The sequence below is a fragment of the Globicephala melas genome, chromosome 20 (genome assembly GCF_963455315.2).
Source record: "Globicephala melas chromosome 20, mGloMel1.2, whole genome shotgun sequence".
Classification (NCBI taxonomy): Eukaryota; Metazoa; Chordata; class Mammalia; order Artiodactyla; family Delphinidae; genus Globicephala; species Globicephala melas.
The window spans coordinates 36819632-36963810 of record NC_083333.1 but is presented as its reverse complement, the minus strand read 5'-3'; the positions used below and the strand labels follow the sequence as shown (position 1 = coordinate 36963810).

General features: G+C 38.1%; 2 protein-coding genes and 1 pseudogene across 9 annotated transcripts in view; 1 reads left to right on the top strand and 2 right to left on the bottom strand.

The window, feature by feature from the left end:
* KANSL1 (KAT8 regulatory NSL complex subunit 1) overlaps window positions 1–65231 on the bottom strand; it is a 171356-nt gene extending 106125 nt beyond the window's left edge. For 2 of the 4 annotated variants that reach the window (XM_030850034.3, XM_030850039.3), the window contains exons 1-3: window positions 64311–64466; window positions 63359–63497; window positions 18324–19698 (exon numbers count right to left, since the gene is read on the bottom strand). In XM_030850034.3, the coding sequence (XP_030705894.1) occupies window positions 18324–19615 (1292 nt within the window). In that variant the 5' untranslated portion in view covers window positions 19616–19698; window positions 63359–63497; window positions 64311–64466. Of the gene's footprint in view, window positions 1–18323; window positions 19699–36706; window positions 37291–63358; window positions 63498–64310; window positions 64467–65099 lie in introns of those variants that run through there. The other 2 variants (XM_060290584.2, XM_030850037.3) reach the window with 2 other exon arrangements.
* Window positions 65232–77761: 12530 nt separating this feature from the next.
* LOC115849103 (protein farnesyltransferase/geranylgeranyltransferase type-1 subunit alpha pseudogene) lies at window positions 77762–78919 on the top strand (annotated as a pseudogene).
* Window positions 78920–85177: 6258 nt separating this feature from the next.
* CDC27 (cell division cycle 27) lies at window positions 85178–143904 on the bottom strand. 5 transcript variants are annotated; one of them, XM_030850087.2, is made up of 19 exons: window positions 143749–143904; window positions 132273–132348; window positions 123691–123838; window positions 122015–122140; window positions 116975–117072; window positions 116058–116212; window positions 115741–115952; window positions 114446–114560; window positions 111995–112110; window positions 103892–103991; window positions 102464–102671; window positions 102079–102248; window positions 99093–99245; window positions 97976–98184; window positions 96013–96130; window positions 93582–93710; window positions 90417–90491; window positions 89442–89534; window positions 85178–88231 (listed from the first exon to the last, which is right to left on the bottom strand). In XM_030850087.2, the coding sequence occupies exons 1-19, from the start codon at window positions 143773–143775 to the stop codon at window positions 88199–88201; spliced, it is 2361 nt and encodes a 786-aa protein (XP_030705947.1). In that variant the 5' UTR covers window positions 143776–143904; the 3' UTR covers window positions 85178–88198. The 5 variants fall into 5 exon arrangements, 4 of the variants coding, with proteins under 4 accessions (XP_030705947.1, XP_030705942.1, XP_030705946.1 ...); XM_030850082.2 differs by having other exon boundaries at window positions 85179–88231; window positions 89442–89598; window positions 102079–102251; XM_030850086.3 differs by having other exon boundaries at window positions 85179–88231; window positions 102079–102251.
* Window positions 143905–144179: the final 275 nt, after the last annotated feature.

Sequence of the window (144179 nt, the reverse complement as noted above, 5' to 3'; positions counted from 1 at the left end):
CAGATAAAGTATCATTGAGAACCTACTACATTCATTTTTCTAAATAAGAATAATAACATTCAAGCTTGAAGTTAAACTGGAACGCTCATTTAACAATGACAGCAGAATAAAGTGATACAATTCTTTTAGAAAGCAATCTGGGGGGGGTAAATAGCCTTCTAAATTATATCCTTTGACCACAGAACCCAATTTAAAAGAAAGAACGCAATGTACAAAAGCACTCACTGCATAGAAAAACTGACAGTAGTGTCCAACAATGGATATACACTCAACATCTAAATATCAGTACTATTATCTATGTGCCAGGTACTGAAATAGGACATAGGATAGAGGAAATAATGTATGTAAAAAGCCTAACAAAAACGCCATTAGATAAGTGTTAATAAGTTCCATGCTACAGAAAAAACTAAGGTGCAAAGATCAGAGCACTAGTAAGTCAGACAGCCTAAAGCTCTCTAAACCTTCACACACTGTGCAAGGCTGAATGCAATGAATAATTGAGGTAAAAACTTGATGAAGTATTATGAATCTAGTAAAAATAATCATGACTACTTATTTATATACAGAATTTTATATCTAAATTGAAAACATATACTTTTCAAATACCCATAAAAGGTTTAACAACTGACCATGTAATTGGTCACAAAGACATAGCTCGAATTCCAAAAATCAGAAAGCACACAGGCCACGTTCTTTAACACAATGCAACAAAACTAAAAATCAAAAAAATTTTAAAGCATAGGAAAAAATAGAAAAAAAAAGACTGGAAAACTGAACACATCTTTCTAAATAATTGTGCTGAAGAGAAACTAAACTTGCTCTCCTCTTTTAGAAAAGAATAATAAAGATATGACACACCAAACTCTTAGAATTTGACCAAAGAACTAACTCAGAGAAAATGTTAGATACTTAAATGCTTATTTAAGAAAATAAGGCAGATTGAAAATAAATGACCTAAAACTTAAAGAAACTTTTTAAAAACTCCAAAGTAAGAAGTGAATACAAAAACAAACAAAAGCAATGAAATAAAAATTGTAAACAAAAGACAAATTCAATCAATATAACCAAGTTGTTTTTAAAAAGAGCTAATTGATAAAGCAGAAAACTTTGTATCCAAGAAAGAAAAAAAGTACATTCAACAACAGAGTAAAGCAATACAAATAATAAATCTATGGGGAAATTTTTAAGAGCAATTTGCAGGGAAAATGTATAACTAAAATTTGGTCTTGAAGGAAGAGATTAAAAACCTTAAACCAGGGCTTCCCTGGTGGCGCAGTGGTTGAGAGTCTGCCTGCCGATGCAAGGGACACGGATTCGTGCCCCAGTCCAGGAAGATCCCACATGCCGCGGAGCGGCTAGGCCCGTGAGCCATGGCCACTGAGCCTGTGCGTCCGGAGCCTGTGCTCCGCAACGGGAGAGGCCACAACAGTGAGAGGCCCGCGTACCACAAAAAAAAAAAAAAAAACCCTTAAACCAACAACCACAGAATGAGTTTAAAATATAAGCAAAGACCTATGCCTAAAAGTATAGCGGCAACTAGTTCAAGATAAAATTTAGCAGTCAAGTTCTATCAAAAAGATCCGTGAGGGGACTTCGCTGGTGGCGCAGTGGTTAAGAATCCGCCTGCCAATGCAGAGGACACAGGTTTGATCCCTGGTCCGGGAAGGTCCCACATGCCGTGAAGCAACTAATCCCGTGTACCACAACTACTGAAGCCTGCACGCCACAACTACTGAAGCCCACACACCTAGAGCCCGTGTTCCACAACAAGAGAAGCCACTGCAATAAGAAGCCCACGCGCCGCAAGGAAGAGTAGCCCCCACTCGCCGCAACTAGAGAAAGCCCGCATGCAGCAACAAAGACCCAACGCAGCCAAAAAACAAAAAAACAAACCATCAGTGAGTGAACAGATAATCCTTGTGAAAGGATTTGACAGCCAGTCAAAAAGTAAACTACTGGCCATTCCAAGTTACAAACATGGAGGACGGAAAGCAGCCCCCCTCTTCAAAAAACAAACCACAACACTTAACAACTCCCATTTGATATATGCTAAAAGAATAATCCAGGTCATCCAGATAGTCAATAACTGATAATAGTTAGTCTAAAAACTCCCCACTGGAATGTACACTCCAGAGACAGCAGAGATTTTTGTCTATTTTGCTCACTGCTCTATCTCCAGTGCTTTGAAGAGCCCCTGGCAAATAACAGGCACACAATAAACATTTGCTGAATTAATTTAAGGGTCAATCAACATCAGGAAATCATTTAAAGGCTCTAAAAGAGAAAAATATATATATATGTATACATATATGTAAATATAGATATATAAAATTACCGCCACAGATACTGAAAAGGCATTGACAGTATTTAATACTCAGTTGTAACAAAAATCCTTACTGTGTTAGAAATTAAAAGAACTGTGTCTGACCTAACAAAAGACAATCATCACAAACCCATAGCACAAATCACACTCAATGGCTAAACATAACTTCTCAGGACCCAGACAAAAAAGTCCCCATACCTCTGGTACTATTCAACCATGTACTGGAGGGTTCCAGTTTATGCAACTGGACAAGAAAAAGAAACCCAAAGTCTAACAATTGAAAAGGAGAAAACAAAAATGTCACCATCTATCTACTAAGTGACTATCTACCTGGTAAAATCAAATCGAAATAATTGAAAGAACTGCTAAGAACAGTAAAATTCGGTAAGGCAGTCAAACAAAAATATTAACATATAAAAAGTTTTCCCACATACCAGCAAGAAATAAGCTCATGTTTAATAGCATTAAAATCTGTAAAATACATAGAAATAAACACAACAGAAAATATGCAAGGCTTATAGAAAGAAAAGTATAAGTTTTACTCTAGACATAAAGGACCTCAATAGAAAAAAATATCACAATTTTGGAAGACATAATGTTGTCAAGATGTCATATCTCCAAATTAATGTACAGTCACAAAGCAATCCCAATCCAAATCCCAACATGATTTAAAGCAAGCTGACAAACTGAGGTAAAATCCATATGGAAGAAGATAATGAGCACGAATAGTGCCCTCACAAACATATATCTATTTGTGCAGTTACTCCATCTGATATTTAAAGCTATGGCAAACAGCATATATTATAGATAGTAGGCAGAACAACATTGTTATCAGGTAAAGCTTTAATAATTCAAACAGTGTGATACTGATGTAGGAATTGACACTGGATCAGTGAAACAGAAGACAACACGTTAACAGATATTTATATGAATTTAGTTTACAATCAAAGCAGCACTTCTAAAAGAATGGTCTACTGAATATACTGGTTAGGGAAGACTGTTTATCCATGGATGGAGGTGGGGGGGTGGGGATAAAGTTCAAGTCTTACCTCAAACCATACACAAAAAAGAGCTGCAGAGACAACAGATTGGTGCTTGCCAGAGGTGGGTGGTAGGGGTTAGATAAAATGGATGAAGAGAGTCAAAAGGTACAAACTTCTACTTATAAAATAAGTAAGTTATGGTGGTGTAATGTACAGCACTGCCAACTACAGTTATTAATACTGTATTACATATTTGAAAGTTGCTAAGATAGCAAATCTTAAAAGTTCTCATCACAAGAAAAAAAAATTCTGTAACCATTAATGGTGATAGATGTTAACCAGACTTACTGTGGTGATCATTTCACAATACCTACAAATATTGAATCATTATGTTGTGCACCTGAAACTAATATAATGTATGTCAATCATACCTCAACTAAAAATTTTTTAATAAAAGAACTTTAAGAGATAAACATAAAAGCTAGACAAAGTCACTCCTCTTAGGGAAGCTCCTCTCCAACAAAAGGGCTTTCACTCCAAACAATTTCACTTCATTTCTTTCCCTCCCCAAACACTGACAATCTCTTCTTGCCTCTGCTAGCTACATCAATATTCTGCCAATTTTCAAGGATCAAAATCCAGTCACATCATCAAGTTTCCTAAAGTGTGTAATCAGTGAAATATGTTAGATTTGGAGTCAAGAGCTCTAGCAGAACCTTGACTCTTATCCTAATAACCTTTAGCACAGTCACTTGACCTCTCTGTCCCTAGGTTTCTCGTTTGTATATGACAAATTTGTACTTAGCTCCAAAGTGAGTTCTAAAATTCTCTATTTCATCAATGTTGCACCTGGACCTTTCTTATTCCACATACATCACCCCAGTTCAAAAGACTTATTTGCAGCTAGGCTACTTTCTTTTAAGTCTTGCCCTGCTCCAAACCATCCTACACCTCCGATCCATCCAGTCCACATCCACTCTCAAAGACTCCTTATGAGAGCACTTTAATTATGCCATTCCCACGTTAGTGATTCTCCACTATTCTTAGGATAAAATCAAAATGCACTATCCTGGCATTCAAAAACAATATGACCCCAACTTACTCTTCCAACCTCATCTTACGCCTTCTTGAACCTTTTATCTGTGGCATATAGCTCCCTTCCCTGTTACCCAACACAACATCCTCCATCTCAGGCTCCTCATCCTTGCACCTGACACATCCTATTTCTCTTGGAAACCTAAGTGCCATCCTTGATCCAAACTAAAGTTCCATCTCTTCTCAGGTCTTCAGATCACCTTACTTATTATTAGCCCAGAGCAATCACGCTTTCCTCCTAAATTTCAGCATTTAATGCCAGTACCATGTATCTAGTACTCAGCAAACATTGCCTAATTCTAATGCTTCTTTTTCTACTTGGGGGGGGGGGGGCGGGGGGGCGGGCCATATGCGTAATCAGTCACATAAATTATTCCTTGAAAGCAGGAACCACGTTCTCGATTCTACTTAATTGTTTTCATCATTCCTTATTTTACTATCAGAGAAGTGTTTCCTTGCCCTTTGGGGGCAACGTTTATCTTGATGATACACAATCCTGAAAGGTTAGTCTCCAAATAATTAAGAGTTACCTTGAAATTTTTTATATTTATTCTTTGCTCAGAGAATTCTGGATCTCCTTTTCTGGAATTGCCATAGGGACACTTTTCACTACCCTCAATGATGACACATCTTAGTTTCTACTCCGATGATCAACTCTGGTTAACTCCTCTGATCACTGCTGAAGGACTCTATTAAAGGAATATAAACTGTAGCTCTTTGAAGGCTGGCCTACTAGGAAACACCCGAAGACAATGCTGTTCTTTACCTTTCCGTAAGTCTGCCAGGCAATCTTACTGTTCATGGATGAAATTAAGGAAATTTATCTCATCTGGGAATACCATCACACTATTTAGAGGACACCATGGAATTATAAATAATCTAATATTGCTTTAGACATTAGTGGAAATAATAACCTCCTGCATCTAATAAAACGTGAAACCAAGTATATACATATCATGTCAACATCTTGAAAGCACACTTGGAAATATCAAAGTCACCTCACACTTTTCAACTCTTGGGTCTGAGCCCTACTTATTATCAAGTTATCACTAAGAGCAAATTAACAGAGTTCTCATTTGGGAGGACAATCAGTGCACCAAACTTCCTGCAAATACAAAGTTAGCCTTTCCACTTAAACTTCCAAGTCAGATTATTTCTGTGAATGCTTGAATGTATTTGCATAAAAGATCAATTTTGAATAAAGCTGGGCAGAAGCAAAATGAGTCTTAAGCAAGCCTCACTGTTTTCATCTTACAAAGAGAAGACTGACCTGTCTTCCAGCCTTGTGAATAAATATCTTGCAAAATTCACTAGGCATAGGGTGTGCTCAAAGAATACTTGCTGGAAAAATATGCTGGGGAACTGCCAGTTTAAAAAGAAAAACATTTTCACCCAGTTGGAATTCTAGAGAAACAGGGGTTACAGCGACTCAGATGAAAACCCTCAAGATATGAAGAAAAAATTTTTTAGAAAAATCCCAGATCTTTTCATTTTCTGAGTAAAAGTCTATGAAAGGCAACTAAATGAATCAATGAAGGATTCAACTATTTTAACTTTACGCATCTAAAGACCAATAACTGAAATTCTGCCTTTGATATGTGGCAGTGTGAAAAGGCAACAAGTCTCTTTACTTGTTCTATATAAACTGATTTTACAATCTGTAATAGTTTTTGATCAATTGTTTCTGGGAAAGAAACAGGAACAAGAGAACTCTGTATTGTTTTGTTTATTTTAGGGGCAGGGGAGAGACAGATGTTTTTCATTAGGGATATTTATTTTCAAAGTGTAACACTTCAAAAACAGCTTTATTAAGCGAAAAGGATACCTTTCTGGTAAAGGCCTTTGTCTTTACTCTCACTATACCCCATCCTCAGGGTCCACACTTTGTAAACTTAACCTTCAGATTTCTTCATTGCCACAAGTAGAACACAATAAAAAAAATAAAAAGTTACACACAGGCACACACACCAGGTTACCCCATGACAGAAACAAGTGCGCAGACTGCTGCGGCTCCACCATTAACTCCCTGATGGGACCCAGTCTGGGGACTCCCTGAGGTAATGCAGGCAGTGTGAGCTACACAGAGGGTTGCCTGGACGGTCAACATAATCAGCAAAACAGGGTAGTATGGCTCACAGTGACAAAGGCCTTTCCCATCCCAGCCTGGGTCTCATCATTACAAAACAACAAGAAATATTTTTCAAAAAGGTATAATCGAGATTTTATAAGTGAGGAACTTAAGCCTAGGAAGATTAAAAGACTAAACTAAAATGAACAATTCTCAATAGTAGTCCAAAATTCTTTCTACTATATTGTTCCCTCTTTAGTACTAATCCTACACATGCTAAGAAAAATGATAACTTCTAGTTCATCCTTCAGGTTTTCTGGTGATTATCAAATAAGAAATCAAACGTTAATAATAAACCTTATACTCAGACACTGAAGTGACAAAAATTTGTATAATTGGGTTGAAAACCAATCAGGATATTCTTCAATTGCTATTTCATGCCTTTCAAGTTCTTATAGTAATCAGATTTACCAGAGTTTTTTTTTTAATTAATTTTTATCGGAGTATAGTTGCTTTACAACCAGAGATTCCTTGAGGAAAATAATAAACGCTAAGTACATGCTAACAGTTCAAGCATCAGCTATAAGCACAGGGAAGACTAAAGGAGAAAGAACATAAAATACTTTCATATCTTAAAAAATTTCTTTTTTCCAGCAACTGGGGAAATAAAGAGGATTTTTCCATGCAAGTTGAAATATAAATCATCCTTTTAGAATACCAAAAATGTTTATTTGCTGGGAAAAAAATTATGAAATAAGCACCTCCTTAGATTTATTATAGTAGAGGGAAACTATTTAACCTTCCCATCATCCCTCACGGTCAATGCCATGCCCATCAGTGTACTGGGCCGACAGAGAGGCATCTGAAGAGCTATGCACCTTCAGGTTTGCTCCATTTCTCCAAACAGAATCTTCTTTCTGCTCCTGCCAAATCAGTTCCAGGAGAAAAACAGTAGAGAGAGCAGTAAGGAAGACCTAGCTTTCATCTTCTCCATGATCTCAAGCAAATTATTTAACATATCTATAGTCTTGGGTCTCAACTATAAAATGAAGATATCACCTTCATCATATGAATGTTTTAAAGATTTACCAAATGCAAACCACCTAACATACAGAAGGTGTGATCAATACTTATTAATTCCCCTGTCTCCTTCTTTTTATTTTTATTTTTTTGGCAGCACCATGAGGCTTTCAGGATCTTAGTTCCCCGACCAGGGAATGAACCCGGGCCACTGCGGTGAAAGCACTGAGTCCTAACCACTGGACCGAGTCTCAACTACTGGTCCACCAGGGAATTCCCTCTTTCTTTTTTAAAATAAACACCCCCAGCACTTCCTAGATGTTAACATCTACCTTAACAAAATGCCCCACCCAATCCATCCAACTCCTGTTCCACAAAAGAAATGAGTAACAGTATTGTAAGTTAAGAATATATTTGGGGGCTTCCCTGGGGGCGCAGTGGTTAAGAATCCGCCTGCCAATGCAGGGAACACGGGTTCGAGCCCTGGTCCACATGCCGCAGAGCAACTAAGCCCATGCGCCACAACTATTGAGCCTGCACTCTAGAGCCCGTGAGCCACAACTACTGAGCCCGCGCGCCTAGAGCCCATGCTCTGCAACAAGAGAATCCACCACAATAAGAAGCCTGCACACTGCAACAAAGAGTAGCTCCCACTCACCGCAACCAGAGAAAGCCCGCGCGCAACAAATAATAAATAATTTTTTAAAAAAAAATATACTTGGTATACCTTTCCTCAAAAGATACTATCAGGGTTTCCCTGGTGGCGCAGTGGTTGAGAGTCTGCCTGCCGATGCAGGGGACATGGGTTCATGCCCCGGTCCGGGAGGATCCCACGTGCCGCTGAGCAGCTGGGCCCGTGGGCCGTGGCCGCTGGGCCTGCGCGTCCGGAGCCTGTGCTCCGCAGCAGGAGAGGCCACAACAGTGAGAGGCCCGCGTACCGCAAAAAAAAAAAAAGATACTATCAAATTCCTTAATACTACTTACATTTCTTAACCATAAAGTGCCATATTTTTACATGATGTTCGGTAAATCTCTTCTCATCAACCAAATCCAAAGGACAGTTTGATTCTATTTCCACTAAAATAGGTAGTGTTTATGCCCAAGCTGTGGGTAAACAGCCTAGATTAATACAGTCGGCCCTCTTTTTTTTCAGTTTATTTATTTTTATAATAATAATTTTATTATTATTTTTTCCCCTTCACTGGCAGGTGGATTCTTAACCACTGCGCCACCAGGCAAGTCCCTGGCCCTCTTTAACTGTAGGTTTCCCATCTGAAGTTGGCTGAATCTGCAGATATGGAGGGCTAACTGTACTCACTGTACTAGGCCATTTTATATAAGGGACCTGAGCCTCCTCGGGATTTTTGTATCTGCAGGGCTCCTGGAATCAATCCCCTGAGAGTATTGAGGGACGACTGTATCCTGATTTCTTATTAGCTATGTGACATTAAACAAGTAACTTAAACTTTTCAATCCTCAGTCTGAGTCTGTAAAACTAAGATAATATCTACCTCGTTGTATTGTGAGGACTAAATAAATTAATGCATGTAAAGCACTTTTAACACATTACCTACCTCCAAATATTCCACAAATGTAGGTTATTACTTTTTTTCCTCTATCAGTATGTCTCAAACTATGTTATCTGATTAGGCAAAGTTGATTTAAAATGTTTCCTAGCTCAACCAAATCAATTCAGTGAAAACCTTCTTGGGGCCCACGTTTCAGACTAATTTAATCCCAACAGCCCTTAGCTCTGTCTCCTTCAGTTTCTATCTTACCAGGATGCATCTCTCAAGTACCACAAGAACAAACAGGAAACAGGGATTAAGGATGAACAAGAAAATGGTCACACACATAAATGGTATCATTCAGTTCCCTGGCTCATGCCCTTTATTCTATTAGGCAGAAGAAGTAAAACATCTTTTAAGAAAATTATTTTTTTTATGTGGACCATTTTTAAAGTCTTTATTGAATCTGTTAGAATACTGCTTCTGTTTTATGCTTTCGTTTTTTGTCTGCAAGGCATGTGGGATCTTAGCTCCCCGACCAGGGATCAAACCCACACCCCTGCATTGGAAGGCGAAGTCTTAACCTCTGGACTGCCAGGGAAGTCCCAGAAAATGATTTAAAATGGAATTTAACCCCTCTTCCTGGTTGCCATTCCTCAATGTCCACTCCCCACTGCCCCCCCCACACAATATTCTCCACATATCCTCTTACTGAGTTCTGAATATAATCTATATGGTTGCTACAATGTTACTAAATAGGTTGCCAGAGCAACGAACAACATTTACAATTTAACAACAATTTTTCAGTATATTCTGTTTGAGGAAGACTCTTCAGATACTTTTATTACTAGATTAAAACTAATTTCAAAGCAATCTGGCTTACCACTTTGGTGCAAAACCTTTCTTCATAATTATACAATTATGAAGTCAAACAGATGGGGGGACTTCCCTGGCGGTCCAGTGGTTAAGGTTCCGCGTTCTCAATGCAGGGGGGTGCGGGTTCGATCCTTGGTTGGGGAACTAAGATCCCACATGTCGCACGACGCAGCCAAGAAAAATAAAACTAAATTCAAATAGGTTAAAGTTGCCACAAAGCCTTAATTAATGAGAATCAAAATTAGTAAGATTTACTCTTTATATTTATTATATACTGAGCCCCTTGGTTCAAACAGATAGCATAATTTTCCCAGATACACAATGGAAAACAGGAAAAAAACAACGAACTTGTAGTTATGAAAGGAGATGCCTTAGGCACGAATTTCTCCCTACCTTGCAAAATACAGATGTCCCTGGGTATTCGAGGGGGACTGGTTCCAGACTCCCCTCCCCCCAATACCAAAATGCAGATGCTCAAGTCTGCAGATATAAAATAGGGTATTTGCATATAACCTATGCACATCATTCTGTATACTTTAAATCATCTCTAGATTACTTAAAATACTTTACAATGTGAATGCTAAATACATAGTTGCCAGTGAACTGAAATTCAAGTTCTGAATTCAAGTTTTGCTTTTTGGAAGTTTCTGGAATTCTCCCCCCCCCAAAATATTTCTGATCTGCAGTTGGTTGAATCCACCAATGTGGAACCTGCAGATCCAGAGGGCTGACTATAATCTAATCCATGTTGGTCTTTGCTCAGGGAGAGAGCAGAGAAACTAAAGTACTATTCATTTGAAATACAATGTGACTCCAAGCTTTTCCTAGTAAAACAGTTTATTTTATCTTGCTGATGGAATTTAATAGGGTGCTCTGCAAATGACACTGAAACTTCTGGGTATGCCCAACAGCCAAAAATGTTTAAATGAAAATTAGTAAATATGGACCACATTCAGTAACATCCCCCATTGGCTCCTTCTTCATCCCAACAGATCCATCCAATCTAGTTACTCCTGTCAAAAATCTGAGAATTACCCATAATTCCTCTTCCCTCTCTCTCAACATCCCACTCATCGCATCCGATCAATCACAAGTCCTAGTCACCCTACCTCCAAAATACCCAGTTCCCTCACTCTTCCCTCCAAAGGCCAAGTCCCCACTCTCTGTACATAGCTTACCACAGCAGCCTAAATGGTTTCCCAAAGTCTAAATCCACTCTACGCTTCATACAATAAGAGGGGTCTTTAAAAAATCCAATGATATATAAACTCTGTCAATGGTTTCACGATACAATTTTAAACTGGAGATGACCTACAAGCCCACCTACGTGACATAGCCTCTAGCAACCTCTCTGGCCTCATTTCTCACTACTCTCCTTACACTTTGCACTGTTCTTGAAAGCATCCAGCACCTCCCATTCCCAAGGCCTTAGCACATGCCGTTTCCTCTGTAACACACCTCCTCTCTTTTTCACCAACTCCTTCTCATCATTCAGGTCTCAACTTACATGTGACTTCTTCAAGATACTTGCTAGGACATCCCCACCCATCTTAATTAGATGTTCCTAATATGCACCCCCTTAGCACTCCGAACTTCGTTTCTGTGGCACCCACACCACTATAAATATATCATTAACTATATGATTACTTGCTCAAATAATCTCTCTTTCTCACCTATACTGCCCATGAGGGCAGGGCAGGGACTGTGTCTCTCTTATTCACCACTATCTACCCTTAGCACCTCAGCACAGAGTAGGCATTCAATACATCTAATAAGCGAATTAATTAATTCCAAAGTCTCCAATGTAAGGTTCTGAGGCCTCTCTGTAGAGGTCAACTCCTTCTCTGTTTACACAGGATTACTTGGAAGTCCATTTCCTGATTTTTAACAGTTGCTGGAACTTACAAGTAATACAGAAACCTTCATTTTTGAGACACTGGTAAAGAACTTGAACCCTCATATAAGGGTTATTTTGCAAGGTGTGTTCTTATAGTCACCCAAGCTTGAAACTTCAACCATCTATGATGATCCCTCCCTATTTTTCCCATACCGCCTTTGTTATTAATCCCATTAAATCTATTTCTGCACCACCTCTGGAATTTCCTCTTTTCCTTTTTACACTACATTTATTACACTTACCTATATTACTAGATCTCTAAAGTATTTCCACTCTAGCCACTAAAGCCCCATGCCTTTTAGTCTCTGTCCTCTGTCTTTGCTGTGCCTTTTTCCTGTACTGACCTACCTCATCAGGCCACAACCAAGACAACCTTCTACCAAAATCCTAGCCATCCTTCAAGACTCATTTCTAATATCCTTTCTTTCCAATTCCATCAACCAGCTGTGATCTCTTCCTATTTCATTTGCATCACCCAACATTTACCATATATTACTATATGCCAGGCACTGTTCTAAGTAGTCATCTTTACCTACCATGTCTCCAATACACATCAAAACTATAAATTTTTTGTGGATAGAAACTCAGTTTATTTACCTATGGCATCTCTCACGTCTTACACACTCACTCATAGGTACTTATATATGACCACTTTAAAAGTGTACAACTGACCCTTGAACAACATGGGTTTAAACTGTGCACATCCATTTAGACACAGATTTCTTTCAACATTTAATACGATCTGTGGTTGGTTGAATTCATGGATACAGAGGGCCGTGGATGTTCAACTGCAGAGACGGTGGGCACCCCTAACCCCATTGTTGTTCAAGGGTCAACTGTACTTCACTCAAATTTTTTTTTTTTTTTTGCGGTACACGGGCCTCTCACTGCTGTGGCCTCTCCCGCCGCAGAGCACAGGCTCCAGACGCGCAGGCCCAGCGGCCACAGCTCACAGGCCCAGCCGCTCTGCGGCACGTGGGATCCTCCCGGACCGGGGCAAGTACCCGTGTCCCCTGCATCAGCAGGCGGACTCCCAACCACTGCGGCACCAGGGAAGCCCCTTCACTCAATTTTAAAGAATGAAAACACCAATCCCAAGGCAACAGAAAATATTTGGAGCAACTAGATCTGCAGCAAACGGGTAACCCCCAAATTCCTGCTGCCTAACTTCCTTCCTTCAGAATCATACAAGAAGCACCAAGAATAATTCTCACTACCTACATAACTTCTCAGAAAAAAGGCGGGGGGTGGGGAGTGGGGGGGAGAAGACGGAGAAAATACAGAAGCTCCTATTTCTGCCACTGGATGTCAATATGCAGGCTAGCAGAAAAAGAAAAAAAAAACATAATCAAAGATGATTAGATTAAATTAGAACAAGATGTCTGACAAGTGAAAGTCTACTCAGCTCTGAAGTAACTTCTCTAAGAACATGATGGAATTATTCCCACATATGTATCACACCCAGTGAGATCCACAATAATCATTTTAATGGATTATGGGGCGGAAAGGGGACCTAAGGTAGTAAAAGAATCAAAGCTCTAAGTCACAAGTCAAGAAAGCCATTTTGTTTCGAGGTACACCAGTGACTTACAGGGAACTTTGCCTCAGACTCCCCAAATGCAAAAAAATGGTGCTGAGAATAGCTCCATCAATGTTAAAGACAGAGCTGTCACAATTCAAAGTAGTTTAAGCCCTAGAGATCAATTTCCTCATTTATATTAGAAAAAGTGGTAACATGATTAGCCCTATAGCTAGTCTGTAGCAAAGAAGGGTTAGATGTTAGGTTTCCAGCTAATAGACCTCTCACTCCATCATTCTGTGAAAGGACAAGGAATAGGAAAATAAGGACAAATCAAGTAGACTGCCACCTTTGGCAACATCATCTGTGAATACTTAATAAATTCAAGTATGAGCTATAACACAAAACATTCCACAGTAACTAAAAAGCAAAATCAACAAACACACTAGTCATTCATTATACCCTTAAGTCTTCATGAACAACTCCAAAAGGGTGAAATTCCCCAGAAACATATAAAAGTCACCGCAATCAAGACAATCAAAATTCAAATAACTTCTTTAGTGTCACTAAACTGAGCATCTAGTTTATTTTTACTCAACCCTGATCTGGAACAGACTTCAGGAGGCTATCAGACGAATAAAACATAGGTTAGAATAAATCTAAAAAAATAAAAACATGAAAATAAAACAAGAACAGGGAGAACAAAACGAAGCCAAGAATGAGGCTTAAAAAACAAGTACAACAGTAAGTCCTACAAATTTGGCTCTAAACTTCCAAAAAGCCAACAGGAAAATGGAGACCTAGTGAACAACACAAATTATAACAGCCAGGTAATAAAAACAGACTTAAAAGCTTAGGAAAAAATACAATTATTCTTGGTTGCATATCTTTGCCCTGAAGTCCTTATAAAGAAGGCATTGTGTAACATAAAGATGTATTTTACATATAAAACAACATATATTTCTGTAGTCACTAACAAAATGTTTTATGGAATTATTTTTATTCTAACCTTCAAGATAAGCCTATGGTAACAGTTTACAGAGTTTTTTGGTTTTTGGTTTTTGGTTTTTAAGGGAAAAGAGGTCTACAAACTATCCAGGTACTCAGAACACTGATGATCTAAGAATACATTTAAGAGAATAGCTGGAAAAGAATTTTTTCTTTACAGGTACTTACTATAAAAGTTTACAAGCACAAGAGTAAGAAAATGAAAACTAAATTCGGCAAAACTAGGTATAGGTCCAGGAATTCCTAACAAAATAGCAGAACGAAACTCTTAGAAATGAGAAGGAGGAATACAAAGAAAAACTAAAGTGAAGAAGAGAGTGTGGGCGCACAAGCACACACTCAACAGTTCTTGTTATAAACACGAGATAACTATCAATAAATGCTTCTATTCATACTTCTACAATTAAGAATTAAACACTGAGGTATTTATTGAAACATACAGCTTCCTTTCTAGTCCCTCGATCAAGAAGATGACGTTTTTAAAAAGAATGGTATAGCACAGGGAACTCTACTCAATGCTCTCTGGTGACCTAAATGAGAAGGAAATCCAAAAGAGGGGATACATCTATACGTAAAGCTGATTCACTTTGCTATACAGTATAAACTAACACAATATTGTAAAGTAACTACACTCCAATCAAAAAAAAAAGCCAAAAAAAAAAAGAGAATGAAATGTCATTTGCAGCAACACGGATGGACCTAGAGATTATCATACTAAGTTAAGTAAATCAGAAAAAGACAAATACCATATGATACCACTTACATGTGGAATCTAAAACATGACCCAAATGAACTTATTTATGAAACAGAAACAGACTCACAGGCATAGAAAACAAACTTATGATTACCAAAGGGAAAAGGGGGTGGGGGAGGGATAAATTAGGAGTTTGCAATTAGCAGATACAAACTACTATATATAAAATAGATAAACAAGATCCTACTGTATAGCACAGCGAACTATATTCAATACCCTGTAATACACCATACGGAAAAATATATGAAAAAGAATATACGTAGATATATGTATAACTGAATCACTTTGGTGTTAACCAGAAATTAACAAAACATTGTAAATCAAAGTATTTATACTTCAAATAAAAAAAAAAATTTTTAAGATGATGTTTAAATTCCTGCTCATTCCACAGTGATGTTACTAAACAACGATATAGGTCAAACTCAATGTAGTGCAGATTTTCCAAAGTAGTAGTTACATGTACCAAGACAGGAAGACATACAAATATAACATTTTTGGATAATTTTCCAAAAAGAACTTAAAATAAAAAGGTATAACAGTTTTAAATTAAACATAAAATCAGTTAACCAAAAAAAAAAAAAAAAAAGGAAAAGGAAAGAACTTCTCTAAACATGTCTCATCCAGCAATATTAGAATTTACTAACTGTAAAATGATAAACACAAAATTCTCAACAACATATAAAACCAATCATTCTGCTACTGCTAGCATGTGCCTAGGATTTACAATGAATCATTGATTTTCCTCTTGGAACATAGGAAATAAGGAAAAACACACATGAATTCTTGGTGAAAGCTTGTAATTTTCAGAGAACCATCCACTTGTAATTTAAGCAACATCATTTAAAAACAATTCATTTCAACAGTCTTCTCTACTAAATATTTTCATTATGGCTGCTCAGACTAAATCTACTGACTTTATCTCTGACAGTACTTCAGCAAAGGAGTGAAATACTAGACAGGCTACTGTAAGAGGTAAAAAGTTGAAATTCACCAGCTGGGTCAAGCTCCTGAAGAGTTAACTAACTTCTTATTCCAGGACTCAAGAATTATAAATCTGGTTATAAGATTTGGGAGGGACTATTAAATCACAAAGAAAAGGCTTCTCAGCATCCAGAGAACCTCCCGGTTTTTTTTCTTTTTTAATCAAAGCAATGCGTCCACTCTCACTGGCCAATTGCTGAAAATCTTTAAAATACTCAGAAGGTCAACAAACACCTGGCTAAATACTAGCCTTAGGAGTCAATTGGGTAACCTTGCTTAACAAGAACTTAAAAGTATTTACACTTTACTGGTGGTTTTGTCAATAAGTTCATATATATCATAATATGCAAAAAGTACATTTATTTGACAGTACTTTTAGTGTCCAAATTGTCCTTACTTTAATATGATCTGAAGATGGAAACTCAACTTTTTAAAGCATTATTTAGTTGATTTCATTGTAAGAGGATTAAACTGATCCCAAAAAGTTTCCTAAAATGATCCCTCAGTTGTCCTTATAATTCACACCCTATCAATCAACAAACCATTATGTGAGAAGAAGTGAAACGAAATGAAATGGACTAAGAGGTCTTTTCAAATCACTAGACTTACCCCATGAAATAAAAAAAGTTCTCTCTTAGGTATTTTGATTTCACCGGGTTGGAACAGTTACCCACAACATTACCAAAACTCAGAAATGTTTCCAATACAATGTATCCTGAAAAGATTACGCTTATAGAGTCTAGGTGTTTTTCTTCATCAAATACACAAAATAAGTACAGGAAACTTAAAATGTTTCAACTACAGTATGTTACACAAAATTACTTTTAAACACAAAATATTCAACTGTTAACCAAGATTTCTTAAAACAGTGGTTTACGCAGCAAAGTCAGTGGGGATAATGCCACAAATACTGGCAAGCTGATTTAAGCTACTAATCCATTTAAGGAACGGTAACTATGTTACAGCAGTAGCAAGGCTCTGAAATTTATTTGCTTTAGACCTGAATATAGAAATGGACTCTTGAGCACAGTAAACTAACAAATGGTAATGGAACTTGGTCTCTGAGGAAAAAATACAGCAAAATTATCCAGATTTTTTCACTCAAAATAGAAACAAAAAACAAAATTTCATACTCGGATACAGTGTTATCCATGTGAATTAACATAAACAAAACTGAAAAAAAAAAGGAAATTTACTTATGCTTAAAAGCATAGCTGTCTCAACGAATTCTCCAGTGAAAACCTTAGTCACCTTTTTATTTCAGGCAAGGGAAAGCCAATTATTCCAACATATCCACCTATTTCAGCCTTCTCTAGTAATCCAACCTTTACAACATCCCTACCCAAAAAGGAAATGAAAGAGGATCTACTAGTCAACTCCCCTGCCCTTGTTTTCCAACTACTCTGTTTACTCTCTCATAAGTCTCGATAAATGTACACTGATCTATCTTTAAGGAGATATATTTTACTTCCTTATCTGTCAGGAGCAGAATGCAGGGTCAGGAGGGAAGAACAAGAGTAAAGCACCTCTGGCTCAACCAGGTCCATCTAAAGTGCCACACAAAGCTTATGAATAATTTTCCTCAAACCAACAGATTTTGAAAATCCAGTACAAATTTATCCCAAATATGTCAATACATTTTACTTAACTGAGAGAAAATAAAATCCAAATCTGATAAAGATGGTTTCTTTTAGGGAGAGAATGAGGTTGTGAAAGCAGACTGTGCTTGGAGGCAACCTATAAAATATTCTGAAGCATTTTCTGATTATTAGTCCTTAAAACATACGGAAATCTCAAGTGTTAAAATTAAAGACTGGGTACATTCTCTGCTGAAAGCTCAATTAGAAGCAACTATAAATTCCAGCAAACTTAACTAGGTCAACTAAACTTTTGGCCCCACTTACTAGAAACAACAAAATGTGAAGTCAAGCCTCATAAACTTACAAAAATATCCTACATATAGTTTCAAAAGAAACCTAATTATTCACTCTGAAAGGATGGGTACACTTTTACAAATTGGAAGTCTTCCAGTTTTTTCTTAGTAAGATTTCAATGGGAAATTAACAGCTTTTACCCTACAGCAACACAAACGCTGTACCAAATATACCTTCCATTTCTTCACTAGCAGGTATACATGCATCCACCTACCTAAAATTAGGAAAAAGACAAACGAAAGAAATCTAGGCACCTATATACAAAGAAGCCCATTCTTCCCATGATGGGAATTCACCAACTCTTTCTCTCTTGTCCAAACATTTCCCAAGAATGACATTATGCATGATTCTACTCACAGGGGTAAGTGGCGCTGCTCAGGATCAGCTCTGGTCAGTTCTTCTTCTTCAATATCAGACTCTCCCCCTGAACTACTGTCAGTGACGTCTGAATCAAATGCTCGTTCACTGCACCTCAAGTTAGCTATACCACTGGCTGTAAATCTGTCCAATTCTTCTGAAATCGAATCACTTTTCAGGAAGTTGCTAAGTCCCTCTGAAGTGGCGGTCTCACTGGCAGCTTTTCTCAATGCAGCTTCAGCCTTTCGAGTTAGCATCAACTGGCTCCGGGGCTTCAAGGATTCCAAGTTTGGCAGTTTGCTCAAGGTTTTCTCTAAAAATCCACCCAGCTGATGCTGTATATGCCTCTCCACCTGCTTGGCTTGCACAACCTGTAAGCGCTTCTGTAACCTGCGGGCACGGCTCTCAATATCAGCCTGCCGCCGTAGTAAAGCTGTTATCCTTGTGTCGGAATCTAAAGCACTGAAAAGAATGGAAGACAGGGGAGACTTTTTACCCTCTAATTTGACACCCCCCAAGTTAGAACTGGAGTCTGTGTCAGGTGATAACCTACTGCTTCCTTGAAGTGCCGGCGGCTGTTCCATGGAATTTACAGAAGATTTGTTTGCAGTGCTATTATTGCTAAATATCGTTGTGTGTTCTACATCAAGGCTTCTATGTGGAAGAGTGCAATTGGTCATACCCCCTTTCAAGTCCCCAGATTCAGATGCCACCACTTCACCCCCCTGAAGAGAAGATGACGTGAGAGCTCGTTTTCCCCCATTAAGGGGACTGGAATTGTCGTGATCAGAATGTGTTGAACTTTTAGTCAATTTCTTCGCCAACCCATTTACAGGTGCTTGTGGCAGAGCTGTCTGACCACTTGTATTCATGGTTCTAAGATTTTCCAAGGAAAACTCCAAAACTGGCTGTCTCCCCAACAGCTCAGCTCGGAGTTCATAGGACTGAGATAAGAGAGGATGAGATTTAAGTACTGTCTGCTTGCTGAAGACACCTTGCAATTTCAACGATTCCTTTGAGGGAACAGATGTTACATCGGAGCAAAGATAAGATGCCACCAGTGGTTGCAGCTTTCCCAAGTCTTCCTTGTTAGGATTATTTCGGAAGTCTAGACTGGGGTCCTCTGCAGCAATGGCTTTTCTTTTGGTTCCGTTGGCAGCAATAAGGATGTTGGCGTTGCCGTTATTTTCGGCACTGCCAGGGGACAAAGTGGAGGATGGGGGAGCCAGTTTGAACCGGATATGGTGTGCTTCAGCTGCTGCATCAGTGAGAGCGGGCGCCATCGCAGCCATTCAGCACAGAGAGACAGGAAGTCCAGCCTCTCCCGGTGCCGAGGCCAGCTCCACAGCCCCTTACCGCCTCCCCAGAGAACAGACTAGAAGAGAAAGAAGAAAAGGAAGTTAGAAATACAAGCACGTTAGAAAACAACACACATGTTTTTAATACAAACATTACTTGAGGCTGTTAACCAAACTCTGCCTCCAGAAGAAAAACACTCAAACCAAAAGGGGAGATGTGTTGGGGCAGGGCCACAATCCCTGCACAAGAGAAAGAATTCCATCCTTTTTTGTCACTTGTTACCATAAATTGAAAGTAGCCACAGACTGTTAAAGTTAAATCATCTGCATCTAAAAAATATCTTTAAAACTTCTTGAAATTAGTGAATTTAAAGCAAATGTATCAAACTAAGCACCCAGTAATTAAACAGAAAAGAATTAGTAAGGAACTCCTCATCCCTACCAAAGTTTCTATGCCAATTGTCACAGGTCTGTACATTTTTCTGGCCAAAGGATCCAATGTTCGTCAGCTTCCCACTTCTCTGCAAGACAGATTATACTAAAAGCTTAATTGTATCACACCTGTGTTACCAGTTCACTTCATCAATTTTCTTTTCTTTTGCTGTCCTCAGTATGGCCCACCTCTCAAATTAACTGCCCAACTGATGTGTCTCTTTCCTTTACCCGAAAGCTTCTTGAAATAATAGTTATAGGGCTTCCCTGGTGGCGCAGTGGTTGAGAGTCCGCCTGCCGATGCAGGGGACATGGGTTCGTGCCCCGGTCCAGGAGGATCCCACATGCCGCGGGGCAGCTGGGCCGGTGAGCCATGGCCGCTGAGCCTGCGCGTCCGGAGCCTGTGCTCCGGCAACGGGAGAGGCCACAACAGTGAGAGGCCCGCGTACCACAAAAAAAAAAAAAAGTTATAAATAGCTGCCTCTGCACTTCTCACTCTTCTATAATCTGGCTTCTACCCCTACTGCTCTGGCAAAGGTCACCAGTAATCTCATCATCAAATCCAATGCTCAAGCCTCAGTCCGCATTCTATCTGACTTCTCTGAAGCCTTAGGTAGTGCTGACCACCCCACTCTTCTTGAAATTCTCCTTTCCAGACGTCCTTGACAACAAGGTCCATTCTTCTGCCCTCTTCTCTCTCAACTCACTTCCTTGGCAACAACCACTATAGCAACATGGTAAGGCCTCCTAGCACTCAGAAAAACATGCTCAGCTGCACTAATCAACATCCCCACCTCTTATGTTCCTCAAGCCCCCTGAAACTCAAAACTGACTTTCTTTTTACTCCTTACCCATTTCTATTATCTCAGGTAATGGTATTGCTTTCATTTAGTAACCCAAGCTAAAAACCTCAGCCATTTGCCACTTCTTTATCCCCTTTGATTTATCTGGTCTGAGAGTAAAAGGAAACCTATGCAAAGAACTAAGCCAGCTGTTCCTAAAGTGTGGCCTATGGACTTCTTGAGAACTCGAAGACCATTTCAGAGGTCCACAAGATCAAAGCATTTTCGTAATAATATTAAACGTTATTTGCCTTTTTTCATAGTGCTGACATTCGCAGTAAGGGTGCAAAAACAAGTCTGAGCAAAACTACTGGTACCTTTGCACAATTCAGGGCAAAGGCACCAAACTACTAATAACCACTGGTCACTGTATTCTCTATGCATTTAAAAATAAATCAATAAATAGGTTAGTACCACTGACCTTTGATGTCCTTGGTGAAAATATGAAAATAATGAACTTTATAAAATCTCCACTCGAGTCTTCAGTGTGTGTGTGTATATATATAGGTATACAAATATTCTGTGCAATGAAAGGGAAAGTAGACATAAAGCACTTCTGCTGCTTTAAGAAATCTGAGAAAAAGCACTAGTACAACTGAGTTACAAGCTGAACTAGAAGCTTCCCTTCACAGAACACTATTTTTACTTGGCAGAACAACTGACAAACTATGATTATTCAGACTTGAATAGTTAGCAGACATTTTGTTGAAAATGAACAAAGTGAACCTGTCACTTCAAGGAAATCCAATGATGATGTTTGTTGCCAATGAGAAAATCTGAGTTTTCAAGCAAAAATAAGTATTTTGAAAACATGTATCCACCACCATGAGCTTGAATATTTCCCCAATACTGAAGTCTTGATTAAGTAGACTACTGCTGATATTAGTGAATGAGAATTTGATACCACATAATGAAATGTGTCAACCTTTGGAAGATCTGCATAACTCAGTGAATGACCAAATGACCAAGATCGTTAGAAACGAGTGCATGGGTAAAGTAAGTGCAAGACAAGCCAATGGATTAATGTGACAGAGTATGAAAAACTCACTGAAACAGCTTTAGATTCCATAGTGCAGCTAACCTTTATGAAACTACTACTTGCCAAGTTTGAGTACAGTATCAAAAGGATAGCCACACTTTAAAAGGCTATTTAAATACTCCTCTCTTTTCCAAACTACACATCTGTACAAGGTCAGATTTTCTTTATATAATTCCAAAACAACATATCACAATAGAATGAATGCAGAAGCAGATAGGAGAACCCAGCTGTTTTCTATTAAGCCAGACATAAGGAAGATTTGCAAAACTGGAAAATAATGCTATTCACACTTAATATTTTTTTTGTTCTGGTAAAAAGTTATTTTCATAATATGTAATAGGTTTGTTATTTTTAAATGAATTCGTAAATTTTTTTTTTTTTTAATTTGGCCACACTGCGTGGTTTGTGGGATCTTAGTTCCCCAACCAGGGACTGAACCTGCGCTCTCGGCAGTAAAAGCGCGGAGTCCTACCCACTGGACCACCAGGGAGTTCCCCGTAAATAATTATTCTTTGAATTTCTCGAAGTTTCTAATCAACTACTGATAATAACCCATAAAAGTTCTCTGTGGTTTTCAACATTTTTTAAAAGTGAAAAGAGGCCTTGGGACCAAAAAGTTTATGAATCACTGAACTAAACGCAACCTCCTCCTCCCTCAAAAAAAAAAAAAATGACAGCAACTTCCAATTTGGTCAAACATTTTATCTTTAGATAACAATCAACATAGGACGGTAAGCCCTGTAGTACTACACTAAGATTCTTCATAGTATGGCAATTCAAATCGTTAGTATCGAAATATTTAAGTAAATGACTGAGAAAACATCCGTACAAATACCAATACACTTATAGGTCAAATTTGACTAGTGCTCTATGTAATTGCCAAAATTTTCTCACTCTAAGCTTATAATAACTTTAACAAACATCCTATATTCATTAAACTAGATCTTCTGGGGATTACAGAGTTTTATCCTCATGGACTTTCTAGCATATGGCATTCTGTGTGACTGTTCTACATCCACTTTTCCTATTTCTGATTTTAAATTTAAAAACAATTCCTAATGTAATAAAAAATAGTTATGTTACACTGGCTGAATTGACAGATGAACCAATGTAAGTTCTTTATTCAAAATACCTCAAGTCAATTTTATAAAAGGTATTTTCTCCCATAAACAAAAATCACTATCTGATCTTTCCCATCAACTCAATATCCTCTTTCGCACTGATATCAATATACAGTTGATACTGGCAATGCAAGGAGGCACATTATCAGTGCCAGATGATTAATACAGCATATGAGAGTAGATGTAGCCTACTACCCCAAAGCACTACAGTTAAGTCTCAGAAATAGCAGGAAACAGCCTCCCTCTGGGGACTCAAGCAAGGGCACAGATGTTACACAGCTTCCACAAAACTTACTGACGAAAACTCATGTTCACACAGTTCAGGTAAAAAGAGGGGTGTAATTAACTTCACACCACAGAGGTACTTAAGCAGTAAACATACCAAAGTTATTTCAGAATTATTCAGTTCTTAAAAATTCACAACTTAAAGAAAAACCTGCTGACTCAAATCCCATCTGTTTCAAGATTTCTCTGACCCTCCGCAAGCAGTCCGAGAACTTGACATTAATCACATACACCTCAAAAGCGAATTTATTTTGCTTACACTCCGTCCTTGGTCTCAATATCCCCATAGGATGCATTGCAAAGAGTAGTTACTAAAACAATTGTCTCAATAAATAGGGAAGGGGAAAAGTGAAGTCTTCAGAAGAAATTCCATTCCTAACTCCTAAATCTTTATCTTTCTACACCAAAACTGCTGTTAAAAATATACATATTAAAAACTACACCCCTCTCCCTTCATTGACTTGAAACGCTGTGCTGAGATGCAATATTACTCCCAAAGACATTCACAGATAAGGGGAGCCAGTCCAGGTTCACATCCTGGCTCCACCTGTATTTAAATTATTTAACTATTCTGTTCCCTCAATTTCCTCGTCTGCAAGAAACAGAGCTGACCTCAGAAGGCTGCTGTGATGATTAAACAAAATACTTTCAATTACTTAACCTAGTGCCTGGCACAAGCACCCATTATTTGCATTGTTATTATAACCTATAGACAAAAAGCAAATATTACTGAAACGAAAAAATGTGAGATGAAAAAAAAAGGTGTTAAAAAATAAAACACATACTATGACCTCATTTCTCTTTTAAAATGTAGGTGATAAGATTCTTTTGTCTTTTATTTTCTGGCTTATGTAATGTTTCCACCATAAACATGTATTGCTTATATAATAAAAGGGAAGCAAGCAAAAATAATGCAAATTCTTAAAGATCCAAAAAATGTGAATAAGGCAAAATATCTTTCTTAAATTTAACATAATGAGCAAAATGTTGATTGAAACGATTCCCATCCCACTTGAATCCCAAAAAACATCACTACTCAACAATTCAGAGCAGAGAAAAACTGTCAGACTTAAGCAGTTTTACAAAAACAGTTTATGATAAATCATCTTTCTCCAAAGAATACAAAGCATTAAAAGCTATAATTACTTACTAATCCTCATAACAACCTGGGTGGTAGGTTTCGGGCTGGGATTATAATTTCCAATTCACTGGTGGGGACAGATAGTAAAGTTATATGGTACATTCTGAATAAAGGAACCTAAAATATTCCAACTTTTTAGTTCATCTAATAAACCACAATCTGACCAAAAAAAAAAAAAAGATGGAGCTAATGTACCTGCTGTCACTGACATAAATTAAGATTCAGCAGTAAGTTTGAAGAGACAAAAACAAGGGCTATCTTATCAAAGTCCTTTAAAAGGCTATAAAAGTTTGGGCTAGGTAATAACAGTTTCCTTCCGAGTTCCAAGGAAGCATTTTGGAGACTGGAAGATGTCAAATGGGTTCAGCAGGCAAACACATTTAGGAGAAACTTCCTTGATGAAGATTCACAACACACTTCATTATACTGAATACTCAAATATTTGCAGCTTTAACAAATAAACATCTTTTTTCCATTACACCTATCAATATCTTGCAGAACACTGTTCTGAGGGATACAAGTTAGAATAAAGTCCAAATATGCGACCTCTAGGGTCCCTTCCTGTGCTTATGATTCTATTATTATAAACTGCAATACAGATTCAAGAACAAACTTCCACCTAACACAAGCAGCACTGGGAAGCCGAAGTACACCCCTAGGACAGAGCTCCTCAACATCAGCACTACTGACTTGTGCCAAATTATTTTTCGTTGTGGAGGAAGGGGATCTCTCCTGTGCACTGCAGGCGGTTTAGCAACATCCCTGGCCTCTACACGCACTAGATGCCAGCAGCACTCTCCTCTCCTATAAATTATGACAACCAAAAATGCCTCCAGAAATGCCAAATGTCTCCCAGGGGGCAAAATCACAACCCCCAATTGAGAACCACTGTCTAGAGATAGATTATCTCTATAGCTACAGATGTCTGTACATGTATATATATATTTCTGTATATACAGATTTCCAGAAAGCACACATATCTGGCTGCTTCAAATAGTGCAAGTCAAAACTAACTCCACACCTGCAAGTGAGAACCACGCCTTATTCCTTGTAAATTCCCAAGACAGGACTCCAGTTACACAAGAATAAACTGGCAGCATCCACCTTGCAAAAATGTTGATAAGCTGCCGGGACCCAAAGGGAAGTGTTTGGCCATTTGGGTGGCCAACAACCGCACTTTCACTGAAAACAGAAGCAAAAATCAAATGGGGGACAAGAAGCTTGCCCATAATGTGGCTTCTACTAACCTCTTCCCACCATCACCTCATTACTCTGCACAAAACAAAGAAAGAAATAGGCAGAGGAAGGATGGTTAGGGAAGTGTCTGTGAAGTTATCAAAATTTCAGCTGAAACCTGAAAATTAGCTAAAATTTCATTATGTAGAAGGCTGGGGTAAAAGAAGGGTAATGTGGCATTCTAGTGAGAGGAAAAGGCACGGGAAAAGGCAAAACTGTGGGAAAACATAGGATATCCTGGAGGGTGAAAGAAATAATCAATTTGCTTGAAATATAAAGCATATTGTAACAGAGAAAACACTATAGAAATAGGTGAAAAGGAAGTTTGAAGCCAGATCATTAATGGACAACCTTCAATAGCCAGCCTTTACTCAGACTTAAAGGCAGCAGAAAGTCATTAAAGGTTTTTCAAATGGGGAGTGACACATGAGAACTGTGCTTCAGAGAGACCAGTTGGGTAAGACAGATTAAAAGAAAGTAAAAAGTCAAAGACCAATGAAGAAGCTACTGCAATAATCCAGATAGGATGCAACAAGAATCTCAACCAAGGTGTTCACCACAGTGGAATGGTCGAAGTCTCCTCCAGGCTTTGGAAGGGCCCAAAGTCTGCAGAAGGGCCAAATAAGTGACATAAACCGAAAAGGTAAAGGCTCTTAAGAGAGAAGGCTGTCTTTTCCTTCATAATCTCAGCTCCTTTATGATAAAAATCTCTCATTTATTTCTCATAAAGCTGTACAGGTGGCAGGGGGGGCTGTTCAGTTTTGGGGTATCCTCTCCTTTCCTAACAGTGCCAACCCAAACCCAGCCCGCGTCTGCATGAGCTCACATCTAAATTATCGTAACAGCTTCCTGACTGATGCCTCAGTCCTCTAATCCATTCCGTAATCCATTCTTTTTATCGCCTCTCTTCTCTACTCTAGAATAACTCCTAGTACCTTTCTCATGAGTCCAAATTCTCTGAGATGAAACTTAAAACAATATCAAAGCAAGTACATCAGTTGGCTTAGACCTAGAACTCCCTACCCCCAGATTCAACTCCATAATCTTTGCCTATGTTGCTGCCTCTACCTGGAAGGTTCAAAGCAAGTGCATCAGGTGGCTTAGACCTAGAACTCCCTACCCCCAGATTCAACTCCATAATCTTTGCCTATGCTGCTGCCTCTACCTGGAAGGTCCTTCTACCCTTTAAGCCCAAAACTTAATCCTTCAATACACAGCATCTCCACAACAACTTTTCCAGACTATTCAGATTCACATCACTTTCTTCCTGCTTAAATTGTACAACGCACTTAAAGCCATCACTCAATTAAAATCATCTGAATGTTCCCTAGTTGTCAATTTATTAATATTAATTTATTCTATTTCCGAGACAGGGGAAGTTCCTTAACATCCCTCTTTGCATGCTCACTAACTTTATCTAGTTAGGGCTTGGTACATAGTAAGCATTGTGAGTACTTACTGACAGGGCTAGAGTAGTCAAAACAGACCTAGAGGTAGGCTTTCACGTATAAGATTGTGCTAAGCAGAGAAAGATGAGGAAATTCTAATCAAGAAACTGACACGGGCTTCCCTGGTGGCGCAGTGATTGAGAGTCCGCCTGCCGATGCAGGGGACACGGGTTTGTGCCCCGGTCCGGGAAGATCCCACATGCCGCGGAGCAGCTGGGTCCGTGAGCCATGGCCGCTGGGCCTGCGCGTCCGGAGCCTGTGCTTTGCAACGGGAGAGGCCGCGACAGTGAGAGGCCCGCGTACCGCCAAAAAAAAAAAAAATTAAACAAAATAATAGGGAAGGATTTGGGAGACGATCCACAGAACTTGGATGAACCAAGTGGTACATGTGCAGCTTCTCAAGAAAGAGAGGGAAAAAGCAGCTATGCAGTGCTTTGTGATGAAGTATCAAAAGCTACATTATGGAACACACTGGAAAGTTTTTTTTTTTGTATTTCTTTTACAAATGTGGATTTGTTATGGAATACAACAGGGAGTGGGCAGCAAAATTTTTATTATAAAGCAAAGAAACAATGTGGACCTCACCACCCCAGTCCCTAACACTTTCTATGCCAACAGGGCAGGGCTTCTTAGGTTTTATAATTACTAAGGGAATCATAGCTCTGGCTGGAGAATAGGTTATTATTATGATTGCTCTAACGTTCACTAACATTTACTAAATGCTCTAATGTTCACTAACATTAATTGACCTTTTACTGCGTCAGTCACTGTGCTAAATGTTTTACATACACATCCTCATTTAGTCATCACAATAACATTATAAGACGAGTATGTACTCTTATTCTCATTTTATAGATAAGGAAACTGGTGCTCAGAAGTTAAGTAACATGCCCAAGCTCACACAACTACCAAGCTGCAGAGACAGGATTCCGATTCAAATCTCTAACTGTAAGGCCCATGCTTTCTTTTTTTTTTTTTAATTGAAGTATAGTTGAATTACAATGTTGTGTTACCACTATATACAATGCTAGGTCTAAACTGGAAGGAGCTTAACTGCTAGACATGAGGTTTTTGAATTTTAGTCTTTATGGGAAAGTCAATGAGAAATACCAACTGATTATCTCCAACAGACATTTTATTAAAATGCCTACAGCATTCAAAGCCCCACGTAAAGACAGACACTCACTGTGATCAGGGAATCCTGGGGGGACCCTCACACAGGCTGAGAGTGGGTGGGGTCACAAAAGGCTTCCCGGGGCAAAAACATCTAAGTTGAAACCTAAAGAATAAGGAGGGTCCAGTATCGCCCATACAGCTACTTCCAACATCCCTATCCCCAACACCAAATCCAAAACCAGTTCCTGCCCCTCAACATGCCCCATGTGAATGAATCCCGATCCCAATCACTGATTTACCATCTGATAGACATCTTACTTAAACATATACTAATACTTAAACATATACTAATACCAGATAGGAATAATAGGAAGGCTATAGGAGTTCATGGTCTAATGCTGGAGACACCAAGAATTATAGCAGTGTCATCAATGCCAAAGATAAAAAGATAGAAATTAGGCGTGAAGGTAAACCCAGATGATAAAGCACTGTTTTTCCTGAAGGGATCAAGCAAGGCTTCAGAAAGAGATGACATTCTGACTGACTACTGAAGGCTAAATAGGGAGGATTCAATATAGAATGACAGGCACATTCATTGCATCCTTAATACCATTGCCTTAGTTCAGAACCTCTTACGTATTACAGTAATCCAGACAGTTGTAATCTCCCAACTGTTCTTTCTTCCTGTCTCAGCAAGCCTTCAACCTACTACCCACTACCAAAATGATTACTAGAAAGCAGGAGGAAAAAAGGGAAGAAGAGAGGGAACATAACTCCAACCATGTTGTGCTCCTGCTTAAAATCCTTCAGTGACTCTAGGGTAAGGATGAACTCAAACTTCCACACAACATTTATCTGCCCCCCTTTTACACTCAGCCTCATCTCCAACCTGTCCCCACCTTAGCCACCTGAATCTTATAGTTCCAGATTCTTCCATACCCTTGGCACCTTTGCTTTTCAAGTTTTAGCTCAAGATCACATGCTCTTTAAACTATTCCCCATTCATTCCAGGTGCAGTTAGAGGTCCCTTCCACTCTAGGGTCTAATATGCACTCCCATGACACCCTGGGCAACAGCTCATAATGGAACATAAACACCTAGTTTTGTCGCCCTCCCGCCCCAATCCCGACTGTGTATTTCTTAAAAGGAAGGTTATGGCTTGTTTTATCTCTATCCTTACATGTAGCACTGCATCTGGCAGAGAGTGGACCAATACATGTTAGCTAACCTGAGTAGTCTATGCTGAATGCATCAGATGGAGATTCATTATAAAGTTAATGGGGGTGTCTGATCATAAGGTAAAAACAATCTAACAGTAAGCAGGAACGGGGCTTCCCTGGTGGCTCAGTGGTTGAGAATCCGCCTGCCAATGCAGGGGACACGGGTTCGGTCCCTGGCCCGGAAAGATCCCACATGCCGCGGAGCAACTAAGGCCATGTGCCACAACTACTGAGCCTGTGCTCTAGAGCCCGCGTGCCACAACTACTGAAGCCCACGCACCTAGAGCCTGTGCTCCGCAACAAGAGAAGCCAATGCAATGAGAAGCCCGCGCACCGCAAGGAAGAGTAGCCCCCACTGGCTGCAACTAGAGAAAGTCCACACTCAGCAACGAAGACCCAACACAGCCAAAAATAAATATAAATAAAATAAATAATTTTTTTAAAAAAGAAGCAGGAACCAACAGAATCTAGGACAGGCTTCAACTACCTCAAGTTCCAGTCATTTACATTGCCAAGCACATGCACTCAGACTGACAAACTTTTTAAGTTACTTTTTTTTTTAAGTTACTTTCAAACTACTAAATTTGGCTACATAAGCCTTTTGAAGGCAATACCTATCAAAATTTTCAATGCAACTACTCAGACTTCTACCTAGTAACTGCACTTTTATGAACCTATCCAAGAGAAATATTCTCACAGATACATAAGAATATATGCACAATTCTGCTGAAGACAGTTCTTTTACTAAAGAATTGTAATACAAAAAAAAAACTAAACTTAAAAGATACAATAGAATATTATGCAGCTATTTAAAAAAAAAACTGTTTAGGGCTTCCCTGGTGACGCAGTGGATGAGAGTCCGCCTGCCGATGCAGGGGACATGGGTTCGTGCCCCGGTCTGGGAAGATCCCACATGCCGCAGAGCAGCTGGGCCCGTGAGACATGGCCGCTGATCCTGCGCGTCCGGAGCCTGTGCTCCGCAACGGGAGAGGCCACAACAGTGAGAGGCCCGCGTACCGGGGGGGGAAAAAAAAACTGTTTATATGTTGATGTGAAAAATCTCTATGATATATAACTAAGTGAAAAAAAAGACCAAGCTACGGGGCTTCCCAGATGGCGCAGTGGTTGAGAGTCCGCCTGCCGCTGCAGGGGACACGGGTTCGTGACCCGGTCTGGGAGGATCCCACATGCCGCGGAGCGGCAGGGCCCGTGAGCCATGGCCGCTGAGCCTGCGCGTCCGGAGCCTGTGCTCCGCAACGGGAGAGGCCACAACAGTGAGAGGCCTGCGTACCGCAAAAAAAAAAAAAAAGACCAAGCTACGAAACAGGTAAGATCATGTTTGCATTTAAAAAAAAAAATAAAATTGTTTTGAAGGATAACTACATATCAAAATATTTATTCATGTTTATCCTATTTCTATTCTATCACTGCATTCAAGTTTCCTTCCAGTTTACCTCACAAAAAACAAAGAAGGAAAAATGTATTTTTATCTCATCTCTTCCTAGCAAACTCTAATAATACAAGTATTTCTGAACAATACTAAAATCGAAGATTTCTTGAAGGGTTCAAGCAATTCAAAAGCAAACAAGTTCTTCTTAGGTTGGGGGGGGTAGGGGATGAGGAGGGGGTACCTGACCAAAGTCGAGGGATCTCACTGAATCAACCTATCCCTTTAGAATACTGAATTAAAGATTAACTACAAAAAACAGCAATCCATTATCTTCTGAAATATGCTTAAAGTCTTCAAACATCCTCAGTTCTCCATGGCAATATATGAGCAGTTTAACGAAACTTTCCTGACAGTTCAACTTATCAGACCAGTTTTCTGCAAAGCCTCTAATGCTAGCAAACATCAGAAGCTAAACTAATTAGCTTTTCGCCTCTATCCCTTCATCATACCCTCCAGTGGAGGTGCTAGTAAGCAGTCACAAAGGCCAAATAGCAAGGGAAAGCCTAGATATCAGTTTTTAGCAATTTTTAGTTTACTGCCCTAACAACAAAATTGTAATTCATCTTTTTTATTCCCAAACACTTCCCCTCCAACTGAATTTAAGCAGGTCTGACCCTAAGCTGCTCCCTTTTTAAAAAGAAATTAAGGGACTTCCCTGGTGGCACAGTGCTCAAGAATCCGCCTGCCAATACAGGGAACACGGGTTCGATCCCTGGTCCTGGAAGATCCCACATACCGTGGAGTAACTAAGCCCGGATGCCACAACTACTGAGCCTGCACTCTAGAGCCGGTGAGCCACAACTACTGAAGCCCGCGTGCCTAGAGCCCATACTCCACAACCAGAGAAGCCACCGCAATGAGAAGCCAGCGCACCACAACAAAGAGTAGCCCCTGCTTCTCCGCAACTAGAGGAAACCCACGCGCAGCAACGAAGACCCAACACAGCCAAAAATAAATAAATAAATGTATTGAAAAAATATATACATACATAAAGAAATTAAAAGCTGAGGGACTCTATTAAGTTTGACGCCACTCAAGCAACTTTTTTCCAAACAAGGGCAGAATCTGCTGTACTTAAAATTCAGAGTGAGATCTCATTTGGGATTCCTGGTTCAAGTAACAAGAACCAGAGTTTTTGATAACATTTAGATAAAACTGCACTGAATTTACCTCCACCTTACATTTCCTCACTCTCAAAAGCTTGGGGAGAAACTGTATTTTTAAAAAGTTAGAACTGGAGGAAAAAAAGGAAAGTTTACAGTCAACAACAATAAAATATATAGCTGAATAATTCCCTAGTGGGCTAGGGCATTCAAATGTTACAATTTTATAGAGCTAGTTTAAAATCTTAGAAAAGCAAGGCTTGCAGAAGGTAACATTTATTAAGCAGCTATCCATTGCCAGAGACCACTACCCAACAGATAAACAAAAATTTAAAAGGTATCTACCTTGAAGAGCCTCTCTTTGACATAATGGTTTAAAATCTTCTTATACAATCCTTAAGTTTTTCTTTCAGACTACCCAAGTTTGTTTTTCATTCATAAATATGAACTGTGCTCTCTACTTTGAAGTCAGTTTCCTCACACCCTACATTTTTGCTTTTACTTTTGTTTGATTAAAGACAAGAAAAGCTTAACACACAAAGAAAAAAAACATCTACTTCAGTTCTTTTTGGAGGCCAAGCTTTTTGGTAAATCATACCTATCAGTTTATTTTCTCCTATACATTTTACCCTACATCCTAAAAGGCAGGCACAGGGCATAATGCAGGAACAAATGATAACCGAACTAATAAATAATAGTGACCCTCCCAATCATATATACTGGTCTTTTCCTATGAGCCACAATTCTCTCCACAATCTGCAAGTGACACCCAAGGACACCACTTTCTTTCTTATCTCTTCTTGTGACCTTCAAATATTGGTGACCTCTATCACAGTGTAATATTTGTCTTTTTAAATTCATATTGTCTTTTCTAAGCATTACTGCGGTTCACTGAGTTTTGATCTCACATTTCAGGGAATGGGAAGTACTGATGAAAGTGTCTTGTTTTGTGTCATGAATTATCACACTCCGGCAGGAATATTTTTGCACAGCTTTTAGTATGCCCAGAGGCTAATATGCAATTTATTATGATAGAAACTATAATTTAAACATACATCTTCAGAAGCAACATGAAGACTCAAAATCCAGACTTAATATAGATTTCCAAGAAATAGCTAAAGTCCTTTTTAGGGAAAGGATGTGGTCCAAGTACTCTGCACTGTCACAGTAAAAAGGCCAGGTGTTTGGGGCCATTTTATTTGAGTCACCTGCACCTGTACTTTTTTATAAAGTGATCAAGTAAAAAGGCACTAATGTAAAATATGCTTCCTGAGACCCAGAACAATCTAACCAATCAAGGCAGAAACTTACTTAAAATAGAGAAAGAGGGCAAAGAAAAGGTGCTTTGAAACTCTAAATAAACCACTCAATAATGAGATTTGCTCTGGGGCAATCAACCGAAGACCACATACTTAGTCTGCACTAGTTCCTCCTTTCCAAACTCAAGGGGATGGAAAGATGTTTGGGGTTAAAAAAAAAAAAAACCAAAAAAACCCCAATTAATTAAAAAAAAAAAAAGTCTCTCTCTCTCCAGGAAGGAAATCACTTAATTTCTGTGTCTAATGACCTCGCCAAGAAGAAAAAAATAACCCCTACCAAACCCCCCGCCCAAGGAAGATGACTCAATATAAGAGGAATAAGCAATATTCTTTAAACACAGTACTTTCAATGACTATTATTTAGAAAATCCAACATGGATTAGTAACGTTTTTCACATTTTAAAATTGCTTTTCTAGTACTGTAACAAGGTAACTAAGCTTTACTCAAAAAAGTTCCTAATTAGAACCACTCAATACTAAAATACCCTCTCAAATCAGCATCGTCAACCACAATGGCCCTATGTTTACAGATTGCATGAGTCAGGTTATATCAAACAAAACAAATCTATAACTTGTTACTCACTTTAAAATACAATTAAAATCTGTGATCAATCCAATAAAATCCAGAGTAGTAGAGACACTGGTTACAGTGTAGCATGACTAGAAATGGAAAGGTACTGGCAGGCAGTGTTTGAAGAAGAAAAAAATAGTTATTTTCCTTTCCTCTCACCTTGATAAAAGTTAAAAGAGAACTAAGGCTTACTCATTTTCTAGCTTCCAGAATTTTCCTCAACAGGATAATGATAAGTCACCTAACAATCAACGTGTGCTCTGCAGGTTTAACCATAGGAATAACGTGTGTAGGCAGGAAGAAAATCATACAAAGATTTAACATCTCACTTTGGTAAAGCACAAAAGTCAAACACTAAAATTCTGAATAAGCCTTTCAAGAAAGATGCAGCAACACTTCTAAATACCTCACTTAAGTAGATTCACAAAGATAAATGAACCAAAACCCCACCATACCTCAAGGCTCTATCAATACTTAATTGATCACTCTTAACTGTCTACAGATGTAAATCAAAAATACTTTTCATATACTTAAATAAGGCAGTCATCAGAGACCAATCATCTTTACCACAATACAGATGTTAAGAATCTTTGTCACATCTATGTTTCCCTCCAAGTGGTACACACTTGAAAATTAAAAATTGACCACCTCCAATCATGAGATCACTAACAAATACATCAAATGTGCTAAAGGTCAAAGGAATGCATACTTTGTAGGATAAACCTAGCGGAAATCGAAATCAGAATTCCATGACTGAGGATAGTTATCCCACATTTATAATACATTTTTTAGATTCCCAAGAGATGAGCATTTTTACCTTGCCTTATTTTTAGAACTACACATCACACTGCACATATCACATGACATGATGTAACTGTTAGCAAAGAAAATGGCCCAAAACCATTGAAAATATACATGGTAGAGGAAACGAATCAATGCACACAAGAATCACTATATTTCATATTGACTTTTTGAAATTTTTTAAACACACGACAGATCTTTTTTCAAATTGGAAACGCGGTTAGTAAGCTCTGTAGAAACAACACAGAAATGTATTCGGTATTTTATAAAATAGGAATTTACCCAACTACAGGGAAAACTGATATGAAGAAACATAATAGAAAAACATTCTTCTAAATCTATAGGATTAGTAGTAAAAATTCTCTGGATCAAAAACGTAACAGAAACATAATGAAATACCTTCAGGTAGAAAACAATTATTACTCAAAAGTGTTCACTATTGTTGCGAGAAAAGAAAAATAGTTTTAAATGACAGGCATGTAGACAATTGAAAATTTCTAAATTGGTCAGAGTATGCTAGAAAAAGAACTAAGTATAGCCTGTAGAAGGGGGGAGGGGAAAACACACCCACTTAAGCCCTTGTAAATAGTGGTTTCTTTAAAGGGCCCAAAAAGCAGGGAAAATACTACAGACTATTCTGAGAAATGGAAAACATATTCCAATGTTCTACTTTCCATACTTGAAAGTGCTTTAGAAACGAAGTTCAGTAACAACCTATAACTATATCATGATTATGCAAGGCAAAGATTATGTAATTTTATCGTTTATTATAAATGTCCGATTTTAAAACTAAAAAAACTAAAACGTTTTGATCTCTCTAATGGGGAGGAGAGAAGTTCTTCTGGGCTACAATTTAAAAATATAAACACACACCCCAAAACAAACAAAAAAACACAATGATTGCTAGCCACGTGACAAAGGAGATGGCAACACCAGGATTGTGAATGGAGGGGAGGGAGGCGAGGCAGGAGGACTAGGAAGATTTCTCGGAACTTTGGGGACCTCGGGATTCGGGTCTCCCGACCCTTAAGGTACCAAACTCTAGCCCTATTAGTTGTACTGTTAACATTCTCAAGTAGTTTATTAATAGGTCACGAAAAATGCTCCAGTGACCTCCAGAATAAAGGGGGGAAAAACGGAGGAGAAGGAGAGAGCAATTTAAAGTGGCGCCATCATGTCACCCCTTCTCCCCTGAGGCAATCAATAAGCAAGAGTTAAGTAACGTGTTTCTCCAAAAAAAACCACACTGGGATCCCGACAACGGAAAACAAAAGGATTTTTAAGTAAAGCATGGGGGTAAGGCTGTTTATCCTATGGAAAACAATCAAATTATTTGCTGAGAATCAAGACAGTCAGCCGGAAAACAGGCCCCCCAAACTCACTTAAAAGCAAATAAATGTCTCTTCCTCTTTAGTTAAAAAAAAAAAAAAACACGTCCGCCTGAGGGAGACTAGATCTGAAAACGTAAGTGACCTCAATTTACAAGCAACAAAAATAATAAATAAATGAAACAAATAACCATCTCACTAAACAATCAGAGTTGTGATACACACCGTGAAACGCGCAAGATGTGTGTTTCGGCCAGAGAAAGGCCTTTTGCAGTCAAGAGAAGTTCAAGGCGAGAGCAAGAGTTTGTTTGGGTTTTTTTTTTTTAAACCGGAATAAATCGTGTTCTTAAGGCCGCATTTTTAAATAGAACGCCAAAGGAAAAGCTGGCGAACGAGGCGGCAGCTGGTGGGGAAGGGCCCCCGCACACCCCCGCCCTTGGGGCGACTCCCAGCCTCGGACCCGCAGCAGGGAAGCCCGGAGAGGCCATTTAAAGTTCCGGGGATTTTTCCTGCCCTGCCCTGCCTTTCTAGTTACAACTAACAAAGAGAGGGAGAAATGGGAGCCACAGGGAGAGCGAGGAGAAGGAGAAAGGGCAGCAGGAGGAGGAGAGGAGCAGCAGCAGCAGCACCTACCACGTGATGGAAGAGCGTTGCCCGGGCGGATTCAGCCCCACAAAATGGGCGCAGTTTGCAAACAGCCCCCGGCCTGGGCGCCGAGGGCCGGCGGCGGCGGCGGGCGGGGGCGCGCGGCGGCGGCTCCGGCCCGGGCCCGCCGCTCTCCTCCCCCCCGGCGCCCGGAGCCGCCCTGACTTTCCGGGCGGGGGGGCGAGGCGGAGGGGGAGGGGAAGGCGGCGGCGGCGGGGAGCGGCCGCTTTTTCTTCTCTTTCGGGCTCTTTCTCCGGCCTTCCTCGGCTCCGGCGGGGCCTGGGCACGGCCGGGGACAACAGCCCGGCCGGGAGGACGGGCGGGCGGGGGCAGAGAGTGAAGCCGCCCCCCCGCCCCGCACAAACAAGCGCCGCCGTCTGCAGCCCAAGCCCGCACCCCGGCCGCCGCCCCCGGACGCCTCTTCCCGGCCGGGGGGAGCGCTCCAGCCGCCCCCCGCACCGCCGCGGCGAGACGAGTCGGCTTCGCTAAGGTGCTCGGTTCTCCCGCCGGCTCGGCGAGCGGTGGCGGCGGTGGCGGCGGCACTGGGAAAATGGCGGCCGAGCTTCTTTTCCCTCCCCCCCTTTAATCTGAAGCGGAGGGAGAATGGAGCGAGCGAGCGAGCGGGCGAGCGCCGGGGACACGGGGAGGAGGGACAGCAGCGCCTCCGCCGGCTGCGGCTGCGGCGGCGAAGGGCCGCTCCGCCCCGGCGCGCCGCCAGGGGGCGCCCACCGCGCCGCCCCCGCGAGCCTCCAGGAGGCGCGGCCGCCGCCGCCGCCTCAGTCAGTCATGGCTGCTCGCCGCGGCCGCTGTTTCTGCACCTCCAGCTGCGGAGGCCGCGGCGCCGGGACCCAGCCGCTCCCAGACGTGCGGCGGCGGCACGCGGCACTGCGGCAGGCGGGAGCGGACCCTCGCTCCGGCTGGGGTGAGGCTAGCCTGAGGCACTGACGCCGTCACATTCCTTCCGCGCTTGGGCTGACAAGGCCGCGCGCCGGCTGTGAGGGGCAAGGCAGGCTGGCGCGACAGAGCAAGAGGACGTGAGCGAGGGAACTGTTTGTACTGGGTAGTAAATAGGCTAATGCCGTCGGTACCACATTATTCCAGGGCTAAACGTGCGCTGAATCAAGTGGGGAGCTCTCTGACCAGTGAACCGCTTCCTGCCGCCCTTTGTCCTAGCAGCCTGCCTCCGTACACTGCAGCACGCCTGGGCACTAGCCCCAGCGCCACGATCCGCAGCCGCCAGGGTTAAAAAAAAAAAAAAAAAAAAAAAGCGCACGTCCTCATTGCGCAGGCGCGGGCCAGGGCCCGCGTCGGGCCAGCCCGGGAAGGGACAGCCGGGAGCGAGAGGGGAAGAGATGGCCCACCAGCGCCAGGCCCGCTGGGAACTGTAGTTTTCGTTAAGAAGCACGCGTCTGGTTTTGGGTGTCACGGCTTGGCGAATCCACCAAAGCAGGCAAATGGCATTACACAATGAGTATTTATGCTTCCTGCCTCCACCAAAAGGAAGTTCACTGCTATGCTAAAAGTTTAACAAAGAACTCCACAGAGAAACCCAAATCTCCCGACAAAAAGCAAACTTCCACTTTCCTACCAGAGTTGGTTTAAAGTGGTGGCACTTTATCATTTCTCATGACCAGTTTGTCAGTACAGTAATTTATTCCTTTCCCAAAATAGGGCCTTAAAATAATGGAAGTTTTTCTAGGTTAAAAAAATTCAGCAATATAATGCTAAGTGTCACATTTACACAAATTATAATCCACTATCCTCTAAAACGAAAGAAAAAGTTGCCAAAAGATGAATCCAGTGCTTAGAGGTTTAAAAAAGGAACTCTGGTATTCATCAAAATATTACTTTAAATTACAGAACAACAAAAAAAATGTTTCCAACAATTAAATCATCGAATGCAGCAGATAAGAAAGGTATGTATGCTCTACTACCAAAAAGGAAGATGAGAAACGCTCAATACTTTTTTGTGGCTTACCAAAACCAATATCCGGTGGTATGCGTCACTTCTGTTAGGCCAAAAAACAGCCCAACAGCTTGTCCTGCCACAAATATTAACTCACTAGCTCCTACAGCATCTACACCTATATTTCCATTTGTACCCTTAAAATCACACTCTTAATCATAGTCATGGTTCTCAAATATCAAAAGAAAGTCACAGGGTCAAATTACACAAGAATAAAAAAAAAATATGTATACATATTTGTATACACATCCAAAAGAGATCCTAGTCTTGGCTTTTTAAATTATAATCCTGGGGGGGGGTTAGTTGATTGAAAAATGTATACACACATCTCCATATAAATAGTTATTCCACAAAATATAGCAGAAAGTGTTGAACACAATTCTAAAACCAACAGATGGCGAACTAGAGCCCTAATGTGAGGATTCTGAAATCCAAATGAGCAGAATGAAAATACCAAATAAGGCATAGCCCTTTGCAGTGTATACTTAAATATTATGTTCAAAGACACTCACCACAAAATAATTAATTTTACTACTGCTTCGATTCTTAAAACTCAAGTGTCAGATTTAATTAGGCCCCCAAATAACCAAGGTTATAAAATACATTCTTTTCAAATGATTAAGAAAGAGGTGGAAATGCTCATTTTTAAACATGCATTTTGGGTAAAAGTAAATCCCCACTTTCCCCTTTTCTCATTGCTTAGCCCAAGAGTAGGGAGTTCACAGTGTTTATGGCACTTAATTTCTTTTACATTGTTATCTCGAATCAGATGTCTTTCTGCTCAGACACCAATTTTTCCAAATAAGGACACTCAAAGGTGAGCTACTACAGACACAAAAATCTTAGACAAATACATTTTCCAAAACACAGTGGATGTCAAGGCTGATTACACACACACACACACACACACACACACACACACACACACACGGGCTTCCCTGGTGGCGCAGTGGGAAGATCCCACATGCCGCTGAGCAACAAAGCCCGTGTGCCACAACTACTGAGCCTGCACTCTAGAGCCCGCGTGCCACGACTGCTGAAGCTCGCATGCCACAACTACTGAAGCCCGTGCGCCTAGAGCCCATGCTCCGCAACAAGAGAAGCCACCGCAATGAGAAGCCCGCGCACTGCAACCGAGAGTAGGCCCCACTCGCCACAACTAGAGAAAGCCCACACACAGCAACAAAGACCCAATGAAGCCTAAATAAAACAATTTATTTTTTAAAAAAAACGCATACTACTCATTTTCCAAATCATTCTTGGAATAGTCACTGTGATTGACTGTCCTCCGATATCCACTCTATCCTAGTAGATTAGTTTCAACCCATTCTCTTTGCCAATGATTGGTTGGGAATGGGCATGAAATGTAATCCTGGCCAACGTGACACGAGTGGAAGCCCACTGGAAGGCCTCCAAGAGAGAAAAGATTCTTCAGTCCTAAAGATGAGATGAGGAAGAAACAGTCCCTTTTCAGGTAATGCTGAACATGACACTTCACACTGCTACAGTCACCTTACAGCAAGCCTGAAGATGCCACCAACATCAAAAAGGGCAGAATGGAGAACTGGCAAGTACCTTGGTCCTTGGTGACAGCATTAAATGATTATATCAAACAATCCTGACATCTGCAAGACTTCTGGACTTCCAGCTACATGAGAACAAGGTAACAACAAACACTTCTTTATTGTTTAAGCCGATTTGAATTAGGTTTCCTATACCTGAAGTCAAAAACATGCTGATTATTTTCTCATATTTTAGTGTATTTGTATACTCTAAAATACTTTATGGATAATTTATATTGTCATATTTTATATAACCTATAGACCAGTCCTTTCCTCATATACACAACTCTGTACCCATCCATGTCTTTATCTATGTGAACTTTCTGCCCTGACAAAGAGGACCATCCCTCCTCACCACCAATCCTTGTTCATTCCTCTCCCCCAATCCACCTCTAATTTATTTTTCCTTCAAGAAAACAGTAATAAGAGAATTCCCTGGCAGTCCAGTGGTTAGTACTTGGCACTTTCACTGCCATGGGCCCGGGTTCAACCCCTGGTTGGGGAACTAAGATTCTGCAAGCCGGATAAATAATAGAATAGGAAAGAAAGAAAAAGAAAACAGTAATAATAACAATAATGTGGATTATTGGCACTGTATTACCCTGCTCTTGGTTAAATGCTCTCTGTAATTCCACTGAGGTTGTTTTCATATACCAATCTTGCCTCCTAAAGCCAGCCTCAAAGCTCTTAAAAGCAGGAACTATGATTATTCCAACTTTTCTGATTTATTACCCTGATCTATATAATAAACACACTCCAAAAAGGCACTCTTTAACTTCTTCACCATATATCTTCTAACAACCCAGAAATTCCTAAGCAGAATATTCTAACACAAATTCAGTATTTCATATGTCCGGACCAATCTCAAAAGGACAAGGGATTATTCTATGTTGTACTTAAAAAAAAAAAAAAAAGAAAAAGCAATTATTAAAGTAACTCAGGAGAGAAAGTCCTAAAGCCTAAACCGTTTAGTTTCAAAAGGACAGAGACCCAGTTTTTGTTATTTGCCATTGCATCCCAGGGACCTAGTCCAGATATCACAGAAATGAACACATCAATCTATATAAGACAATATTAAAATTATATCATGGAAGAAACATTTTTAAACTGAAATTGGTGCATGCTCTCATGTTAATATTCAGCCAGCTAAATGTGAAGTAGAAAGCCAGGATAAACTGAACCAAAATTGGGAAATTTAAACAAAAGAATTTTGGATATTAGAAGGAATATGGAAGGCCATCTAATATAAACCTCCAGATTTTATTATCAGGAAAATGAAGCCAGGGCTTCCCTGGTGGCGCAGTGGTTGAGAATCTGCCTGCTAATGCAGGGGACACGGGTTCAAGCCCTGGTCTGGGAGGATCCCACATGCCGCGGAGCAACTGGGCCCGTGAGCCACAACTGCTGAGCCTGCGCGTCTGGAGCCTGTGCTCCGCAAAGAGAGGGGCCGCGATGGTGAGTGGCCCCCGCTTGTCACAGCTAGAGAAAGCCCTCGCACAGAAACGAAGACCCAACACAGCAAAAATAAATTAATTAATTAATAAAAGTGAAGGCATTCCATTTGTTAAAAAAAAAAAAAATGAAGCCAAGAGAAAATAGTTAGGAGACTGGCCAAAGCCAAAGCTGGAACACATGCTGGAATCCAGGTGTCAGTCTCCAATTCTCACTTTCCCCACTGTATCACCTGCCTTCCAGAGTTAGAGCCTCCCAACAGAAACATGCTACTCACCTGGAGAGTAAGAAGTGCAAACATGACAAAGGTATTAAACTTGAACAATACTACCAATTCAGTTTCACCAGTATCAAGATTTGGCCAAGGTAAGTAAGAGAAAATCCTCACATTGTTTACAATAAAGCACAAAGATCAAGATTTTTTTTCACTAAATGGAGGTCTCAACTAATTCACAATATCATATATTCTTATGTATTCAGTCCAATAGCGACAAACTTTCAGTAAGATTAAACAACTTAAGGCATTTGAAAAACTTTTCAATGACAAAGTATTATCAGAATGCATGGTATTCCTTAGTTTCAATCCCACCCAAAAACAAGATAATTTTCTTCCTCATACTAAAGATATATAGGCTCTAGAATTTAGAGAAAGATACTATCTTACCATCTCACCATAGAAGTGATCCAATAACTCATTGAGAAGAAAAACTAATCTTTAGGCAGACTCATGATTTAACCGTGTTAGTACTGAGAACAGTAACTAAAGTTACAGATTAACCCTGAAAGCACTCCTCAATCTAGAAATAATTTATTTGGGGATATTTAAGAAGACAGTACTAAAATTCAACTGAATACAACTGTATCACTTAAAGAAACAAGTCAGGTTCTCCCAGGCCATCAGCTATGTTAAGACTTAACATCCAAGATTGATGGTTTTCTCCTGTGCAGTCCCAGATTTCAAAGTAGGTACACAAGCACTGACTTCTAATACACGCAGTTTAACCAGAACTTTACATGAATATTTTAATAAAGTTTCTCAAGGAGTTAAATTAAACAAACATACAAAAAACTACTGATTAAATAGACTGATTATTTAGGTGGATTTTAATAAATTCTAATGCTTTGAACTTTAGTATAGAACGTTTTAAAATTCTCCAATAATTAGAATTAACCGAAAAAGTTAATTGACCAAACATAACAGGAGTATTTTAATATACTGATTTTGCAGATAAGGCAATGTCAGATGAAAGAATCTGCATAAGACCTAAACACTGTATTAGATAATAAATGTCAGAACATGCCCCAAATTTACCAAGAAACTGCCTGGCTTCTTTTCCAAATGATACGTAAAGGTAAACATGGAGAACTTCAAGGCAGCTGTGAGCACCCAAGTTGTGGAGGGCCTGATAGTCAGAAGGGGAAAAAATGTTCACAGAGAAAAGGAGGCAACAAGTGCACAAGGCAAAAGGCATTTTAAAAAAAATTTTTAAGTGAGTTGCTGAGTCCAAAGTTAAGATGCAACTTCTAAAATCTTGCTCTGATGGCATAGTGAACCTAGGGATTATGGAGATAGCACATCACACCTGCTCCCTCCAATAGAGAGGCACACCATTCTTGGAAAGGACATTACTTTTTAAATCCACTGATTCCTGGATTCCTGAACTGGGTTCTCATGTAGTGTGCAGCATACAGCTATGGACTAGGAAGTAACTGAAGCCACTCAATAGACAGGAGACATCTTGCTGGAGTGTCGATTTAATCAAAGATTATAGTAAAATCAGATACACTTTGTTAAACACAAATATATTACAGAACAACATGCAAAATTCTCATTTTTTCAAGATAGAGAAGGAGTCTTCAGAGAAATGCTCTTTTTGTGACAAGCTGCTTTGGACAACCCCAGATCTTGACAGTACTTTAGGAGAAGCAATTGTAGATAAATATGCGTGCCCAAAAACCCTGAACGTGTAGTCCCTTTATACAAATGATCAAACCTGAAAACATCTAATGTAAAAATTGTTGTGGGTACAATATTATAAATGAGACCATAAGCTACTGAGAGAACATGACTGGAATTCAGGAAATGCTAAAGCCCCTGTCTTATCTCTGTCACTCATTTACTAAGAAATCATATATAATTTTCTTAACAGCACTCTTTTTTCATTTCTGAATTAGACTGAAAAAAATAATAGAACATAATATTCAGTATTTTCAGCCATATTCCAAATTCTCACAATCAAATTTAGAAACAAATTTATCTAACAAAATTGTCTCAAATGATCTAGCTCTAGCTTCAACTAATAGAACAACAACAACAAATAGCCTAATGAAACTATATCTTCTATGGTATAAAGAAGAAAAAAATCCTTCTGTGTAGAGGAGGAGAAAACCTACTCACACGTCCTAGAATTTCTATGGTGGCAATGTCAAAATGTGATCTTGCTGGTAACATTTAGGCTAGGGCATTGAATTTTTATAACATAACAACAGTAATACTTGTATTCCTGCCTTGAATGACTTTCTTTGATTTTTCAATAAAACTAGATATCCCCTTAAAGCCCTATTATTAATTCCCAATCATTCATAAACATTTACTGAGTGTCTACTGGATGCTAAACACTATAGTACCCCTGGAAAAAAATGCTAAGTCACCATCATAAACTATGTGGTAGCCAAAAAAAAAAAAAAATCCTTTCTATTCACTGATATTTTAAACAGTAATTCAAAGCCAAGAAGTAGTAAGAGAACAATCAGCAAAATTTTAGTGCTTTATGCTTCCAATTCAACTCTCTTCTGGCCCTTTTGGGAAGCTTTTGTAGACCACCCTAAGAATGCTAAAATTAGGTGTTATTTATGGCATAACTAGAATGAGGTAACAAAACAAGTACCTCAAAAATAAAACTAAGAGAAGAGGTTAAGGGAACCAAGTAGGAGACAAGGATCTCAAGTGCCAGACTTGGTACCTCTACCCTGAATGCCTCAAGATAGGGAAAAGGTCAAGAAAAGGAAAATTTGTGACCTAGTCCAACTGTATTTAATTCTACATCTTTCTTTCTTTTTTTTTTAAATTTTATTTATTTATTTATTTTGGCTGCATTGTGTCTTCGTTGCTGCACACAGGCTTTCTCTAGTTGTGGCGAGCAGGAGCTACTCTTTGTTGCAGTGCGCAGGCTTCTCATTGAGGTGGCTTCTCTTGTTGCAGAGCACAGGCTCTAGAGAGTGTGGGCTTCAGTAGCTGTGGCACATGGGCCCAGTAGTTGTGGCACACGGGCTTAGTTGCTCCGCGGCATGTGGGATCTTCCCGGACCAGGGCTCGAACCCATGTCTCCTGCATTGGCAGGCAGATTCTTAACCACTGCGCCACCAGGGAAGCCGTACATCTTTCTTTCATTCCCAAATATTTGCTCTTGCCCCGTGGGAAGGCTTCTAGATTTCTTGTGATTGCCACAAATTTAATAACTCATCATTTCTTAAACATTAGTTGTATTAACTATTATCTTCATTCAGTAATTAGGCAATTAGAATTTAATATTGCTAAATGAATGTCCAAAATTAAACCAAAATTATTTCAAGATGAAGTGAGAATACATCTTAACTCATTTGATAAAGCTGTTATCACCCTGACACCAAAACCAGACAAAGACAGCACAAGAAAACTACAGACCAATATCGTTTATGGATATAGATGTAAAAAATCCTCAACAAAACACCAGCAAGTGAATCCATCAACATAAGAAGGATTGTACACCTTTGCTAAGTGTGATTAATTCAAGGAATTCAAGGTTGGTTTAATATCTGAAAGTCAATTAATGTAATACATCACATTAATAAGGAATAAAAACCATACGGGCTCCCCTGGTGGTACAGTGGTTGAGAGTTCGCCTGCCGATGCAGGAGACAAGGGTTTGTGTCCCAGTCCGGGAAGATCCCACATGCCACAGAGCGGCTGGGCCCATAAGCCATGGCCACTGAGCCTGCGCATCCGGAGCCTGTGCTCCGCAACGGGAGAGACCACAACAGTGAGAGGCCCACATACCGCACAAAAAAAAAAAAAACATGATCATCTCAATTGATACAAAAAAAGCATCTGACAAAATCCAACACCCTTTCATGATAAAAACACACAGGAATTGAAGGAAACTTTCTTAACCTGAGAAAAGGCATCTATGAAAAACCCACAGCTAACATCATACTTAATGGAGAAAGACTGAATACTTACTTTCTCCTTAAAACCAGGAACAAAACAAGGATGTCTGCTTTCAACACCTCTATTCAGCATTGTACTAGAGGGCTTCCCTGGTGGCACAGTGGTTAAGAATCTGCCTGTCAATGCAGGAGACACGGGTTTGAGCCCTGGTCCAGGAAGATCCCACATGCTACAAAGGAACTAAGCCCATGCTCCACAACTACTGAGCCTGTGCTGTAGAGGCTGCAAGCCACAACTACTGAGCCCGTGTGCCACAACTATGGAAGCCCGTGCACCTAGAGCCCATGCTCTGCAGCAAGAGAAGCCACTGCAATGAGAAGCCCACACACTGCAATGAAGAGTAGCCCCCACTCTCTGCAACTAGAGAAAAGCCCACTGAAGACCCAATGCAGCCAAACATAAATGAATAAATAAAATTTTTAAAGAAATACTGTACTAGAGATTCTAGCCAGGACAATTAGGCAAAAAAAAGAAAAAAGAAATTAAAAGCTTTCAGGTTACAAAGGAACAAGTAAAACTACTACAATTTGTACATGACATAATCTTGTATATAAAAAATCCTAAGGAACCCACAAATAAACTATTAGCGCTAATAAACATATCCATCAATGTTACAGAATTCAAGATCACTATACAAATAAATACCAATTGTATTTTGATACAATAGCAACAAACAATCTGAAATGAAATTAAGAAAACTCCATTTATAATAGCATCAAAAAGAATAAAATACTTAGAAATAAATTTAACAAAGAAAATATAAACCTTATAATTTGAAAACTACAAAAATTGTCACAAGAAGTTAAAGAAGTCCTAATTAAGTGGAAAGGCATCCCATGTTCATGGATCAGAAGATGTAACTTTGTTAAGATGGCAATACTTCCTAAATTGATCTACATATTAATTCAATTCCAGAATATCCAAAACAATCTTGAAAAGGAAGAGCAAACTTAAGTTTCAAAACTTAATTCAAGGCTATAGAAATCAAAACAGTGTGGTATTGGCATAAGGACAGACATATAAATCAATGGAATATAGTTTAAGAGTCCGGAAACAAACACTCACATTCACAGTCAATTGACTTTTGACAAGGGTGCCAAGACAATTCAATGGGAGGCAAGTGAGGTAGGAGTGGGGTTGGATAGTCGTTTCAGCAAAAGGTCCTGGGGCAACTGGATATTCACATGCAGTAGAATAAAGTTGGACCCCTATCTCACACCATACACAAAAACTAACTCAAAATGTATCATAGACTTAAATATAACAGTTAAAACCATAAAATTCCTAGAAGAAAACAAGAATAAATCTTCATTATCTTGGGTTACACAATGGTTTTTAGACATGGTACCAAAAGCACAAATGACAAGAAAAAATAAGTAGACTGAACTTCGTCAAAATTATAAAATTTTGTGCATTAAAGGACCCCATCAAGGGACTTTCCTGGTGGCGCAGTGGTTAAAAATCCCCCTGCTAATGCAGGGTACACAGGTTCAAGCCCTGGTCCAGGAAGATCCCACATGCCACAGAGCAGCTAAGCCCACAAGCCACAAATACTGAGCCTGCGTGCCACAACTACTGAAGCCCACGAGCCTAGAGCCCGTGCTCCACAACAAGAGAAGCCACCACGATGAGAAGTCTGTGCACCACAACAAAGAGTAGCCCCTGCTCGCCACAAGTAGAGAAAGCCCATGCACAGTAACAAAGACCCAACGCAACCAAAAATAAATTAATTAATTTATTTTAAAAAAAAAGGACCGAATCAAGAAAGTGAAAACAGCCCATGAAATGAGAGAAAATATTTAAAATTCATGTGTGACAAGGGACTTGTATCCAGAATATATAAAGAACTCTTAGGACTCAACAATAAAAAGACAATGGAGTTTAAAAATGGCAAATAATGTGACAGAAATAGACATTTCTCTGAAGATACACAAATGGCTAATAAGCATATGAAAAGAGCCCATCATCATTTGCTATCAGAAAAATGAATTCAAAACCACAATGAAAAAAGAAAAAACCACAATGAGATACCCCTTCACACCCACTAGCATGGCTATAATCAAAATGATAAACAATTACAAGTGTTGACAGGATGTGGAGAAACTGGAACCCTCACAATGGGGTATATCCATACAATGGAATATTACTCAGCCATAAAAGGAATGAAAAGCTGATATATGATACAACGCGGATGAACCTTGAAAACATGCTAAGTGAAAGAAGCTAGTCACAAAACAGCTCATACTGTATGATTCCATTTATATGAAATGTCCAGCAAGGACAAATCACAGAGACAGAAACTAGATTAGTGGCTGCCAGGGGCTAGGGGACAAAAGGAAATAGAGAGTGACTACTAATAGATACAGGGTTTCTTTTGGGGGTGTTGGAAATGTTCTAAAATTAGTTTGTGGTGATGGATGCACAACTCTGTCAATACACTAAAAAAAAATTGTATGTTTTAAATGGGTAAATTTTATGATATGTGAAATGAATATCAGTAAAGCTGTAAAAAAAAAAAAGATGAAGCCAAAATAATACTTAATTTCTAAACTTCACTGTGCAAAAACAATGTTAAACTACTTGTAAAAATATCAGAAGACAAGCCGTAATTCTGCAATTTATTTCCACTTGAGAGATTACCTCAGAGCACTAATGTGCTTCCATGTTACACTTGCAACCTCACTGCCAGCAGTATATATAAGCAAAAGTTAGGTCCTCGTCAAACTCAAGTTATTCAACTTACTCAAGTAAATTATTCTAAATTACTTTATGTAAGAATGAAATGAGGAAGATACAACATGTCATAGATAAAATCAGTCATCTATAGGAATGATACAAACTAGGACATCAGTAAGCCAGTGAAGAGTTTAAAGAACACAAAATCCTATTCCTGGAAGAGTTATCTTCAGTGAGATAGGAGTGGAATGTATTATTATTTTAAAAGCTTAAACAAAAGTAGCAATACTATACTCTGCCCAAAGATTATTATAACAGATGGTTGGCAAGGCTTCTGTAAAAGGGTAGTTCAAAGAGAAAAAACTTGGCTTTGTCATTCCCAGTTCTACCTGGAGTATAAAGAAAACTGCCCTGGTTCACAAATACAGGATCTGAGAGGAAAAGCATGTGCTGAACAGGAAAGAATATGCTGATCAGTCAACTCATTTCCGAGCCAGATTGATCATTTTATTTTTGCCCCTATAAATCAACAATTTATTTTTGTTTCATGGTCCAATCAATATAGATGTGATTAGCAGATGAACTATCCCCTAGCAATCAACAGATTGATGTGATTAATGCTAGACTGGCATTCAAGTTCTAGTTCTACCACCAAGCAGTGATGTGACTTAGGGCAAATGACTTCACTGCTCTCAGTCTCCTCATGTAGAAAACAAGACAGCCTGACTAACTTAAACCAAGGTTTCTTCTCAACTCTAAAGCTCAATGATTCAGAAACCTGAAAACTACAATAGTAACAATGATGTGTGGTTCAAGAATCTGTGTGTTCAACACTACAAAACTTCTTTGAAGGGAACTGATATAAAAATTTAAATAACAAAATAAATGCTTTCATAAAAAAAAATTAGAACCTACTAAGACATACACATATAACAGAACTTGGTTCTAAATTATAATCAGAAACTGACATATGTGACTCACTAGTAATAGAGATAAGAAACACACTTAACCAATATTCTGTAAAGTCAGGAAAAACTAGAAGTGTATTATATGGTTACCCAATTTTAGAAGGAAGATCTAGACTTTGGCTAGATAAAACTAAAGTTATGTTTAAAAGGCAAATGTGTAATACAAAGCATAGAGATGGACTTTAAAAATACTTGACTGTAAGAAAGCAAAAAAGTCAGATGCTCTAACAAAATGTTTAAATTGCTAAGTAGTGTGGGGGGAGCGGAGGAAAGTAGGGGTGGGGAGAGGAGAAGGAAAATAACTTTTCTCAAAATAGACAATAAAAATGAGGAAAAGCAATAAAATACCATAAATTATAGCAGATCAGGAGAACTAAGGCCTCTGTAGGCAAAACAACAATTAAAGCCTTGCAAGAGGAACTTCCCTGGTGGTCCAGTGGGTAAGACTCTGAACTCCCAATGCAGGGAGCCCAGGTTTGAACCCTGGTCGGGGAACTAGATCCCGCATGCATGCTGCAACTAAGAGTTTGCAAGCTGCAACCAAAGAGTCCGTGCACCACAACTAAAAGATCCCACAACTAAGATGCAGCGCAGCCTAAATAAAATAAATAAATAAATATTTTTAAAAATATAATAAATAAGGCTTCCCTGGTGGCGCAGTGGTGAAAATCTGCCTGCCAATGCAGGGGACACGGGTTCAAGCCCTGGTCTGGGAAGATGCCACATGCCGCGGAGCAACTGGGCCCGTAAGCCACAACTACTGAGCCTGCGCGTCTGGAGCCTGTGCTCCGCAACAAGAGAGGCCGAGATAGTGAGAGGCCCACGCACCATGATGAAGAGGGGGCCCCAGCTTGCCACAACTAGAGAAAGCCCTCGCACAGAAACGAAGACCCAACACAGCCATAAATTAATTAATTAATTTTAAAAAATAGATATATATATGATAAATAAATAAACCTTGCAAGAAAATGCAAAGCCACAGAGAGGTGGTTTAAATATATAAAAAGCCAGATGCTGAATAATGACTGGATGGAGCACTTGATAAACAGGGTATAAACAGTGATAAGAGCAAGACAACTGACAGGCCTAACTGTAATTTGCTTCAATACTTACTGAAGAAGATATGAGGAAGAAATCTATTTCTACTTTAAAGCATATGAATCACTGACAGTGAATCAAATTCATCATTAAACAAACAAGATGCTTCCAAACTAATATATCAGATGATAGGTAGTCATGAAGTCTCAAAGTACTCACATTTTAGAAGAATTTATTTATAAAATTATAAAATTGCAAGGAAGAACCTACTGACAGTCATCTGAGAGAAGTGACCTCCAATAAGACGTAAGAGGACGGAATCCAGATCTCTTTCCTTTATCAACAACATTTACCCAGCCCCTTGCTCAACTCCTGGCATATTTTGGCACTCAATAAATATTTGCTGAACAAAAATGAACAAAAACATGCCATCAATATAACTCCCATCTATTCAAGAGAAAGGCTCTGGCTGTGAGCTTCAAATCGGTCAAACTGGCAAACCTCTACTAGAGGATGAGATCAGAAGACATATCAGCATAAATAACCTTCTGAGGAAAAGACAAACATGTTTTCTAAAAGAAGAAATCACACCACACCAGTCTACCCAAATTCTCTGAGGAGAAAGTATATAACTTATTTAGGCTTTTATAAAAGTCTTGATAAGAGTCTAAATAAAAGGCTATTTTTAAAAAGCCTGAGTGGCCACAGAGTTGAGACTATTTCCCGTGGATGGGGTGTGGTTTATGAGACTGACACACCGTGTACTGCGCAAAGGGGGCAGGTTTACACAGGGCATGACGCATAGAAAACTATGGGTGGACGGACACTAAGGTACTTCCCCAGGAAGTATAAGCAGACGATTGATCTTAGGTAATGTTTTAGAAATGCTATATTTAACATTTTCATAAATTATATGAAAGGTATACAGAGAATTCCCCATCTTGCAGATGGAATGATGAGCTTCCTGACAGTGAAATATTGCACTAAGTTGGAAAAATAAGGGAACTGAGAGGTGGAAAAAAATTTTAAGTATATCAAATGAGAAACATTTGCAAAAACTAGGATGTATTTTCAGTTTAGAGAATACTTTGCAAGCATGAAAGGTATCTAAATATCTGCAGGGCTGTCCAGCAGAAGAGAAACTAGAGTTGCTCCAGGCAGTTCCCGTGTAGACAAAATCAGGCCCAAAGTGGAAACTGCAGAGGGACACATTTCAACTAACATAAGGTCAAGCTTTCTAAGCACCAGACCAGACCTGACTGAAAGGGTGATTCTTACTCTGAATTATCTCTAAGAGCCCGCTGAGATACAAGCGCCTAAAGTACTGCAGGCACGAAAACAGCAGGTATTAACAGCATGCAGCATGGAAAAACGAAAAGTAAAGCATTTACAGGAAAAAAAATCCAAGTTGTACCTAAAGGATGCATGCCTTCTAGTTAAAAAAGAAATTTTTGAATAATTACAGAATGTTACCTAAAGACAATGTGATTTTTGTATGCAAAACGGGGAGGGATTGCAAATTCTACTGCCAACAAGGAAAAGACCGTGAACAGAACATATTTTCCTATCCTTCTAACAAATCATAATTTTAGCTATATCTGAAACGCAGTTATGATTGGTTACCATAAATCCAGAAAGGCAAAGCAATGCTGACAAAGATCCAGAGAAGTATACGTAAATGGAACGACTAAGAGGCTGAAGGAGATGTCACTGGAGATTACATTTTAAAATCAATCATCTTCAACTGAGAAACATGAAAGCCAAGGGGCACTATGATCAAAATCAGAAAATGTATCAATATGGTAAATACTAATTTATTCACCAAATCTTGGTACAATACCTTAAGCTTTTAAACTTGAAAAGGTAGATCTTTTTTTCCACAAAAGACAAAAAGAAAGTTGTAGAACGTGTTATCACCAAGCAGTATTTAGGGTTAAGAATACTCAAGAAGTATACAAATTTATGTATATTAAGTCCATTCTGGGCTCCTACAGGATAGAAGTGACATCTGAGGTGAGGCCTTAAGTTTCTGAGGTTAACAGCTTATAAGATAATTGCCTCACATCAAAACATTCCTTGGTGCCAACTGAGACATGACAATTGGCTGACAGCCCCCTAACAGACTCAGTAAGGCTTGCTGGTATAGTTCTTTTTATTTTTATTATAATTTAAAAAATTTTTTTATTATTCTTTATTTTTGGCTGCATTGGGTCTTTGTTGCTGCGCGCAGGCTTTCTCTAGTTGCGGAGAGCAGTGGTTTCTCTTGTTGCAGAGCACGGGCTCTAGGCTCGCGGGCTCAATAGTTGTGGCTCGCAGGCTCCAGAGCACTGGTCAGTAGTTATGGCGCATGGGCTTAGTTGCTCCGCGGCATATGGGATCCTCCTGGACCAGGGCTTGAACCCATGTCCCCTGCATTGGCAGGCGGATTCTTAACCACTGCACCACCAGGAAAGCCCTATAGTTCTTTTTAGTCCTTTATCTATGTACAGTTGACCCTTGAACAACACAGGTTTGAACTGCTCCACTTATACTCGGATTTTTTCCAATCAATACATACTATGCAATGCTCAATTGAATCCCTGGATGTGGAACTGCGGATACAAAGGGCCTACTGTAAAGTTATATGTGGATTTTCTACTGCACAGAGGTCAGCGCCCCTAATTCTTGCATTGTTCCATGTGTGCTATATATATACATATATATATATGTGTGTGTGTGTGTGTGTGTACCTTCTTTATCTTTTATATATTTAGAATCCTTATATATCTCTATATCCTGAATTTTTCATTTATCATATACTCAACATTCTAAGACATTAAAAGTTCTTTAAAAATAGTTTATGGGCTTCCCTGGTGGCGCAGTGGTTGAGAGTCCGCCTGCCGATGCAGGGGACATGGGTTCGTGCCCCGGTCCGGGAAGATCCCACATGCCGCGGAGCGGCTGGGCCCGTGAGCCATGGCCGCTGAGCCTGCACGTCCAGAGCCCGTGCTCCGCAACGGGAGAGGCCACAACAGTGAGAGGCCCACGTACAGCAAAAAAAAAAAAAAAGTTTTATGGCTGTATAATAATTCACCCTTAAATACTCCATAATTTACCCATTAATCTCACTGCTCATTCAAGTTTATTCCCAATTCTCACTTGTATAAATAATGCTACAATGAATATCTTTGTTCACAAATCTTTCTATATATCTCTATATTTTCCCCCTTAAGATAAATTCCTAGAAGTGGAATTACTTAGTTAAAAGACAGTTTAAGGTTTTTTGATATATGTTGCCAAAATACCTTCCAGAAAAATTGGGCCCAATGCACACTTCCACTAGCAGTTTTAGAGACTGCCCCCTCACTACCTTTGACCATACAGTTCAATTGCCAATTTGATAGGTTAAAAAAAAGTAGTATATCATTTTAATCTGAATTCCTTTGATTACTTATCAGAATAAAAATGTTTCTTATATGCTTCTTGGTCATTTGTGTTTCTTCTTTGTGAACTCTGATCATGACCTTTGTCAGTAAGGCATTTTTACTTTCTTTGGGCCTTGACAAACTGAAAACCAGCTGAGATGGAGTCACATATCAGTGACTTCGGCTCCCCCTGCTGGCCAAAAAATCACTACCATGGTCAAGACCTAGATTAAAGTACCACGTAGACTACACTTAAAAGCTTGCCATTTTCTGGGCTGCTGCTACGAACGCAATTTATACACGGTGATAAAAGATAAAACATTATGTGTCTAAACCCATATTTAACAGAGCTGTGATGGGAAAGGAGAAAGGGGACACCTGATCACTAATGTTTAATGGTTAGTGTCACAAAAATGTTTAAATTATAATCAGTTCACTGCCAAATTACTACCTGGATGGAACATTACAAGCATAAAATTCATTTCTCTATACTTTATTTTTATTACTGTTATTTTTTTTTATGGCCGCACCACGTGGGTACTTTCAGTATCTTAGTTCCCTGACCAGGGATTGAACCCAGGGCCACAGCAATGAAAGTGCCCAAGTCCTAACCACTGGACCACCAGGGAAGTCCCTATACTTTATTCCAACAATGTAAAAACATTCTAGTTGCCAGATGACCCTGGTTGTCAGCACACTGGTTCTCTTTTTTAAAAGCAAAAATAAGAAAACAAAAACACCTATGCACCCTTCATCATTCAATGAACGATTTAAAAACAAAACCCTCTTTGTAACCCTTATTCCAAAGCTACAAAGCTGCTCACACTAAACAGACTGGGTCCTACAGTTCCAAAGGGTAAGGCCAGGACTGGCGAATGGATGTAACTAACTCAGCTTTCCCACTGATACCCTCTTAAAGATGCACTTCACAGGTTGGGCAGTGCAGTGCTCAGACCATTCATTCATTCAACACACATTTACTACATGTCATCACTTTGCAAGCAGTGATGATGAAAGACAGGACACAGCCCCTACTCTCAAAGAACTTGGAGACTAGCTGCACGGAGAAGCAAACCTGCAATCACTGTACAACAGAAGTGCTAGGGATGCACACACAAAGGCAAAGCCTGGGTACGTAGGAAGCTCTCCACGTTAGTTACTGCTGTTACTACACCTCACTGTTATTAAAGAACTAGGACAAGTATGTTTCTAGAACAGGGCAGGAGGTCACTTTAAACAGTGGCAACTGCTTGTGTGAAGGCCCAGGGGCAAAGGAGCAACAAGGTGTACAGAAGGAACTACAAACAGCAGCTTAACGCTGCTGAGCGCAGACAGCTCAGGAAGGAGCAGAGGAAGTGATCTGGGCCAAGGGCCTGTGTGCTTGGCAAGTGTTTGAACTTCACCTCGAAAGCCAGGTAAGCCATAGGGAGGAAACATATGGTCATATGAGGAGACCATTTAGCGCTGGGAAAAACACATTTGCAGATCATCAGTATATGGATGTGCGACTCATACAGAGTGAGACACAAATCTAAGATGTTACTCAGGAACTACATAGGCTGGGAGGAGAGAAGGCCAAGGCAAGGCAAACACTGACTGAAAGAGAAAAAACGTGTGCAAAGAAAACTGAGAAAGAACAGCCAGAGATGACAGCGATGCCGGAAAGAGCCAGCACTCAGATCATCTGTACTGTACTGTGTGCCAGGCACTCATCTATATGCTTTTCATGTATTAATTCATTTCCTCCTCACGACAGTCCTGTAATGTTAAGTGCCATTATTTTTAATATTATTTTTCTCATTTTTCAGGTGAGGTAACTGAGGCACAGAGAGGCACACAGTAAGTGCAGAGCTGAAATCTGAATCTAGGAGACTCACTGCAGAGTCCATGTTCTGTATCACAACTCTACAGTGCCTTTCAGAAATGACGACAGGAAGCCAGGAGGGACCACTACCACCACAGCCGGGGAGAACGGTCCATGGCGTCAAAGACCACAAGGAGGCCTCAGAAGATAAGTGCAGAAAGGGATGACTCTGTAAGGGCAGGTACAGTGGAACACATAGGAAGAAGCTACACAAATACTTCATTGGCAAAGGGACCAGTGGTCGCAGTTCAAGGGTTTTGTGTTCGTAAAGTGAGAGACTTGAGTGTGTTTATAAGCTGAGGGACAAGAGCCAACAGGGAATGGGAGGGTGAAAATGGGTTGGGAAAAGGTACAAATGACAGCCAGAGGTCCCTACAAGGAGGAAGAAAACAGCTCAAGAGACCAGAGAGGTGGCCTAGTATAAGAAGAAACAAATACAGGGACAGTGTTGGGCCCAAGAAGAGTCCCTTCCCTGACAGGCTCTGTGCTCTATGACCGAAGAGGCAAAGTCACTGGGGGAAAGAGGTTTTCTCTGTAAGCAAGGCAAATGTTCCACTTCTGAAGAAGCCCCCACAGTCAGATGCTTTTAAAGGAACTTCCCTGGTGGCACAGTAGATAAGACTCTGCGCTCCCAATGCAGGGGGGGCCCAGGTTCGATTCCTGGTCAGGGAACTAGATCCCACGTGCATGCCACAACTAAGGAGCCCGTGTGCCACAAACAAGGAGCTGGCAAGCCACAACTAAGGAACCCGCAAGCCGCAACTAAGGAACCCACAAGCTGCAACTAAGGAGCCCGCCTGCCGCACCTAAGGAGCCCGCCTGCAGCAGCTAAGACCCGGTGCAACCAAATAAATAAATAATTTTTCTTAAGATGCTTTTAGAATTGTAACATTAATTTATATTCTTTATTTGATTCTTTTACTCCTGTTTTCACTCTTATCTAGCTGTCTCATTAAATTATGATCTAGGTTGCAAACATTTCACAAGATGACTTCTAAGCAAGAAAAAAATCTAGCAAAAACTAAAATCACTAGACTGTTCAGAATAGAAAGATAAGTTTTTTAAAAGATAATATTTTTCCATTTCTTCAAGTCAAGTACGTGAATATACTCTCTGAGCTTCCAAAACTTACTATGGCTACTCCCACTGTCCTCTGGAGCAAACCAGACAACAATGCCCAGAGCTGCTCTCCCGCTCACGGCTTGACTTCTCTCCCCAGCTCTGCCTCAGCCTGGTCAGCACTCTCTCTGGCCTAGTCAAATGGCCTCTCGGCCCACAGTCCAAACAGTTATCCAATATCATGAACTCCTTCACTTCAGGATAGGGAGACAGGAGAAGGAATTTGGGAACTAGCCTCTGATGACAACTAACAAAGCAATTTCATAACACATATTTATCTAAAGCAGTCCCAGACCACTGTAAAAATTGGATGAAAGCAATGGACCCTTCCTCTCCATAACATGCACACAGGCAAAACCACATCATTTTGCATCAGACTGTCAAAAAGCTGTCATCTTCATGTTATCTTATCCATAGAAAAGTCCCTCCAGCCATCGTTAAAGATCTATTTACTCTTCCTTGGCAAATAATTCATATAAGCTTAGTTTGCTGATATCCTAACCTACCACAGAAAGAAGGCATTAAAATAGAGGGGAGAGTTTCTGGAGGCTGGAACAAGGCCAGTAACAGCCAGATACTAAGGTAGGAGATCAGGAAAGTAGATAATCACAGACTAAAGAAAATGAAGACTAGCGCGAGGGTACGTAATACGTGCACACTACTCCATGAATACGGTTTATTTTACGGCCTCCAAAGGCACATGACATTTCAGCACAGTACAGTAAGTGGTGGGCATAGTGTAGATCTTCCGTAATTTTGAATTATTACTAAAAAATGAAATTTTGTTCAGAGCACTTTTTTTTTTTTTAATTTGGCTGCATGGCTTGTGGGATCTTAGTTCCCCAACCAGGGATCGAACCCAGGCCGTCTGCAGTGACAGCGAGGAATCCTAACCACTGGACCACCAGGGAATTCCCCAGAGTGCTTTCTTAAAGAGGCAGAAAAGCATGTAATACCTTTCAGAAAAATTTTCACCTAAGTAAACTTTTGAAGTTGTAACACTAGTTTCAGGAGAGGAAACCATCAAACAAAGGTACATACAGGCCAGTTGAGAAAGGTAAGATTTTAAAACAAAACAGAAAGGTCAGCAGCAGCCAGATTATCAGGAGTCTATAAGCTACATCAAAAAGGTTGAACTTTACCCTAAAGGCAAATAGGAGGGGAATGGAGGCAGAGGGTGGGCCAAATCAGTCAGGCCAGAGAAGGAACTTCCTCAAGGTCCTGCTATTTCTTGAATGACCCATACTGTCAACCCCCCAAAGAAGCTAAATGCTGGAGTATAACCATGCCGGCTTCTTCAAGTATGGCATCTAATTGAACATAAAACACCTCTTTATTTACACAGAGAAGGTGTTAATTCCACATTACTGAGTATCCTTAGCTCCCAAACCCCTCGAGAGAGAGAGATACCTGGGCTTAATTCTTACACAGTAAGGAAATCCCAATGTTTCATCAATTTCCACAAAGGATGAGACATGGAGAACAGACTGTAATCTTGACCTTAATTTTTCAAATCAGAATTTTACTGATAGCTAAAAGAAAAAGAATATTACCACCTTCTAAAGTTTCAATTTTATATAAATCTAAAGCTTCAATAACAAAATCTATATATTAAAGACAAATGAGATAAACAAGGTCCTACTGTATAGCACAGGGAACTATAGTCAATGTCTTGTGAGAAACAATAATGCAAAAGCATCTGAAAAAGTGATTCAGGGGCTTCCCTGGTGGCGCAGTGGTTGGTAGTCCGCCTGCCGATGCAAGGGACGCAGGTTCGTGCCCTGGTCTGGGAGGACCCCGCGTGCCGCGGAGCGGCTGGGCCCATGAGCCGTGGCCACTGGGCCTGCGCGTCCGGAGCCTGTGCTCCACAATGGGAGAGGCCACAACAGTGAGAGGCCCGCTTACCGCAAAAAAAAAAAAAAAAAGGAAAAGTGATTCAGTTATATATCACTTTGCTGTACACCAGAAACTAACACAACATTGTAAATCAACTATACTTCAATAAAAATTAATTAATTAAAAAAATTAAAGAGACACCTAAAGAAATAATCTACTTCTTTAAATCATGTGACCAATTTGCACCAAAATTTTCATTTCCTATGTGTAGGTGTTGACGGTCTGCTACCCATGATGAGTAACATCAGTCTACAGGGCTGATGAGGCTAATGGATGTTGTCATGGGTTGAATTTTGTCCCCCACGAAGAAATTTTGTACTCCTAACCCCTAGTGCCTCAGAATGTGACCTTAGTTGGAGAAAGAGTCTTTACAGAGGTAATCAAGTTAAAATGAGCTCATTAGGATGGGACCTAATCCTGTATGACTGCTGTCCTTTTAAAAAGGAGAATTTTTGAACAAAAAAGACACATACACAGAGAGAACTCTGTGTACAGACTGGAGTTATGCTGCCACAAGCCAAGGACCTACCAGATGCTAGAGGAGAGACCTGGAAGAGTTCCTGCCCCAGCACCTTCAGATGGAGCATGCCCCTGCCCTCAGACTTCTAGCCTCCAGAACTGAGAGACAATACATTTCTGTTGTTTAAGCCACTTAGTTTGTGGAACTTTGTTATGGCAGCCCTAGCAAACAGATGTCATGAAGAAAATTAGCAGCTTGTGTTTATCGAGCACATACCAAGTGTTATTCTAAGCATTTTGCATCAACAAACTCATTTAGTCCTTACAAAATCTACCCTAGGATCTAGGTACTACAATTACACACTTTTCACAGATGAGGACACCAAGTCTCTAAAAGGATGAGACACTTGCCCAACATCAGGCAGAGCCCCCCACTATGACCACTAGCTATAATAATTACTAAACATATAATTATGTTTAGTAATTATTTTAATAACAGTAGTAATTCACTAAGCCAAATTGCAGATATAATATACACAAAGATCCTCTGAAGTAAATGTTAATTTCATTTCCAGTACAAAGGAGGACCCTGAACCTCCGGGAGATTTTAAAATTTCTTAAAATTGTCCCACATCACATAACCAAGAATGTGATAGTGTATCTAATTGCCAACTGGAGGGAATAAACAATGAAAATCTTTTTTTTACTAACACTTTAAGAACAAGTGAAAGTTTTTAATGCCTGACCTTGCAATTCAATACTAGAAATATAAACCTATAAATTTGAAATTCTTCAAGATCCCAGGAGAAAATGTGCCCTAGATTACAGTACCCTTTGTATATGCATCCCTTCAACCACTGTCCAAGAGCTATCTGCCCTCTCATTTGTGGCCCCTTGACATTTCTCTGACTTCCAGACACAGAAGAAGAAAAGATGTAAGGACTGAAAGTTTTTAAAAAATTTTTTGTATTTTTTGATTTTGAATCAAACATCGGAAAGTGTGAAAAAAATACAATACAGCGATAAGTCTCCTTCCCACTCTGTCCTCTACCTGCCCAGTTTCTAGACTTAACAGGTAACCGATGTCACCATTTTCTTGTTTATTCTTCTGAAGTGTTTTTTTATGCATATACAACAAGCCAAATTTTCTTTTCTCTCTTCTTTTTTTCCGAAAAACACAAAGGGTAACATATCATACACACTTTGCATCTTGCTTTTATCGCCTAACCGTTTATCTTGGAGATCTTTCCATATCCTATTGGATCATATTTTAATTATGTCCTTTTGTTTGTCAAGAATACTTTTTACTTGTTTTCATCATAGTTCAGTCTAGCACACAAGGCACTAGCACACAGGCAACCAGCAGTCCCTGAGAGCTACCTGAGACAACTGATGGTGGTACCATATCACACACCAAAGACCTTGTATCTCTTCTCTCCATCTCACCTTCACTTTGATCTTTTCTCCAACTCGCCCAATTCTCCTCCTCCTCCTCCCTGTTCTTCTCCCATCTCACACATACCCTAACCCCGACAACTGTACATAAAAACACCAAACATCACTGATAATGCTTAGTCATGGCTAGCAATAAAAAAGCTGTAGACCCCTGATATAGAGAAAGGGCTAAATAACTCCATGGGAACTAATTAACAAGAGTGCCTTAGGGACTTCCCTGCTGGTCCAGTGGATAAGACTCCTCACTCCCAACGCAGGGGGCCCAGGTTCGATCCCTGGTCGGGGAACTAGATCCTGCATGCATGCCGCAACTAAGAGTCCGAGGGCCACAACTAGGACCCGGCGCAACCGAAATAAATAATTTTTTCTTTTTTTCTTTTTTTTAAAAAGAGTGCCTTAAATTGAGGAGCTTTTGTTTGGAGTTATTTTTCCTTTGTTATTTATGTTTCTTTTTGTACTTTGATTCTTGAAAAGGGTGAGTATTGGCACTATTTTCTATAAGCCTGGGAAAAGAAATAAGCACATACTGAGGTCTAACGTTTAAGTAATGCCTTATAGAACTAGAGTTCATTCTGAAATAAGATAATCAGAAACAAAGCGTAAGAACTATAGAAAATAAATATTTTGGCTCCAAAGTATACATTTTAATTAGCCTAACTTTTTTTATTTAAAAATAAGCAGTTGCAATCTGAAAACACATCTCAGAAACATTTTAAAGGTATTCACAAATGAAAAAGAGAAAAAGGTTCCCTCTCTCTTATTTTCCATCCTGCAAATTCAATGCTATCCTTTTCCCATCCCCCCCCAAAAAGTGCCTTTTTCCCCTGCCCAGATCAAACACTACAGTTTTTAAGGTTTTTTTTTAAAGTCATAAAAGGAGGAGGAAAATGTTAGCAAATAAAAAATTTGTTTAGACTCAGAAGAGGTCTTCCATTGATGAAAGGGTGAAATTAAGGCAGTCACATAACTACATTCTTAAGTAGTTAACAGGTGGTAACACACAGTATGGAGTACTGCCTTCACTCTGTATTCCTGTCATTCCAGAGGGCTTTGGTGCAACTCCAAGGGTTAGTGCAGAATTTGCCCAGGTTCAGAGATTTAGAGGTAAAATGTCATATATAGATATACAGATATCTATATCTATATAGATATATAGATCTTAAAAAGCAGCCCTCTATGTATCTAATCCATTAGTTAAAACTGTAAAATAAAAATCTAATATATTGATCCCCAGTTCCTTGGGTTTCTACAGAACTAGAACCTGTGGATATCCCCTTGCCTGCTTCCTAAAGACAACAAATGCCGCCAGGTCGTGGCTCTAAACACTCAATACCAAAGAGAAATATTCTTGTACAAGGTCCTCCAGTTTCTATAGGTTCAGGACTTCTGGCTGGGTTTCCCTCCAACTCTACAGGGAGACTGGCTAGAAAAACTGTGTTTCTCTGGCTTCCTTTATACTAATATAAGCACTCCTCATCCAACAATAGCAGCTGGAACATAAATGAAGATGAGAACTCAGTCTACATTTACCTAAAGATTTCCCACAATCCAAATATTTAGTTTACACAGACTGCATTAATATCTGATTTATTCACTGCGTTAATTTGGAATTCCACAGGACAGATTACCAGACAACAATCTTAACTACACTAGTATTTAGCTCTGAAGGAAGCAACCTGTGCCACCCCATGAAGCTGGTGGGGGGCTTCCATCACTCCTTATCCCTCCCCATCCTTCCTCCCATTTTCCTCCCTACGTGTATCTGAAGCTTTGTCCTCTGCTTAGTCCTAATGGAGACATATATGTACAAGAACTTGAAGTAGCCAAGAGACTGGAGAACCACCACTTCACTGAGAGCTTTTTCATGTAAAGATCATCTGCCCACACTGCCCCCAAAGAGGTGCATCTTGTGAGATGAAACATGGCACAGAGTGCTACCTGTTGAGAAAAATGGTGTAAATTCGCATGCAAACGACCAGGAAATAGCAGGAGAACTCTCCAACAGAGATATACACATAAACTAACAGGTCTTAGAATGTTCTAACATACTAAATGAAGTTTCAGAGTAAATAAATGGCTAGTGACACATCTTCTGTAACACATGACTCAGCTACAGATTTGCAAGAGTGGGACACACCCCAGTATCTATGACACTAAAGTACCTGTTTGAAAGTGGACCTGGCTGTCTGAATTGCCAATCCATCCTACTGAGATTGGAACAGAATTTTACAACTATGTGGGTTGTCATAATTTAAAGTTAAAAAATAAACACATCATTTTCATGGAAATTAATTTGAGATTAATTTCATTAATTCATTCATTAAATGAATTAATTCATTCATTAAATTCATTAATTCATTAATATTTTAACACCAATAATTAAGAACAGTAGCAACACAAAGTAAGGAGTAACTAATCAGTCCTAGGAAGCAAACACAACAGTTTTTTTGAGGGGAAGGAATGTCGGGTAAGAGGGTTGAAGAACTGCAAATTCAAGAACTAGAAAATCCTCAATGGTAAAGAAAAAGAAATAATATGAGGCCTTTAATTAAAAAAAAACAAAACACATCTTACCTTAAGAAGCATCCAAATAGCATTCATAGTGTCAGGAATAGTTCAGACAATACTCAGAAATGAGCAGGAAGGTAGTCTTAGTAATCCCCCAGTCACCAAGTACGAGCAGGTAAGAAAATCTTTTGTTTCAAGAAGGTATCTGAAAGAGAGGACTTTCATTTAGACTAAAAATAATCAAGAATAAGCAAATTAAAATGAATAAACAAATAGTTTAAGCTATCTGGACAGAGATTTGAAGTACTGTTTGCCTCACCATCTTAAAAAGATGTAGAAAATACCATCCCCTTTGGAAAAGGACAAATGTGTGTGGTATAGGTATCTCCATATGTACGTAGAAATATATTTTTCCATAAAATTGGATTAAATGTATAACACATATTTTAGGTAATATAAAATTGCTTATCAAATAATTAGAAAGCCAAAACCATTTTTCCCAGATAGAAAAATGATTATCCAGGGTACTTCATAAACACTATTAAAAAATGATTTGTTAACTGATCACCTAAAAAAGCCCCTTGCCACGTTTAGTTTTATTTAATAAATTAAAACCTCTCTGATCATTCTGATTGTCCTAAATTTTCTTGAGTTTAAGTTGCAGAGCCCATTCTACATGAAAAGTAAAATCCATTCTTGACTAAAGTGCTACAAACAAATAAAAGACTCTTCTTTCCTAGAGATCTTTAAAAGCAAACCAAACAAATTAATTTTGAGGATGGGAGGGAGGCAAGTTTGTCTGGAGGTAGGAGGATGGATTAAATGACCTCTTGTAGGATCCTTGCCCACGTCCTAGGCCTGAATGAAAATTCCAGCTTAACCAGTTACTGCTTCGCTTAAAATGGAGGCTTGCCCGAGTAGGGACAAAAATAACAGCACCCACCTCTGTAAAATAAATTTCAAAAAATTCGAAGAATATACAGTACTCTCATTTTTAAGAAAAATTAAAAATAAAAACCTCTGGAGTGGATGTGTTCTTCCTATGCGTTTGCCACTTCGGCTTCGAAGACTTGGCATCACTCTCCTTACCGCTCGTCGGATTTTTTTTGGGGGGGGAAGGTAGGGGGGAGTTTGACTCTTGACCCAAGTCTCGGGAGGGCTTAAGAGCCCCTCCATGATCCCCACCGCAAAAGCCAAGGGGCGATGAGAAAGGGGAGAGCCCGAGTTCCCACCCCTCCCCCCACCCTGGACCCCAGTCCCAAACCTATCCCCTTTCCCACAGTGGGGCGACTCCTTCTGCCCCAAACCCATTGTTAGGGAGGGGGCGAAAGGGAGAGTGGGCTCATGGCAGGGGTGCCTGCGGCCGTTGCCCCGGCTCGCTTCAGGAGGGGGCGGCCCGAGGGATGCAGCTTCCCTTCCTCTCCGCTCGGTCCGTCCCACCTCGGCTCGGCCTGGCGCCCCGGGCTCTGCTCGGCGCCCCCGGCCCCGGGCCCGGCCCAGTCCGCCCCCAGAGCAACAGGGCCCCAGCCCCTCTGCCCGCAACCTGGGGCCCAGGCCTGCGGGTGGGCGCGGGGCGGGGGTCCCTGTGCCCCACACACGCGTCCCCGCTCCCCCAGTCCAGCCGCTTCCAGGGCCCTCGGCGGCGCCCGCTCCCCGGGCCCGTCGGCCCCCCGCCTCCTGGCCGGGCCGCCCCCCCGGGTTCCCGCGGTCGGGGCCTCCTACCCTTCTCCACCATCACCCCTACCGACTCGTGCCCCCACCCCTCGGGCACCAGTGCCAACGGCGGCTCCCCCGGCCCCGGACCTACCTGCACGGCTCAACCAAGCCTAGAAGTGGGGGCGGGGAATCTTCCGCCCTCCTGTGTCTCTCATTGGCCCTTCCGGGGAACATCGGGAGCGCCATTGGCTGGTGGAGGATGTCCGTCAGAGCGGTGGGGCGGGACAGAAGCGGAGAGGGATGCTGGTGCCTCGGCGTCTCTGTCTCTGGGTATCTCTCTGTCTCTGTCTCGGCTCTTGGAAATGAGAGACATTTGGATGAGAGGACTGGAAAGGGGCCTCAGGTGGAAGGAACAGAAATAGGAATCCTGGCAGAGCTTCCCACCAGTCTGCCACTCCGAACCCCCTACCTAAGTCCCCTTGAGATCCTCTTACCCATCACCCCCAACCCCGGCCCCTCACCCTTGTAGGTTCTTCATCCAGGAAGCGATGTGATGAAAACTCGAGGCCGGAAGGCCACAGAGGGAGATTTTATATAGGTATATAAAATATCCACATACAAATACTTATATATAAAGTCAACCAGATATAAGGTCACTAGGGCCTGGAGAGGGAAGGGCACACATCTCACAGGCAAGGAAGGACTTGAGATATAGCCAAAATAAGAAAGAATCAAAAATCACTCTAAGAGCTGAAAACAGGAGGGGAGCTGAGGCGACCAGGTGGGAGGAAGACTTACATTTCACTGTATATCCTTTTGTATCTTTTTTCAGTACCATTCGCAAAGATTCCCATTTTTTGAATTTAATTAGCTTAAATTTTAAAATAATTCTAAGATTGCAAAACCAGGGGGACAGATAAGATGGTCGTCCAGGCAAAGTGGGACAACATGCAGATTTAGAGAGGAATTTTAGTTTTTAATATGTTCAGTTCCAGATACCGGTAGTAAACCAAGTAGAGGTGTCCCAGAGGCAAGTGGAGTTAGGAACCTTGGGAGAGGGCGGACTACGGGAGATTTGGAATTCTCCACCTAAATATGGTGATTAGTGACATGCTAAAGGATATACTCCCCCATAGAAATGGAAAAAGACACCCACAGTAAGTTCAGGAGCGTGAAAAGAAAGAAAGAGGGTCGGTGAGACAAGAAGAACAGAATAGTGAAAAGGTATGAAAGTTAAGGGAGGAAGGGTCTCTGGAAAAATAAAATAATAAAACTATGAGAACCTCACAGGTGTTACGACTCACTTCAGGGACCCTCTAAGGCTCATTCAATAAGAATGAAAACTTTCTGTACACCTGAAACTAACACAACATTGTAAATCAACTATACTTCAATTTTTAAAAAGCTTTTTAATTAAAAAACAAAAAGAATGAAAGCCAAGAGAATACTCAAAAAGCAGAGTTCTTAACTTTTTCATACATGCACCCTTCTCAGAAGGTTTTTAAATGCAGACAAATATACACAGAAATTCAAAGGAAACCAATTACATTAAAATACAATTTTCAAGATATTTTTTAAAGTGTAACATAGCAATATATTGCTTTGTATTAAATCTATTAAATAATAAGATCTAGTGGCGGGCCTAATGACCACCATAATTTTGAGGTGGTAAATGAGTAAAAATAATATTTCAAGATATCCACAACTGTCATATAATAGGAAAATACCTGTGATTTCTATTGGTGACAAGATCACAGGTACTGCTAATACTACTTGGTTTGTTATCTCCATTCATAATTGAAGGAAATACTAATATCCTGTTTTTAATTTTCTGTTAGACTTTTGCAAAAATACAGGCATATTACCTTTTCTTGATCCAAGTTTGTGGATTTCCTAATCTATGGACCCCAGGTTAAGAAATCTTATCGGAAAGAAATCATTCTTCCCCTACCCACATAGGGATGTGACCCTGCTTCCCCCACCCCCATCTCTGTCTCTCTCTTACCCTTCCCTACTTGCTCCAAGCACCCTCTGGTTCCCAGTCCTGCCTGCAGATGTCTGACGGCTCTGTGACTCTAAGAACAGGGGTGATGAATGAGGGTTGGAGGAAAGATATATATACACCTTATCTGTCTTCAAAGAAAAAAGAGAAAGCTCTGAGGTGTATTGCAGATCTGAAAAGATGGGGAAGAGGAGCCCAGGATGGGGTATCATTCACTACCAAGAGAGAAAACAAATTATAAAAAGAAAACATCTTTATCAGTTAAGAAAGAATCTTTTCTCTGAGTTTATTAATATTGCTCAAATCAGCCCTAGAGAACATCTGCAATTCAGTATCTTATTTCATAAATCTGTAAAATTGGGCAAAAAATAGTAAATACCTCCTAGGGGTTTTGGGAGGATTAAATTAGTTAGTACATATAATGGATTTAAAATAGTGCCTGACACAGGCTAAACACTCAGTTTTTAACTATCTTTATTATTACATTTGGCATGCTGCTTTCCAGCGCATTCCATGAAAATTTCTGGTAAGATTGTTCATACTAATGACATATATAGTAGCAAACTGAGTGCTGTGAGGGTTAGCTCAGAACTCTTGCTTTTCATTTAAATGCTTCAAAATTAGAATACTCCATTTTTTTCCAGGTACATTTTCATTCCTCTAGGCGAGGAATAACATCAGTGTCTCTTTAAAGGGATTGTAAACTTGGAAAAAAATGTCTGGCTACTCATATTACAAAGGGCTAATTTCCATAATGCTGTATATAAAGACCTCCTCCAAATCAATAAATAAAGCCCAGCAATCCTTGTACACTGCTGCTGGGAGTGTAAACTGCTACAGCCACTTTGGAAACGACTTTGATATAATCCAGTAAAAGTTAAGATATACATACTCTATCAGAGCAGTCCCACTACTACATATATATCATTAGGGAATGCAGAATGTCAAGTGTCAGGATGACTGTACAAGAATATTCATAGCAGTGTTGTTCCTCAGTGACCCAGAAAGGAAACATCCCAAATGTCTACCAAGCATAAATGGTTAAATTGTGATGTATTTGTACAGTGAAAATTAATAAATGATGGTGATATTCAACAACATGAATAACTTTTTGCAAAGGTAATATTGAACACAAAAGAAAGCAAGATACAAAAAAATATATCTAGTATTAGTCCATTTATATAGAGTTTAAAAGCAGGCAAAAGTAAACTATATTCTTTAGGGATGCATAGTTAGGAGGTAAAATAAGGAAAAAGAAGGAAATGGACACAATAAAAGTCAGGAGAGCCCATCGGGGGCAGAAGGAGTTTTGTTTGATTGGGAGTAGGGGTTGTTCTTAGGGGCTGGCAGTGTTCTACTTTTGATCAAGTGATGGGTACGCAAGTATTTGCTCTATAACTGTTTATTAAAATGTACCCCAAAACGTATATATTTTTTCTGTATGTATGTTATATTTCACAAAGAAAATATATTTTTTAAAAATCTCTGTAGAAAATAATGGACAAAAGATACGACAGAAATTTCACATAAAAGGAAAATAAGAATGGTTCTTAAACAAATGAAAAGATGCTAAACTTTACTAAAAGACATGCATTTAAAACTCCACTGAGGGAATTCCCTGGCGGTCCAGTGGTTAAGACTCCGTGATTTCACTGCCGAGGGTGAGGGTTCGATCCCTGATCAGGAAAATAAGGTCACGTGAGGCGTGACCAAGAAAACCCAAAAACAAAAAAAACCCCACTGAGATACTAACAGGTCATGAAGATAACGCTTGCTAACACATTGTGTTGGCAATGGAGAGGGGAATAGCCATTTTTTGCATCACTGGTGAAAATATAAGTTGTTCCAACATCTATGGAGGGCAATTAGGTAATAGCCATGAAAACTATAAATGCAAATAACCTTTAATTCAGCAATTCCACCCCTAGGGATTTATTCATTCATTCCCCAAATATTTATTTAGCACCAACTATGTGGCAGGCACTGTTTTATGCTCTAGAATTTATCTTATATATTCTACGAAAAGTCTGGGAACATGGGGCTGTTTATTATTATCATAGAGTTACTCACAAGAAAGAAGGCTTGAATCTCAACCAGAGAATACAATTAAGATTATATCAGAGCATATTAAATAAAATGAAAAAAGTATAATAAATGTTTCCCTACTTACAAATCTTTCGATAATCTGTGTATACACGGCTATTGGTTTGTTTTTGAAACACTGTAAAGAGAATAAAATTTAAATGCACTTCATTACAGGAGTGGTTAAATAAATTATGATTTGCATCCTGCTCTGTCACCAGGGCTGTCTTCATGGGCATGTGAGCTGTGCAGTCACACAGGGTCCCACACTCAGAAGGGCCTCATGATTTGCTGTTGCCTCTTGAAGCAGAGGAGCTATGAACAAATTGGGTGTCACCATTCCTTGTCACCTCATTCGTAAATAGCATCTGTGATGTTCCATGAGCACAGAATTCTGGTGGACTCGTGATACGTGGGAAATTCAGCCAATTTGTACAAGGTAAGTGTGTTACATGTATGACTGAATAAGCATTGAGAGGCCATGCTTTCCTTTTGAGCTAGAACTTGCTCTGAAGCCAGAAAGAAGACAATTTTCCAAGAAACATGGAAGACCAAGGAGCCATATCATATCATTTCTTACTTGCATTACTTCTCCGTGTTAGCCAGTCACTTATGCTGAAAATGATGACATAGAAGGAAGAGGCGACAAGGCAACCCAGAGTTCCTTTTCCTTTCAGTCCTTCCTTGCTTATCAGGAAGCTGAAAGTAAAGTGTTGGTAGAATGTGCACATATCAAGAAGTGAAATCAAAACATTTGAGTTCATTTATCCAGAGTTCTCATTGTTCTGGTAAGAATAAAATAGACTTGTGTGAGTTCAAGTTACAAAATACAAATTGTCCAATTTCGGTGATTCAACTTAAGAGTTAAATGCTCTTTAAAACTGACATTGCACAATATGAAGAAGGATGGTAAATTTCATAATAACGATTTAAATTTAAAAATTTTCTTTACTTAGATGACATTGAATAGCAAATAAAAAGCACCATGGTGAGACAAGTTAGAGACTATGAAAGAATGGAAAAAGCTTTATATTTTAGTGCCTTTAATGGTACTTTCCCCCTGCTTTTTGAATAAGGGACCCACATTTTCACTTTGCACTGAGCCCCTCAAATTAGATAGCTTGTCCTGTTCATCACTTATGAATTTTGTGACATTGGGCAAGTTATTTAAACACTCACCCCTGCAAAGTGGGAAGAACAATCATACCTATCTAATAGTATTGTTGAGAGGATTAAATATGCTAATAAGTAAAACTCTTAAAGTTTAGCTATTTTATATTTAATATTATTATCATTATAGCTGTGTTGCTATTATCAAATAGACAATAGAAGAGTATCCAGTCTTAAAAAAGAAAGAGGAAGTCTTTCCTTTACTACATGTACTGCTAGAGAGTGATCTCCAATATATATTAAGTGAAAAAACAAAAAAAGGTGTCAAACAATGTTTTTGACATGCTTCCATTTGTGTAAGGAAGGAGAGAAAAAAAATGTCTTACATATGTACTTGCATACACTTAAAACATGTTTCTCGGAGAGGTCACAATTAAATAATACTGGTTGCTTTCAGGGAGGGGAACCAAGCAGCTGGAAGATGAAGTGAGAGGGGAATATTTCTCTCTTCAAACTTTTGAACCATGTCAAAGTATCACTTATCAAAAAATAAATTAAACATTTTAAACATCTTCTATATTTTATTTTACACAATGCACTGCCAGGCACAGAAGCCTACATAAATAACTATTGGCTAAAATATTTCTTTAAAATTTAAAATGGGGGCTTCTGGGCTTCCCTGGTGGCGCAGTGGTTGAGAGTCCGCCTGCCGATGCAGGGGACATGGGTTCGTGCCCCGGTCTGGGAAGATCCCACATGCCGCGGAGCGGCTAGGCCCGTGAGCCATGGCCGCTGAGCCTGCGCATCCGGAGCCTGTGCCCCGCAACGGGAGAGGCCACAACAGTGAGGGGCCTGTGTACCGCAAAAAAAAAAATAAATAAATAAAAAATAAAAAATAAAATAAAATGGGGGCTTCCCTGGTGGCACAGTGGTTAAGAATTCTCCTGCCAATGCAGGGGACACGGGTTCAAGCCCTGGTCCAGGAAGATCCCACATGCCGCGGAGCAACGAAGCCCGTGAGCCACAACTACTGAGCCTGCGCTCTAGAGCCCGTGAGCCACAACTACTGAGCCCGCGTGCCACAAGTACTGAAGCCCGAGTGCCTAGAGCCCGTGCTCCACAACAAGAGAAGCCACCGCAATGAGAAGCCCACGCACCGCAATGAAGAGTAGCCCCCACTCGCCGCAACTAGAGAAAGCCCGCGCGCAGCAACGAAGGCCCAACACAGCCAAAAATAAATATAAATAAAATAAGTAAATTGAAAAATATACATTTTAAAAAAATTTTAAAGGGGTAAGATCAATTATAAGCTATTTTTTTCTCAGTCAGACACAAAGGCGTCTGATGTGACATTCCAAAGTAAGGACCGTAAATACAGTATGTAAAGTAAACTTGTACTTTTCATCCTTGTTTGTGCATACATAGAACCCTGTGTGACACTTTACAGAGAAACTAGAGAAAATCTTGGTGATTACACAGACCAGGCGAGGTTAAGGAGCTTGTGCTAGTCCCAGATGGGCTTGGTTGGTGATAGATTGGGGTGCTTTCCACCTACAAGGTGCTGTACTGGAGGGGCAGCAGTGAAGAGGAAAACCAAATTTCATTTTCACCAAGTAATTACGATACACTGTGATGAGAGTTAGGGTAATGGAGGTTCCCGTGACCATGTGCACATATTAGGGGGACAAGCAAATTCTGTCCCTCAGTTTTATTTCTCCAACAACTGCATTGAGGTCTTATAATAACAACTCATGTGTTCTAGTCAAAGATGATACACCAAACCATTATCCAAAAGCCATGTTCCTTAAGTCTGGGTGATCCGTTCACCCGCACCTATGGGCCTCATGGTGCACAATTGATCTGTGAAGATCAGGGGTGGGGATGTAATCTGGGGCCATGTGACTCATGAACAGGAAGTACCAATAACAGTGGTTTCACCATGTAGGGTCTTAGGCAAATATTTAATGACTTGATTTCTCAGTTTTCTCAAAATAATACCTACCTCCCAGGGTTGTTGTCAGTATTAACACAGGTAAAGCCTTGCACAGAGTAGATGCTCAGTATAAGTGGCCTGATGCTATTGTTGTTACTGTTCAGTCCTTAGGACTCTGGCCTTCTGGTTTAAAATATGAGAAGAGATGAGATCCTGAGTTGTATGCACTGCTCTCACATCCATTCACTTGTGTTGATTTTCCTTCACAATATCACATGTTTACCACTTCCTTTCCTTCCCACTGTCATCAGCTTAGTTAAGAGATCACTGGACAGTGATATTCAGTAGGACTGGAGTAAAATGCAAGTAGGTATATGTTGACTCTATTTATTCCTAAGTAATAGCACACGACACTGGGCTCTCCCTCACAAACCCCAGTAGCTGGTTGCTGACTGCTGTTAGCAATCAGGTTTCTGTACATCTAAATCTCTATAGTCATTAAGAAAATAGTTATTGAGGGCTTCCCTGGTGGCGCAGTGGTTGAGAGTCCGCCTGTTGATGCAGGGGACACGGGTTCGTGCCCCGGTCCGGGAAGATCCCACATGCCGTGGAGCGGCTGGGCCCGTGAGCCATGGCCACTGAGCCTGTGCGTCCGGAGCCTGTGCTCCGCAACGGGAGAGGCCACAACAGTGAGAGGCCCGCGTACCGCAAAAAAAAAAAAAAAAAAAAAAAAAAGAAAATAGTTATTGAGCACCTGCCAAGGTGCTAAAGATGCAATGATGATTAAGTTGGTGTCCCTGCCTTCAAAGTTTACATGGAAGTGGGGAAGACAGACAAAAACAGGCAAAAGCCTTATAACGGAATAAACGCTGAGATAGACGGAAGCATGGGCGTGAGGTGGGCAAGCAGGGAACAGAGGGAACAGCATGTGCAAAGCCCAGAAGGTGAGAGGCAGCAACCACTTTCCAGAAACTGATAGTTCAGTATGGCTGAAGCATGGCGTTCAAGAAAGAAAATTAATCTGGAATAGTGGTCTCAAACTTCAGTGTGCATTGAAACCACCCTTGTTAAAAGAGCATCCTGGCTCCATCCCTGGAGACTCTGATTTAGTGGGTAGGAGTGAGCTCTACTGACCAGAGTGGCCAGTCTGAGGGCCACGTTCTGAGAACCACTGATCTAGAGAAGATGAGGGCTAGGATCAACCTGCAGAGAGCCTTGAATATTATGCTGAGAGATGTATGCTTCACACTTGGGGGCATGGAGAACTTTTTCTTTTTTTTTTTTTGCGGTACGCGGGCCTCTCAGTGTTGTGGCCTCTCCCGTTGCGGAGCACAGGCTCCGGACGCGCAGGCTCAGCGGCCATGGCTCACGGGCCCAGCCGCTCCACGGCATGTGGGATCTTCCCGGACCGGGGCACGAACCCGTGTCCCCTGCATCGGCAGGCGGACTCTTAACCACTGCGCCACCAGGGAAGCCCTCAAAGCTTTTTGAAACAGAAACATTTTTAGGGGAATTCTCCGGCGATCTAGTGGTTGGGACGCCGCGCTTTTACTGCCGAGTGCAAGGGTTCAATCCCTGATCAGGGAACTAAGATCCTGCAAGGCGCGAGGTGCAGCCAAAAATAATAATAATAATAATTTTTTAAAATATATTATAATTTTTTGTCTCCTAAGGGTTATTCTCTTCTCTTTTAAACATTTATTTGAAATATAATACATGTGCAGAAAAGAATTATATGTACAGTTTAACAGATAGTGATAAAGCAAACACCTGTATAACCAACACCATTATTAGCATCATGAAAGGCCCTTTGACTCTTCTGGATCACAGTACACTCCCCTCTCCTAGGGTTACAACTCTCATGACTTTTGTAGTAAATACTTTTCTTGCTTTGCTTTATACTTCCACCAACTGTGCATGTATTCCTAAACATAGTTTAGTTTTGTCTTTTAAAATTGTTATATAAATAGAATTATACATGATATATGTATTATTTTAACATTGTATCTTGAAATAAAGACTTACAGAAAAGTTGCAAAAATAATACAAAGAATTCCCATCCATTCTTCTTCGAGATTCCTCAAATGTTAACATTTTACAAAGTTTGTTATAATTTTGTTTCTCTCTCTCTCTCCACACGCACACAGATTTTTTTTTTCAGAACTGTTGGAGAATAAATTGCAGATATAATGTCCCTTTATCCATAAATACTTGTTTTTCTTAAAAATAAGGCTATTATCTTCTATCATAGAGTAGTTACCAAAATCAAGAAATTAATATTGACACTACTATTTAATCTGTTGACCTTATTTGAATTTTGCCAGTTGTCTCACTAATGTGCTTTATAGGAAAAGAACATTAAAAAAAATAACTTCTGGTCCAGGATCCAATCCAGCATCACACATTGCATTTTCTTGTCAATTTAGTCTCCTTTAATCTGGAAGAGTTCTTTAGTCTATCTTTGTCTTTCATAACCTTGACTCTTTTGAAGATTATAGGTTACTTACTATGTACAATGTCCCTCAGTTTGAATTTGTCTGGTATTTCCTCATAATTAGATTCAGGTTATGCATTTTTGGCAGGAATATCATATCCAGAAGTGATGCTGTATACTTCTCCATGCATCCTATCAGGAAGCACATGGTATCTAGTTGTCCTGTCGCTGATGTTAATTTTGATCACGTGATTAAGGTGGCATCTGCCGAGGTTCCCCACTCTAAAGTTATTAATTGTAGGGAATTCCCTGGCAGTCCAGTGGTTAGGACTCCTTGCTCTCACTGCCGAGGGCCCAGATTCAATCTCTGGTTAGGGAACTAACAACCCACAAGCTGTGCGGTGCAGCCAAAAAAAAAAAGTTGTTAATTGTGAGGCGAAAATAATGTGTCTTGTGGGGAGGGACTTTGAGACTATGTACATATCCTGTTTCTCCTCGAACTTCTGCCTATTAGTTTTAGCACTCAGTGATCATTCTGGCCCCAAACAATTATTACTATGGTGGTTGCCAAGTAGTGATACGTATTGTTTTGTTTCTTACATCTTTGTTTGTAAAATTCATCTATATTTTTGTGTCTAATTCTAGTTTATATCATTCCATTGTTTGAATTATACCATCATTTATTTATAATTTTATTGGTGATAGACATTTGGGGTGTTTATACTTTTAAGTAATTTTAAAAAGTCTGTAATGAACATTTTGTACATAGATCCTGGTGCATATAATAACACACCTATCTAGGGCCACTATCGTTGCCACTAGCCACATGTAGCTATTGAGCACATGTGGCTAGTGTGGTTAGTCCAAATTGAAATGTGGCATAAGTATAAAATACATACCACATTTCAGGACTTTCCTGGCGGTCCAGTGGTTAAGACTCTGCACTTCCAGTGCAGGAGGCGCAGGTTTGATCCCTGGTCGGGGAAAAAAGGTCCCACATGCCCCGTGGCATGGCCAAAAAACAAACAAACAAACAAGAAACCCATACCACATTTCAAAGACTTAATATGAAAATAAAGTAAAATATTTTATTCATGTTTATGCTCATTACACATTCGTATGATATTTTGGATTTTGGGGTTAAATAAAATATACAAAACCCCCTTACAGGGTTGAATAAGACTTGCTTCATCCAAGGACACTTTCCCTTTCTGAGCCAGCCTGCATCCAATGACTGGTCGACACGGGGGTATGAAGTCCTGTCTCCTTGCCCCAACTCAGGACCACTCTAAAGGTCCACCCACTACAATGTTTACAAACATTTGTAATATTTATTCCTTCCCCTAAAAGTGAACTTGTTTTGAGTTTTTTCCACCTCATTTTGTCAAATTGTAAACATGTTCGTTAAAAATGTCGTAAGCATAATTACGAAAACTTATTTTTGAATATATTTTTGAGAAAAGTTTCTAAAAGGTGGAAAATACATTTTTACCTGGAAATTGAGTAAACAAGGTGTTTGTGTTCCTAAGAAAGCCTATGGAATTACTCATAGGATCTATGCTAAGACTCATGGCTACTGAAACTCCACAGCTCCCCTAGGGAATGTTTTAGTACAAATGCCTGGCCTTCTGAGAGTTTTCCAGCATTGAGCAAAGCATCAGGCTCCCATGGGAAGGTGTCAAGTTGAGTTTTCTACAGAAAACTGCAACATCCATACCAGATTGTTAGGTGGTTCCAACCTTCTCGTGCAGATCGGAGGAAGAAAATTTTGCTAGCAGAGGCCACAGACATACAGTTCTGGGCTACTATACTTTTCAAGGTACTGTACTGTAAGATTAAAAATGTTTTCTTTGTTTTTTGTTTGTTTTATTTGTGTGAAAAGTATTATAAACCTATTACAATACAGTACTATATAGCCAATTGTGTTACTTGGGTACCTAGGCTAACTTCGTTGGACTTAATGAACAAATTGGACTTACGAATGCGCTCTTGGAATGGAACTCATTCGTATGTAGGGGACTTACTGTACTGGCTAGGAGTCTGCAGTGGCTGAGATAGAGAGGGACTGGATCTTCAGACAAGATTATATGTCCCTTTCATCCATGCCCTTCTCTATTTTTTTGCTCCCTGCTTAACTTGCTGAAGGAAAAAGGATGTCAATTTGCATTAAACAAGTGTGGTGCTTTCAGTAACTTCTCTTGTTTTGCCTACCTTTTGACATTGTGAACCCAAGGGTCTCAGGTTTAACCTTGAGTTAATACTCTTAAAATATCTAGCTTCAGAACGGCCCAGTCAGCTGAGGCCCTCACTGAGACTTCATCATAGCTCAACGTCTCCCTCTGCTCGACCTGCTTCCTTTCCTTCTCTTCCGTAGATGTTGATCCTAAGAACATTCCCTAATAAAAGCTTTGTACATTAATTTTTGTTTCAGAGTCTCCTTCCTGGGGACCTCAGCCTGCGACACTTCACTTCAACCATTTCTTGGGAAGCCCCACCAAAGTGAGGGCATAAATGAAGAAGAGGAAGACATTGGATACAGGAAAAAGGAGAACCATCATAAAGGAAGAGCAAAGGGAATCTCTAGGATGATGGTAAAGAGAAAGCTAAGGATGCAACTAACAGAAGGCAACCAGTCCAGATAGAAGCAGTTCTGAAAGCTACAGAAGACACTTCAAGATGATGAAACCGATAGCATAACTGATACAGTTGAACATGCTGAGAGGAGATTTGGACAAATGGTAAAGAGTTTGGAGTTGAATTAATTATAAGTATTTAAAAGTTAACAATGAGAAACAAGGCAAATAATCTAGGGAAAACAAAAAAAAATTGTACAGGGAAGGAAATCACAGTGTTATATTGGCTCAGTTGTGAACAGGGTTTAAAAAGTGATGAAATTGTAAACCTTGAATATTGCTCTAGCCACAGTTATAATTATACTGAAGGCAGACTAGGAAGATTATTTATGTAGGGAGAAGCGATATAGGAAATATAAATCTTCATTCTCCTCAGTGGCAGTCAGTAGATAACTCCTAAAATTGAAAAATCAAACATTGCATTTGGAGAATACAGATAAATACTAAGAGAATCTGGTAAAGGAGATGAAAGTGATTCCCTCTGGGGAAGAGACTGCTCTTTTTTACAAGTGTGAAAACCTTTTTCACTATTCAAACTATAGGAATGTCTGTCTTTGATAAGAATAAATGTAATAGGGGCGGGGCCTCCGCCGCCTCCTCCGCGGCGGGCCGAGGAGCGATGGCGGCCGCAGACGGCGTCCGGGCGGCTGCGCAGGGCGGGGAACCTGGTCAGCCCGACACGCAGCCGCCCCAGCCGCCGCAAGAAGAGGTGGCGGCGTCCCCTATGGACGAAGTGTTCCTGAGCCTGGACTCGCCCACCTATGTCCTGTACAGGGACAGGGCAGAATGGGCTGATATAGATCCAGTGCTGCAGAATGATGGCCCCAATGCAGCGGTCCAGATCATTTATAGTGAAAAATTTCAAGATGTTTATGATGATTTCCGGGCTGTCCTGCAGCGTGACGAGAGAAGTGAACGGGCTTTTAAACTAACCAGAGATGCTATCGAGTTAAATGCAGCCAATTACACAGTGTGGTATTTTCGGAGAGTTCTCTTAAAGTCACTTCAAAAGGATCTACGTGAGGAAATGAACTACATCACGGCAAAAATTGAGGAACAGCCCCCTAAACTATCAAGTTTGGCAGCATAGGCGAGTGCTCGTGGAATGGCTGAGAGACCCATCTCAGGAGCTTGAGTTTATTGCTGATATTCTTAATCAGGATGCAAAGAATTATCACGCCTGGCAACATCGACAATGGGTTATTCAGGACTTTCACTTTTGGGATAATGAGCTGCAGTATATAGACCAACTTCTCAAAGAGGATGTGAGAAATAACTGTCTGGAACCAAAGATAGTTCGTAATTTCTAACACCACGGGCTACAATGATCGTGCTGTATTGAAGAGAGAAGTCCAGTACACTCTGCAACGGATCAAACTAGTACCACATAATGAAAGTGCAGGGAACTATTCGAAAGGGATTTTGCAGGATCGTGGTCTTTCCAAGTATCCCAACCTGTTAAATCAATTACTTGATTTACAACCAAGTCGCAGTTCCCCCAATTGCCTTTCTCGTGGACATCTATGAAGACATGCTAGGAAACCAATACGACAACAAGGAGGACATTCTTAATAAAGCATTAGAGTTATGTGAAATCCTAGCTAAAGAAAAGGACACTATAAGAAAGGAATATTGGAGATATATTGGAAGATCCCTTCAAAGCAAACACAGTACAGAAAGTGACCCATCTACAAATGTACAGCAATAACACCATCTAGAAGAACTTGATGGGATGCTTTTATTTTTGTAGGAGACTCTAATGCAGGAGTTAAAAACCAGAGCGATATTCCCTTTGTCTGTGGTGTAAAACGTACATTACACAGGTACTGCTTTTTAACATGAACTCAGTGTCGTGCTCCTTGGGTGCTGCTGCTATTCAGACTAGTTCTAAGTAATTTGGTTCTTGTTAAGCAGAGTAATTCAGGGGAGGGAGGAGAAACAGGAAGTCCCCAAAGGAACTTTTGGAGCCTTTCAACATTTACTGTAACCCCTTAGCATCAACTCCCCCTAAACGGTGTATGTCAAGATTTGCAGCGTTAATGTTTGCAGGTAACGCATATGTAAAGGATATGAGTCACTTACATTTCGGTTCAGAAAGCAGGGAATGCAGTTGTTACATTAGAGCTGCTCTGCCACACTCACAGTATCTTGCTATCACTGTAACCAACTAATGCCAAAAGAATGTTTTTTGTTGTTGTTGTTGTTGTTGTTGTTTTTGCGGTACATGGGCCTCTCATTGTTGGGGCTTCTCCCGTTGCGGAGTGCAGGCTCAGCGGCCATGGCTCACGGGCCCAGCCACTCCGCGGCAATGTGGGATCTTCCCGGATCGGGGCACGAACCCGCGTTCCCTGCATCGGCAGGCAGACTCTCAACCACCGCACCACCAGGGAAGCCCTGTTTCTCCCTTTTGGAATGAGAATGTCTGTCCTATGCCTGTCTCAGTATCGTATCTTGGAAACACATAACTTGTTTGGTTTCACAGGTTCACAGATGGAGAGGAATCTGCCTCAAGATGAATTGTACCTCGGGACTTCCCTGGAGGTCCAGTGGTTGAGATTTCGCCTTCCAATGCAGAGGGTGCGAGTTCAATCCCTGGTCGGGGAGATGGGATCTCACATGCCTCGCAGCTAAAAAGCCAAGGCATAGAACAGAAGAAATATTGTAAGAAATTCAATAGAGACTTTAAAAATGGTCCACATTGGGGCTTCCCTGGTGGTGCAGTGGTTGAGAGTCCGCTTGCTGATACAGGGGACATGGGTTTGTGCCCCGGTTTGGGAAGATCCCACATGCTGCGGAGCAGCTGGGTCCGTGAGCCATGGCCGCTGAGCCCGCGCGTCCGGAGTCTGTGCTCCGCAACGGGAGAGGCCACAGTAGTGAGAGGCCCGCGTACCGCAAAATAAAAAAAAAAAAAAAAGGTCCACATCAAAAAAAAAAAAAAAAAAAAAAAAGATGACTTGTACCTCAGGTCTCACCCATATCTGATTTAGATGATATTTGGATGAGACTTTGGAGTTGATGCCAGAACCAGTTAAGACTTTTGGGCTGCTGGGATGGAATAAATGTATTTTGCAGGTGAGAAGGACATGAATTTTGGGGGGGAAGAGGGAGAATCCAGTGGACTGAATGTTTATGTCCTCTCAAAATTCATGTGTTGAAATACTAACCCCCAATGTGATGGTATTAAGAGGTGGGGCCTTAGGAAGTGATTAGGGCATGAGGGCAGAACCCTCATGAATGGAATTAGTTCACTTATAGAAGAGACCCTAGAGAGGTCCCTTTCCTCTTCTGCCTTGTGAGGACATAGCTAGAAGACCACCATTTATGAACCAGGAAGTGGGCCTTCATCAGACACCGAATCTGCTAGCACCTTGATCTTGGACTCCACAGCCTCCAGAACTGTGAGAATGTTGTTTAAGCCACCCAGTTTGATATTTTTGTTACAGCAGACTGTATGCCCTACCTTTCCTCCTTTCTTTGCTCTTTATTTATTTTATTAATTATTGTTATGGGCTCATAAATTCCTATTTTTCTCCAATAGCATTATTGTACTTGATTTTGGGAGGATCAAATGTATTGTTTGGGCAGTCCAGTTGGCTCCTGTGTCCTTGTGACGTGCCTCCAACTCCAACTGAGTATTGTCAAGTTTTGAATTTTTGCCCATCTGTTTGGTGAGAAATTGTTATCTCTATGTAGTATTTTTTTCTTTTTTAATATTTATTTATTTTGGCTACGCCAGATCTTCGTTGTGGCATGCGGACTTCTTAGTTGCGGCATGCAAACTCTTAGTTGCTGCATGCATGCAGGATCTAGTTCCCTGACCAGGGACTGAACCCAGGCCCCCTGCATTGGGAGCACGGAGTCTTACTCACTGGACCACCAGGGAAGTCTCTGTATCTCTATGTAGTTTTAATTTGCATGGATCTGACTGAATTTGAACTTTACATGTTTAAGGGGCATTTTGTTATATCTTTTCGTGAATTGTGTTGTTCGTGTCTTTCCCTCTCTCAAAATTAAAAAAAATTTTTTTTTACACATTAGGGGAATTATCCCTTTATCTGTGACATAAGGGCAAATATTTCTTCCCAGTTTGTCATTTGTCTTTCTTTTGGTCATGCAAAGTGTTTTTAATGTAGTCAAATTTATCAATGCTTTTTGTTGATTTTTTTTTCAATTAAGGTGACATTTCACTTCCTCATATGCTTTTAAAAGCATATTTTTCTTTAGCTTTGCAGTTGTTTTGGGGAGAGTCTTTTTTATCAGCAGAAAGCCTTTAATTTACGTTTGCTGGCTTTTTGCAATAGTTTTGTATGGACGGGGATCGCTTTGCTCTATTCCCAGTCATTTCATGGGCAGGATTCCTAGTTTGAGAGCTCTTTTTTGCAGTTTCAGGATCTTGCTGGTAGGGGTGGGAAGAATGATGTGCTTTCTCTTTTCTGCCAGTCTTTTATTTCCCCTTTTTCCTTTCAATGCCTCTTTTTCATATCTTATTCTCCCGTAGAAACACTGCTTGTATGAGGCTGCCACTCCTGGTTCCAGACATTTTTAACCTTTCCCTGAAGTGAGGGCTATAATCTACCAAGTCCCAACCTGTGTTTGGTATTTTACATTTGTTTCATTTTTTCCCCCGAAGATTCTGGGCTTCCTGTAATAAGTCTTCTACTCCATTCAGCTCTGTCCATGGAGAGACTTAGCCTTTTTCCTCACTTTCTGTGACCACAGGCTAATGGTGATAGCAGGATCCCTACTGGAAAATTTCCGCTCTACTTACAGGTAATTTGAAGTTATAGTATTCTCTTAATAATGAAGGCATGAAACATGTACAGTTTTGTTCTACTTGATTTTATGGTTGTTTTGGGAGAGGGACAGATTTGTAATCAGGTTAAGTGCCATTGTTTTCCAGCCCTAGGAGTCTCAATATACTTTTTTCTTATCAGACATACATTTCAGCACCCAGTCACGATGTAAACCATTGAAAACTAGCGATGGAAAGGAGGTATCTTAATTATCAATGGTTATAAATGGTAGTTGAAGCGAGAGTTGTGTTGGAATTGGCAATGAGATTAACAAAGGCAACATATTGCACATGAGTGGTTTTAGATTATATCGAGTTGAAAGTTTGAGAAAATTAAGATGCATTTTCTTTAAGACTCGGAATAAAACAATGAGTGCTTGATATTATGGCTGCTACTGCTCCATATAATATTGGTGATCCCAGCCACAGCAATTAAAAAGAAAAAAGAAATGAGGTATTTTACACAAGGATTAAAAAGGAATTAATGCGAGAGAGAGGCCTGGACATATATACACTACCAAACGTAAGGTAGATAACTAGTGGGAAAGCAGCCGCATAGCACAGGGAGATCAGCTCGGTGCTTTGTGACCACCTGGAGGGGTGGGAGGGAGGGAGATGCAAGAGGGAAGAGATATGGGAACATGTGTATATGTATAACTGATTCACTTTGTTATAAAGCAGAAACTAACACACCATTGTAAAGCAATTATACTCCAATAAAGACGTAAAAAAATAAAAAATAAAAAAAAAATACATGATGGGGAAAAAAAAAGGAATTAATGTCAGGAATTCCCTGCTCAAATAGAAACCCTACAAATTCTTAGAATAAGAAAGTTCACTAAGTTTTTAGGATCAACTGACAAAAAGCGCTACCCTCTCTACAGCAGTGTGGTAGGTGCTCTTGGCTGCTAAGCCAACAGCCATTCCCCCTTCTTTGCTAACAAAATCTCTGGGTCCAAACACAGATCACAATGTATCTAAACCAGTCATGGCAAACCCAGTCCCTTTTACCAGATTCTAAAATTTACCAAGTATCCCTTGCAGCTAAGGATGATTATTTGACCCAGTCCTGGCCAAAAATATGTAAGCAAATGTGTGCCAAGCTGTTCCTGCAAAAGATCTTCCTCTTTTTGCAAATGCTTTGGTTTCTCTAAGACTTAGTTTCCTCTTGTATGAAACAGGTAATACATGCCTTACCTTATAAGGCTGTAAAGATGAAATGAGATTATTCTTATATCAAAGTGATCCATAAATCCTAAATAAAAAGAAGATGAATGCTAGCATTTTTCAAGATATGCAAATGATTATGGTCACAGATTTATAGCATCGACTGGTATAAGGGCTGCAAACTGGCATAAGTTTAAGGAGTGCTGTTATATACAAAGAAATCCCTTTACCCAATCAAGTCTTTTCATTATTAGGAAACTAAGAACTGATGAATTTTTATTCTTGTGTAGCACCTTGCCCAGTGATGTATTAACTCACAAAATATTGAGAAAAATCTAACACCTTAGACTACATGTTATTTGGGGTGATTTGCAGATAGTTATGCCAATATAGCTGTAAGTTCTCGTTCAGGGGTTGCAGGATATAAAATGTCAGATTATATGTATAGTACATAGTATATGTGTATATATGTGTTTCTATTTGTGATGTTTCTATAACATCACCTCCACCCTGACAATACCACTGTATATTTGTACAGTGCTTTAGTTTTACAAAGCATTTCCATGCTTTAACACATATGATCCTCAGTCCTCTGTGGGATAAGAAGGGTAGATCTGATCTTCTTTGTATTGATGAGAAAAAAAGTTTAATTGTTCAGGGTCACACAGCAACTAAGGGGCAAAGTCTACACTTCCTAGATATCAGTCTAGTGCTTTTTAAAAATACATGATTAGAAACCTTAATTCTACATCTTTGCTCTCACTGTTACTTACTCTTTTTCTTATTCCAACTCCAGTGATGCACTATCCATTTGAATTTTCTTCTCAAATACAGCTTTTAGCCTCAAATTGAAAATTCCATTTTGAGGGTGTTGAATAAAAAGAATGCTTGTGTTAAGGGAAATTGGTAATTAAAAAAAAAAGTAAAAATGGAAGGAAAATCAAGCACTTAAAATTTCCTACTTTAAAGCAAATTCTAGTTACTCAAAAAAGGGATACCACTTTCAGTTTCAGTATGAAAAGTACAGAGGGAGGATACACATAAAAGCCCCTTCAAAGGACTAAGCATATAATAGATTTAAATCTACAGTTAGTAATAAAGTTTCCTTTGTAAAACCCGAACTTCTGTGATACTTAATGTCAAAATGCTAGGGAGGACACTTGAGAGTTAACATTAGATATGATCTGAAACTTCCAGAGAAGTCCAAAACTAAGTAAAAGGTTTTGAACATACACAAATGCCAAAAGTGTCCAGCTCTATCATTTAATAGTTGAGTCTTGGTTTTCTCTTTTGTAAAATGCAGTAGCACCTACCTTATAGGGTTGAGGACTGAAACTACTGTACACAAGGAAAGTAACACGGTGCACATGGCAAGATCTCACTAAACATAAGTATTTAGCAAAGTTTGCACTTCTGAACCTTCATGAACCATTAATTAGAGGCTAAACAAACCAAAGAATACTTCCTACCTACATTTCTAGTTATCCCTGCCCTGCTGACAGCAAATGGCCGGTCCTAGGGAAGGTTACGGTCTGAGTCATTCCCTCTCACCTGCTCAGCGCATCTCACTTTATGTCTTTTTCCCTATTGCTACCCTTTCTTCAAGTCTGAACAAAACCCTTCAGCTCTCTACCCTTTTTCCAAGATATCAAACTAGAGTAAAATTTGGTTTCTATATTCTACTTCTTTCAGATCTTGATATTTAAAATTGATTCTAATTAGAAAAAAGCTGTGTGTCCCTTTTAAAGGAATTTCAGAAATCACATGATTAAAGAATAATAAGCAGTTGACTTGCAAAGTAGCAGCTGCTGGCAAGGGACTTTTGTAGTTTGGGAAAAATGTGTTCTAAAAGTTACCATTTTTTGGTCACAATATTTATTTTGACATTCCAAATAATACTAAAAAAATGGTGTGAGTTAAAAAAATATATATATATATTAGAAGAGGGTGTAAGTTAAAAAAAAAATAGAGAAACATTGCCCTAGACTTTTGTGGAACATAAAACTGTAATCTTTCACTATTTTGCTGTGCCTTACTATAAAAATACAGATGGCACAGCTCTTATATAGCTTTAATGACTTGATTATAAATTTGCTTTCAAAAGTAATTTATTTGGATTTTCCATATCCTTTAATGAATTGCAAATATATTAACAGAAAAGACTTTCCCCCCCAAGACTGTACAATTTCCGAAATAAGTCAGGAAAAGCAAAAAGAAGACACAAAATTACATTGTTTCAATGCAAATAGAACACACACATCACACCCACGCTTGCATTTTCCTAGGTTTTCACAAAGAAAACAGGTCACCATATTTCTTGTGAAGACCCATACTATACTCTGGCTAAACAGAGACTTGCAAACTTTTTTCTTCAAAAAGAGCATTTTTAATAGACTAAATACTGGTTATCACTGAGTTTTTGTTTAAGGTACAACAGCAGCATGGTTCAAATGTCACTTGCAGTTCTTGGAAAAAATAAAAATTTTAAAGTGATGAAATACAGAAAAAGTAGGACCACCTTTCATTATTTTGAGTACCATTGTTCTCTTGAAAAAATATTTTCCAAACTTCTAAAATCCCAGAGTTAAGAACCATTTCCAAGGGGGAAAATATCCAATGCCACAACATAACTTCTGAACAAGAGTGTGTGTGTGTGTTTTTGTGTGTGTACACACACATGTGAAAAGCTTAAAGAGAAACAAGGACGTCAAAGTACTTAGTATTTCTGATTTCCTTCAAAATAACTTATGAAATTTGAAGCAAACATTTTGCTTGATCAAAATGCATATCTTCTTCTGGTTGTTTAATCTCCATTCCAAGCAAAAAAGAAAGAAAAAAAGAAAAGAGAAAGCCAGAAACAGTAAATAGGTGGGAAATAAGGCTTCAAATACCTAAATGACTCTGAAAGTAGAGGTGTGAGGAAAATGCAATCAGGTCAAGCTTAGGCTGATTATCCCTCAGCCAACCATTGCCATGCTGTGCCTTCCACAACTATCCTTTTATCCTTGGTCTCAAAATTAGTACCAGAAAGACTTACTTCTGGCACAGGACATAAATTCCTACTACAAAAAATAACTAATTATACATCAGCAAATTGTTTTCTGAGCATAGCTTTCTCCAAGCTCTGTAACAAAGAGCTCAGTCCAAAGCTTTCTATGAAACTCTATATTTGATACTGTTATACAGCTGGCTTATGATTTGCCAATTAAAAAAATAAAAGAATATAAAATTAAATATTACAGAACTAATGGATAAAAATGGAATATTTGTTAGAATCCAAGTGCTAGCCTTTGGGAATTTTTAATGATATTCGTTTACTCACAACCTTTCCTTTTTCTTATAAATTATTTTTTTTTAGGCAGCACATATATAGATTTAGGTAGAAAATTTTGTTAAATACCTCTCTGGCACCCAATACCTAATCTAAGACTCTGACTTGAATTAGTTTGTAACGGTATCTAAGCCACATTCAAATCAGCAGATTAATAGTAAATGATAGAAAATTACTGAGTCTACAGGCTAAAATTTTTTTCTTATCTTCTGTAATCCACCTTATTTTCACAGCTTGACTAACAAATACAGGTAACCAGTAGATAAGTTTGTCCTTCATCAAATAATCCAAAACAATAACTGTAGGCCTGTCATTCATAAGAAACTATAAATTTGTTATATTCTGACATTGGCACTTAACAAAATGTTAACTAAAGTTTCTCTAAAAATTTCCATACATTACAATAAAGGAGATACACAATTTAAGACTTTAAATTGGTTACTGTGAAATTCCAATAATTCCCATTTCATTATGCATAATTAGATCTTTAAAATTATGGTCATTCCCCAAAGACATCAACCTATATTATGACAAACTCAAAAGAGAATTCCTCTCCTTCGTAAGAGCGGGGTTTTTTTTCAGCTAAGAATTTCTAATATCCTAAACCCAATCACTCTCAGTAAATGTTTTGGTGACTCACACTATTGAAAATAATTTGAAGCAGAGAGTTGAAAAGAATGGAAATGACCTCAACTGAAGGTAACCACACATTCTTGCACCCTGCTTAAACACTTAGAAAAGTCAGAGGGATACTGTCTTGAACAAATATAGATTCAAGGTTACGGCAGGATTCTGACTGTATTAAGGCTTTCACTGTCATGATCTCCTAAAGTCTTTGCATTTAGTGTTCTCATTTTGATTCTTCTGGTGAACTTAAATGGTTATTAAGAGCCTTTTTTTGGCTTTTCAGTGGGCAACCCTTCTATCATCTCTGAATGTTAAAGGTGATCCCACAGAGCTCAAAGAGAAGAGGCAATATGGTAAGGACCAATTTTAAAGTTTGTAATACCTAGACAACAATGATCAACACTTTGAAGCAAGATGAATAAATTAAAATTCTTGGTTAGACATTAAAGTATTCTTGCCAAGAGTAATTGTACACTGTATGGAGGGATATTGATTCCTACATATGAGTTCCAATATGCCCATTATATTTGTTTATGGGAGACACTGCAAGTTTAAGGTAATTTACATTCCTTGGCAATCAAGTTACTCTGTTATAGGCAATGTCTTTTATTGTTCCATCTGGCACTTGCTAACACCATTCTTGAAGAACCTAGAAATGAAGATCAGTCACTTTGTTTATCAGGAACAGAACCAAGTAAAACAAATTTTTGGAAAAACGACCAAGAGATTCTGGTTCATCACCATTTTCCATCTCTAATGGTTCCTTCAAGATAAAACAAAACTCTTCCTTCCATGATAGCTTTCCAACAAAGGGAGATTAAAGAAAAAAAAAGAAAAGAAAGTTTCCCACCCTACCTACCCTCTAAATTGTCATTCATACTGGTGAAAGAGCCAGTCTTGTTAGCAGCTAAATATTGCACTGCCTTTCATTCTGTGTACAGTCAGGGTCCAATGAAAGGGGCACACTCAGGGTATAAGTGATGGATGATGACACTGCTGGCTCAAGAGTGAAGACTCAGTATATGGAAGGACAAGAAACACATCAGCACTAGTCACACATCCAGTTGCAAAAGTCTTGATTTCCAGAAGTTAAAATTCATCACTTTCAGCTGCATGAAGTTGTGTGTCATCCGCATCTGTCATGCTGCTCTCCTGGGATTCATCTGTTCCCACTTTAAAAATAAAACAAAAATCTACAGTAAGGTATCTGACAAATATTTTTTGTTGGTTCATGAAAACAAGAAAATTATTATATTCAGAGAGATGAGACCTTAAATAAAAGCCCTTAAAAATCCTGATATCCTTCAATAAAATGCAATTCAAGTTCCTTATTTTATAGCATGTCTAAGATTATTTTATTGCATTTAAACTTTAAGAGTTTTAACTACTAAAACTGCCTCTCCCTAATGAATTCCTATTCCTAACCTAAGAATCAGAACTATTCTCTGACATTCCGTCCAATTGTTGACTCCACTTTGGGGACAGTCCCTGTTAGTTCACAAAAATATAGAATATAAATATATTTCTGGAACAAAGTCATCTTAGTTTATCTCATCAGAGGTCTCTCAATTCTCTTACTAAAAAATATTAATATATTAAGTCTTGGCTCTCATTAATTATTTTAAGACATACTCTCAATTAAGCGATAGAGTATATATATTTTTTGCTTTTTAATTAATTGATGTATAGCTGATTTACAATATTATATTAGTTTCAGGTGTACAATGTAGTGATTCAGTATAGGGATAGAGTATTTACTGCCTTAAGTTATCAATCTAATTCTTTGTTCCTTCCTCTTTTTTTGATCTCTCCATTTAAATATATTCACCATATATTTAGATTTTAGGTTTGTGAGAGCTACATAGAATTTGAATAGCTACTACAGATCTGTCAGTACTTTAAAAGGTGCACAAATTTATTATTCATTCACTTAACACTTATAATGTTTTCAACATAGTCACACCTATCATCTTTTCTCCCCCTACCACGTTCCTATGAAGCAGATAAGGCAGGCATTAGTTACATAGATTGAAGCTTAGGTAAAAATTAGCAATGGATTTGTCAAAAATCACGCAGCAAACTAGATCCAGAACTGAAACTAGTTATCTGGCTCCATATGCATGCTGTTATTATACGACCCTGTTCAATTTCCCTAAAATTTCATTTGGTATAAAGAATCTAACATGGTTAGAGATAAAATAAAAAAGCAGTCCCTAAATCCGTATACAAAAGGTAGCTTTCTGAATACTCAAAAAAATTTCCATGTTTATTCTGTGCCATAAAGAAATATCTGTTTCATCTTACCAACTGTGATGTGGTGTTTCATTAGCTTTCTAGTTTGAATAACCACATATAAACCTAATTCACATGGATGATACTCACTGATCTGTTCCTCTTGGGTGATTGGCTCCTCATCATCTGGAAGGTAGCGCTTATCAATTGCCTCTTTAATCTGGTTATTGGCTCCTTTAGGATCTAAATCCATAGCCCAAGAGAAATTCATCAGGGCGAGGTGCGTTTGACCTAACTTCTTGTAAACCTAAAAATAAACAGCAGCACTACATTTTTCATTAAGTTGTAAGCTTCAGCTATAAAATCCTAAACATTTTAAATTTAAATTAGGCTCTTGATTATGTGCTATAAATTCATTCTGATGAGTAGGACATTTTCATCCTATCGAAGAATTCATACCAACTTTTGAGTTCCTTTTAATATATTCAGACATTATTTTCAGAATTCCTTGCCTATATCTCTCAGGTAGTGAGCTTCCAATAAATCTCACTCTGTCTGGAACAATGATAATGGAAAGAAATGGACTATAAGCTGCTTGATTAGCATTCATTTACACTGATTTTAAACGGAGTTACATCAACTCTCAGCACCTGTCCACTGTCCTCAGCTACCTTAACCAACTGGCATCTGGGGGCCCAGTGTGTAAAATCCTGACTAGTCTGGCCTTGGAAATTTTGCAAGCCATTTTTTCAAACTAAACAACACAGCGGCATTACTTTTCTTCTTTTGGGGGATGTTTGAGTATTTTATTGATAATTGGAAGCTAAGGGCTTTCCTTGAGGTAGCCTCAGTTAGGAACTCATTACTGGCCATTGGCTGCAAGTGCTAATACGCTTGCAAAACTATAGAAGGATTAGGGTTATAGGGTGTGTGTTCTTGCTTCTTCAGTAGGATGTCATCTTCTTAAGTGTTAAAACTAAATCCATTCTTTATTTCCAGAGCAATTAGTTCAGAGCTCTAGTTGAATTTGCTCAACAGATATTGCACAATAAAATATTATATTTATTCTTCAAAAATTAATATGTTATGAAAGTCACAGTTTAGAACCAGGGCCCCAATCTTTACCTTTCCTATTAAGAAGTAAACGAGGGACTCTTTGGGAACAATTTGTTTCAATTCTTCAAGTTCTTGTAAAGCAGACTGAAAAAAGCAAAGAAAAACACAGTAGCAAAATAGTACAGTTTTGACTAAGCAAGTGTTTTTATCTTAACTAAATCATCTTAACTAAAGCTTACTAGATCTTAATCAATGTACTTCCTTGTTGCATTAATTCTTGTTGTGAAAATAAAATGCAAGGAAAATACTTATGACAACAGGAACTAAGAAGTGGCAGGAATTCACCAAAATTTACTGAAAACACACAATTCTTTGTGAAATATGGAGGTGACAACCCTTGCTTTTGTCACCATTTTGTTTAAAATAACTAAACTCCATCACACTGTATATGAAAGTGTTTTAAAAACTAAGCTGCAGAACAACTCTGAAGTTCTGTTAATTTACCTTCTCCCTGACACCAGCACTAAGCTTTGAATACCAACCTGCCATTTTAACTAATGATGAAGAGCCTAAAATTTAACCCTCTGAATTGAGTTAAAATTATCTAGCAATTTTCTGACCACTGCTGAAGGGTTCAGGAGATTGAAAAGACAGATAGGTAAACTGCATTTGTATTTAAAAGAAAGATATGATGATTAAAAATAAAAACTGGGGCTTCCCTGGTGGCGAAGTGGTTGGGAGTCTGCCTGCCAATGCAGGGGACATGGGTTCGAGCCCTGATCTGGGAAGATCCCACATGCCACGGAGCAACTAAGCCTGTGTGCCACAACTGCTGAGCCTGCGTTCTAGAGCCCGTGAGCCACAGCTGCTGAGCCCACGTGCTGCAACTACTGAAGCCCATGTGCCTGGAGCCCATGCTCCGCAACGAGAAGCCCACACACCACAACGAAGAGTGGCCCCCACTCGCCGCAAAGCCCGAGCGCAGCAGCAAAGACCCAATGCAGCCAAAAATAAAAAACCCCAAAAAACTGGCTCCCCAAATGAGATACTGTCAATTTTTCACCTAGTAAGTGGACAAAAATAAAAAGTTTGATGTTACATGAAGTTACCATGAGTGAGGGAAATCAGGTATTCTCATCACTGAGGGCAGAATTGTAAATTGATGCAACCTCTATGTGATGGCAACTTAGCATTATCTATTAAGTTAACAACTGCAGGTAAACATTGATTCAGCAATCCCACTGTTAGGAATCTAGCCTAGTTATGTTAACTAACATAATATATTTCTAATCAGAACAATAAAAAATCAGTGAGAAGAGTGACACTGTTTAACATTTTTGCAAATCTCTGGTTAACAGAAGATAGCTGGACTCTCTTATCTGCTTCTGCATTCAATCTGTTATGATATCACATCAAGTAATTTTTGAAACATTCCACTGTACACTGGGGAGAAAATGAAAGTGAAAAAGGCAAATAACATCTAAATATTATTATGAAAATAGTTTTGACCTTGTGGACTTCTTGAAAGGGTTTTTGGGACCACCCCCACCAGAAGTTCCCAGACCATACTTTGAGAATCACTGCTTTAAAGAAATTTTAATCAAGATAACATACCCCAAAACTTCTATACTTCTACACCACACACAGTTCACACAGTTCAGAATTGATGTGTGTTTTTTCCTATGACTATATGTTACAACTGTTATCAAAATTTCATGTATCTATCATGCCTCCCCCCGATAATCTATCTGCAAATAGAAAAATAGTGAGAAATAGTGTCTAACACAGCACCAGAGTTCTCATTTTTGCTCTAAAAAACTTAAGACTTACACAACTAGATATCAACACAACACATTAAATAGGGTGGTGTCTAGCAATGTTTTTGCCACAGAGACTGAGGTGGCCCTCTAACACAATTTGATTTTCATTTTGGAGGCAAGACATTTCAGGAGCAATCAGTAACTGTTCCTTATGCCCTTTTTCTACCTGTATCTAATCCATGCATCAAAGTCGCCAAGCCCCAAACTGGTACTCAAAAATGACTATAACCATTACAGCCTGGACAGTGGATCAGATTAGAACATGAGCTTCTTGAAGCAAGTATAAGGCTGATTTACATGGCATTCCTGGTAGGTGTGGTGGCATTAAAATGGCTTTAAGAACAATAAATTGAATAAAATCCTTCAACAGAAAAACCTGACCACATATCTAGAGAAGTACAGTGAAGCAAAAAAATGAAAACAAATGCTGAATTACAATTATAGTGCTTCAAAGAACAAGTTAAAAGTGTTTATTAGATTTAAAAGACGTTTTAAAAGGACAGAACAGTAGGATTAGACATCCACTTCATAAAGAAAACCAGAGCGAGACTATAAGAATCACTGAATAAATGACAAAGAATAAATTATACATTTAATCCCTTTATATATCTTTCTTAGTCTTGTAAAAAGTAAGGGCTTACCACCGAGTTTGTATTTTTCGATTTCAGCAAATTTCAATGTGTACTGGAATAACAGATTTCTAGGGAAAGAGTCCACTAAAATGCATTATGTAACCCAAGTTTTTCCGTGCACTTAAATTTCGGGTATTTTTTTGGTAACTTTTTAACTGTTTTTAGTAGAAAGAGCCTGAATTTATTTAAAAAGTAACCTGAACTTAAAATCAAAACTTTGGATTCATAGTTTATGATTACCTAGTCTTCCTGTTATAAGATCTCATAACTCACTCTGTATACTTTTCCTTTATGTATTATTCTTGTGATTATTTGATTAATGTCTGTTCTCCCTCTAGAAGGGTACTAGATGGTAAGCTATTCAAAGGCAGGAAATATGGTTGCTTCACTTGCCACTATATTCCTAGTGCCTGACATATAACAGATACTCAAATAAATACTTATTGAAAAATGCACACATTCATTTGTCATCTGTTCGCATATTTTGGTCCTAACAGGATGGTTTATGTTTTACATTTAAGATAACTGCCTTTCCACGTAGGAAATCTTTTCAAGGGATAACCATATATTCCTAAATATCCATACACCCATCCTTCCCATGAGTACTTCTCATGAAGAAATAAAATCACACAGGCACAAAAAAGAAATAGCTTTTAAAAATGGGGAAAATAGACTATTTAAGATAAAAATTCAAGTATAAATAACTTTTAGTTTATTAAAAAAGGGGCAAAACTTAAGCAGTACAACGTTGGAGATGATTAAGATACATGTATATATCTTACCTTATATTTTTCATTTGCAAATAAAACTGAGGCTCTGTGAAATTTGCATAGAGGGTTCTTAGGATCAATAACAATGGCTTTGTTTAGGGTATCCAAAGCCTTCTCAGATTTTTTCAGTGCGTGCTGAACCTGTAAGAAATAAAGATCCTACTTTTCCTTTTGATATTTATGAGGAAAGGTGAAAACCAAACAGTGTGACTCAAAACCAACATAGCTCCCAATTCACCATTACCCTACATAATGATAATCAAGATTCTATCTTTAGAGTAGATAGTTGGTTACCTTTAAGCTTAAAAGATAAGAAAAACCTTTGTCTTCCTTCTCAAGAAAATCTGTACTATTTAGCTAGGTAATACTCACATTTTAACAGATTTATTATGGTCCTCTAAATATTAGACTTTTCGAAACTTTCCAAGAACCCCTAGAGGATTTGGCTCTAAAACTTACCAACCCTGTTTCACTCGGAACAATTACACTTTTACATATTTTAGGAATTTGTTTTAAAAATGGTCCTTCTGCTTTACATATTTGAAAACCATTAATCTGTAATTCTGGGTAGTAAATAATTTATTTTAAATAACTTAAAAAAAAACCAACCAAGTCTCACTATTTATTCCTGTGTACTCATATTCTGCTGTTCCTCCTTAGATGAATTATATGTTAAAAATGAAGTGGAAAAGACTCACAGACATAGAAAACAAACTTATGATTACCAAAGGGAAAGGGGTGGGGGAGGGATAAATTAGGAGTTTGGGACTAACAGATACAGACTACTATATACAAAATACATAAACAGCAAGGACCTACTGTATAGCACAGGGAACTATATTCAATATCTCATAATAACCTATAATGGGAAAGAATCTGAAAAATAATATATATATATATATATATAACTGAATCATCTTGCTGAAAACCTGAAACTAACACAACATTGTAAATCAACTATACTTCAAAAAAAAAACAAAAACAGGGAAACTATAGCAAAGATAAGTGAACTTTGTAGGTCTCAGAACCCACAGATCACACAGTGCTGGACTATGGGCTTTAGAAACTGGCCAGTGGGGGGTGTTCAACCATCACACTTTGTCTGTTTTATATTGTATAATTATGAAACCATGACCCAGTCTCTTACCTGGAATTTGAGTGTGATTGGAAAGTGGGATTAAAACTGAAATTATGTTCCTTGAAAATCTCAATTAAAATAAATAAGTTAATAAAATAAAATAAAGTGGAGTGAATGGATGTGATTGTGGAACTTTAACCAACAAGAATGTGAGAGTAGGTACTGCCAACATCTGGTGCTAAATTCATCTATGCAATGATCTTTGCAGAATGTTATTACTACATGGCGGCCAAATATTCTGCCCACAGAACTGAAATCCTAAATACTAGTTTCCTAACAGAGAAGCATACTCTTTTATCTAAAAACTTCAAAGAAATCACTCAAAATTATAAAACAATCTGTTCCACAATAACTTTAGAAGCAAGCCTACTATAAAATATGTTCAACTTCACTAAAAGGTATCAAGAGATAATCAAGTTCGGTTTATCTTAAGTGATGGAAAAAAAATCTTTAATTTGACATACTTTATATTTTTTGCACAGTATCTAACTATAAAAGAGGTTACCATGTCAATTTTTAAGAAAATTATTATAAAGAACTAGAATTCTTCCCCCAAAATGAATAGTGAAATTCCAAACTAATATAATTTTCCTCATATTGTACGCTTGCTCACACAAAAGCCAAACTTGCTGAGAGAAAGAAAAAGGGGCAGGGGAAGGAAAGAGGGAGAGGGAAAGGGGGTGAGAGGGCAAGAAAAAGAACTTAAGGTACCATGCTTGCAGAGAAACTAGTAAATGAGATTTTAAAAAGCAAACATACCTTTTCTCCTATCTTATCAAAGTACAACTTATTATCAGATACATTAAAAAAATATATAAAATTGGCAATCCACACTGCCTTATAATAATTTTAATTACTCCTGACATATCTATATCACTCAGAGGCTAAAATACAGGAAATAATTTGCCTTAAATTATTAATTACTTAATTTAGGAGCTAAATATTAATATGGAAAACTGCTTTCAAAAATATGAAGTATCTCATATGAGTGTTATAATAACACTCAAAAATATGAAGTATCTCATATGAATGTTATAATAACCCTATGAGGTATGCAAGGTGGTATTACTTGTCATTCATAAAATAGAACCTCAGAGAAATTAAGTAACTTGCCCAAGGAATGAGGGTACTCCAGTGATTTCTCTTTATGCCAAGCAAAAAGGCAATATTTTTGGCTGTAAAAGAATCTAGGATATTGTTTCAAGAATAACAATAACAAAAAGCCCTAATTTTCATTATAGCAATTAAGTCAATAACAAACATTTCAAAAGGGATTAACTGAACAATACTTAGAAAGCTACTTACTACTCCAATGTGGCAAAGCAAAACTGAACTTTGAGGGTTGATGTCAAGTGCTTTCTGGAAATGCATTTCTGCAAGGCTGAATTTTTCTTGCTTGTAATAAATCATTCCTAAACCATACCTGAGAGTTTAAAATAAAGTACAATTTTAGGGATATGAACTGCTAATTTAGTTCAACTAATAAAAGGATATGAATGGAATGTGGCATTTTAATAAACCAGTAGAAAAATACTGATGGTCTTAGGACAGGCAAAAACGATCAGTCATGATAAATTGTCAAAGAATTCTAGCCAAGTCACTTTTACAGGTAAAAACAATAAATCCAATCCAGTCAATCAATCAATCAATCAAATAAAACTATAACAATGAGGGAAAAAAGAAACCACATCCTTAGACCCACCACTACAATCTAGATTTAGTAACTAATTTTTACTGAGTGGTTATCATGTGTGTGTGCCAAGAATTTTGTTAAATTCTTTGTGTGATTTACCTCATTTAATCCTAGAAGGAACCAAGGAGATAGGTACTGTTACCAATCACATTTTTAAATAAAGAAACTGAGGCTTAGAGAAGTTAAATAACTTGCCCAAAGTTATACAGCTAATAAGGATTCTAATCAGTTCCTTCCTTTATGATTCTAGACCCTAAACTCCTAACAATGCTAATTCCATGTTATTTGTCCAAATGCATATATATTTTATACTATAATTAGAATATGCATAGTGTCATGTTCTGCTTCCATCCCGTCTCCCCACTCACTGTGCCAAAAATATGCTCCTATAGATTTCAAAATTTACAGATTTCAAAATTAAATTTTTTAAAGGCTTCAAATAGACTTCAAAATTATACATTTTAAAGACTACGTAACAGTATAGTAACTTCACATACAGGTATTTTTCCTGAATTTTCAAAACATCAAATGAACACATTGTGACAGATTTACATTAAGGATCCCTCTTGGCTAAACTAGCTAATGATGATGGGGAATAAACACCAAATAATTAAGAAAAAAAGCACAACAGTATATCTGCTTTATTTGTGTGGTTTTGTTTATTATTATAATTGTGTTAGAGGTGAAGAAAAGGTATGAAAAGTTCTGTGCTAATAACGGTGAAAGTGGAGATAACTGAAGATTGGAGTTGGAAAAACAAATTTGCTTAATGTTTAGTTAAATACTTATATAGTTACCTAAATAACTCAATATTGAAATTCTTCCCAGTAAAAGCTTGCTAGTCTAAATATTCCTCCTTTTCTCTAATTGAAACAATTATTTTTATAGCATAATATTTGATATGGTAAAGTTTTTTTTAAGAATGCAACTATTGCAATATAGCAGAACAGACAGTACATATTTAAAAAACAACAGAAGTCCTATTAAGAACTGAGCTCTGAAAATATCACAGAGAACTTTATGTGAATGTTGGCAAGCCTGACTGTTTAATAGGTCGGCAGAAGCCAGCACTTATCAGGCCATCTTTCAGGCAATGTAACTACTTAGAAATGAGATATCCATTAAAAAATACATATACACCAATGAAAAAATATATTTCAGTAATCTAGTGCTTCAGATTTAGTGACAAATAGAAAATTGCTATAATGATTAACCCAAAAGATTAACCTTCCACAGTCCCAACCACTTTCTATTTTAATCACCATTTTAGTGTTCTAAGAAATAGTAGCAAATCAAAGTAACAAAACCACCTATTTGCAAAAATTTGGTAGGAGAAAAGGTTGAAACTGTTGAATATAAGGATCTGGAATTCTATTGGCATTAGTTAAGAGTTTGTTAAAGGTATAAATTTCACATAAAAAACCATTTTGGTTAGAAGTTATCAACTAGTAGGTACCATTCTCAAGTATTAGTTAGTAATCAAATTCATGACAACAAAGAGATATCTAATAAGAAAAATTACTGAGTATCAGCCCCATCAATAAGACACTGCCTTTGCACTTTGTTAGCACTTACCATGCATTATAATGTCTAGGATTGACTCTGATAGCATTTCGAAAACAAGCTAATGCTTTGTCTAATTCTTCAGTTAACACAAACTCATGCCCTAATAGAGTATAGGCATAAGCATAATTTGGATCAACCTGGATAGCTCTCTGGAAGAATTTAATCGCAATATCATGTTCCCGTTGCAAACTGAAACAGTTCCCTGCAGCACACCAGGCCTTAAAAAAATGGAAACAAGAACCAAATGCACAATTAAAATTTTGTTTTATTTTTTTCTAACAAAAGCAATCTATGACTAAAATCAAGACTCAGATCTTATTTAGAACAGAAAGACAGCAATTGAAAGAGTTTTAATATAGTCAATCCTCATTCATGGATTCCATATTGGCAAATTTGTCTACTTTCTAAAATTTATTTGTAAAACCAAAATCAATACTTGCAGTGCTTTAGTGATCACTGGTGGATCCAAGTGTGATATGTGTGTGTGTACTTCCCCTAGGAGCAATGGTTCAGTATTTGCCAATTCAGTGTTCATGGAGACTACAGAAGCTTAAATATGTTACAGAAGTACCACTAAATATTCTTGAGGTGCACAGAAATAAAATCCTTATAGGACTGAAACATGTAAACTGTGCCTATGTCTTAAAATGACAGTTAAAATTATTATTTTAATTTAAAATGAGCACTTTAAAAAAATCTCTATTTCTGTTTAATGAACTCTACTCTTGGTGACAACAGCAATTATAACAAAACCAAATCTTGATTAATCCTGAATGAAAAATCTGCTTTATGATTTTTCTATTTGTGAATCTGCACCATATACTCTAGGATTTCCCCTTCTTCTCTGAGTCCCTGCCAATACAGAAGAATACGAAAATAAGTGTGGGTGATACTAAATGAATGATTTGGGTCATTTCCGTTTGGTAAAGATGATCAAAAGATAGCTACAGGGAATTCCCTGGTGGTTCGGTGGTTAGGACTCTGCACTCTCACTGCCTAGGGCCTGGGTTCACTCCCTGGTCAGGGAACTAAAATCCCACAAGCTGAGCTGGTGAGGCAAAAAAAATAAAATAAAATAAAAATAAAAAAAGATAGCCACATAAGCAAAGTGTTTCAGTTAATTTACCTCTGGTGAATTTTTATCCATATCTGTTAAGTCTTTCGAAAGAACTGAAAGAGCAACATCCTTTTGAAGATGCCAAAGTGTTGTAGAGTAGATCTCCATGCCTTCGACTCTGTAATTCTCAATTCTTCTAACCTCTGAGAATATTCTTTCAGCCTGAAATATAAAAACTAGTAAGGGGAAAACAAGTTGATACAATTTACATATACAGAGGGAGAGTGCTGGGCACTGTTCTCATAGGACCTAAACGCTGCCTTGTTTTACAGTGTTTATGTGAACTAGTACTGATACTAACACATGGTCAAATTGAGCAACCTTCCATGGTAGGTCAAATATTGATGTAATCATATTCACACTTAACCTAGTTTTTATAAACAAGTTATGGCAGGAACATGAATTCTGAAAAGAAAATTTGTTTCCACCAAAAAGACAGAAGAGAGATCTATACAAAGTTAATAATTTAAAAAGAAGTCAATTATTTTATTCTCAAAAAACACTATTCCATGTTTTAATTATGGCTTTATAGAATAACTCTCAGGAAAGGTGAGAGAAGAATGACCTGTGTAATACAAAACCTATTTTTGTACTGATTATTAAGAGGTTGAGCTGAAAACTTCAGGGGAAAAACAGGCTTGGCTGGCCACCAACCCTATGGCATGTTGAGCACTGAATATTTTCATCAATGTCTTACCTGCTAGGAACTATAGTCCCTGCCTAGTATAATTCCCTTTTCTTCTGCAGCACTCTCTTGACTTTAGGGTCCCTTCTCAGCTACCAGGTCAAAGTTTTTCCTCACCACACTCAAAGCTTCCAGAACTGTGCTTCTCTCCCCTGAAGTTTGAGGCTTTGGGTTATGTAGCTCCCCAGTTTATCAATTCAGTAAGTTAAAAATTCTGAAAGTCAAGTTTAGTTTAGAATAAGGAATATCTGGTCTACTCTTAATGAAATGAAGATGACAAACTATGGAAACAGAATTTATAAAACTAGAAAAATAGGAACAATTCTTACATATGGCCATATACTATTTAAATTTAGCTTAGATTTGTGACTTCCCTGAATCCCTTAAAAGTTATACAGATAAGTTTTTCAAATGGGCATTTTTCAAACAGGCATTGGTTAAGAGAAGACAGACCTAACCACCTGCTAAATACAGGTTTTGGAAACCTTCTGGTTTAAAATTTTTCAGAATCTATTGCTTCCTCTGAAAAGTGACTGTGCCATAGACAAAAAGGAAAATGAAAAAAAAACTTTACTAAATTAAGTTGAAACAAAGGCTTTCTTTAGTTAAATATCTGGGTCTACATCTGCTCTATAATTAGGGGTAACAATAAAATTCATGTAAAGTACCTGTGAAACAATAAATAAGAAATAATCCACACAAAGCTTTTACCTGTGTACCAATTAAAAAAACCACAATCCAGCAATGAAAAAGTCTTTCTGTCTACAACTCTTTTTTCTTTAGTACTCAAAATTACAAGATAAATTACAATTTATTACAAGATAGATTACAAAAATTATAAGATAAATTACAATTGTAATTTACAATAAATTTCAATTCTGCATTTATTCTCTACCTGGAAGTACACTTCACCCCTAGAGCTTTGCATGGCTCATTCAGGGAGAAGTAACCTTTTTCTGAGCATGTTTTTTAAAAAATAGCACCATAATTCACTGTCTCCCAATCTCCTTACCATGCCTCATTTTTCTTTCATATGACTTATTGCTATGTCATATGCTTATTGCTATTATTATTGCTATTTCTTTCATATGCTTATTGCCTGTCCTTATATATTTATTGGCTTACAATATGTCTCTTACTAGAAAGTAAGCTCTCTGAAGGCAAGCAATTATCTGTCTAGCTATATTACAGTACAGAATAGAGTCTAGGATACAACATGCACTCAAATATATGCTGAAAGTAATCAGGGCAAATAAGTGACCTTATTATCAACTTTAAATAATTTATGTTAGAGAAATTTTACTAATATATAGGTTTCTTAAAGTTTTTTTTAAACGTTTTTCTAATTTTAAGTTTAGGGGCAGGGGGATGAAGTGCTTTGAAAGAAGAAATGGGGAGTAAATTAGAATTTTCTTTGGCTTTAGGCTAATCATCCTCTCTTTTCCTGATTTAAACAGATAACTTAAGCAACAAATATAATTAAAATTAAAATGATAAAAGCCTTGTAATATGGACATTATGTTCTCCATTACATACAACTTTCTCCATAGTATTAAATTTATAAAACATACTAAATGCCAAAAAGTCATCCCAGTAAGAACTCTATATATATAGTAGAAAGAATTGATTATAAACATCTATTACATGGTAAATACACATTTTCAGATCCAACTAAGTAGAGTACAAATGTTTCACATAAGAATGTATCGATGGGGACCTCCCTGGTGGTCCAGGGGTAAAGAACCCACCTTTCAAGCAGGGGACACGGGTTCCATCTCTGGTCGGGAACTAAGATCCCACATGCTGTGGGGCAACTAAGCCCACGTGCCACAACTATTGAGCTCACGCCTCAAGGAGAGAGTCCGCATGCCACAAACTACAGAGCCCGCGTGCCACAACTAGAGAGAGAATACCTTCCTGCCACAACTAGAAAGACACCCAAGCAGACCATGTGCCGTAGCAAAAAGATCCTGCATGCCTCAACAAAGATCCTGTGTGCCCCAACTAAGACCCGACACAAGCCAAAAAAAAAAAAAAAAGGAAAAATAAATTTAAAAAAGAAAAGAATGTATGGATGACTTGGGTTCTCTACAAATCTATCTCAAGTAATCCCAAAGAATTTAAACTACCCCTTAACACAAGAAAGAATTGTGCTCATATATATATATATATATATATATAGTGACAAAATAAATATAGACATTACATAATAAATACTGACCCTTTATATCTAGGCTTCTCAAGCATAAGCATTTTAATTAAATTTAAATTATCTCTAGAAAGGCATATATAACTGTTTTTCATACTTACTTGCATGTACTCTGAAAGTTCAAAATAGGCCCTTCCAATCTGGCACAGGACCCAACCAGTATTGTAGTGGTGAGAAGGTAGGTGGCTCAAGATATTTATAGCTTCTTTGCAGTTGTATGAGCACAAAGCTAAATAACCTTTCCCCATTTCACGAAGAAGGCTCATCAAACCTTCTAGGAGAAAACAATGTAGTAAACAAAGGAGAAAAACACAGTAAAGCAGTCTGGTTTTCTAGAAAGGCTAATTACAAAATAATTCATTAAAAATTCCAACATCTATCCAGAAAAAAATGGAAAGCACTTTAATGAACATAAATAAATTTACTTAAAATAAGTGAATAAAATAAAATAAAATACAAAGAAGACATTAAGCATTTAAAACAGACCTGCTGCTGCTTTCTGTAGATTAAATGCCTGGATCTGAGGTGTGATTGTGGAGATTTTCCCTTCTGAAATGATTGCAGAGTCTAATTTAGTTATTTCTAGGCTATCATTTATGTTAGGTTGAGTTATTCCTCCTTTATTAGTTTTACTTTTTGTTTTTCTGTTTGGGATTTTAGGTGGAAACTTCATTTTTAATTTTTTGCTATTCTCCTGTAACAAGAAGGAAAATCCCACACTTATTATACTCATTTATTTTAGACATCCCCCCAACCCTTTTCTCAAGTATTAGATATAAAATAAACAGTTTTGATTGATCTGTATTTTTCTCAGAAAACAAGTCATCAGTCATTTAATTTGGAACGCAACAATTCTGAAAATAAATCATAGTAACTAACTAGTGTTTAAGGTACATTAGCTTTAAGCATTTCTCTTTATTGAAAGTATATCACTTTTGGGACTTCCCTGGTGGTCCAATGGTTAAGAATCCACCTTCCAATGCAGGAGACGTGGGTTCGATCCCTGGCTGGGGAACTAAGATCCCACATGCCGTGGGGCAACTAGGCCCATGAACCACAACTAGAGAGAAGCCCACGTGCCGCAACTACGAGCCAATGCAGCCAAATAAATAAACATTTTTTTAAAAACCATCATTTTCATTTATTATTTAAAAATAAGAAAGTAAAAAAAAAAATAATAAGAAAGTAAGTAGATACAACAACTATCTAATTGTCTCAGAGCATTGTAATTTATAAGGTACAAAATTGCTGATCTATATATGTCAAAGTTAAAGACTGTCCATAATATTTGTCAATAGATGAAGAAAATTTACCAAAGGTATAAGTTCCTCCAATTGTGCAAAGAAACGTGCAAAGAAAACACAGAAAATTTCCATTTACTCTTCCCACAACTTTTAGCAATGGTAACATTTGACATAACCGTAGTACACCATCAAATCCAGGAAATTGGAATTGGTACAACACTAGCAACCAAAACTATAGATCTTATTTGGATTTCATCAGTTTTCACATGCACCTTTTAAAAAATTTTGGTGTGTATACTTCAGTATAATTTTGTCACATGTATGGATCTGTGTAATCAACTACCACAATAAAGATATAGGACTGCTCTACCACTACACAAAGAAATTCCCTTGTGCTATGCTGTAAAAGTCACATCCTCCCCTCAGTTCTAGCTCCTAATAACCACTGACCTGCTCTCCATCACTATAATTTTGTAATTTCTACAATGTTATATTTATTAAAGGACCAAGAAAATTTACAAATGTTACAGATGGTCCTCCAAATTAAAAAACATTAAAAAATTTTTAAATAGTCTCCTAATTTATTCATCAGACATTGAGTCATCGATGAACAGAAATTTTAGAGGAGGAAGCATTAAGTAAATGTGATATACAGAAATCTTTAAATTACCTTGGTTGTAGAGCTGTCACTAGTAAAAAGTCGTGAACTTCTTCGAGGCAGTGCATTTGGGGGAGATGTGATAGTGGGGCTCAATACCTGAGGTGTTGTACTAAAAAATTATAAAAGTAGACATTAAAAAAACCCCTCAGTTTATGACCATTAACTATTGTTTCAATTCAAGTATATTAAAAAATAAGCATTCAACATGTTCGCATTCTAAAATTGATGACATCAGTCCTTTTCTCATCCCCCTATGAAAACTCTTATTTAAAAAATGATTCTTGTTACGATAAAATGATAAAAATTATAGCACAGATCTTCACTCTATCTGAAATTGCTAATTTGAACTTAAAACAATCCACATAAAAATTATGGGTCAATAAATAGTAAACACATCTATAAACCAATTATCTCTAGCCCTCATTTGCAACTATAGCAAGTTAGAGAAAAAGAAGAAGAAAGCTGGACATGGACAGTCTAAATGTGGGGTATTTGCCAACAAATAAATACCACTAGAACAATTGATACCTGGGAAGTTATTACCCTGTAAATTCAAACAGCCACACCAAGGGATTATTCTGTTTAGAGCAAAAGGAATCTAATAATCACTTGGATAGATTTTTTTTTTTACTTTAAAGGCAAATCTTAAGATATAAGAATTCTATTCTTGATACACACACTATACATAAAATAGATAAACAAGGATTTACTGTACAGCACAGGGAACTATATTCAGTATCTTATAATAACCTACAATGGAAAAGAATCTGAAAAAGAATATATGTGTATGTATATATAATATATATATGTATGTATGTAAAACAAATCATTTTGCTGTACACCTGAAACTAATACAATTTTGTAAATCAACTATAGTTCAATTACAAAAAAAAGAATTCCATTGTTAGAAAGCAAGCAGATTTAAACCTCAAATTATCTAATTGACAGTAAGTCTATGGACTAAACTATTTACAGTTTATACAGCTTATGGGAAATCCTACTTATTACCTGAGTCTGGGTCAAAGAAGCTTCTGAAAATAAAAGAGAAGCTGACCAGTGAATAAAAGAATGCACAGGCTTTCAAAGATACAATCTCAATGTAGAGATTTCAGCAAGTGAGGTCATTTGGGTTGACCAATTTACTTTTTAATGATAATTTTTTTATTAATACTATTTTTTTTAGCACAGTTTAAGGTTCACAGCAAAACTGAGGGGAAGGTGCAGAGAATTTCTATACACTCCCTGCTCCCACACATGCACAGCCTCCCCCGTTATCAGCATCCCCCACCAAAGTGGAACAATGTTACAGTTGATGAATCTACAGTGACTATCACATTGTCACTCATTGATAATCATCCAAAGCCCATAGTATACCTTAGAGGTCACTCTTGGTTTTGTATATTCTATGGGTTTGGAAAAATGTATTATGACATGCATCCATCATTATATTATCATACAGAATGTTTTCACTGCCCTAAAAATCCTCTGTGCTCTGCCTACTCATCCCTCCTCCTTCCTTGGCAACTACTTACCTTTTTACTGTTTCCATAGTTTTGCCTTTTCCAGAAACCTATTCATTTTTAAAAGTACCATTATCCTTTACTTGGCAGGAACAACTATGTGTCATTTATACTATACATGTAAGCTATATTTTGTCAATAAGATTACGTAACTATAGAAAAGACTTTTGCCTGAGAAGTAGGAGGGAATAACTTCATAGTATGGAGCAGTTTATAGGGAGGACAAGCCTGAGAAAGATGCTGAGCTTGCTTTAAACAGGCAAAAGGCTACATGAGGGTAACATATATCTTGTGGGGGTAGAAGTAAAAATAATAAGAGAGTTCTGGGGCTAGGAGGTTAAAGAAGACATCCCTGTATTATAATTTTCATTAGGGTTCTGTTAGCTCCAAAGGGCCATCTGACAAAATAAAAAACTCAAAGTCTGACAGGCACCAGAAAAGTGAAACAGGATACTGCATCTGTTTAACTAGGAGTTTGACACTGAAAGGCATGTGCTCCAGAATCAGACTGTTGAAGTTTAAAATCAGGTTCTACCACTTACTACTTAATTTGACTATGTGCCAATTATATGAAATACCATTTAAAAAAGTTTTTGTAAACAGCATCATCTTATGGCTTTGCAATAAAATATGAAATATCCTAGTAATTATAGGAAAATGCCTTGGAAAGGTTACAGAAATGATTTTTAGAGGTTAACATGTGGAGAAAACGATGACCCACAAACTTTCTTGGGTGATTTAGCTAAGAGTACTAAATAAAAGAACAGACTTCTACCAATTATGATAGAGTAATATGGAATTATTTATTCCAGATTTATTCTCCCATCTTAATCAACTATAATACTGAACAAAATATATGAAACAATGTTTTTCAGACACTGGACAGCAGGTAGCACATGCCTGAGGAAAGTTCTGAGGATGCAGGGCAGGGAAGGGGAACACAACTAGAGCTCAGTGGACTCTGTGTGTTGAGAAGAAAACGTTGAGAATTCAGGGAAGCCAAGGCAGTTAGAATCTGCAGGTTGTAGCACCAGAAAGGAGAGTGCTACAAAGAGGGGAGCTCCAAAGATCTGTAAGAGGTTTCCTTAGAGTCTTCAGTTGAAAACTGACCAGTGCAGGTGTTTGAGTGTTGTATGATAATTTGCCTAGTCTTGTCCCAAGTTGTTGATAGGGAGCTTTTAAATCTTCAGAATTTCCCAAGTGATATCTTTGTTACTCATTGTGGGTGTCTGGGACCATGCCTAAGTTTATGCTAATGAAGTGACTCATGGTGGGGTCCTAGATAGTTTCAGGATGGGGGGCTGGCCATATTGGAAAGATTAACCATGTGATTAGAGGACTGGACTTTGAGCTAGGTGATATTAGCCTGACCTCCTCCAGGAAGGGGAAGGTGGCTGGAGACTAAGTTCATTCAAGGGATCAATGACACAATATATCATGCCTATGTAATAAAACCCATTAAAAACTCTGAACATCAAATCTTGGTTGAGTTTCCTGGTTGATGAACACACAGATATGCCGAGAGGGTGACATCTCGATTCCACATGGAGACAGAGGCTCTTGTATTCAGTACTCTCCCAGATCTTAACTTATGGGTCTCATTTGTCTGGTCCTGCTCTGTATCTTTTATAATAAAACTGTAATTTTAAGTATAGCACTCTCCTAGATTCTGTAAGTTGTTCTAGCAAATTATCAAACCTGAGGGGCTAGCATGAATCCTCAAATTTGTAGCCAGTTGGCTAGAAGTGTGAGTGGCCTGGGGAACCCCTGAGCTTGTAACTGGCAAGTCAGTAAGACTTGATGACAGTCTTGTTGGGACTGTGACCATAGCCTGCAAAATCTATGATAAGTCTGGGTAGTTAGCATCAGAATTGCTTTACAGTATTGCAGTGAGGAAACTACCAGAATGTGGTGAAAGAACTACTGAAAAGGAGCAGGCAGAACAATTCTTGGAGCTCACCTTGGTCTGGGAATGGCTCATATATTCAATAGCCAGAGTGAAAAAACCTCATACTAAACAGAACATTGAGTAGAGTATTCAAAGTGGGGCAAAATTAATCCAGACTAAAGGCTGCTCTTGTCCCACCGAACAAATTAAAAAGCAAAACCTGAAAGGATCAAGCTGTTAACAAGTAATTTAAGTGCATCCCACATATGGTCACCTTATCTTTGATAAAGGAGGCAAGAATATACAATGGAGAAAAGACAGCCTCTTCAGTAAGTGGTGCTGGGAAAACTGGACAGCTACATGTAAAAGAATGAAATTAGAACACTCCCTAACACCACACACAAAAATAAACTCAAAATGGATGAAAGACCTAAATGTAAGGCCAAACACTATAAAACTCTTAGAGGAAAACATAGGCAGAACACGCTACGACATAAATCACAGCAAGATCCTTTTTGACCCACCTCCTAGAGAAATGGAAATAAAAACAAAAATAAACAAATGGGACCTAATGAAACTTAAAAGCACAGCAAAGGAAACCATAAACAAGACGAAAAGACAGCCCTCAGAATGGGAGAAAATATTTGCAAACGAAGCAACTGACCAATTAATCTCCAAAATATACAAGCAGCTCATGCAGCTCAATATCAAAAAAACAAACAACCCAATCCAAAAATGGGCAGAAGACCTAAATAGACATTTCTCCAAAGAAGATACACACATTGCCAACAAACACATGAAAGGATGCTCAACATCACTAATCATTAGAAAAATGCAAATCAAAACTACAATGAGGTATCACCTCACACTGGTCAGAATGGCCATCATCAAAAAATCTACAAACAATAAATGCTGGAGAGGGTGTGGAGAAAAGGGAACCCTCTTGCACTGTTGGTGGGAATGTAAATTGATACAGCCACTATGGAGAACAGTATGGAGGTTCCTTAAAAAACTAAAAATAGAACTACCATATGACACAGCAATCCCACTACTGGGCATATACCCTGAGAAAACCATAATTCAAAAAAAGTCATGTACCACAATGTTCATTGCAGCACTATTTACAAGAGTCAGGACATGGAAGCAACCTAAGTGTCCAATGACAGATGAATGGATAAAGAAGATGTGGCACATACACACAATGGAATATTACTCAGCCACAAAAAGAAACAAAATTGAGTTATTTGTAGTGAGGTGGATGGACCTAGAATCTGTCGTACAGAGTAAAGTAAGTCAGAAAGAGAAAAACAAATACCGTATGCTAACACATATATATGGAATCTAAAAAAAAAAATGGTTCTGAAGAACCTAGGGGCAGGACAGGAATAAAGACGCAGATGTAGAGAATGGACTTGAGGACATGGGGAGGGGGAAGGGTAAGCTGGGACGAAGTGAGAGAGTGGCATTGACATATATACACTACCAAATGTAAAACAGATAGCTAGTGAGAAGCAGCTGCATAGCACAAGAAGATAAGCTCAGTGCTTTGTGACCACCTAGAGGGGTGGGATAGGGAGGGTGGGAGGGAGACACAAGAGGGAGGGGATATGGGGTTATGTGTATACGTATAGCTGATTCACTTTGTTATACAGCAGCGACTAACACAACAATGTAAAGCAATTATACTCCAATAAAGATATTAAAAAAAAAATTTAAGTGCATCCCAGAACAAAACTTGAAAAATACTTAAAAGGATACAAAAAGTCCAGCATTCAACCACGTAAAATTTCCAATAACTGGCATACAAAAAAACCCTGGCATGGAAAGAAGCAGAAAAATATAACCTATACTGAAGAGAAAAACCAATCAATAAAAAACAGACACAGTAAGACTTAGTAGTTAAGATCATTAAAAGAGCTACTATAAAATGTAGTTCCATATGTTAAAAAAGGTAGAAGAAAGCACGGGCATGTTAAGGAGAGAACCAAATCAAACTTCTAGAGATGAAAAACAGAATGCCTAAGATAAAATACACACACACACACACACACACACACACACACACACTGAATGGGATTAACAGCAGATTAGACACTGCAGAAGAAAAGATTCGTTAGCTTGACGACACAGTAGTAAACCCTATCCAAAATGAAAGAGAAGAAAAAGACTGGAAACAAAAAAGAACAGAGTATTAGTGAACTGTGGGACAACTTTAAACAGTCTAATATACATGTACTTAAAGTCCCAGAATGAGAGAGAAGGACATGGACAGAAAAAGTATTTGAAGAAATAATGGCCCCAAATTAGCTAAATTTGATGAAAACTATCAACTTACAGATCCAAGGAGCTCAATGAATTTGAAGGCCAAGAAAGGAGAAAACACACTACAGCACATCATAATCAAATGGCTTAATTATCAGTGATAAAGAAAATATCTTAAGAGTCAGAGAAAAGAGACAGATTACATACATAGAGAAACAAAAATGAGGATGGCAACAGGCTTCTTGTCAGAAGCAATGCAAGCCAGTAGACAGGAACGCAACATCTTTAAAGAAAAAAAAAACTGTCAACTAGAATTCCATACCCAGGACTTCCCTGGTGGTCCAATGGGTAAGACTCCGTGCTCCCAATACATGGGGCCCGGGTTTGATCCCTGGTCGGGGAACTGTTAGATCTCGCATTCATGCCACAACTAAGGGTCCACATGCTGAAACTAAGAAGCCCACATGCTGCAACTAATAAGTCCACATGCCACAACTAAAGATTCCGCATGCCTCAACGAAGATTCTGCATGCTGCAACTAAGACATAGTGCAGCCAAAATAAATAAATATTTAAAAAAAGAATTCAATACCCAGTGAAAATATCTTTCAAAAATAAAAACAAAGGTGAACTTAAAACTTTCTTCTGCATACAAAGGCTGAAAAAAAATTCATTACCAACAGACCTAGACTACAAGAAGTGTTAAAAGAAGTCCTTCAAGATGAAGAAAAAAAAAATACCAAATTGAAATTTGGATCTACAGAAAGAAACAGAGCGCCAGAAACAGTAAATATGTGGGTATCTATAAAACAGACTTCTTTTTCTTATTAAAAAAAAGTCTCTGTTAAAGATAACTATTTAAGGCAGAAACTACAACAATCACTCTAAAGTAAAATATATGACAGCAATAGCATACAGACTGAGAGAGGAGCATGAAAATATACCGTTATAAGGTTTTATACTGTATGTGACATGGTAAAGTATTACGTGAAAGTAGACTTTGATAAGTTAAAATGTGTAATATAAACCCTAAAACGACCTCTAAAAAGACAAAATAAAGAGTAAGTGTTAATAAGGCAATGTTATGGGTTGAATTGTATCGCCAAAAGGATATGTTGAAGCCCTAACCCCTGGTACTGTTAATGTGAACTTTTTTGGAAATATGGTCTTTTTAGATGTAATCAAGTTAAGATGAGGTCATCAGGGTGGGCCCTAAATCAACATGACTGATGTCCTAATAAGAAAAAGGAAATCTGAATACAGAGGCACACAGAGAAGATGGCTATGTGGAGACAGAGGCAAATACTGAGTTGTACTACCACAAAATAAGGAATGCCTGGGGCTACGAGAAGCTAGAAAGATAAGGATCCTCTCCCAGTGGCTTCAGAAGAAGCATGGCCCTGTCTATACCTTGATTTTGGATTACAGCTTCTAGAACTGTAAGTGAATAAATTTCTGTTGTTTTAAGCCACCCAGTTTGTGGTACTTTGTTACAGTAGCTGTAGGAAACTAAAACAAGCAATAAAGAAGATAAAGTGGTGTATATCAACAATACCTTAACTTAAAAAAAGAGAAGATAAAATGGAATTAATAATACAAAGAACACAAAATCATTATAGTTGATGCATATTAGTTAGTGTATTTGTTTAAAGTGAAATATATAATTCAGTAAATTATGTTTATGTATTCTTCAAGACTAGCATATACTTGGCCTGATTAATGCTGCTCTGCAGGAGGCCTCAGGCTCCTTCTCATAACTGAGCCTGAGGCAATCACTGTCACCTGCCTGAGAGCTGGCTCTCATGATGAGACGTACCATCCTGGCATTTTAGAAATATTGAGGCCTTTTATATAGTCAAGGTGTATGCGCACGTACGTTTGTTTTAAGACTTATGGTACATGTTCATTATTTTAGGAGACAAAGTTGGAGCTTTCTCTTAAAATATTAGCTATAATTTATTTTTGAGTCCTTGAACAAGAGAGATCCTACTTAACACCACTTCTGTGTGGAAATGGATTCATTATTTGAAGATTTATTGGAAGATTAGTATTATGATCCGTTTATAGAAATGCATAATAGGGGAAGGCGAGAATAATCTATCTGTACTTGACCAGTGGAGAAGGTCATATAAAAAAAGAAGAAAATTATTTTGGAGGACTGCTCAGAATATCTAGTTCAAACAAATTCATGAGGCAATTAGAGTAAAAAGGTATTTTAGCTAACTCTTGTCTTTACTTGCATAATAATACTCAACTAAAAATTAAACTCGTTTTTCAGTAAGTTAGAAATTTCAAATTTAACATATTCAAAATTTAAAATAGTCATTCTAGAATTCTTGGGACAGTCAAAACCTGCCTAAACTGAAGGATTACAATCATGTTTCACAATAAGAAACAATATCAAATAATGAACAGTATCAAATAATGACACCATAATAAATACCTTGTTTGTGGGCCAGAACTTTGTGTTTGTGCAACAAGAATTGGAGTTACCTCTCGACTATTTCCACTCTGTGAGAAGACAGACTTTGTTCCAGTTTGGCCGATTCTGGCAACAGACTGTAAAACACAAAAAGTCTAAGGTTTGTGAATTATAAATTGCACTGTAAATGATAAAAGACATCATGATGTGCCCATCTACATTTTCCTAATACAAGATTTCATATTATATACCGTCTGTCATCTGAAAACACAAACTATTAATGTCATTATTTATGTCATTTTAGGTTAATTTAATGTTATATTAGAATGAACATCAGCCTATTTCTTCATATTAACCTCAGTATTTTTACCCTTACACTATCCTTTCATCTTTCAACTTTAGTTTCCAGGGAAAGGCTCAAAATTCCTAGAAGCCATTTATTTATATATCTTTCCCAGTTGGGCTAAATGCTGAAGAACTTTAAGACAGCTACTATTCTCAAGATTTATGATCTAACTTAGTATACATAAAAAAATAATAATACAGCAAGATTTTATATCCCTTCTTTGGCACTTAGTAAAAACAGTTCTAGAGTAATTCAGAGGAGTAGATTAAAAAAAAATCATCTGATTATTTTCCAAATTCTAAGAATATTGCTCTTAGAATTAGCATTTCTTTCTGGTGTGTTCAATCTTCTATTAACTGGTCTCTGCTTGCCCCTTCTCTTTTCTCTAATTTACTACCTTATTTCTATTTATTTTAATCACTTAATCTTTTTTTTTCTTTTTTGGCTGCGCCACACATAATGAGGGATCTTAGTTCCCCGACCAAGGATGAAGCCATGTCCCCTTGCAGTGGAAGCACAGACTCTTAACCACTGGACCACGAGGGAAGTCCTCACTTAACTTCTTGATAAAGTGATCTCTGGCTACTGTGTCAGTGGATACTAAAAAATTTTTTTACTACCAAATTAAGATCTTTAGCTACTCTCTCTTTCCCTAGGAGAGCCTGGCCATTCTAACCCTTCAATTATTATTTCTATCACTTGGCCAGAGTCCTTCCTCTATAACTAACTATCCACTGAATATTTTCACCTAATCTACCACTCCCTTCAATAAAACTTTTATAACACTTCCTCCTCTTCCTTCCCCAGATTAGCACCTCTACATTCACACAAGGGACAAAACTTAGTCAACTCTGGTCCTTATTTAGCAAAGTACTATCTAGTAAACTCACTACTTGGTTTGATATTTTTAGTTGATACTGCAGGCAGACCTAGAAGTATACCTTTCCAGGAATGTCTTGTAATAGAACAGAGGCAGAAGAGGTTGAGACAGGAAGAGGTTGAGACTGGGCAATGAAATCATGTAACTGTTCATTGCCTAACTTGTCCTTAATTACTCTGACTCACATGGTTTTGGCCTACTTCACCTGGCATGCTAACCACCATCCTGCTATGCCTTCTCATAACTGTAATAAACTAATTTCCACATTTATATTTCACTCCCATAATAATACAACAGCAGGTAGTTGCCAACTTTTAAAAAATCCTATTTAAAATAATCCACATATTAACTACTTTATAGTCCCTGTTTACCACTCTTGGAGTTCCTATTATCACTCATTAAGAAGCTATCATAGAAAAAAATTTTGCTGACTCTAAGGAAGTTCAGGAGTAAGAGTAAAAACAAAACAAGAAGCAACATGTCTCTCTAGGAGGGTAAAAGGGCTATATCAGTCATTCACATACCAGTTTGACTCATTTAGCTTCCATTTCTTAAACATCTATTAAGCACGGCAATAAGTATTTTACATATAACTAATTTAATTCTTACATAAGATACCCTGCACCACGGATATGTTTTAAATAAACAGCACTTTGGCTTCTACTGCCACAGACTTTAATAAAAGAATATTATAAAAAGAGTCGCAGTTGCAACTCAGTCTTGTTGCAGTATTTACTACAAGGATACTGTGAAATATTTTTCATTTTACTATACATTTATTACATATTTACTCCACCTGTATGAGGATCCACTATAAAAATTTTATTATCAGAAATAGCTGGCTTTATCATGTTAATTAGTAAAATTAAAAAACAAACATAGTGGTGGGGATAAGCAAAAACTATGGCAGGTATAATTTCCATTATTTACCTTCGAAGTGATAGAAACAATCTTAATTTTGTTTTTTAAAAAAAGGAAATTAAAAATCTGAATGTTTATTTAGCTATATGCTGAATTAAACTATACTTGTGAGTTACAAACTTACATGGCCAATAGAGCAACCAGCTTTGTGTCTCCTACTATGACTGGAGGCTATGATAATGACAACTTTCTTTTACATTTAGATAAACTCTTCTAAGGCAACAGCAATTAAAGAAAGTTAGATTCTGAAATTGCCTTTAACAGATTGGAATTTTAAATGAATTTCCTTCATCAATACCAAAACTGTATTTTACACGGAAAATACCTTTTTTGAAGGGGCTCCGGTTGATGGCACGTCAATTACAGAAGATGTATTAGTGTAGTTTTGTAAATAGGATCCATCTCCAGGACTTGGGGTTTCTAATGGCAAAATCCCAAAACTGAGAAGAGGTTGAAATCAAGGTGTCAAAAAGTCATCAAGGCATATATAAAGCAGCAGTATACTTAAATTAGAAGGTCTAAAAGGAAGAGAATGGCAAATCAGTCTTGGGGGCATTTAGGATCTGAGGGGCAGATTAAAAATAAGCTGTGAATGTAGACTATTCCACCCACCATAACTAAAATTTTAAAAAAAAATCAAACAATAAACTACATTGAGCAGCAACTACTGACTCAGGAGATTTATTAGAAATAAAGAAGAGTGGATTTGTAAAAGCTAATATCCAAATTATCAAATTACTTCAAATTCTTGCAATTTATGGGATTTAGACCCTATTACAGAGAAAATGTCTCCAGAAGCCAATGAACACATCTGTGGATTCAATGAGTTTTGTAATCTCATGGTCATACTATTTTAGTAGCTCCCTGGAACTGGGACCCAACTCATAGTCTGTTTTAACATATAATTTTTTTTTTTTTTTGCGGTACGCGGGCCTCTTACTGTTGTGGCCTCTCCCGCTGCGGAGCACAGGCTCCGGACGCGCAGGCTCAGCGGCCATGGCTCACGGGCCCAGCCGCTCCGCGGCACGTGGGATCTTCCCGAACCGGGGCACGAACCCGTGTCCCCTGCATCGGCAGGCGGACTCTCTCTCAACCACTGCGCCTCCAGGGAAGCCCCTAACATATAATTTTTTATTTTGATTCTTTTGGATATGCTTCCTCTGGGCTGGGTTCCTATATTTATATATACATATATTTCTGATAATTTGACAAAGTATTTCATATCAATAGGTGTCAATTCTTCCTTCCCATTTTGGAATACAGTACTTTAACAATAACCACTGCTGTCACTCTGATTATTATCATAAGCAATCCAACATTTTAAGAGGTTCACTGATGCACAGCCATAAACACAGTATTTTTTAATGCATACACCAGCTGAATAATGCATGTTTTAAAATTTTCTCCAATATTTAAGATGGAATTTTTATCACAGGTACTGTATTTCTATTACTTCATTTTCTGAAAATGGAATAGGTTCATTATTGACTTATTAAATACCTGTATTTCCATAATGATTTAGAAGTTGCTGTTCATATTAATTTATATTACTAATATAGGAATTACTATATGATCGTTTAATATTACAGCACATTTTAAAGTATCTTTTATTTGTCTTACCTTGGGGTTAATGGGCTAAGAGCAGCTGGTCCTCCTAATAAACTTCGACCAGTTTTTGGTTTATTTTGAACTTGTTTAGATAATATGGAAGTTCCTGTTCCAAGAGGGACAGTATCTGGTGAAATTACAGCTGAATCAATATAAGACACTGAAGAATCTGTATTCAATGAGTACTTTGAATTGGAAGATTCTAAATTCAATCTGTTTAATTCCTGAAACAGAAAATTTCTACCATGTCATTTATGATACATTATTTAGTTCAGATCATTGATTTTCATTTTCACAATATTTTGAACACTAGTGTATAATACACTTACAATTGTGTCCTGGGGTGTTTCTGTAAGAACTGTCTCAGGCTGTCTGTGAGATAAACTATGATTAGATACTAGTGTTGTGCAAGAGTTGGGCAGACAGCTGCTAAAGTTCTGTAAAGATGTTAATTTAAATGTTTGGTCAGGATCTGGCTTTTCACCTGTGAAGGGGAAAAAAAAAAGTTTGCCTCTGAGGAAACGAAGGTTAAATTTTTTTTTCAAGCATGCATAAATCAGTGGAAATAAGGCCTTATCCAAAGTTTTAAAGTTCTTCTGTTTCAGTGAATCAGATTCATCTCCCAAAAGCCCATCCATCAATTTATCGTAAAAGTTTACCCCTAAGATAAAGCTGTAAATTCAGGAAATAAACTAAACCACAATGACACTGACTTTAAATATAATAAATCACAGGAGAATGCAGATTTCTGTGTTTGTTTTAAAGCAGAAAGCAAATAGATCTCATTTTGCTCAAGGTAAGGAGTGAGGGTGAAGAGGTGAAACGCTGTAGAAATCATACTAAAGTTTTGAGCACTTCCATGTAAAGACACGACAATGTTTTAAAATGATCCTTTATGCATCCTGGAACATATATACTGAGACACTCTCCCCCCATGTTATCCAGGTCTTATTTATAGAACAGTTTCTGCTCTGGGCATTCTTTTAATTTCTTTTCTTACCCAGAATGCTGTTTTGGCTAGTGTTATACTCACAATACAACTCATTCTAGAGGACACAAGAATGGACACATTATTCCTAAAACATATGATTCTACCTTATTTCTTGTTCTCAATTTTAAAAGCCCTTAGCTTTGAAAAATACTTTTCTTGTGGATAATTTGTATCACTCTCCAAAAATTAAGCAGGAGAAAAAAAAGAAGAAGAAGAAATGGAAGAACCCTCCCGTAGCCACCTCTACAAGCTTACCTATTTCACATAATGATTCAAAGGGGGACCAGAGGAAAGGATTTAAACTAAGGCTCTTTTGGTAACATTCTGATCCTTTGGCAAGCCGATCTGTCTTGCTGTAAAGACAAACAAATAGATTAGACAAGCTATAAAATCTAAAACATCTATTACAAAGAAACTATTGATATAGAAAATTAGGTAAATCTTATATAAGTTCTGAGAGTACTCTGCTAGATTCTTTCTTAAATTATCAATTTCTCCTTCTTACCATCCTCCAACCTCTATTATTTAGGGCAGTTCAAGTCAAAAGTCAGGTAAAAGCAAACAGAACATGAATTGAAAGGAATGTTAACAAAATAAACAAGCTATCATAGCCTTCTTAAATACTATATTGCTTTTAATTTCCTGTTGGATATTAGAATTACTGAGGAAATATGGAAAACACCCAAATATTTCAGTCTTATTGTTATTTTAAATATAAATCCCAGTGGTAATTTTGAAAGTGAATTAAATGCTTCAAATAATAGCACATTTAAATGATCAGATTTTTTAACAAAGTAGAGGTGGCAGCTCTTAACTTAAAGGAAAATTCATGTTTCTTTCTAAATTGGGTATATAAAGGCTCACATTTAGAATATAAACAACATTCTTGGGACCCTATATACTTGAAACAATCTGGGAATTATCAGAACAGCATCGTTGCCTCCCTAGCTTTAATTTTATTTTATTTTAAATTAATTAATTAATTTATTTTATTTTATTTTTGGCTGCGCTGAGTCTTCATTGCTGTGCACGGGCTTCCTCTAGTTGCAGAGAGTGGGGCTACTCTTTGTTGTGGTGCACGGGCTCTAGGCATTCAAGCTTCAATAGTTGTGGCATGTGGGCTCAGTAGTTGTGGCTCACAGGCTCTGGGGCGCAGGCTCAGTAGTTGTGGCGCACGGGCTTAGTTGCTCTGCGGAATGTGGGATCTTCCTGGACCAGGGCTCGAACCTGTGTCCCCTGCATTGGCAGGCAGATTCTTAAGCACTGCGTCACCAGGGAAGCCCCTCCCTAGCTTTTAAATGGGGGAAGATGGGATTGAGGGTTAGTGAGACTTGTTGGAGCTTTCAGGTTAAAAAATACTATTCACCTGGTCTAAAGTTGAAATTCTTCATTATCTAATGGAAAAAAATTAAGATACAGCAATTTTTCCAAAACCCTAAGGTTTTATAAAGGACCAGATGGCATCTAACCAAGATTTTCAAAACAACCTTCAAATGAAACTATCAGTTAAAACATAATCTGTTTATGTGCTGTCAGTGTATCTCAGAGAACTGAAAAGAAGACCCCCTTGAGTAACTATATATTGGTGTGCCTTACTTTCAAATTTTGCAAGTGAATAGAAACTAGAATAAATGATGTAATAAAGACAAGAAAATACCACTAGTTGAAGACTATCTAGCTTCCCACATTTGCCTAATTTGACCCAATAAACACACAGACAAAGAAGGAAGCAGGAGCAGGAGGCAGGCTTTCAGAAAATGTAAGTTTTATCAGTCTATATCTAGGATTGCTTAGATGAAATTTCTTAAAGGAAAAATAGTTGTAACAAGAATAATATAATCATTTACCATGGATAGAGAGGTAACTTAAAAATAGGAAACAAAGCAAAGACATAAAAAGAGTATTTTTTGCAAGTGATAATTAGGAGTGGAAAGTGTCAAATCAATGCTCAGGAACTTTTAACATAAGGCCATGAAAAGAAAAGTACAGTGAAATCTCAATGTTTGACCTAAACTAACTCATGTTATATAGCCCCATCATTGCTTATATAACTAATTATCGTTTGTCTATTTCTTTATCTTTTTTTTTTTAAAGATTTTTTTTTTTGATGTGGACCATTTTTAAAGTCCTTATTGAATTTGTTACAATACTGCTCCTGTTTTTGTTTTGGCTTTTTGGCCAGGAGGAATGTGAGATCTCAGCTCCCTGACCAGGGATTGAACCTGCACTCCCTGCACTGGACAGCGAAGTCTTAACAAACGGACCACCAGGGGAGTCCCCAATTTATTTATCTTTCATGTGTGCTCTCTTGCAATTGATTATAAGCTTTCTGAGGACAGGAAATTAGATTTCTCATTTTTATATTACCTCTTTCCTGTTTACAATAGCCTCGCCCCCTTGCTTTGCTTGTACAATATATCATAAAATACTTTTACTAATAATTTTTAAAGTTGCATTGAGGAGAATATATGAATTACTTAAATGGCCAGAAAAGTGGTGGACGAACTGATGAAGCAAAGATAAAATAATCTATTCAAGAAAAAATATTATGAAAATGTAAGAGGTGATCATTTGTGATGAAAATCCTCTTCTCCAGTATTATGTAAATTATATTCTCTTTTTACATTAGCAAAAGGTAAATTTTCTTAAACCTTTGATAAGTTGGCAAGGCTGATTTTTATAATAAGCCATGATCTGATTAATAGACCATAAAATAAATGTAAAACAAAATGTCTGCTAAGAAGAGATTAGATATACACAGACATGCACACACATGGATAGATACTGGTATGTATAAATATTGGGTTGGCCAAAAAGTTCGTTTGGGATGTTACGGAAAAACCTGAACAAACTTTTTGGCCAATCCAATAACATAAAAGTTAACTGGTGAAGAAGCCAGATGTGGACTTACAATAACCAAATCTGGGAGACAGATCTCTGTTCAATAGAGAGATAAAAAGGGGGAAAGATTTAATAAAATTAAGCTGCCTGGAGTGCCCCAACTTTAGATGGATTTTTTTAAAAACTAAAACTCCGAAAGAAGTTTCCCAAAGAATTGGGGTTAAAAAAACTATTTAAATGGCACTGGGAAGAAATAGGTTAATCTAAGAACCAAACTTAGTATCAGCTGTGTCCTAAAGATGCACATTTCATGTGGTATTGTAGACAAAAAGACCAATGATTGTCTACATCAAAATACTGGAGATAAAAGATAACCTAACAAGCTGTAGCTTCAAAACAATAACACATGGGTTTCTAGATTATGGGGTGCAACTTTGGTCACAAGACAGGTGTGTGATGACTGAAATGAAGCGCCAGTTTTTGAAGCAGGGTTGTGCCCCATTGGATACTTAATCTTTTAAACTTTATGATGAATAAAAATAACCCATCCTTATTTCTCTGAGGAAGGGGAAAAACCTTCCTTCTTCATGTTTAGGACTTGATAAAACTGCACCTTCAAAAACTTTTAAACAAGTGATCTTGTTTTAAAATAATTAGTAATATATATAGCATTTTTGTGATTTAACACCTTCCCTTACTTTGTTTTATTAAATAATGTTATATAAATGATATCATAGTGTATGTAAAATTTTGAAATTGGCTTTTTTCACTTGTCATAATGCCCTTGAAATCCAAGTTATTATGTTTATCAATCGTTTGTTCCTCTTTATTGCTGAGTAGTAGTTCATTGTATGGATGCAGTTTTTTTATTCATTCACCCACTGAATTTGAGTTGATTCTATTTTTGGGCTTTTACAAATAAATCTGCTATGAACATTCATGTACAAGTACCATTTTACATTCTCACCAGCAATGTATGAGAAATCCCATTGCTCTGCATCCCCATTAGCACTTGATATTGTCAATACTTTTAATTTTAGCCATTTTAATAGGCATGTAATAGCTTCTAATGGTAGTTGCTTTTCCTTAATGGCTAATGATTTGGTACATCTTTTCATGTGCTTATTTACCATTCACATACCCTCTCTGGTGAAGTGTCCGTTCAAGATTTTGCCCATTTTCTAATTTTCTTATTATTGAGAAGTTAAAAGAAACAAAAACGACTCTTCTATCAAGTCTTTCCTAGTTACCATCTTACCTCTCTTCTTAACTGGGTAGAACTGATTATTCCCTCATTTGAACAGAATACTGCTCAAATTTTATCATAGCACTTAAATTGTGATGATAAAAATTTATAAACTTTTGTTTACTACTTCTTTCCTCCTACACTTTATTATAAACCTTTGGGGATGGAGAGGAGGACAGTGAGTTATTTATCTTTACATTCCTAGTGCCAAGTATGGTGTCTAGCCATAATAGGGGATGGATCTCAAAGTGTTTCGAACAAATGACAAGAATCATAGTTGCATGAACTAAATCCATTACTCCAAGTCCTTCTATTAAGATAAATGAAGATATTGGTATTATATATTTACTTACTCCTGTTCTCAAAAGAGTGGTGCCATCTGAAAATGAGCCCCAAATTTCAGCCAAATAATTTATTCTGTTCAAAAAGGTATTTTCAAGGTTTTTAAAAAAACTGCTATTCAAACTAGCCTCAATTTACCTTAGAACAGATGCTAACCTAATTCTTTAGATAAGCAATCCTCAATTATTTCTCCCACATGCAACAGATGACATTTACACATGAAATACCCTCCCATGGGCAGTTGAACAATTCCTGTTACCTAATTACTCCCCAACTCAGAGTATTTCAGAATAAAAATCAGTGAGAACAATATTACCATAGTGATAACTCTGAATTCATTCTCACTTGCTTTTAAGAGACTTAATTTAAAATAAATGTAAATAAATTTTAAGATTATTTGTAAAATCACTATCATTTCAGCTACCATCATAGGAAATTTGTCAAATTCATTATGACATACCAGATGGGAACTGCTATTCTTTATTACTGAAACATGACTTCATGCCTCTTTCTAAGGAGCAGTGGTGATATTTAATATCATAGAAAAAACTTCACTCTTCGCTTCTTTTTCCTCAGTAGGTCACATGAAGATATTCTCCTTACCCAAGGTAAAAAAAAACCCACATGCGCACTCAATTGTTAGGTAGTGCTGCTGTAGCTATTTATCATTAAAGCAAAGTGGACAGTCATAGACAGGATCAAAATCTCTACTGTTTTACAGGTTTAACAAGATCACGGAACTACAAGACTGTACTACTCAACCAAATGCTATTTGATAAACACAGATCAACATAGGTTTTTTTAAAACCACAAAGCATTCTAGTACTGGAAACAAATTTCTGGTAATTTGAATCATTCTTACTTACCAATATACATGTCCCAACAATGAAAGAGTAAAGCAAGCTGAATCACCAAACTCAGTAACAATATCATCATGGCTTTTCTGCTTATTAAACACTCCACCAGATAAGATCTGTTCCCCTTCTGCAAGCCTTTAAAACACAAATATACACATTAAAAAAAAAAAAGTCAATATAAAAAGCAGCGTGTGTAAAGACATTCTTCATTACTAATGTACCTCTTACTATGGAGACAAAGTAAATCTTAAAATTTCAGTCTTACTTTTAAAAACAGAAACAGTTACCTTTATTCTCTGTACGTACAAATCTAGTCTGAGCAACATACACATTACTCACGTCAAAAGAAACGGAAGACCATTATACTGGGGGGAAAATATGAATGGTTCTTCATTAACAGATGTGGAGGTCCTTCTTAGTTCTATAATTCCTTGAAGTATGAATTTGCAAGCAGGTTAAACAAGACTAACATATTAATTAAAAACTGCATACTTAATGGCCTCAGTTATTTTTAGGTTTACAAATAAAACCTGAATAGCACTTTATCTCTATTTATCAATTATGTTTTCTTGATATAGAAAATTACAAATGTTCCCCAAAGGGAAAAGAAATTTGCCTGATTTCACTATGTATTTTTAGCATATCAGAGTTTGTAATGGTTTGTGTTTTAAAGTTTTTTCCAAATCATCATGTGGAAAACTCTCAAGTAAGCTTACATAGTATATCCTAAACATAAAACTTGATATCTAAAGTTCTGTTACTATCAGTGGGACTTTTTAAAAACTATAAATATTTATAAATGGGATAAGAATGTCTAATATAAGAACTGGCTTAAGAAACTGGTAAATTAAATAAGTAGATTTTAAAGAATTTAACATTAGAATCTTTGGAGTAGAAATAATTCAATAACAAATGTCTCAGAAATTTTGTATATATTTTAGCTAGCTTTAATTTAAAAGTCATCAATTAGACACTGGACAAATAAAACATTTAGCAGACTATGGAGACTTTATGAGGCTTATTTGTATTCTCTCACTGTAAATCTACAGACTAAATACAAAGGCTTTTACAATTATCTGTTTAGTCACCTTTACCATTATTCCATTTCTCACAGCACAGAAAACAGTTTGACAGAATACAACTAGTTAAATCTCTAGCTGCCTCCAGATTCAGAATATGGACAGCTGACTTGGTTGAACTGTACTGTGCAAAAGAAATGTTCTCCTGAATCTGCCTCCTTGCTTCAAATGAGTAATGGTTCCCAAACAGAATGATCTTGAAAGGCAAATAATTACACAACTATCTAGACATAAGGGAGCATTAATCTCAGATGAACTGGTAAGTTAGGTTTTCAGGCTTATTCCAACTGGTCTAGCAATGAAAGCAAAGGAGAAGAAATAACACTTAGGATCATTTTAGAAAATGATTGGAATTAGTTATAACTTAGGTTTCTCCAGAGTTAAATTCTATTATTTATACCATAACAATGAAATCTCTCCATAACAAAATAATAATGCCATAAGCAGCAGTGTAAACATTTCAAAAGTTACTGAAATAGACAAACCTCTACTATCAAAAGAGGGGAGAAAGGGAGTCAGTCAGAGTTTAATCCATCAAAAGAATTTTATCCAGAATTCTACAGTGTAAGTAGAACAAAATTAGATAGAAAAGATTTAGAAACTTACTTGCTGAGATCAACACAACATTTTGCAAGCAGGTATTTACATTGCGGTGTAGTACAACTGTGTCCTTTCAAGAGTCTATATGCTTTATATGCCTTTCCTGAGCGGTAATAACAGGTTGCCAGTAAAAACAAGGCTTCTTCTGAGTGTACTAAGAACACACACACAAGAAAAATTGCCTATTATTCAGGATGTTGAATGGTAATCATTTTCACCTACCAATAGGTAAACAAGTTTAGCAACAACAACAAAAAATCAGCCATGTTATTTAATACAAAAAACAATTTATTAATTCAAATTTGAATTAAGGAGAAATACTTTTCTGACAGAAAAGTTAGTTCCCCAAGGAACCAAGGAAATAATATTCTGATAGAAAAGTTAGTTCCCCAAGGAACCAAGGAAATAATACAATGAAGACAATCGTAGTATTCTCTGTAAATCTTTAAGAAAAGCAAACACATGCACACAACTACCCTTAAATAGACTACCAGAAAAGCATCTTGTTTTTATGTAGTATTTTTCTAATAGACTCTTTGAGAGGACAGAAGTCAAATTTCATGAGAGGGAAACTCAGGGTTATAAACGTAATTATCAATCTGTATATTAAAAAAAGACCAGATTGGAACACAAACAAACACAAAAAACCAACCCACTTACTTCTAACACCAAATATACACTAGAGTATATTCAAGATAATTTAAGAAAAAGGAAAAAAATTTCTAAATTGTGAATATCCACACTATTTAAACACTCAATTGACAGACTTGACACCTGTCCAGTAACAATAATTAAACTGCTCTTTAATGGCAAGAGCAGAATTATTTATCAACCGCTTGCCTTTTCTTTACATTAGGAAATGCCTTAGTTAATGAAATGTGGCACTTTTCCCCTTACTCTCTTCCAAACTGACCATCACCTCACTTCTATCCTCACAACCTCACAACCAATCCAGATAAGAGGTTTTTTTTCTTTTTGGCCACGCCACGTGACATGTGGGGTCTTAGTTCCCCAATGGACCAGGGATCGAACCCATGCTCCCTGCAGTAGAAGCGCGGAGTCTTAACCACTGGAGGGCCAGGGAAGTCCCCAGATGAGAGTCTAGAAAGGTAACAATAAAGGGGATAGAAAGAAAGAGGGGAAAATCTGTTCTGTGCTTCTAAAAATGGGTTATGTAATAATATCAAGGCGCTGAGGGATCATCTAAGCCAGTGGTTCCTGAAGTGTGGTCCCTATACCAGCATCAGCATGACTTTGGAGCTTGTTAGAAATGAAGTTCTTGGGCCCCATATCAGCTCAGACCCCTAAAATCAGTAATTCTGGGAGTGGGGACCAGTAATCTGTGCTGTAATAAACCCTTCAGGTGATTTTGATGCATGCTAAAGTTTGAGAATCACTGTTTTAAAGTACAGATAAACTTGCCACATCTTCCTGAAAAGTTAACTCAAAGATGTGGGATAAAAAAGTAATTTGAAATTTTCCTGTTATAAAGATTTTCCTTTTTCTTTTCTTTTCTTTCTTTCTTTCTTCTTTTTTTTTGCTGTTGTTGTTGTATGTCATGTATGTGCAAGCAAAACCCAACAGAACCCTTCTTCTCTGGTCCATTTTATTTTTCATGAAACCCTAGTATAAAAAAGTGTACAATAAATGACATGTAGTAAATGATAAGAAATTTTAGCATATATGTGTTAATAGGATCTATAGTAGTATCTGTGATTCAGAAGCAAAAAAATGAATGAGAAGCTCTACTGCAGTGGGAACAAACTGTTAATTTCATTGAAATACAAGTGCTAATTCACATAAGTTAGAAAGTGTGATTTCTTCTAGATTTTGCAAAGGCCTAGTTTCTTGTCATCTAAAAAAGTAAGCTTTTAAAAACTAGTTATACCAATAAACAATGGCTCCCAAAAACCAGTTCAACTTTCAGCTAAAAAAATGCTTTATCAAATGTTTGTTTACAAACACTTATGTTTAGGTCCATTTTTCACTGTAGTAAAATTTCCTAATACTGAAACTCCTCTTCTTACAAACAGTTTAGGCTTCAAATATAGGTTAGGTCATTTAATAAAAGCCCAAAATAATTAAGAGGAGCTTAAGCTTGCATCCTTCAGGGACATTTCCATCAAATGGGAAGATGAATTAGTCCCTCAGTGCTTTCACACACACAATATTTGGTATAAAGATACCAAATATTGTGTGTGTGATTTTAGTGTCATACTGCAACTACTTTTTTGAAGTGTGATGACTTAAAAACTATATGTTTAAGTGAGATTATAGATTGGAGGTTTAAACAAATCTTAAGCTTAATGAAACTATAAGATAGTGAAGTAAATCCAGAACAACTTGAAGGGTTGTAAAACACATGGAGAGACATGGGTGGTTTTTGAGGCTTCCCAGAAATAACTTGACAGCCCCAAACATAGCTAGTGAACCAGCAGTAAGTGGCTATAATAAATCTAAAAAAGGTAGAGTACTGACAAATAGATTTCATCTGGAACAGTAACGCCAACTGACTGACAGTGGCTGCCTCAAGTACTAAACTCAGAAAACTTTTAAGGTTGATCATGGCTTTGCCAGTAAGTGTGCAAAGATCAAAATACCAGGATCTGGAAATAGTTATAGATGTCTGCATGACATTTATTTGCCATCCTTTATTAACAGCCTTAATTAAAATATGTGATTGGGAATTATATGGTGCATAATATACAACTGGCCCTCTGTAGCTGCAGGTTCTGCACCTGGAGTTGGTTGAATCTGCAGATGCAGAACTCATGGGTGGTCCTGAGATGGCTGTGTTTTATAAACAGGAATAAAGTAAACACTGATTCCACAAAGTTACTCTTAAAGTAATACTGATAAATCAATCATGTACGAGTTAAATTAAGGTACATCCATGTGATTAAACACTCTACAGCTGTCAAAAAAAAAACTGACAAAGATTTCCAGGATGCATTGTTAGGTGAAAAAACAAACAGAAAGTTATAGAACAATACTGAAAGTCCTCTTCTTACAAACAGGTTAGGCTTCAAATATAGGTTAGGTCATTTAATATGAGCCCAAAATAATTAAGAGGAGCTTAAAGCCTGCATCCTTCACATACATTTCCATCAAATGGGAAGATGAATTAGTCCCTCAGTGCTTTTAAATCAGACAGACACCTCTTCTTCATGTTGGCTTATAATCTAAATGAGCAGCCTTTTCCAAAATGCACCAGTTTTGGTAAGACTTAAAAAAGTCTGTTGAGGTGAGTGTTCTCTACCTAGCCTTGATAAACTCTACAAATACCACAGAGAACTCCTTAGAGGTTAGAGCACTCTGCTTGCCACCCTCTCAAAAACTCTGATGTTATAAGTATTCAAAGGGCATAAAACCTATGGAATCATCTATGATTTGTGATACACATTTCATCTTTTTTAAGATTTTTTTTGCTGTGGACCATTTTTTAAAGTCTTTATTGAATTTTGTTACAATATCACTTCCGTGGGTTTTTTTGGGTTTTTTTTTAAATGTTTTGTTTTTTTGGCTGCAAGGCCAAAATGTGGGATCTTAACTCCCCCACCAGGGATCGAACCCACACCCCTTGCATTGGAAGGCAAAGTCTTAACCACTGGACCACCAGGGAAGTCCCTACACATTTCATCTTAATTATCTTTTAAGTTCTCACATCACCTACAGACAGTATAGCACATGGATTAGAGTAATGACCCTACAGCCAAACCGCTTGAGTTCGGATTTTCGCACTACCACTTATTAGCTATGTGACTTATTAGGGCAAGTTAACTTCTCTGACCCTCTGTTTTTTCATCTGTAAAATAAGGATATAGTGATACCTACTTCTAAGTACTTAGTGCTGTTAGAATTAAATGAGTTAATATATACGTACTTTGGATAGCACCTGACACATAGTAAGAGCTCTAGGTGCCATTATTAAATTATTATTATTGACTTTCTAAATTTGCAATACCTGAGTAGTCATCTGACATTCATGTGGGGTATATATACATGACACTGAGCCACAAACTCAAGTAATTCCGTTTTATCACTTTTTTTGCTGTTTCCAAATGCCTGGGCGCTGTACTTTACATATATGATTTGTTCCACCCTTCAGAGTCATTTCTGTTGTTGAACACTTCACCTACATATACAACTTCAGTATTTTAATACTATTCTTAATTTTTATTTTCTCTATATTTGTTCACCTCCTAAACTTCAGTACTAACTGGTTTTATACTTGTTGTATATGATGGGGGTTAATATTTTTTAATACTTTGAAAATATGCTTGGAGTAAATACACCACAGATAAGAGGGCTGGAGGAACTTTTAAAAGGCTCCTTAGTGTTTGAGGGGGAAATGACAATACATAAGGAGAAAGCAGACAGCCAGATTGTGCAGGGCTTTGCAAGCTATGTAAAGATTTAGGGATAAATTATTATAGCTATTATAGATCTCTAAAGCGTTTTGAGAAGGAAAGTAAAGAGAATGGGTTGATTTGGGAGAGGGAAAGGGAAGCGGCAGGAAAGAGTAAATATGGGAAGATCAGTTAGGAAGCTTTTCTAAGACATATTGGTGTCAGATTACAGTGGGAACATTATGAATCCAGTTTTGCATGAATTGAGTTTGATGTATGTGATGTTTGTGTGAAACATCTAAGTTAATGCATTGAAATAGTTGAGTCTTGGATTTAAAAAGTTCGTTGGGAAGATGAGAGTCTTAATTCACTAACACCTAACGAAAATGAAAACTATGATGATTAAAAAAAAATAGCATTGGGAGTTCCCTGGTGGCCTAGTGGTCAGGATTCCAGGCTTTCATGGCCGTGGTCTGGGTTCAATCCCTGGCCAGGGAACTGAGATCCCGCAAGCTGCACGGCATGGCAAATGAACGAATAAGTGAATGAATGAATTGAATATATAAATAAATAAAGAGAATATTAAAACAAAAAAAGCATCATATTTTTCACCAGTAAGAATTTAATGATGACAGTAAAAGAGTAGGCCAATGGGCCAGATATCCTTTCTGTCCCCCCATATGACAAAGTGACTTGAATTTTTAGCAACAAGATAACATTTATCAAATTTTCCACAGGCAATGGCCTAAAAATGATACAATATGCCATATCTTTAGAAGTATTTGGAAAACTTCCCTCAATGATGACCTTAACATTAACTGTGTAAGTAATTTTTTTTAAATGTTGCCATTTGCAGTCACATATTTCTGTGAGTTTGGGCTCTCAATATAATGGTTAAGACAGAGAAGAGAACCAGATGCTGAACCTTTTACTCTGATTCAGTTCTCTTCAACTAAGCCCAATTTATGGAGATCACTATACTCAATGCAATTTCTACATCTGGCCCATTAATCATTAAGACAGGTAGAAACCTGGTGAACAATGGTCTTAGTTCCTTCATTTCTAAAATGGTAATAGCAATGTCTATTTTATAGGATTGTTGAAGACTAAATAAGGAATTAATATTAAGTACTCAGAGTCCTACTACACAGTAAGAAATCAATAAATGGTAGAATTACTGTTATTATTATTGAGCTGGGATAGTATCTACTCCCATTGCACTTAAATTCTAAAATCTTCCGTCATAGAAATATAGTCAAACAGAGTAGTTAGGTTCTATATTGAGAGAAACTAACAATGAGCAACTTTCCAAGTGTTAAGCACTGTATCAGACACAGGTAGTAAGAGGATTAAACAGCTTTCTGTGGATTAATTTGGAATCCTGCCTCAATTCTATGGGAAAACCTGTTCATCTAAATTTGAAACCACTAATTTGCAATCTTTTGGAACCTAACTATAATAAACTAGAAACTGCCTACCCTTTAATAAACAAATTTAAAAAAAGAAAGAAGTATAAGTCAGCAAAAATGGGGGCTTGCCTAGGTATCAATGAAAATATATATAAATAGATTATCCACAATCAACCTTGCTTTTACATAATCGAGCAGAATAGGGCAATCTATTATATTACCTTCTTTCTAAGCCTCTCACTGTTCTAAATCTTTTCATTTGGACCTCAGACTTCTGCTCAACAGATCTTCCCTCACTTTCCTCACTGAACTCCTGTTCTCCCCTGAGGACCTGTCGGCACTCCCAAAGGGATGCTAATTCCCTCCTATCCCACAGTAAGGTTGGTTTCCTCCTTGCTTCTCACAACTTTTTCCAAGCATTACCCTTTGTCCTTCTGTGAAATTCCTTCCTCCTGAGATTCATACCTTCTCCTTATAACTCTCAGTTACTAAATTCAAGACATTCTGCTTCATTAACGAAAGAATTCTGCACCTCATTCACAGTCTTCCTCTCCTAAGTTATTCTCATATATCTCCCAATTCAACTTCATCTGGACTTCCAGTACCTCTCTAAAACCTCTTATTTACCAGTCCCTTCCTGTGTTAACTTTCCTATGTAGTTTACATTTCCTGGTCCACATCTTGCCTGTATTCTTAATGTTCTTATCCCTTGTCCCTTTTTGACACATGCCTAGCAAACCCCTATCTACCTTCTATGCCTGCAGTTGGGTTACTAAGCACTTTGAGTAAAATCATATAACTGAGCAGAAAGGTTCCACTACTAGTTCATGCAGACACACAAAAAAACTCACCTACAATCATAAAAAAAATTTAAAATTTTGGTAAGTAATCCAATGGGAGGTTACTCAAAAAGTGGGAAAACTGAGTTAAACACTGGAGTAAAAAGAAGGCAGCACTGTTCCTGGTTAAGAAGGCTTTAAGATAGTAACATGTCAGTACTTGCTAAATTAATTCATAGACTTATATAGGTCCGCACTGATCAAAATATTTGTGAAATTTCAAAGCAGTAGTAAAATACACATGAAAAAAATAAAGAATTAAAAAAAGGGTAAAGACTTCTTAGCAAAGAAAGAATTGGGAAAAAAATGATGGGAGATAGGCGTTATTAGATATTAAAAGACAATATAAAGTGTTAATAATAAAACAGTATGATACTGAATTAAAAACAGAAAATTAACTAACGAAAGAAAGGAGAGGTTCTGGGGACAGAGCAAAACATTTTTTAAAAATCTAATACATGAGAACCTGTTGTATAGCACAGGGAACTCCACTTCATTTTACAGCAGAAACTAACACAACATTGTAAAACAACTATACCTCAATAAAAAATAAATAAATAAAAATTTTAAAAATAAAATAAAAATTTAATATAAAACCAAGTAAGATACCATGTGGGGCAGGGGGGAAATTATTTAATAAATAACATGGACCAAACTAAGTAATAATACTATGATAAAAATTTTTTTAATATTTTATTTATTTATTTATTTGGTTATGTCAGATCTTAGTTGTAGCAGAAATTTTTAAAAACTTTTTTTAAACTACCAAGAACTGTATGTTTATTGAGTTGCAGAAAGATGACAATTTTCCAGCTATTGGAGCAATAGGAGAAAGTTTAAATGACACAGCTGATGAGTTCAACTACATAACAATTTAAAATACCAGATTAATAAAAATCAATAGAATTAAGATTAAAAGGCAAAGAATCTGGAGCAAATATGCAATAAACAAAGATACAGCTCACAGAAATAGGAATACATTTAAAATAAACACTTGAGAAAATACCCAGAATCCTTCAAAGTTATAAACATGCAAGACAAAATACCTCACAATTTTCCAGTAAGCAAAAATAAATAATAATGGTAAATCTGATATTGATAGGACTATGAAGGAAGTCTTACACTATTGGTGACACCTTGATTATCACACCTCTCTCTGCTGGGTTATCAACTGGGCAAAAAGTAATTTGTTGTAGAACTGATCACACCTTTTGACTCATAAATTCCATTTTAGAGTATATAACCCACGGAAATGACTTAAAAGAAAAGTTGTACATAATTATCTATCTTAGCATCTTAGAAAGAGGATTATAATAATTAATGACAGAAACAAAACACACATTACCAGCTAATGTTTACTGAGCATTTATTACCATGCCAGAAGGCTGTGCCAAATGCTTTAAATATACTACTTCATTCTTCAATTCTATGAGACAGTTACTATTATCTTTACTTTGTAGATGAGAAATCTGAAATAATCAGACATTAAGTAACTTGCCCACAGTATACTACTGCATGTTTAAGTGACAGGGTTAGGGTTTGTACTAAGGCTGTAGGCTCAAAACCCATGCTCTAAGCCACAGAATATAGACTGTAATAAAAAACCTGGGAAAAAATACCTAAAGACGGGGAACATGATTATGTAAACCACAGCATAAAACCCAAAGCAACGCTACACAGTTATTAAAAGTAGCATATAAGGAGCTACACAGAAACTCGGAAATATTTTTATGAACTAGTGTCAATCATAAAGATAAAACAAAAGTGATACCCAGGGGACTTCCCTGGCGGTCCAGTGGTTAAGACTCCGTGCTTCCAACACAGGGGCCACGGGTTCTATTCCTGGTCGGGGAACTAAGATCCCACATGCCGCGTGGCGTGGCCAAAAAAAAAAAAAGGAATACCCAGAATCTTGTTACAGTCATAAAAAGTGATGGAATTCCATATATTTTATTCTTTTACAGTTCTATAGAAATGAACAGATTACAAACCTTCTGCATATAGTCGCTCTGCGAGGAAAACTGCATCTCTGTAAGCATAGTGGTTTAGTGCTTGCCATATAGCAGCCTGTAAGTGGAGGAAAAAGAACATAAATATACAAACATAGAGAGTTTCAAGGTAACTCTTAGCACAGAGCCTTGCATATAATACTCAAATTAACATGTCTAAATTAAGTAATAAAACCTCACTGCCCACAGTGCAAACTCCATAACATATTAGATAAGGCTCTTCACTGTATGGCTCCTAACATATCTGAATTTACTCACTCAACTCCCCATGAAATTTTAGACCTCTGTGTCTCTGTACTTCCTTTTCCTTCACTGGGGAATGTGGGCTCCTTCACCTACCTCCTCTTATAAATTCCTCATCCCTATAGACCCAGCTTAAATAATATCTACTTCATAAAGCTTTCTTCACTGGAGAGCTCTAATATTCATTCATTCAATAAATATTTACTGAGTGCCTACTATGTGCCAGCACTTTCTAGACTCTAGGCACACAATAAATAACAAATAGTTTCTGTTCTCATAGAGTGCATTTTAGTGTTACTCCTGTCTAGATCAGTGGCTATCAACCCTTTCTCGTGGTGCTCTACCTCAAATCCACTGAATCACAATCTCTGGAAGTTGGGATTGAGTTTAGATATCCTTATTTTTAAACCTTTTTACTGGTAAGCATTCAGGGTTCAGAACGATTCTTCTACTTTCTAGGTAAGTAGTTCTGTCTCCTTTTATAGTATACTCTTTTGAAAAACTTATAAAGCTATGGACCTCCTCCCCAGAAAAAAGCACATGGACATATATACAGAAAATGTGTATACAGTGTGTGGGGTTCACAAATATCTTGGTTCATTAAGAATCACTGGTCTAGCTGATGGGAGACAGTATTAGAGCCCAATACATAAAAGGTGTTCAATAAATATTTATGGAATTCAATTCAGATACTTGAAAGGGGAAGAGACAAGTTACTGACCTAGAAACATGCTTTCTCTTTTGCATATTAGAGACTACAGCAGTACTAGTGCCTTGAGGAGCACTGCCGCTGCCAGGACTAGGAGAGGTACTCCTTGTTTGAAACTCAAAAAGTCTTTCACTATACAAGGTCAGAAACGTTGGGTAAGTATACATGAAATAACAATTGTACTGGTAAATCAATCTGGGTAAGTTATGGATTTAAAAGATTTTAATGGGCTGGTTAGTGAATCTAACCATCATTAGAAAAGTACACATAAAGAAAAGTACCTAGGGTCTATCCCCTCTTTCCTAGTCCCAGTCTGTAACAGAATCTTCTTTCCTGTAAACTTTTATTTTCCTAAGTGGTTTTTCTACCTACAGGCTACAATGTAATCCATCCTGTCCCAGAATTCCTCAAACAAAAACATCATCACTGCTAAACAGGAGACAATAGTGAGAGGCTTGCGTTCAAATTCATGTTCCATGACTTACTAGTTCTGTGTCTTGGGCAAGTAACAATGTCTCTTAAGACTCAGTCTCTTAATTTAAAACATAAGACTCCAATAAAGTACACAATGGTTCCTAGCACATACCTAATAATTACTCAATAAATTTTAGCTGCTGCCCTCATCATTATCACTATCATGTCTTCTTCCCTGATCAAAACTTGCTAATGATTCCTCTTGGATAGCCCCACAAAGTTTACACAATAAACATCTACAGAACAAAGCTCCATCAGTCCCTAAACATCAGCTGTATTTTCATATTTCAGAGTCTTCACCTCTGTTTGGGCTGTCCTTTGTCTTTAACTTCTATCTCCTGAAATTTGTCATCCTTTCTTCAAAATTCAGCTTACATGGTCTCTTCATGAAGCCTTCACTGATCTATCCCATGCAATATTAATTACTCCATTCTATGAGGTCCTAGACAATTTTGTTTATACTTTTTAAAAAAATATCAGGCTTTTTATTAGATTTGGTTATATTATTTCGTTAACCAGGTTGCAACTTCTTGCGGGCAAAAGCCAGATTCTATTTTTCTCTAGAATTCCCTGGTTATCCTACTTAACTAAGTTATTTCCCTAGTTATCCTAGATAACTGTCTTCAAACATAGAGAATGCTCGGGCTTCCCTGGTGGCGCAGTGGTTGAGAGTCTGCCTGCCGATGCAGGGGATACGGGTTCGTGCCCTGGTCCAGGAGGATCCCACATGCCGCAGAGCGGCTGGGCCCGTGAGCCATGGCCGCTGAGCCTGCGCATCCGGAGCCTGTGCCCCGCAACGGGAGAGGCCACAACAGTGAGAGGCCCGCGTACAAAAACAAAACAAAACAAAACAAAAACATAGTGAATGCTCAATAAAGTTTGTTGAATGAATGTTTTAAAACTCTGAATCTATTTTCCACTTACTGACCTGTAAACTTTTAGTAAGCCAATCTGGAAGTAAAATATAAGATATTCCTATAAACATTATTAAAACATTAATGTTGGCAATATAAAAAAATACAAAATAACATCCAGCTGTTTCTTCCTTGATACAATAAGCAAAACATTATAAAGGAACCAAGAATCTGGTAAGGAGATAAGGGTCAGTGTGACCGAGGGGTTGGAATACATCAGATTTGGGGGCAATAAAATCTCTCAGGGGTGTGATCTATAAATACCTGGAAGATAACCAGATTTTTCTGGTAAATGGCAGCTGAGATCATGTCTCCATACTACTTGGATCATTTTCCTTATCATCTTATTCAATATGCCTGCCACCTCTGAAATACATCATTCATCCATTTGGTAAGTATTTATTGAGCATCTACTTTGTTTGCTATATGATCCTGATTGCAGTAAAAAAAAAAAAAACAACATAAAAAACTTAACCAATTTGAGAAAATCAAGTTCTTCAGGTAGGTTACACAAAGCCTTAACATTTTGAATTTTCAGGTATTTACTGACAATGAGAAATAAGTCGGGTATTATTCTACAGGCACCTATCTGGTCATTGTCATTGTGCTCACTGTGCTTTTGTTTTCTTATCAAACAGCCAGAAAGCTGAACCTTTGAACAAAAATATGTGGTGTTAGCAAGGAGTGAATATAATAGCAGGTTTTAAACATACTACAGAATCACTGCTATCTAATCTGTATTTCCTCTATACTACAACACAACAAAGAGACAGATAAAAGATAATGCAATAAACTGTGTTTTCCTCAGAGAATTTCAACATTTGGATAGAATAACTCAAAAAAAAAGTCATTCAGAAAACAACAGCTAAAGGGTATTCAAACCTAATGTGACTCAATTATTTCTTGAATACTTAATATGATCTCCACACCTCAATCCAAGGCAGATAAAGATCCCTCGGACACTAATCTAGATGACCAAATCAATTCTCTGACCTTTAGCTTTAATCATCTGTAAAATAAGGATAACAATACTTACCTCTGAGATAATCCTAGCACAGTGACTGGCTAAATTCTAAACCCCCCAAAGAACTGATCTGGCCTTCTGGTGTTCTACCAGACCATATATGACCTAGGGTTCTGAAACTATGCCTATAGGTATCTTTCAAAATGATACTCATTTATTTCATTTTATTAAAAAAATTTTTAAATTAATTTATTTATTGGCTGCAATGGGTCTTCGTTGCTGCGCATGGGCTCTCTCTAGTTGCAGCGAGTGGAGTCTACTCTTCATTGTGGTGTTCAGGCTGCTCATTGCAGTGGCTTCTCTTTCTGCAGAGCAAGGGCTCTAGGTGCGTGGGCTTCAGTAGTTGTGGCACACGGGCTTAGCTGCTCCAAGGCATGTGGGATCTTCCCAGACCAGGGCTCGAACCCGTGTCTCCTGCATTGGCAGGGGGATTCTTAACCACTGCGCCACCAGGGAAGCCCCGATACTCATTTAAATTAGGCAACTGCAGTAATAATGAAAGGAAGAAACTTAATAAACATTTACTTTTTTTTTTTTTTTTTTTTTTGGTGTGGCATGTGGGATCTTAGTTCCCCGACCAGAGATCAAACCTGCGCCTCCTGCATTGGAAGCGCAGAGTCTTAACCACTGCACTTAGGGGACTGCCAGGGAAGTCCCCTAAACATTTACTTTTAAAGGCAGACCATTTTTTCCCTGGATTACTTTAAGAGTGTCTTACTTAGCCCCTCTGAATTCTTTTCTACCCTATGATCCATTCTCTCCCTATGAGCTTTTCACAAGTCAGATCTGATCATATCACCCCTTTGCTTAAAATCCTTCAATGGCTTCTCACTGTTCTTAATGATAAAAGCAAAAGCCACCAAACTAGGCAGTGTGGTATAGTCTGTACCTACCTCTTCTGTTCATCTTGCATCATATTTTCTCATGCTTTCCATGCTACCACAACGACCTTCTTTCAGCTCCTCAAATCTGCCATGTTATCCTTCTGCCACAGGTCCTTTAAACATACAGTTCATTTTGCCTGGCACACCCCCTTCCTTTCCTTCAAAATATGCAAATTCTAGTCATTCTTTGGACTTCTTTCCCAGGGAAGGCTTTTTTAGGACACCCAGATGAGGTTAGGCATCCTTATACACTCTGATGACACCAAGTACCTTTCCTTTGCAATACTTCTCACTGTTTTAATTTTACACATATTTAGAAGAGTATGTGAATAATGTCTTCCTCACTATAATATAAACTTTAGAAAGGTAGGGACTACATCTGTTTTTGCTCACTATATACTCCCAGCATTTATTATGTACTTTTTTTTTTTTTTTTACGGTACGCGGGCCTCTCACTGTTGCGGCCTCTCCCGTTGCGGAGCACAGGATCCGGACGCGCAGGCTCAGCAGCCATGGCTCACAGGCCCAGCCGCTCCGCGGCATGTGGGATCTTCCCGGACCGGGGCACGAACCCGTGTCCCCTGCATCGGCAGTTAGACTCTCAACCACTGCGCCACCAGGGAAGCCCTATTATGTACTTTTTAAGTAGGTGCTTTAACTAATGTATGGTGAATGAATAAACAAATGGCCTTTGAACTCTGGCAGTCCTCCCACTGTTAGCATTTTATGTTAGTCTTAGCCTTAAGTTTTTCTGTATTATTATATGTCCAATAGTTAAGGATCTCTGGAAATCTCGAAAGAAACTCCATGGTACATAGAATTATTTTTGTAATGCAAATAATTACCACCTAATTACTCCTTTATAAAATATGGAGATTTCCTAAGAACCTACTAAAAGAACATGGTGAAGAGAAAGAATATACCCAGGATTTGATGTTGGAGACCTGTGTTCAAATGTGTGTGCCAGCACTTTCAGCAGTGTGACTTTGGGGAATTATTTAACGTTTCTCAGCCTCAATTTCCTCATGTGAAAAATGGAACTCTATTTTTGGACTTGTGTGGGTTAAATGAAATGATATGGTGCTCCTGGTATACTGACTGGCACACATTAGGCACTTAAAACCTTTTGCTTTTCCAGCTCTTAATATAAACAAATTCAATAAATATAATTTATAGTTTGTGTTATGTAACATCTCTCATTATATCTGCCACAGTTGTTTATTTTGTAACATATAAGCCACACACACACACAAAAATAGATTCTGAAGAACCTAGGGCCAGGACAGGAATAAAGACGCAGACGTAGAGAATGGACTTGAGCACACAGGGAAGGGGAAGGGTAAGTTGGGGCGAAGTGAGAGAGTGGCATGGATACATATACCCTACCAAATGTAAAATAGACAGCTAGTGGGAAGCAGCCGCATAGCACAGGGAGATCAGCTCGGTGCTTTGTGACCACCTAGAGGGGTGAGATAGGGAGGGTGGGAGGGAGACGCAAGAGGGAGGAGATATGGGGATATATGTATATGTATAGCTAATTCACTTTGTTATACAGCAGAAACTAACACACCATTGTAAAGCAATTATACTCCAATAAAGATGCTGAAAAAATAAAGTAAAATAACTAAAAGAAAAAAAAAGACCCAATGATTGATTCACCAGCTACATTAGTGATATTGATCACCACGAAAATTTGGCACATTAATATTGTGGCCCAAAACTCCTAGAACTTTGACTTTCTGTCTTTTTAAAATTAAATAAATGAAAGAGAAAAAAAGTATCATATTCAAGAGTTCTATCCATTTCTGATTTAAAATCAAGTTTTGCTCAGAACATCATCATTCCTTTATCACCAATTCTTAAGAGGGTCAGAAAGGGACAGTGAAGGCAGGCAACAAAAACTCCCATACATCCCAGAAGTAAAACTTGCCACATAACAGCTTTCATCACCACTCTGCTCCAGCATCTGAGTGACGGTATGTATCTCTTTTGGGGGAATGGAGCGGGGAATAAACTATTTTCTAAAGCATTACAAATTGGTAGCTCATGACAGACAGGGATAAGATTAGCCCCCTTGTTATTCATCTACTGCTCAACTGCTGGTGTAAACCTGCCCATAAAAGAATATCACTCAGTGAATCACTTCAGGAGTTCTACAAAGTAAAGCCACATAGACGAAATGCTGTGAAAGGTTATGAAGCCAAACAGAGCAACACCCACCGACCCCAAAAAAAAGTTTAAAAGAGAAATCCTACTGATTAAATTAATGGGTCAGTCCTAGGCCAGTGGTTTTAAAGATAATTAAATCAACACCACAGAAATGAAATGGCAAAGTTCCTTACTTGCTTGCTCTTCTTAAATATAAAGTATTATTTTAAATATAAACAAACCTCTGTAAGTTGTACAACTAATTCAGACTTAAATGTGACCACATAGATTGTTTTGTGTTATTCTTATTTTTGTCAAAAAAGAAAATAGTTTTCTTTTAGATTATAAATGATCTTTTTTTAGATCATAAAAGAAATGAACAATATAAGAAGGTATGAAGAAAAAAAATCACTGTGGAATTTTCCTATTATACATTACAATCTAATTTCTAGAACTCTAATTTAGTTCAGGTCTACATCAGTGGTTCTCAGTCTGGGCAATTTTGCCCCCCAAAAGGACATGTAGTGATGTCTGGGGGGCATCTTTGGTTGTCACAAACAGAGGGGACATCTAGTGGGTAGAGGCCAGGGATGCTGCAAAACACTCTACAATACACAGGACAGTACCCCTACAACAAAAAATTAGCTTGCTCAAAACATCAATAGTGCCAAGATTGAGAAACCCTGATATACATTACCATGTAACTGGATTTCTCTACTAGCCTGTATGTCTCCTTAAATCTTGTTTTGTCCCTCCTTCCCAATAGCATCAGATTAATTTTTCCAAAGCAGTGCTTTCATTACATAATTTTTCTGTTGAAAAACCTATAATGGCTATTTATTACCAACAAATTAAATCTAAACTCCTCAGCCTGGATGTTAAGTCCCCTGTAACCTGATTCTACTTGGCTAGCAAAACCTTATCTTTTCCTCCTCTATTTCCATCCTAGCCAATTCTATAGTTTTATTATTTTCCTGTTCCTAAACACCATTCTCAACGTTGGGCTCTTGCTCATGCCATTCCATGCCAAGAATATTCTCTCTTCCCTACCAGTTCAAACCCTTTCCACCTTCTAAAGCTTTAAGTTCTACTCCTTCAAGAAACCGTTCCCATTTTTCCAGTCTACAAGGATCTCTCTTTCCTGTATTTATTGTTATCTGTGCAATCACATACTGACTTGTAACATTATCCAGTTGTTCCTGTTAAGTATACTTATCTTCCCAACAAGACTAGACCCCTCAAAAGATTAGAGGTTACATATCCACATTTCTACTGGTTGGTTTCACAAATATCTCCAACTCAATTTGTTCACAACAGAATTCTTAATTGTCCTCCTTCAAATTTGTCTCCTCTCAAAGAATTCTCCATTTATTAAATGGTGCCCCCCAAAATTAAATCCAGGTAGCTGTTCTTGATCCCCCCACAAACAATCAATTTCCATGTCTCATTGGTTCTTCCTCTAAAACATCTCTTGAATTTATCTACTTCTTTCCTACTTCACTGCTACCACTTTAGTCTAGGTTACCTTCATCCTAAGACTTTTACTTTTGCCTCCATCCTCCCTGACCTTTCACGTATAGTAGCCAGAGAGATCTTAAGATCTATATCAGATAGTGTCAACCCATGGCTGAAAATCCTTCAGTGATTCCCCCATTACAGTTAGAATGAAAACTGAACTCCTTATAATGGCCTTCCATTACTATGCAACTCCAGCCACACTGGCCCTCTTTCAGTTCTTCCAATGCCAAGTTCTGCTGTGTCTTAGGCACTTTGCACATGCTGTTTTCTCTGCTTGTAATGCTCTTCAAACTACTGTTTCCTTCTCAAACTTTGAACTCAGGTTCAATGTTATTTGCTCAAAAGGAACTTTCCTAACATCCTTTTTAGAGTAGGTGTTAGAATGTCTTTTATCTGTGCTTGGCACATAGCAGGTGCATAACAGTCTTCCCAATTTGATTTTTTTCATTGAGGCTGCTTCTGAACATTGATGGTCCAATTGCAGATCTGACTTAGGTCAGGACCCTCCTATTAGGTCTCTCTCCTAACACCCTATTTATAGTGCCCTTCTTATCACAGTTTATAATTATTAATTTGTGATTATTTGTCTCATGCTTTCTCTATATATAAGCACAAAGGCTATATCGGGATACTAGTCCATAAAGGAATTACTACATATTTGTAACGACTTCCCCCTCTACCTCCCCATCCCAAAGCTTATTCTCCCAGTTCAGGTACTATGTAGCACTGTCTTCAAGACACTATATTGGACCTAAATACAATGTAATCTGTTTTCCAAAAGAAAATTTTATAAACAAAATGTTTCAGCTAACTTGAATATATAAATTTTTTCAATGAAGATCAAATAGTCAAATGCCTATTGATTTATCAATTTAGTTACATACATATATTTTTTAAAAGCATAAAATATATTTAGGAATTTCATTTTTTTCTACTCTCGTTGGATAACACAGCTTTATTGAAAAGCCATTACGGGGGGTGGTGGGAATCATCTAACACAATTTTCCTGAATACACTACCTTCAATTCTATTACTTGAAAATGGTACCTTATGAATCCACGTTAGATGCTGTCCCTGTTCATCTTATCCCAAGCCAAAAGTATTCCTTCACTATCTAATAATCTCTAAAACAATATTATATGTGTGAAGCACCCACTTACTGCTTACTAAGGTGATTTTTACAACTTCATCCAACACTTCTGTGATGTCCTACCCCCAGGAATAATTGATAAATCTACATAAAATGGCTTTTTAAAAATCAATTTCATCAGGTGAATTTTATAAACATGCAAATTAGCATGGATTCAAGTCACTTAGGCTAGTGTGTCTTCCCTAAATAGTTATTTTAAAAATAAAATAATTGACAGAATTTCTGCCTCATAATAGGAGAGATTTTTTGCAAAGACTCAAAGTAACAATTTCCTATAAGAGATAATTTGGAGCACTTATATTTAGGCTTATGTGACATATCAACCTGGGTATTCCATGTTAAAACTTTAAAAAAAGAAAAAGCAAAAAACAGTTGCTCATCTTTTCTCTCAACTTTTTCCTATGCCTAGTAATACCTCAAACCCTGAGGCATCCCTAGAAAGGAAACTTACTCTCATTCCTCTACAAATACATGCAATCGCTTATCATAGTTTAAAAAAAAAAAGTATCTTATTTAGTTGTTCTATTTTTATTTTCTTCCTTACTCTTCTTTCCTGTTTTCAGCACTATCCCTGATCAGTTTATCTTTATCATCGTAGCCAAAGTTGCTTGTTCCTCCTACTGCTCCAGATCCCTTCTTGAATGACTTCTTATCCTAAAAATTATAACCAAAATTCTCACCTAGCTATATCCTAAAACTTCTTACCTCTGCCCCCAAATCTAATAAACAAAGGTAGTGTGCGTGGGGGGAGGGGGGAGACAAATTTGACTCTTAAGCCTTAAAAATACCTAAATGCATTACTGCTAAGAGTACTTTAAGGAAAAAGAGAAAACCTGATGGGTACTATCAAGGAGTTGGCTACATGTTTCTTTTCTTCTCCATGTTTTTATGCAAGTTGAAATTGTTATTAAAAAGTGGTTATAGGCTAGCAATAAAACTAGTTTATCATTTTAGAAGCTGTACCTATAGGGCAAATGTATCATTAATTATTAAGACAAAATAACAAAAATATGAAACAGAAATTAAACAACTTGAGTGATCTGCTTATCCATTTAAGAGTATAGATAGCAACTTCTAATTTCATGTTAGGCCTCAAAAAAAAAAAAATCTTAAAAAGAGACTCTTCACTAGTAAGAGAAATTTGAATGGAAAGAAATAGCTTTGAAAGCACCAGTATAATGTACAAACAGGTAAACTTCCTAAGACAGAATCCCACATTACATTAATTAAAAAACGAATAGCTGCTATATGTAAAGAGCTGGAGAAGGAGCCAACTAGGAGAAGTTGATATTTCATCCTGTGAAGAAAAATTAAGGAAATATGGAAGGAGTGATGTATTAAAATATTTACTATTTGACATCACAGGTCTTTAAGGGCAATATGAAGTAATTTCTAAAATCGGTTTGCTTTATAACTTCAAAATAAAGAAAGCCCATGACTCAATGACAGCAGTTGATAGAGGTCAACTCTTCTAATTAAGTCAAAGATCACAGGATAGGGTGAAAGTCTCACAGACCTGGTCCATCACCAAGGGACAAAAGATTCAGTTTCTTCAGATGGCGGGGGGGAAATGACTTGGCACTGCTTCACACACTTAAAAATCCAATAGTGTTTCTTCCATGCCAACAGAGCACTGTGCGTCAAAGCATACCTTGGTGTGGTATGGATGGAAAAACCATCATTTGTCTTTCATTTTCTGAACGCCTTGTAAACAGGCACAACACTCCTCATCCCCCTCACAGGTCATGGAAAAAATCCAATTTGCCGTTTCCACCCTCTCCCCTTGTATAGGTGCTTGCGCCTCGGCACTGGGCCTCGGGGCTCTCTTCGCAGATCATTGTCCAGAGGGAAATTTACTGAGCGAGAAAAGCAACGTGGACTATAAAGTCTGTTACCAAAATAGAAATTCGTATTAAAAACACCGATCCTACCCTCCCTCCACCCTCTCACAGAAAACAAAAACAAAACCAACACTCGTCCTGCAAACTTGCCCCACCGTTATGAAGATCGTACAAGCGCCGATCAAACGTGCCTCCCAAACATCCTTAGGCAAGAGAGCACCTGGGGCGAGTTGTCGGCCCCTCATCCCTCACGCCGGCCGGGGCCCAGCCGCTGGGCTGACAGGAGGGGCTCACCGGACGCTGGCCCAGGGAGAAATGAGGTATTATTGCCGAACTCCGCTCACACCAAGGGGAAGAAGTAACGTAGGGCCAGAGGTAACACGGCTGAGGTTGCGAGCAAGGCCTCGGAACTAACGAGAAGACAGGCAGGAGCCGGCGTGAGGGTAGGCGGGAGAAGCAGCTGGGCCTAGGCCGCACCAGGCCGCGGAGTGGCCATACGCTGCTTCTCGACCGAGGCTGAGAGCCAAGCCTCAGATAAGACGGTTACCATTACCTGGACAGGTTCCTGCAGCACCGTCATCCTGGAGGCTCAGGCCCACTTTCTGCAGTGCCTCAGGCCCCCCCCGTAGCGGCTCCGGCCCGGCCAGCCCCGGCTCATTTAAACTCACCAGCAACCGTTACCGGGGGATGGGGGAAGCCGAGCGTTTGCCGAGCACCTCCGAGCGGGACACGGAAAAACCCGAAGTGGAGAGACCCGCGCGGGAGCCAGACGAAAAGGCCCGAAGGAGACCGGAAATACCCGAGGTGAATCAGCGGAGGAGGAGACCGTTGCCGGAAGTTGTCGAGGACTACCGGAGACTACCGAGTGTGATCCAGAGCGTAGGTTCCTCTTCTCGGCCACGCCTTCCTTCACGCACGCCACGCCCCATCGGCCACCCAAGGCTGGGGCACGCCTCATCGACAACCAATAGGCTGGGCGTGGCG

Excerpts from the sequence above, each read along its gene's own strand:
- CDC27 (XM_030850082.2), bottom strand. The coding sequence starts at position 143,775 with ATGACGGTGCTGCAGGAACCTGTCCAG. Across the intron at positions 132,349-143,748 it reads TGCTGCAGGAACCTGTCCAG|GCTGCTATATGGCAAGCACT; the intron begins GTAATGGTAACC and ends CTCCACTTACAG. Across the intron at positions 99,246-102,078 it reads AACTTTCAGAGTACATGCAA|GCTGAAAGAATATTCTCAGA; the intron begins GTAAGTATGAAA and ends TTTATATTTCAG.